A 144,179-nucleotide genomic window follows, 5' to 3' on the forward strand; every position below is an offset into this window, starting at 1 on the left:
AACACTTGTACATTTTCTACCGGAAGCATTTCTGTTGTGGAAAATATTATATAATATCCCCCCATTTGAAAATCCTGACTATTATATTTTAATAAATTTTTAATTATTGTGTATTTAAATGTATTTATCGAAACTGAAAATTTTGATAAGTGCTAAAATTTTTCAATTTTTAATTACCTGCCACGAATCATTCTAAAGCAAATCTATCGATATAATGCTCATTGTGATTCTGGGTTTAATTATTATAAAACTATTTAGCAATACCTTTACTTGACCATCTCAATTTTCAAGCTTAGAAAAGACTGCATCATCCCTGTTTTGCATACAGCCATCAGTTTGCGCTGATCGTGTAAATGAAATTGCGGTAAATGAGTTAAAGATTGCAAAGTCATTAGAAAGTTTTTTTTTTTTTTTTAAATGCAGGAGTCATGAGAAAAAGGAGCAATGTCCTCGCCGGGTTTCGAACCACGGACCTCTCGTATTCGCGTCGAGCGTGCTGAATACTACACCGCGAAGGCTTGCTAATAAGGCGGGAGAAATACCAAATATACTCATCCTTTTAAAGGGCGATTGGGTCCCCAAAACTAACAATTTAAAAGGAGGGGTCCTCAGTCGCCACTATAGAGACATTAGGTATATTTTTAAAGCAGGAGAGATAAAAAATGAGCTATGTCCTCGCCGGGATTCGAATCACTGTCCTCTTGAATACGCTCCGAGCGTGCTGACTAATTACACCACTGACCATTACACCACGAAGGCATGCTAAGAAGACGGGAGAAATGCCTTAGAAGGTGATTTACCCTCTCCGAAACTTCTAAAAGAAGAGAAGAAACATTCGCAACGGCATTTTATGTCTATTCCCAGAGCAAAGCTCCCAGGCACACCCGTTTTGGTTTTAAAAGCTTCGAATAAAATCTTTTTACCAAATACTAATGTGCTTTTGCACATAGCAGCTACACTGCTGATTATATCTTGAGAATGTTAACGTTCCGTAAGTGCTTTGAAAAGGTTAGAAAATTATAATAGAGGTACTATGACGGAAGAGCGCAGAAATTCTTTAGTATTATTAAGGAACATTAATTATACCAAAGGAATATCAATTGACAAAATTATTGATACACGTATTTGCCAGTTTACAGCCACGAAAAGTGGAATTCGGGAATATTTTAAATGCCAAACCAAAATGAAAGGCCAGAAAAATGTTTGCCTTCTCTTTCTTTTTTTTAAAATTTTTATTTGCAATTTAATTTCAAATTTGGAATAAATGAGGTATTTATAACTTTTATATATTTAATTCAATATCTTTATTATATACAACAGAAATATGGATTTTATATATTTATTTATCTTTATAGTTTATTATGTAACCAAAATAAAATGAATTTCATAATTCTTTTAATATTTTAATAATAATGTTTAATTAATTTAAAAACAGAAATATTGAGTTACGCATTTAATATGATTGTAAGGTAATAATTATAAATACGACAATTAAATGCAATATATCCATAATTATGTTACATAATTTTATTAATAAGATTCATAATATAATTATTATTTATATTAAGATAACTGCCATTAACACAATATATTCGTCACGTAATAATTCCTATATACTTGAAGATGCTGTAATAGGTAGAACAGTATAGCCATAGGAGTCGTAACGGAACCCCCCTCCCCCCCGCAATTTGAGCTGGCTGCGCCCATGAACATTTTCGTGGAACTACTAGTATAAATACCAGGGCGCGAAAGTTTCGGGAATTTTACATTCTCACTCACTACAGTAAAATTACAATTATATTCGTAGTATAAACTACCATGTTTTAATATCCTATTAAGAAAAATCCAATTTGACAACAGTGAAGATAAATGAGAGATCTCATGCATCGTTGATTGGCAATAAACTCTACTTATCGCAAACTACAAATAATAAACATCTGAAAAAAGTTTTTCTTCGATGTGCTCAATAAAATCTTGTCATTTGAAATTCAAGGTGAGACAGGCGTACTATCATCTTCAAGTAAATATTTGGAAAATGAAAGGAGGGGATTCTATTTCCCAAAATTCAATGCCGGTTTTTTGTGGCGCCATCGACAAATCTTCGTCAGCGAATGTGTCAGACTACGGGGCAGCAGTACTTAGCTAAAACAACAAACGCATCATTTGGTTCTCTCTTTCCTCCCCCTTCGAATCGCGCTGACTCACAGGCCGAATCCAGAACAAGAGGAACTTCCATCAGCAGACGACAGACTACCGTCATTTGTTGAGCTCGCATGGAACGCAGAGATTGCGAATTCCAAAGCGAACAATCGGGCGTTACTAATTTTTTATTTCACTTCGCTTCATATGCTGCTTTATTAGGATTCAAAGATTAGAAATCTAGCACAAATTCACCAGTACTATACAGCCTTGAAGGGACTGTGTACATGAATTTCAAAATGTAAATGTAAAAGGCAAAGGACGTGTCTTGAATTTCCTCAAATGACATGCTGCTTAGCATTAAATATTTAAAAATTATTTGCATATTAACTTTGTTGAATATTGCATAGGAGCACATAAAATAATATACTGCACATAATAAAAGTTTAAAATTATCCAGTTCTGAGCATTGGAAAAATTTTAATATTAGTTAAGATTGTAAATTTTATTACTTTTATTATAACAACCTTTTAAAGCTTTACAAGTATTTTCATTTGTACTCCAAAAAAAAATTTTTTTTTTTTTTTTTCCTCTACACCGCTCAAGTGTGGAAAGCTCTAAACTTATTTTAATATAAAGGCGAGATTTATGGTGTCTTGATGGTAGCAGCACAGTGAAGTTACTAAATTCATCCTTAACCTAGGCATTTATTCTATCATTATCTAACAACTGAAAAGACCAAAATCAAACAAATTTTTTTGCTTATATAGTACGAATGTGTCTTCCGCTCCTATTTTTATATTTAATTCACATATTTATTAAAGAAGAGCGATGTATCGTTTTTATTTTATTAAGTTATCATTTTAATACTTTTCTAAGAAGATTAAATACCTGTTGAATCACCGTACTTGCCAGCGTATAAGAGGCACTGCTAATTGCTATAAGCGGCACCCCCTTTTTTATACACATTTTTGAAGGTTAACACTTTATTACTGATCATTATAATGAATTTATAGTATTTTAAATATAAATATAAATACAGAGTTAATACTTTTCTGCAAATACCCAATCTATCTTGGAAAGAATACCTTTTAATCTTCTTCGTCAAAACCCAGACACTCATCTTCAGAGCTAAAAGATGAGTAATTTGAAATCTCTTCTAAATCAGCATCTGGGTCCTCTGTACCACCCAGTGCATTACTAATGCCACACTTTTTAAATGATTTAACCACTGTCTCTGCGTTCACAGCATCCCATGAATGTTTCACCCATTCACAAACTTGCGAAATGCCCGGCCTCTTCCTGATGGTGTAACCTCAAAATTTGAAGATTGCATCCTGCTGTTCCGCTTCTCCTTCATAAATCTCTTAAATAGTTTATTAATGCAACATCTAAATGTAATTACAGCTAACTGATATTTCAATTCTTTGAGTTTGTTTTTAACATCTTCTATTACTGTAATATTCCCACACCCCGCAAGGAAACAAGAAAAGAACCGCATAACTCCGAATAGAGGAAATTTCAAGAAATGAATGTAATCAAAAACTGAGTATCGACGTATAAGATGCACCCTGTTTTTCAGGCTTAATTTCAAAGTAAAAATGTTAGTCTTATACGCCGGCAAATACGGCACGTCCTTTAGAACCAACCATCTTAGTTTCATCCTCAGACATGTTTCAAATTTTTAGAACGACAATTAATTCTCTTTATAGAATACACTGACATATAAGACTTTGAAAGAAATTCAGATACACGGATTAGCCAGCCTTAAATTTAATATAATATAATAATAACTATACAGTACAATAATAACTGCACTCAGAGCCGGATTTAGACTTGACAAGGCCCTAAGCTATTTGAGATATGTGGCCCTTTATAAGTCTGTTATACTATATTTTAATTTTTTAGGGGGACCCCCCCAGGAAAATGGGGCCCCTAAGATATAGCTTGTGTAGCTTATATGTAAATCCTGCACTGACTGCACTAAATTCATTGATAAGTAATGACATATTATTTCTGGGTAGTTGTAAATCGATAGCATGCAGTTAACCCCCAAATCTCATTCTGTGGGATGGAAGAAAGTCTTCTTCGACTGATGCTGTAATTTGACAGCAAGCACTATCTTCTTAAAGTGGGGTATGTGCAAGAAAGTAAGAGGACATCACAACCTGCAATTAATTTCGTTTTAAATTTCTGATACTAATATCGATGATTTAGAGCATACTAAATGCAGTTATTAGGTTTTACTATACGAATGAGTTAAAAAGCAATACTTTTTTTTTTTCCAATTTTAAATTTATAGGCATACGCTGCGACAACATCTCTGGTAATAAAACATAAATAGTATTACCTTACTAAAAGGGAAGAATGGCCAAAATTAGTGACTAAAATGCTCAAGCTACAAAATTTAATAGATTACCTCGGGTTTTATTTCTGGGACTGAACTGTTTAGCTATATGAGGTTTTCGTCATTAACAAAAACAAGGTTAATTTTCCTTGAAGTATATTCCTTAAAGACATCTCCTCCCACAGGCTTAAATCAAAGAAGCAGAATCTGATTTAGTACAAAGAAAATAGAATTTTTTATGAAGCATTTGAAACATAAAATTTGAATACTTAGATTTTAAAAAGTATAGAGGATACCCTAATGTTATAGAAGATTAAAAGAAAAATATATGTGAATATTACAACCTAATACTACATAAATAATAAGATACTAACATATTCTTCGGAAGACCGTGAAAATACTGTGAAGCAGGACGATCTAGCGCCAGTTACAGATAAACATGACGTTATAATACACTCATACTCCAAACTGTTTTATTAACAAAATTTGCTTTTATTAACGAAGATGTAAATTAGCTATTATTACTGGATTTTTTTGGATGAGCTTTGGAGAGGGGAGCAGTTTGAAAGCTGTAGGATCATATTTGTGACTGAACTCAGATTCATTTTCGGCCGAGATAATTAACATCTGTTGAATGGGAACAATCACCTGCGGAAAGTTTACCTTCATTACGTTCTAAACAGAGCTTCCGTTTAGACCCAACAAAGAGAAATAGACTGAAGTTTTTCACGAAGCCCAAACGCGAAGCGGGTCGAATACTTCTGTGGCAGTGATTATTCAGTGGATAATGCAGAAGTTTGGTTCAGTTTGGTTTATGGCAACGCACACAAGAGCTATTTGCATAAAGGGTGGGATGCCTTCGTGGAGGACTTCCTAAGGAAAAGACTTGTATCCGCTTTACACATGAGGAAAACCACAAAAATTCTCATGCAGCCAACACCTTAATTTAAATTCGAACGTAGGCAGAGCTACTAGTGCAGGATTACACAAAGAAATTGATGAATGTTTTATTGTAAGAGTTGCAGAATATGGCCCAGAATTCCACAGGAACGACTGGTGCAACTTTGGTGGGATTTCAACCAACTTTCGTGGTTCAATGGTAGCCAACTTTCACGGTCGATGGGATAATACATTAAGTACCAGTCAGTAATATTTATAATTTCAATTAATTTTTAACTTTGCTTATTCCTTAATTAGTTGTGTGGAGCTTTTTGCAATACAAATGCTCAAATTTTTCTAGTCGACATTTTCATCTTTTTCGGATTAATATTTAAATCATCACAAATCTAATTTAAATAAAATATCCAGATTTTATGCTTGTAATCATACACATAATTTTCTTTCAAAATGGAGTTCCAAATAATAAATAGTTAATAGAAACAGACATTTCCAAAACAGAGTTCCAAAATAGTCCCACAAATATAAATAATATTCAAAACCCAACAGATCCTATTCAACTATTTCTGCAGTTTTTTTATAACAAAAAAAAAAAAAAAAAAAAAAAAATTCCTTAAATCTAATGAAATTATTAAATACAAGTACAATGACTGTAGTTCATTAGCTATTTCTGCTTATATTTTATCAGGCTTAGGTAAATAACAAAACTCCTAGAAAAACTGATTTTAATCCAACCAGACAGAAAATAAAATGCCTATATGATACAGGTTCCCTTCATGTCTGAGCAGTGCTAAAAGGAAAAAAGTAACTGTATATAATCCTTAATGGAAGTGAGACTGATGTGACTGCAGTTGTGGTTCTTGCTGTCATGGTATGGTGTTATGTGGCACTGAAATGCTGATTTGGTTGTAGCAGTCAAAGACATAAATTATAACCAGAGTCCACTAGAGTGTGAGATTCCAGTACTGGCCAGTATTCATTTTGTAGCAATGCATCAAATCACAGAAGTGCCTGCCAACAAACATAATAGTATAAGGCCAAGTGGACAGAGATATGATGTCAGAGAGCCAATTACCACCTGTTATCTCATCTTGTTTTCCCCATGATTATAGATTGGCATACATGTGCTCATTTCTCTTGTTAAGTCATATGGAAAAATTCATTAAAATTTTGATGTTATTCAGTTATACCAAATGTTCTTCATGAGTGCAATACTGATAAGTATCTATCACTCTCAACACCAACACATGCCTATACTATAAGAATAAAAATATAAAATGTTTTGAAGCAATATCAATAATAATTTTGTGGTTTCTTTTAGCATAAATAGTTTTTGAAATCACTAAATTTAATTACATAATTAAATGCAAAGTTCTTTATGAAAACTGCACTGAATTAAAAATGAACAATAAAAAAACAAAAATGAAAATGTAGCGGCGTTAAAAAAAAAAATGCACCATAGTAAAATTTGTTTATTCAGTGAAGAGTTTATACCTGTAAAATTACAATAGTAAAAGAAATTTAGTGAAAAGGATTAGGTGAATAAATAATTTCCTGAAAATAGATATCACATAAGTTACATATTAAGTGATAATAATTATTAATTATTAAAGTGAATAATTTTATTTATTAAAAGTGTTTAGTTTTATGGAAAATTTCATTTAGTGTAATTAACTTTTATTAAATCAACTCTTTTTTTGCAATATAAAAGAATTTTAATGAAAGTTTTCTATTATACAAGACTATGAATTAAAGCACTTACCAATGAAAACTGATCATAATTATATAATATATATTATATGGTTATATATGTTATCATAAAGTTCTTTCAGTAGATACAGTCAAAAGTCGTTAATTCGGACACCCATAATCCAGAATGATCTATAATCCAGACCTCAAAGCTACAAACTTTCTGCGCATGCGTCTGTACGTATGACCTTTACGGCTGCGAATATGTGTGTGCGCATGCGCATGCGCATAATACGTTTACGCATGCGCGTTTAATGTATAACAGACGGTATAAGCTAAGCTAAAATTATCTAATTCAATTAATGTTGCAGATTGCGTTATTCCTTAATCTTCGAATTGGATCTGGCTTATTATTTTTTGCAGACTGTTAGAGCAATTTTATAAAAGTAAGCTTGAACTTTCGATTATGTCAAATAGAATTTCCCATATATATTTACTATTATGTAAAGGATCTACAAAGCGAAAGTATGTTTCGAAATCCGAAATCTGTTTATCAATTTCACGCTGCTCTGCGGTGGGAGGGGGGACGCCACGGCGCGCAATGAATTGGAAGTTGTTCTATCAGCACTATCCTTATCTTCAGGGCAGATGGTTTTATTTTATTTGGCTTATAATTCCTTACTAAATGTAGTATTTCATCTCTATGTACTCTGTCTTTGATATGATTTAAATCAAGTTCCTCGTCATCATAATTCGCTTCCAATAGTGAAGAATGTGACACAGAGATTATTGAAAACGAAAAAATTTCGATTGACAAATTAGTCTGTATTCTCGACACAGCAATTATAGGACTTGAACAGTGGAACTTTGTGACTGAGAAAGAAATCATGTCTATTTAATAGAATTAAAGAGAAAGTATTATAACATGAAACGAAGAAACTTAAACAATTTAAATTGAAAGAAATGTTTAATAAAGTAAACAAATAAATATTACGCTTCTTTTTTGTAAATTTTGATACCCTTTAGATCATAATTGTTCTTTATTACATAAATTATGGTTTCATATTTTTAATTTTATAATTTTTGCATGCCATCTTACCAGATTTAAGCTGATGATCTATAATCCGGAAAAATCGATAATCCGGAATCGCTGAAGTTCCAACGAGTCCGGATTAACGACTTTTGACTGTACTAAGTATTAATGTTGTATATTGTAAATTAATTTAACTTACAGAACTGTGTGATCTGTTTAGCTGTGCTGATCATTTTATGTTTTATTAGTTTTGGAGAAGTTTTACAACTATGTTCACGGTATCTTTCTTTTTACACTTTTTTTTTTTTTTTTTTTTTTTGCAAATTAAAATGATTGATATAAAAGAATACAAATAGAATAAAACTACTTCCTTTTTTATAGAAAATTACAGATGAAATTCTTTTGTAATGACCAAGGAAGCATTTTCAAGAATAAATATTTTTTACAGCACAATTAAAGACCAACAATCAACCACTCAGTAAAAATCCTGGAACATTTCATGAGCAAGGGGTGGGAAAAATACTGAAAGAGGTCACTATGACTGGCCTTGAAAACCAAACTAATGATTTTAATGATTTGATGGAACTACAGACATGCAGTTCATTTCTGCAGTATATACAATATTTTTGATTTTATCTCTTAGCTATCCACTAGACTTGTAGTGTTAAACACTACATAATTGTAGTGTTAAATACTACATACTTGTAGTGTTAAAGTCTAAATGACACTGTAAGTCTGGATAGCAACTAAATCAAATATTTTTTAAAAGTATTTCCAGTAATATATAAGGTATCAGTACTTTTGAAGGAATTTTAAATTTTATATTAATAAATATATTTTATAAATAATTCTAAAAGTCTGTGTACATTTTTCATATTTCAAAGAGAAATATTTAGAAAAATAAATGCATTTTTATTTTCCATTGAAATATTTTAAGTTTTCTTATATATTTATAAACATATATTAAAGAGCTAATCCATTTCAAACTTTCAGAAAATAATTAAAGGGTAAACACAACATTAATATAACACTGGTATTCAAATTGAAGCCTTTTAACAACTAGAAAAATAATTTTATTTACAAGATGACCTTGTACATTTCTTTTTGTATTATTTAGGGAAATCATTATTTTCATAACAATCTGCTGAAAGCTCTTTTACAATCAAGCCCAAATCTCGAAGTACATCTGGAGGTGTTAGGACATTTGTACAACCCACTATGACCTAAAATATTCAAAAATTGCAAATTTTGAAATTGAAAGAAAACAAAGTAATATTATACATTGTTATGAGTACACTTTTATTAATAATTCATCAATAAAATTACAAATAATACATGAAAAAATATCATAATGAATGTGAGCATATTCCTGAGTTCTATGTTCCAATGCCAATAAAGAGTTACAATTAAAAGTATTACAACATTTGCTGCAGAGACAACTTTTCTGACTTAATATAACTTTGTTCTGTATATCATGACTGATCATAGCATGAGCAGAAGTTCTATTATTCCTTGGCATTTCTTTTATCAAGAACATAGTTACCAAATTATCTAATATTTTAAGATAAAAGCCTTTTGTAGCAGATAATTCAATGAAAGCTTTTACTACCGATTCTGATATATGACAAAAGTGAAGAAGATGAATTTTACATATTCATCAGACAGAGATCAACTAATCCACCCTTGTTTCTTTAAAATTAGAAACATTCATAAAAGGTCTGTTTAATGTCTCTTGAACATTGAATGCAATGTAATCTGACCAATTGGATAGGCCACAGCAGACAAGACATACCTTCAGTAAGTTCTGCAGCCTGATGTCATCTCAATATATGTTCATCACAATTTTTCCAAAATGTAGACCCGGTACAGAGACCCACATTTTAGAAAATTTATTGTTAATCTAGAGAAAATTAGAGTGGAAGCCCTAATATTACAAAAGTTCAGAGGCTCATGAATCTGTTAAGATGGCCCTGTGTAAATCATTATTCTGATGAAATGCACAGTATTCACTGCTCTTTCTAATAAGAAATTAAATTATTATGTATGAATGCACTCTAAATTGTCTTAGAAGTATAGAAATATTTATAGCTAGATACAAATATTTCAATTGGCTTCTTCTATAAGGCATACACAGATTTGTGGCAAAAAGAGTGAGTACAGATTCATCAGTTTATATGACAGCTCTCCATTCTTCTTAGCTACTCTTAGCTTAGTAGTCCACTGTTATTACATTTATTCAAATGAATACAAAAAACTATCTTGATAAAAGTAACAAAAGAAATGCATAAGATTATTTGACTGTTATATCCAGATTTTTCCAGTTTCCAGTCCAGATGTATATGGTTCCTAACAAATAGTGTTGAAAAAATTTACACTACTATTTAGCAACAACCTACTTGTTTTCCTAAAACTATCTTGATAAAAGTAACAAAAGAAATGCATAAGATTATTTGACTGTTATATCCAGATTTTTCCAGTTTCCAGTCCAGATGTATATGGTTCCTAACAAATAGTGTTGAAAAAAATTTACACTACTATTTAGCAACAACCTACTTGTTTTCCTTGACGTAACACAATAATGTTTCTCTGTTTTTCTCTTACAAGAACAATTTCAATCTACTGCCATATTTAATTGATGATATTTTGGGTGGAGGGGTGGATTATTCATGCTGATACACTGACTACCAATAAGTATTTGGACACCTATGCAAATGACGATATCTGCGGTTCTAAGGTACATCCCGGACTCCGCCAGTATATATCGTGTAGGAAACAGAATCGGCTTTAGTCGCATGCAAGATGCCTCGCAGTTCGGAGCTCTCTGATTTCGATAAAGGTATAATTATTGGGTATCACAAATGTGGCCGATGCTTAAGAGACATATCTAGCAATCTGAAGTATGCAAAATCAACAGTGGCCTATGTGATTAAGAAGTGGAAGGTGAGCAGTGATTGTCGGCATGTTCTCCGAGTCGGCAGACCAATGAAACTGGGAGATAGAGACCGACGAGTGCTGTCCAAAGAAATTCGGAAGAACTGCACCCAACCAATGGCCCTCATCCACGAGGAGTTTCAACAGGCATCCGGGAGTATTGTTTCAATGAATACCATCCATAAGGCAGCACATCTGCTTGGTTTTCATGGTCGTGCTGCTGCCCATAAGCCTTTGATCAAAAAGTCCAACCGCGCTGCTCGGTTAATGTGGTGCAAAGCACATCGAAATTGGACCGTAGATCAGTGGAAATGAGTTCTTTGGAGTGACGAATCAAGGTTCACCCTTTACCGTTCGGATGGCAGGGTCCGGGTCTGGCGTCTACCTCGAGAACGTCTCCTGCTAGAATGCATTGTGCCAACAGTCAAGTTCGGCGGAGGTGGAATTATGGTCTGGGGATGTTTCTCCTGGTATGGGCTGAGACCCTTGGTGCCCATTCATGGTAAGCTCAACTCCGATGCCTACTGCACTATTTTGGATGACAATGCGCTTCCTACGTTGTGGCAGTTTTACGGGTTGGACCCCTGTTACTTTCAGGACGGCAATGCCAGTTGTCATATTTCGACGTTAACCAAGGCTTGGTATGGTGCCAATGGAGTTCATCGAATGGACTGGCCTGCCCAGAGTCCAGACCTGAACCCTATCAAGAACCTCTGGGACGAGTTGCATTGCCAAATTCAGGGGTGCACTACGCGGGCAAAATCGGTGAAGGAACTTCTATGTCTTCTCCAAGCCGAGTGGAAGAAAATACCACTAGCTGTCATAGAAAGACTTGTGGATAGTATGCCCCGGAGGGTCCACGCTATAATTACCTCTCGTGGAGGCTCTACCAACTATTGATTTTGAATAAAGTTAGTTTTTCTTTTCTATCACAGGTGTCCAAATACTTATTGGTAGTCAGTGTATAACCTTCAATACTGTTGATGGACTAGAACATGTAGTTTGAGCTGTTCTGACCCTGAATGCACCAGCCAGCCTCACATTAAAAATGATTTCTATTCAAACTAACTGATGTTTTCTATTGGCTTAATTCTTAAGGGCACTACTACAAGACAGCAGAATCTCCATTTTATCTTTACACACACATAATTTACAATGTTAGGTTATATTTACCCATCAGTTGCACTTTTTTATCAATATATCACAGAGACTGAATTGCAACTGCTATTAACATAATCTGATGATTAGGTATTTCTCATTTTTTGTCTTTTACATGTATAAACACACACAAGGTAAGCCTAGGAGTTATTGATAATTAAAAAAAAGAGTTTACCATAACATTACAACTTCTGAATAAAAACTCATGGTTTCCAAAATTATCACAATATTACTAAAAAGCTTTGAATATATAATACAGTTCTCTGAGACAGTGTGTGAAAGTAACCATACACTGTCTCAGAGAACTGTATTCTGTGTATGGAACTGTGTATGGAACAGTGTATGGAAGTAACCAAGTACAGTGGAAGTAACTATACACTGTCTAAGAGAACTAGTACTGTCACCTGCAAAGTAGGTGTCGGTACTACTTAACTATGACTTTCTGTTGTTTTAGGTTCTTATGCATTCACATATTTACATATACTTGTTATTAGAGTACAATGAGTTGACAGCCAACCTGTATTGAATCCAACTTCTTACATTCAAAACTTCCATTAATTCATATAACAGCAATGTATGGTTCCCTTGCATACCATATGTGTCTATTATGTGAAAACTTCGTTTAACAAGAATTTCATATAAGCAAGACTTAGTTGTTACAGTTGAGTAGAATGATATGATTCCTGCTTTCTACAACTGATTAAGTAAAGATAACTATGATATTAAAAATACTGTGTAGATATCAACATTCATGACACATAATCTGGAACTGAAAATAAAACATTGCCCATTTTGAATATTAGTTTCTCCTAAGGAGATAATTTTCTTCTCATTGAGATTCCCCAATTTAGTTTCAAATCTGAAATTAGACCCTAGATTATGAAGCCAACTGTACACCAACTAATTTTCAATCTCATTGACCAGTCTGGGAAATTTTGAAACTGACAGTTTCTAAAAGCATTTAAACCTTGATTAAAAATGACTGGCAGATACCATGTATTATATTAAGATGAAAAACTTCATTATTCAAATACCCTAATATTTTTGTAAAGGAATCTCTCAATAAAACGTAACTAACTTTTAAAACTCTGCAGATTCAGTCTTGTAATATATTTTACAGCATTTTTTTACACTTACATTCTATATATAGTTACCTGCTGAATGAATTATAATCATTTTTATTATTGATTATGTGTCCTTAATTTAAATTAATTGATGGCTGAATTAATCACATTAAATGAGGCTTCACTCAAATTTCTTTTGCAAGCTTATGCTTATCAAACTTAAAACTTACCATGTACATGCATATAAATCAAGATTTCAAACATATACAGAATCATCATTTCATAAAAGAACACATACTTCTGTTCCTTTCTGATGAGCAGCTATTTCTTGAACTGCTTTTATTTCTGCAGGAGTGATGCCACCAAGAATAATAAGAAAAATTACAGGATTGTCTCGAGGCTGAGGCTTTGCCACATTCATAAATAAGCTGTAAGAAAAACATATCATCCTTTTTTGTGCATCCTTTCTGGTAATATATTATGTAATTTTGTTAGTTCAAGAATTTAAATTTATTCCTTTTACACTTTATTTAGCACAATAAAAGCAATAAAAAGCATGTCCATATATCATAAGTAAAGATAACTATTATATTAAGTAAAGATAAAAGTCCATATCAGGAAAAGCATGTCCATATATCATCCATTCTCATTTAATAACATTAAAAAATATAAAGCCTGATTTAAACATTATGCTGCCATAAAATAACATAACTTCTCAGTATCGTAATTCCTACAATTTTAACTAATATTTCATACATGTTACATACCAGAAAATTTCCTAAAGCTTAAATTTTGCAATGATAATTATGAGGGCTAAATAACAGAACTCAAACTTAATTTTAGGGAAAAAGAAATAAGTACAGCAAAATATATATGAATGTAAGATATAAAAATATAAAGAAAAATTATTAAAAAATTAAATTTAATTGGAAGAAATTACTAACTTAATTGACAATTTAAATTTCTGATTTCAGTATAAGTACACTCCCTTCACAGCATCTGCACTGATGTTACTAATTTCCTGTAGAGATCCGCATTGCTGTGAGCTTTTATTCAGTCATCATTCAGAACTTAAACAAAGGAACCAAGCTTATAAATAACTCAGCTATTTGATGCACACTCTCATCTTCCACTCTTCTATCACTTAGCTGAAAGATGTTCGATGCTTTGCAGTATCTTCCATTATTCTAAAATGTAACTCTGTATACAAAATTGGGGGCACTCGAGGGCTATTTGTCTAAGTAGAGGAATGCCTTTGTGAAGGACTTTCTAAGGGATTGTATACATGCTACACATGGCAAAAAACATGAAAATGCTCATGTAGCCAGCCCATTTGTTAGAATTTGAACCCCAGACCAAGCTACTAGCATTCTACTACTTTACAGCTTGGCTGCTGATGGGCAGTGAAACATAGATGATATATTCTGATTCTAGTGCTAGTATGAGGAAATGATGGTCTTCTTTTTCAGTTCTTTGAGAACACTTTGAATCAGTGTTTTTAATTACGACCATGTCATCATTTCTTCAGGGTTGCCACTCAAACAGGAGAATGAAATTCCCTGACTTTTTCAGGTGCGTTTCAAGAAAATTCGTCTATCCGCGTAATGTACGTTGGCTACGCTAAGAGATAAATTATGGTATTACTTGTATTGTGTAGCAAATTCACTTAATTATTCAATAAATCCCAGAGGACATTTATTCTTAATTATTCTTGGTATACTTTGTTTGATAATTTTGTTTACTTTTCCACTTAAGAAACTTAATAAAATTTAAGATATATACATTGGATAACAAATGTATGTTTTATTTAAAAATTACTCATGATCATCACCAGTTCAACACGAGGCTAATCCGGTCCTTATAAATCACAACGCAATGCTAAATAGTTAGGTTAGATTTTAGGTAAATTTAATTTGTGTGAGGTATGTTCTTAAAAAGCACCTTAACACTTGAAAACACAAATATAATTATAATAGTTGTTGTTTTCTCCATTGAAGATTGAGATTAGAATCTTCCCAATCTGGAATAAAATAAGGCTTTTTTAGCAGACATTCTGCAGGTAAACGAAAGAAAGAAATCTATTTTAAGAAATTGAGGTATTTTATATTTAGTTCGCAGCATACATAAGAAAAAAAATATGTGCATTAAATTTCGTGATGGTATGTCATCATACTGCTAGAATTAATTTCAAGATTATGCCAGAGAAAATTTCCTGAAATTTAGAAATATTATTTACTAATAATTAATAAATTTAGAGGGAAGAAGCATCATTAAATTATACGAATAACATAAAAATAAAGATAATTACTTAAAAATTGAATTAGAATAATCAACGATATTTTAGCGAATATAGTTATATTACATGGTTAGCCTAGATGACAGATTACTATTTTTTATTTTAGTGCAAAATGGCAAGGTATTTATTAAAAAGAAAAGTTTAAAAAGATTTTGCGGTAAAATTCTAGTATACGGTAAGGCTTTGGCACGATTTTGAAAATTGTCGCCAAGACCAAAATGACCCGTTTACTGCGCATCATCATGTCGCCAAATCCATACATGGAGATTATTTTAACCAAAAAACGTCTATGCAAAGAATCTCTAATTCTTTGGTCTATGTAAAGAAGAAAATTTTCCATACAAGTAAAATGCTATTACGCGGCTAGAATGCGGAGGGAAAATTTGCCAAGGGATTTGGCGACGGAACCTGGCGGCCAGAATTTCCCTCTCCGCGATGTGTACCGGAAATTGAGAAACGTGTTAAGAAGAAACGTTCTTTGACAAAAAGAAAGCTACGAAAATCCGTTTTTAAATTATTGCGAAAAATCCAAGAAGAAACGTTTTATCAAAGGACGTTTCTTCTTGGATCTTTCGCAATAATTTTAAAAACGGATTTTCATAGTTCCCCCCCCTGAAAATTACTAACCTATGAATTAATTTACTTGCGCCAAAAAATATTTTCTTTTAATTTAGAGTTTAACTACTTGCGCTAAGACTAAACTTCACGGTTGCGGTGCCGTGCGCTACAATATAGCAAGTTGTAAAGTGTCTCATTTACGCCGCTCCGCATCTCGAGTGCAATCTAGAGCTGTAACTCGAGAAATAAACAATATCGTTCTTAGGCGACGTGTGCACCATGTTATTTTCATTTTTGCGATAAATGCTTATCGACGTGGTGTTCACGTCGCTCGCAGTTTGAAACAAAAACATCTCGACGTGCGTGGCACGTCTTTTTAGCGCAAGTGATTAAAGAAATTTTAAAGGATATTCATTTAATGAACTCTTGATAACGTGACCTTCGAACTTCGACACCGGTTTCCAGCTTTGGCGGCAGATATATCACGCATGCACAACTGTTTCCCTCTATGATGGAACGGAACCAAGTCTGTTGCAGAGAGTTTTTCCTTCTTTACAATACATATTCTTTGATTCTAACCTCCATGGTACCGTATACTAAGATTAAACCCATTTTGTTCTATACGAGAACAGGTACTTTCTTTAGTTCATACACTGCACATGCGATTCTCGAGAATACTGGAAACCAAAAGTTGCGGGAAACTTGCTTTGCCTTTCTAAAAGGCAATCAAATTAGAGCTGCGAAAATTGGCTCTATGCCAGCAGACACTTACGTGATAGGCAATTCGCCAAAAAAGTTATCTCTTCCGACGTCGGCGCAAAAATCGCTTTTTTTGGCGGAATCATTGTATGAACTTCCCTGACTTTTCCAGATTTTGACAAAAATACTTAAATTTCCTGACTTTTCCCTGAATTTTTTGGTCAATTTTCGAATTCCCTGACTTTTCCCGGTTCTCACGGTTTTCCAGGTAGCGTGGCAACCCTGTGTCTTTTATCACGAGATTTTTCTCTTCTTATTTTGTTTTTGCCAATGATATGAGAATTGTCTGAATCAATTATCACATACATAGTTACATAATATTTGCAATATGCACAATATTTAGAATTACACTATGCAGTTACATAATAGTTGATAATTATAGTTAATGTTTAAAAGGGTTGTAGGAAAAAGTACAAAATGCTGTTATTTTTACATAAAATTGTGTGAGCTTTTTGCACAATCAATAAATAATTTGAAATTATAGACTTCTAAACTTTTCTGTGTTTCTCACGATTCAAAATTCACATTAGGACTTATATCATTTCAATAATAGTGAGTTTAGTAACGATAAAAAATTGAGAAAATTTAACAATTTTTCAAAACTGCGATGCACAAACGAAAGATATAATTTTATTTGAAACTTTTGCTTTTTTCCATTTTGCTTAGTTAGGCAATAGGCAACTTTTCAGGGGGTATAATGATAGAAAAATTTAAAAAACAAATGTTTTTAGGCCCCTCGCCAGTCAGTCTATATATATACCAAGGTGGCCAAACTTCAGTACAGTAGGAACTGCATGTTAGGATTCGGGAAATTTCAAGAGCCACAACTAGATTTTCTGTGTCACAATTTCTTATTTACATCATGTTAAAAGAAATATTTGATGTAAATTAGCAAGAATTCACCTTTTTTTCCTTGTGTTATTCATGTGCTAACATTTACTTCTGTATAATGCACTGAACATTCTTTTTCAGATAGAAAAATATTTTACTTCTGACTTCTTTCCCCGTTTATAATTGTTGAATGGTTTTAGCAGGAGTATACTGCAATCAAAAGAAGTTTATGTTAGATTATTTGAATGTAAGAAAGCACACAAAGATAATCTTCCTAAGGGAATGGATATTTTTTGGAGTACTTTCTAAGGTGAACTTGCTTGTATATTGGGAAAACCACAGAAATCTACCATACAGTCATCCTGTTCACCTGGTATTGAAACCAAGTCAAATTCTTATTTAGCAGTCACTTGGCCGCTGGTGGGATTCAAAAGAAGGAATTGTAACAGTTTTTGCAAACACAACAGCTACAAAAACTTTTCGTGCGAGCGTGGAAATAAATTTACAAAAATTACTAATTTACAAAAATAGATCCAGTTTCTTTTTAATTCAAAGGCATGTATCTAGAAAGGAAAAAAAAAATAAGTGAAATGTGACAAGCCATGGGCTAAAGAGAAACTGCTGTTCAATAAAATGTTGCTTGAACTTAGCAATGCCCATGATGGCTGTCTGTTGAAGAAAATGGATGCTTTTTTCAATAACTTAATAAAGGAAACTGGCTTATATACATGCTCTTCGAGAAAGGAATACTGCTTTAAAAATAAGCTGTTACTTTTTTCAGGACTCCACGTAAAAATAATAATTTATAATAATAATTTCTTAGATGTTTCTAAAAGCTAATGCCATGATATATAAATATTACATAGCAAACATGATTAAAGTTGTCTACCAATTGAACTATGCAGCTATGGCTGCTGAATTTTGAGATTTTAGTTGAAATCTGAGGTGTTGCTCAAATTTTTTTATGATACATGAACCTCAATATTCAAGAATTTATTATATATTTCATTAACTAAATTTCATTTGCATTTTTATAAATAAACATAAGTGCACTTTTGAAATGTATTCATATACTTATTTTACTATTAAATGAAAGCCTTTTGTTTTCCTCGTCTTGTTACTTCATTTGAAGGATTTGAGAGATCTCCTATTTTAAAAAAATCGGAAAATATTTCAGGATTCAAATTCAAAGAAATTCATGATTCAACCTATCTTTGTTTTTTTTTTTTTTTTTTTTTTTTTTTTTTCTACTATAAATTCAGAAATATATCTATTTATAATATTGCTCTGCATAATATGAGATACATAATTGTAATGCCAATGCATGTAGCTTCATTTAAAAAGTATTTCAGAAGACAGTAACACTGCAAACTGAATGATGCAATCGTAATATAATCCTCCCCTCCATATCGACTTCATCATGAAAATGCCAATTAAGATAATAAAAACAAAGTTTCATGCGCTAAGTGGAACTGAACAACCAGATAGATTTTATGATCAACTATGCAAAGGAATATTTCCACTAATATTCCAGCCAATGTTTTTTACAGATAGTATATTTCAGATTGACAGCAAAATTAAGCTTTTACTAACGATGGACATTTTGGACATGGAAGTGTTGAGATATGGAGCAACAAGAATCAGCATAAACTTACTCAGTATCTTTAATATTTGTTCTTTGGTGTGTTAGTTAATGTAATATGGAAGATTTAATATAAAATGTTGTACATGTCCATACTATAAGTCGCATGTGATGTTATTCTCCACTTCAGAGTGCATGAAAGAATTATAAACTAATGATTCTTTAAAACTTCTTAGTGGACTAAACAGAAGAAGTGCAATACAACTAAATACTATGAATTTTACATATTAGATGAAGAATTAAGAATTTTGCTGGTTTACATACTGAATATAATTTTTTATCTTTTGTAGTTTGCATATGTTATGCTATATCTTTCAGCATAAGCCTGTTTGATGTTGGGACAATTGCAGATTTAAAGGCATCATTGCAAATTCTCCAATAATTTTTGTTACATATGTTAGACATCTTTAAAGGAAATCATATATACTCTTGATAACCCTAAGAGTGGAACAAGTTGTATGCAATTGTAAACTGAAGCTGAAAGAATGAAACAAGTTATATGCAATTGTAAACTGCAGCTGAAGGAATGAAACAAAAGCAAATGCCCAGCTGAAGTCAGCATTTTGAAATGAAGAGAATTTGAAACATAGTCTGCAGGCATCAGGGAAAGTAAGCCTGTAGGTGTCATGGAATAACAACTAAGATGAAACTATGTGAATAATGAAATTCTTCTTATGTTAAGAATTTTTATGTTCTGAATCATATACAACATTTGTATTACTAAATTCGTTTTTCCCAATTCTTCCTCATTTCAAATTAGAGTACACCTGATTATTTCCAAAAATGAGATCAGCTTGGCTGTATGCACTCAAAGAGAGAAATCTTTGTGACTAGGATTAGAACGGAGCTCATTTACAAAACTTACAATGCACCCCCATAATGGAAGCTAGACTTGTTAATAAGTACTTCAAAGTTGTTCTTCCAGTTAAAAGTTTCATTCAGAAGCACTGGACTAATCATAAAATAGATAGGTAAAACAGGAAAAGTTCTAAATAAATCATAAAATATCCGAACTCTGAAATTTACTCTTCACTCATAGCTTTTAAAAAGAACACATAACATTGAAGAAATTGCATTAATTTTATTCCAATTTACCTAAATCCTGTTTTGAGGTAGTCTTTCAGGCCAGCTGAATGAAATTCAACATCTGGCAAATCAGGAATTGCAGTATTGAAGATATCATTCAACAATTGCTTTAAAAGGGGACAATATGAAGCAGGGTATGCAGGATTGGTAGATTTAAAGACATGTCTGCAAGAGGAAAATTGCATATCATGAAAATGCAAGAATGAAAAAAGAATTAAAAAGAAATATTAAACAGTTATTTACACATTAATATATCAGCATAAAAAATAGTTGTAAAGCAATAAGTAATATACTTACGTATACTTCTTCAAACCTTTGCGCATGGTCCCTAATCTTTTGAGAACATCAAAAAATATTCTGACAGCATTGACTATGTTATCATCTTCCAATTCTCCATCCACTAAAAATGCATCAAATAAAAAACTAGCTAAAAGTTTTTTATGTACTCAAAGAAAATTCTGAATCAATAAAATTAATTAAAACACCCTACATTAAAACAATGTAATTACACTTATTTTTTTAATTAGTTTCAATTTAAAATTAATTTTCAATGAAGTGGGAGAGGAGCATGCCAATGTTTAATTTAAAATCAGGCAGCAAAGCAATCTTAGACAGAAATTATGAATGAAAACTCTAATGATTTCGAGGGTAATTAGATACAGATCTCCCTTTTTTTATATGCAAAATGAGAGAAGTAACAACCATTTTTACACCAAAACCAATGGGAGGTACAAAGCAAATACAAACAGTTTTATCTATTGTAGAAAATAGGAATTAAAACATAAAAAGTATAATCCTGAAAGTGTACAGAAAGATTGGTAATAAATGGATGCTAAAGAAAAAAAAAAAAATTTTTTTTTTTTTTTTTTTTTTTTTTTTTTTTTGTGCACATGAAATGCTTCAAGGACATCCAATTTGCTAGCACACCCTTTAATGAGACTTTGCAAATTAGAATACCCTCTGTTCTCCCCTCTCTCAAAGCTATTGCTCTCTTCTGTTACAGTTTGATGCAATATATCTTACTACTGTACTAATTTAGTAAGAAAAATATAATGAAACAAAGACTAATTATTACAACATTAATGTATCATAATTATTTTGAATAGCAGTTTTTCTTAAAAAAAAAAAAAAAAAAAAAAAAAAGAGTGAATTAATGAATTTATTGACTATTAATAAGATCTAGGCCTATACTCAAATTCTAAGCATTCTTGAAATAATATTATACCACACTAAAATACTAAATGTGTAATTATTTTAAACTGAATATATAATTTCATATGAATTAAATTTAAAGCAAAAATTAAGACTTGATCTCGAAAGGTTCAATATACTAGTTATCTCATCAACATGTGCAGGAAAAAAAAAAATTAACCCCGTTTTTTTTTCAATTACTGACTAATAGTCATTGGATACATTTTAATTTCTTAAAGAAATTGTATTGCTTCAGAAGTGAAAGTTGTTAATTTTTTGAATATGTTTTTTCTCTAAATAGGCATTAAGCAGCATTGAATTTTCAGCATTTTATTGTTTTTAGCAATGTGATAACTTATGCTGTAGGATGCTTCACATTTTTTATTATCTGTGTTATATCTTAATTGATAAAATTTGATATTATTTACCTTTAGAATATTTAGTAAAAATTTATTAATTGTTTAATTGACCACTGTTTGGAATTTTGTTACTATAGTTGGCCTATCTTTTACCAGACTGAAAAGAAAACAAAACTGTAAAGAAAGACAAGCACATAACTTATTTGATGATTTTCTCAATATTAAAAATATTATTGGCTGCAATATTTTTATACACCCAACAATAAAAAAATTGCTGACTGAAATATTTTATTTAACTTTCTTTGAAAAATTGGAAAAGTGGAAAAGTGGGATACGGTGCATCAGCACCGTATCTTAGATTTTTACGAGGTACGGCAAAAACTTAAAACTGCCACCCTCACAGAGAAATTATTCGGGTGAGATAAAGATATAATAAATCCTATATTAAGAAATTCTTTATGTGCCAATTTTTTATGCAAACGAAAGATGCATACCAAAAATTACATAATTAAAAACCTGTGTGACATCTCCCAGGAAAGTTGCCTTTCCAGTGAGCTTACCTTCGAATTCAGGCACAAGTACTTATAATTCTCCTGTCCTTGCCACCATTCACTGTTCTGCTGTAGGGAGATCATCCACTCCTAAGATTCTTACCACTCTATATTCATTGCATACGAGGTTAGGTTATTTGAATATTAGTTAGGTTTGGTAAAATTATATGAATATGACAAAGTCATGAGGGCTATCTACCTAAGAAAAGGAAGCCTTTGTGGAGGACTTTTTAAGGAAGAATGGCTGGTGTTCATGTTACACATAGGAAAAACCATAAAAACCACCCATGCAGCCACTGCTGAGGCCGTTTATTTATTTATTTATTGTGTGTTTCACCATTAGGCACTACTTGGAAAGGAAGGGATACCCTCAGAGAACTTTTTAAGGGGAATTGGCTCATATCTATGTTATACATGGAAAAAGCAAGGAAGCGACCCATACAGACACTGTGCTTGCTAGGACATGAACTTCAGATCAAACTACCAGAGTTCAGTGGCTTTTAGCACTCAGCAGTTTGTGCAGCAACTGCATGCAGGCTGTCACTGAAAGGAAAAGCTTAGTATTCACACTTCCTATCTTGCTTTCCATATTTTTTATTTTATTATTAATTTTAAATTCCTACCTGTCCTCTGATGCTATTAAAATATTATGGAATTAATAACAAAAAATAAGATTTTACTCTACAAGCCTTTTATTCTGCAATCTATGGCATCATCATAATTAATTTTATATGCAGTTTGATTTTCGATTGACAGAATCATGAGATTTGATAAAAACTCCTGGCTCATCAATGATTGCAGATAGTTTTTAATAAGTTTTAATTTGCTAAAACTTTGCTCATGGTTTGTGGATGCTCTTGGAAGCAAAGAGTAAATCCACAGCATAATACAAATATTATAAAAGGCATCCTGAAAATCATAGGTGTAGATCTGTTGCAAAAAATAGAATGTGTTAAGTGTTTTTGTGTCAGTGAATAGCATGGGTGTTTGTTCTTTAATCACAGTGAGTTCCTGGCAAAACTCAATGTGTTTAGGTCTCGCTCATATTTTTGGGCAAGATCTGCTTCATTCTTTTGCAGTTCTTCAGCTGACATACTCAATATTTCATGACCATTGAGAAACACAAAATTTGAATTTAGTGTAGTAGAGCTGTTAACCCCCATTTTAATTTCTGATATGAATCAAATACTCTTTATTGCCTTAGAAAATAGCTGAACAGGCTGAAGTGTTTGTAATTCATCCTTGCACTACAAGTTGCTTTTTGCGCTTTAGAATTCATTTATTTGTCAGAACAGGCACAAATTCAGTTTTTTTTTTTTTTTTTTTTTTTTTTTTTTTTTGGTTACTGGGTTAAAGTCTTCTGTCCAATATTCCACAGGATTTTCTTTAATTTTCTGCATTTTGGTCAGACCTTCCATTAATGTGACAGAATACACAAGGATTATAATACCTTGTTTTTGAATTTCAATATTATTCGATTGATGTCTCAAAGAATATTAGCTCAAATTGTCAGGTTGTTAATAAATCCAAAATTTTTCACAGCATGTAAGAGATGCCCTGCCTTGTACTTTGGTTCTGCATTAAGAGAAATATCTTTAATTTCTTCAAGGATTTTACTACACAGCCAAAACCTTTGCTGACCGTCTCATTTGGATGCTTTCATTTAAGTTGGTTTTTGTACATTTTTTCATAATATCGCATTGAGCAGTGGATCTGACAGAAAAGCAAAAGACTTCCATATAGGTTAACTGCTTCCAGGCATGATGAGGCAGAATGCAAACCGACAAGACTCAAGGAGTGAGCCAAACATGACACAAATTCAGCTTTTTTTAAAATATTCCACTCCTGAGAGTTTTTTTCTTGGCATGTTCATGATTTCTTTTACACAAAATGAAATACATTATGACTTGTCTTAATAATAACTAAAAACTGACATAATTATGGCCACTATTTGCATCTCACTAAATATTGCGCGGACTTCTGAAAGTTGGCATACTTTAAAAAAAATGAAAAAGTGAACAAAAGAAATTTCAAGACTAAAAAACATAAAAATAATAAATCCAACTTTTAAAAAGCCAAAACGAGTGCCAATGTTCCAAGTGAAGTCAAAAGTGAGTTCAAGTTGCCAAATAGCTCCAAAAAGTCTAAATGCATTGATTGCTTCATAAGACATAGCCCACGTTGGATGATCTGTTGTATATGCTTGACATACATTAATTTGAATTATTTCATAGGTCCAGGTTAATCAAAGATAAATTTTTATTGGGTGCAGTCTTGGAAAATAATTACAATGGTTCTCCTTCATTTCCCAAGAGATGTTGCTATGGAACAAGCTTTTTAGCTCTCATTTAAATACCCCCCCTGCCTAGAGAGAGGGCAACAAAGGGACTCCAAGCATCACTGAGAGGGGCAGTCTGACCTTGCCAGTGATGTCTAGAGTCCCTATGTTGTCTTCTCTCTGATCTTATCTTTACAGTGATTGTAATTGGCTGTACTTAACTTTCTTTTTAACTCTCTGTTTCCTTAAAGGGGTTAATTACAAACCTTCTTAAAAGAAATTTTTAAACTTGGCACTAACTCCTTGATCATCAGCCATTATTTGGCCCATACAATATTTCATAATAATCAAACAATTTTGATGGAGGTTGGATCTCAAGTTTTCTGGTGCTAACATAACATTGCTACTATGCATTTCTTAAAACCTGGTACTATTGTTATAGCAAAATAAAACAACATTCTAAACATGATGGAGAGCCACACTTGAATTTGGCTGCCTGGAATAGGGATCCAAGCTTCCCCCCCCCCAAGATCCAGGACTGGGCTGCATATGATGCCTAAGGAATCAAGCAATATAAATGATGTCAGTGGGGCTAGCTATAAACTAATTATATTGCTTTTGCAGACATTTTGAAAAATGATGGTTACACAATTAATTATTTTAATTATGAATTTCTTAAAATTATTTTCTTTTTAATTCAATGGAAAATTTTAACTTTCTGAACACTTTTTTTTTATCAGCATTCATTATAATACTTGTTGTTTCTCACCATGACTGTGAATTATTTAGAACATCTCTGACTAAAGCTTTGTGCGCTTGTGCACCCCCACTGATATGCAAACCACAGTTTGAGAACTACACAAGCCGAAAAAGGTTTATGGGTAATTTTTGCAAAACCAAAACTGTTTTGCCAAAGTATGACAGCCATGCTGATAAGATATGCTATAATTCCGTATGAATTAAAATCATAAATGGGATTGTTTTTAGAGTTCAACAATGGACTTTACTGATAATTGAGAAAATGACCTGAAAATTGAACTTCTGGAAAATCTGAGTGATTTTGTAACCGACAGAAGGATGAAATGTAATAACAGTAAAGTTATTATGGATTACGTTTATTTCTAACTTTCTTCTTCTTCTAGTAGAATGTATCTTTAAAAAGAAAAAAAAAAAAAAAAAAAAGATAAAAAGTGCTTAAAGGCTTTTAACATAATAAGGAAAATAAACAGAAAATGTTTATAGTAAACAACAGTGCTTAAATGTAATTCATTACAGAAAATTAGATATCAAGAAAAGAAACTTTCAAAAGTGAACTAGATAGCTTACTGAATTCATAACAAATAAAATTTTGATTAAAACAGTGCTTCTCAGAAGTTTAAAGGAAGCATATACAAAATATACTCTTAATAATATTTTTAATTAAAATAATGACAACTTTTATACATATTTTACATTAGCAACCTTTTTTTTTTCCCACAAACATATACACGAGCAATAATTATTATGATTATTATCAACAGTTTAACACACAGTGAAACATAAAAAGAAATATTTCTCACCAAATAAGGAAGCTAAGTCATTTGTACCACTATCTTGAAAGAATGTTTCCATCAAAGTTGCCTGAAAAATTATTTAATGGTTTGAGCTGTTATGTAAGCAGCAAACTAAAGACAATTTCAGTTTAATACAGAATAATCAGCCCTTTACGGTATTCTTAAAACTAATTTTGTAATATATTTTATATTATGCATATCAAGAAAATTATATAATCAGAGACTTCTAGATTAAAAATAAACTAAAAAGGTATGCATCAACTGATGATTTATAGAAGACCAATTCTGAAACAAGAGCCAGAATTAAGAGATAATGCATATCCTAAAACTATCAAAACTAATGAAGAATTTTCTTTAAACTTCTAAATTACAAGTATTAAAATCACTTTATTAATTAACACAGGCATTTGAATCACTTTTGCTTCCCTCAAACACATGCTTGCATGTTCATACAGCCACCCCTAATTTCACTCAAATCTTTTCCTTAATTGATAACTATTCCTAATCCCCCAAATATGCTACCTGTACTTTTAATTGATTTTAATTACTCTATTCCTTACTTGCATAGCAGATTCATTTTCCACACTACTGCAACCAGAAAGCATATAGAAGAATGCCAAAAAGACTATTATTTCTTCCATCTTATAGTTCCTAAAATTTAAAACAAATGAAAAATAAATATTTACATGATAATTAAAATGAAAAATATGAAATCATAAAGTAATTCTTTATTGCAAATGAAAATATATGAATTATTAAATAATATGAAATATTACATCCAGTTATCAGAATTGGGAGAGAAGAATGTTCTAATCACATTCATTTGAAATACTCTATTTTAGAATACTTCACTGGATGCAATATTTTAGTTGCTTTACACTTAAAAATATTATATATGGAAAAAAAAAAAAAAAAAAAAAAAAATTCCACAATTACTTCTTACCCCTATCATAAAAATGCAAAAATAATGTATGATACCTTTTAAAATATGAGAACAGGCAACTCAAATTTCTTATCCATGCACAACACAAAATTAATGAAATTACTTTATTAGTGTTTACTTCATAAAGAGATGCTCAATGACAGGAAATATTTTACTTCAAATAGTGCATTTCCTACTATTTCCATCAAATACTTCCTACTATAATCATTAAGCATACTGGTTTAAATTTTTCATGCTTTAAGTATTTAACAGAATATTATTTTATGATATCTCAAATGAATAAAATGCATAACTATATAAAGTTAAATGGCAAAACTGCCTAATTTTAAAATACAGTAAGTAGGTAAATTTGATGATTTTAAAATATGTGATTATAAATAATAATTTTAAAATAACGTCCCAGTTATAATTTTTAATAAGTACCAACTTTAAGCATTGTAGTGTTGCTTCAAGGTCACAATTAAAGAGGAACTCAAACAGTTTTAGATAAGTGCATATATGAGTACTGCTTTGTTGTTTTCTCACTTCTGCACCATGTAAGCAAAATGGCAACTCCTCAGTGTAAAGCATTTTGTGTTCTGCAATTTGCTAAGAGTGAATCTGTAATCTTAATTCAGTATATGTTTCATTTTACTTGTGATCCCTTATGTAGCAAAAACACATGCTGATAGTGTAGGCAATTCAAAACAATTGGATAAAGCATCTTACCTGATTTTGTAGGCCTAAGAAATCTGTTTGGATGTTAAGTCTTGAATTTCACTAGCCAAAGACAACAGTTTGGAAGGTTTTAATAAAATGCTTACACATACATCCATATCAGTTACAGTTGGTACATATGACAACTCTGCAAATGAAGTGTTTAAGTGAGAAGATGACCTTTTGATTGTGTGATGTTTAGTCATAAGTCAACTTTTCATCTCAGTGGGAAGGTAAATACCCACAATGTTCATATCTGGGGATCAGAACATCCTGATGAACTTGTAGAACACGAAAGGGATTCTCTGGAAGTCCCAATGTCAAGTGTATGGATTATTTTGTTTCACTGAAGCTACCAACAGGCAGGAGGGCTTATCTGGATATGTTAAAGAAATGACTCTTTCCCCAACTAGTAGAGGGTAAAACTATATTTGACAATGAGACAGAGATCCTCTGCATTGTAATCTCTTTGTACAAGAGTGGTGAAATATCAAAATCCCTGACCATTGGACTGGTCATAATGGTCAAGACAACAGAGCTCTTTTTCACTAGCCTCCATGTTCACTTGACCTAATGCTAAGTGATTTTTTTTCCTTTGGGGCTTTATAAAAGATTGTGTCTATGTTCCACCACTACCTAATTATTTGCCAGAGTTGAGACACAGAACTGAACAGGCTATTGCTTTCATTACTCTGGACTTCTTAACCAAAGTGTGGGAAGAATTGGCCTATAGGTTGGATGCATGCCATATAACTAAAGGTTCACATATTGAACATTTGTAAGAAAAACTAGGTTAGTCTACCTTCCATTTGATATATGATTTGTTGTAAACAGTCTAAATTAAACTGTTATAATATACCAGGAGTGGCCAAAGTGCTGCTCGAGAGCCGGCAATTTGTGTGGCTTGTGCATATAAAATATATGTATGAAATATGGTAAACTAAAACTATTCAGTGTCCAAAAAGAAGTAATTAATTAATTTACAAAGTTATCAGGGATTTCTTTCTACTTAAAACCTCCTCCACTACTTCTATAATGATGTAAATATGAACTTGTGGCTTTTAGAAAATCTAGATGTGGCTCTTGAACATTCCTGAATTCAAATGTGCGGCTTTTACTGACATGAAGTTTGGCCAACCCTGTAATATGCCATTGAAAGTGGGATTTTTTTATGGACACCCTGTATTTTCTGTAAAAATAAATATATAACAATGCTACGTAACTTACATTTCCTCCTTCTCAGCAACCATTTGCATTATATTACTCAAAACTTCTTCTGGAGATGTTGCTAAGAACTGGATTAAAGCTTTTTCAATAGCAGACAGATGATCAACTGAATTTATTTTTGAATATTCTAAGGCTTGGACTACAGCTAAGGCTTGTTGTAATATTCCACAGTTTTTAATAAGAGATTTTGGCTTCTCCCTAAAAGAGATTACAAATGAAGAAAAATTACATTGACAACATAAAAATTACTCAATGAATACAATTTCTGAGTTTTATTTAAATTATTTATTTATTAATTAAGCCCTGAATTACTAAACATTTTACTAAGTCTACACACAGATGCAGTATTAATTAAGCCTCTCTTAATACTTTTCCATGATACTGGAAACAAATTCGATACAGCACTACACAACAATGAGTACGGTTTTTATTAAATCATTATAATGTATAATATTTTCAGCATGTAATTTTTTAAAAACAAAGGTTCTGAGTTTTTGTGGCAAAATCCAGGATGTAGCCACACATATTTTTTTTAGCTTCCTGGCATCTATGTTTCATTACAACATGACATTATCTGAGATCAGACAATTCTTTCTATGCTTAAAAATACTGTAATTTACAATAGTAAGAAAAGGTAAATTTGCAAAAAACAAAAATATCAATTTTGTAAACTTTGGTGATATTCAAAAACTATCTCTTTATATATCACCTAATCTTCATAGCTATTCAGAAAATATACTGCAAATTTAAATTTCTTTGGGCACAATTAGAAACCATAGAGACAAAGCAATAACAGGAATTATATACTACTATTCCATTTTTGAATGGTTAGTTTTAATAGACTGTAGTTCAAAATCTAGATTACTTAAATAAGCAATTGAAAAAGTAATTATGCATTCACAGGTTAAGTATTTTTTGGAAAATGGGACTTTCAGTTAAAGCTTGATAAGAAAATTAATAACTGAAAACATTTTTTGAACATTTTTAACACAATGGAGCTCTGTTAAGAAGTTTTCAAAGGCTAGGAAGCTTACTGAAAGAATAAGCTGCCTAAAAGTAGCAGGTTAATTGGTGAATACTTCAAAAATAATAAAAGAATTAAAGCAGGCAATTTATTTATTTTGACAAGGATCAATAAAAATTTGTCAAGTACATTGATGCTTTCCGTTTTGGTAGAACTATCACACTGTACAGGAATCTCTTGAACATATCAGTACTTAGCAGATATATGAAAATGTATTAATTGATTTGATAAGCTTATTCATTGACATAACCAACACATTAGTTTCCAAGTTGCATTCGCTACATCATCCAAAAAGCATATAAATTTTCAAAAACGAATGTATTCCACTCCCATAAGAATTTTATGTTAACATCAGAGTATATACCAAAAATTAAACTGTCAGATGATAAGTATCAGTCAAAATTTCAACTTTTTTTTACCTTTGAAGAAAATAAAATTTTAAAATTCAATAATTTTTCCCCCAAAATAGAGTTTCATGAGATTCAATCTTTATCACTAAATCAGTAACTAAAGTTAAAATTTTTACGATATTTTCAATACATTCATTTGCAATTTGGTTTTATAAAGGACTATAGAACTTTTCTTTACTCTCACTATACTTGTTCAAGATAAAGAAAAAATTTTACAGAACTCTACAGGAAAGGTTGAAAAAAATTTTTTTTAAAGCAGCAGAAAAAACACTTTTGTTTCAGTTAAAATTTTTAAGATGTGATATATTTATTATATCCTAAAAAAGTGTGAGGAGGTTGCACAGAAATTTATTTGGTAATGATTTTACAGAATGTAGCAGTTGGTTAGATTGTTTCAAATACAGCCATAATATTAATTTTTGTTTGTGCATAGTGAAAAATACCCACTACACAATTTAAAGTAATAAAAAGTCTTATAAAAATGTTTGTAAAAAAAAAGTAAGAAAAATTATACAATCATATCCCAGTATCCAGGGTTTGCAATGGAAAGGATAAGTTCTTTCAATTTCAAAATGTATGCCAAGTAATAAACAGCCTATGACAAATGGGAAATACAGACATCAACACAAGATAAGCACTATATTCCCATGCAGTCATTACTATAAGCACATGCATACACTTTTCTAATGGATATAACTAAATTGGGAGGGCCATGAAAATGGTCATCTTCTCAGAACAACAGGTATATTCTCAGGTTACAGGTCTCTCCTCAGAACAGCACTTTTCTTAATTAAGCTTTCCCCCTGACAGCTATAAAATGTCACTCAGGGAATACAGTTATCAGGAGTCAAACTATTTGACTTCTCTCCCATGTATACAGATTTTTCTTAGTTAATTTCCCTCAGCTCTGCTTTTAAAAACTGCCCTGTTCACAATAGCATGTTACTGCACTTTTTCTATTCAGATATTCTTTATTTACATTGCAATAGTTTCCAAGTATAAAAGTTGTGCTGCTACCAGGAGTTCGAAACTCAAGAGAAGCTGTGATGTCATATCCATTAATGAGAAAGAAAAAATTTTGGATTATTGTACAAACAATACAGTGTATGGAATGATATAGTGTACAGTATATTTTATTATTATTTATTAATAATGATAAAGGCTTGTTCATGCATTAACCCTGCATTACATGAATACCCTGTTCTGCACTTTGACTGTTACCCACAGTATGTTCAGGTAGGGCTATGCTTAGGCATTTTTCCACTTGAGGTAAAGAAGTAAATATCTCTATATATGATCAAACTAACTATATCTGTGCAATTCTATGCTGAACAAAAATTAACTACACTAAATCAGAGCACAGCTTTAATAAACAATTTTATGTCAAAAATGTTCCTAATGAAATTTCTAAATTCAGATATGACTAAACTAAACAGTATTGCCAAATCATCTTTAAAAGATCTGATCTTGCTTTAAATCTTTCACGCACATAACAGTAATTGGCAATACTAAAAATATTCTTAATGCAATTTCCAAATTCAGATGTAACTGAGTTAAATTATACTGACAAATCAACTTTAAAAGACAGGACCTTACTTTAGGAACCACAATTAATTAAACAGCATGTTTATAAAAGCTAGATACTTCTGATGAAATATCTAAAGCATTTACATCATACAGACATTCTTGGGCTAAATTATAAGCTGCTCTTTTAAAATACCTAAATCTGAAGAACATTAATTTTGCACCAATATTTTTTTTTTAAAAATAAAAGATAATCTTTCTACTATGTTTGTGTGTTTAATTCAGGGTATGGCAAAGCATACGAGGACTAATTGCCTAAGGAGAGGGATGCCTTCAGAAAGGACCTTTCTAAACACCCCTCTTAGCCATTCACCAAAAGCAAGTTCCTCACTATTATCTTGGCTCTGTGTCCAGGAATGAATTATTTGTGGAAGTATACATGGATACTACCGTATTGAATTTTTAATCCTTAAAAATTTAAATACATAAATTATTTTTCAGAAATTGCTTTCCATTCATATATACATAAACACATATAAGTTATTCTATGATGTGCCAGTTTTCTAATGTTTCACTATATCACTGAAATCATTGGCTATATGGTATAAAACTTTACCAATTGCCAGTATGCTCAAGTAAAAGGTAATTTTGATCACTAATCAACTAAAAATCTTACTTGAAAGAAACGATTCTGTTCCTCAGGGCTTCAGGAGTCAATCGAGAACTGAGCTCTAAAGCAATCCCTTCAGTAGATGCACATTCAACAACACTGCGATTGGTTTGAATCAAAGCTTCCTAGAAATCACTCATTTGGTTAATAATAAAAAATTTAAATAAAGAATGAATAATTTTAATATATGAAAGCATTATTATAACATATAAATTCTAAAGCTGAAAAATGCAATGTAAACTGAATTGAAGGTTATACACTCTTTTGCAAAAAAAATCAAAGCACCATAAAGGAAGTGGTTGATTTTGATGAAATTAAATATGTGTATAGCTCATACACAGATAATAAAATGATTAAAAATCAAGGTCATAGTACTTGTTCATGGCTCGCAATCACCCTTTCAGTGTTCAAATTAGTACTTGGTCGAATCACCCCTGACGGCAATGCATGCTTGAATTCGTTGAGGCAAGGAGTGAAAGAGGTTCCTAATGTCAGCCTGTGACACATTCTACCAGGCATTCATCAGTTGTCACTCCAAATCTGCGATATTTTGTGGTCCCCGAATCTGGCAGCCTACTATGCGATGTTGTGAGGTCAAAGGCAAATGTCCTAAAAGGCCTTTGTGAGCGTAACGCCGCCCAGACAAGTGCCGTGAAATGGTGGACAGTACCACAGGAGGTATAGATGTGGCTGCAGTGTGTTGAATAGTCGGCAATGATACAGTTGGGGCGGTTCAGGCCTGACGAACAATTATCCTATCTTGCCTTGCATTTGCACTCCTTGGCCTTCCAGAGCCTTCATTTTGTTGGCTCTTTCCTTCATTGCTGCCAACATCTTTATACAGCAGTGTCTACGCTGCAGGTGGCGGCCTATTGCTCGGTATGACCACCCAGCTTCACGCAACCCTACAATGTGACCATGTTCAAAGTCGCTCAGTTGTCTGTAAGGTTTTCAGTGTCATCTTTACTTGCTTCTTTATGGAATTACAATGGAAGCAACAAAAACAGGTAAATTTTCCGCCTCTGTTACTAGTTTTATACTTTGCAAATTGTGCACTATGATCGCAATTCCTGTTCATTTGCGTTGAAACTTTGATCATTTGCATGTTCAATCAAGATGTTTTTGCATACCAAATTTCGTCATGATCGCAAAACACCTTCTTCGTGCTTTGATTTTTTTTGCAAAAGAGTGTATTTCAAAGAATGGATTGTTTAGTCTTAGATCTCCAGAATTATAAGCAGAATTGTGTTTCTTCTTTGAAAATATAGGCGTTTCAATAATTAAAAATTAATAATTTAAGAAGTAAAAATTAATAACTTAAGAAGTCTTTCAAATTTTTAGATCGCACTATCTAAATTTCAGGATTATTGCAAATAATATTAAAGAATAATTACCATGTATATACACTATCAAGCAAAAATTTTTGGCATATAATTAAATGAAAATAACTCACTCTAGGCTTTTCGCATAAAATGGAATTCAAATTTGAGATTTCTGCAGCAGTGCTTTTGTGAGCAAGACATCCTGGGGCAAGCAAAGGTCTTCCAAATACTGATTCACTGAAATTTCCCAAAAGCTTATTATTATTCTTATTTTTAAAATTTGCCAATGACAGATGTTTAAGCATTCTTGAAACAGCACACAAAAAAGGCTTGAAAACACTACTAAAAGTACTAATAACTTTGATAGCATCAGATAAATTTGAATCTAGAATACAATCTAGAATGAAAAATAAGACTAAAAGAAATGTTTTTTTCTAAAGGGGAAAAATTAACAAGAAAAGTTATATAAAAATAAGCTATAATACATCGAAATATTTAAAAATATTAGATATGTTTTGCCTTTTAAGATATGATGACAATGTGGTTGAGAAATGAATAATCCTTAATTCATAAAATTAACTTGTATGTTTAATATATCTCAAATTCACTCACAGTGAATACAGTGTTCCCTTGCCACTTCACGCTTCATGTTTCGCGGCTTCAGTACTTTGCAGTTTTTCCACAATATTCATCAAAAATGAAAAATGAAAAAATACAACCAAACGAAGAGTGAGTTGACTCAGAGTACATACCACGTTCTCTATAAAGGCACGTGATTGGTTTCCGGTGTGACATCGAGCAGCGAGAGTACAAGTGGATTTATCCCTGCGAGTTGATTGTCTGCACATCATCGCAGCCTCACCTGGCATATTCTCTTGTTGTATCTCGCCAGTCTTGTCCATGATGTTGACTGTCTCGCATACTGTATTCTAGTGTTGTGTTGGTGATAATTTTTTTGTTTAAGTAATAATTTTTTTTTTATTAATTAAGACCTTATAATGTCGCCTAAGCGCTGTGCCCCTGCAAAAGCTTCCTCCAGAGGAAAAAGATGATGACCATCTGCGAAAAAGTGAAACTTTTAGATATGATCAAAGAGGGCAGAAGTTATGCATCTGTGGCATGCCATTAAGGAGGTAATGAATGTACAGTGCGGTACATCAAGAAAGAGAAAGCAATCATCCACAAAACTGCTTCAATAACCTTCAATAAAGAAGCGAAATTTGTGGTAACTCTGCGTAATAACAGAATTGCGAAAATGGAAGCTGCACTGGCATTGTGGATTGCTGATTGCAGGAAAAAGACAGTGAGTTTGGACACTAATATGATCAGGTCAAAGGCCAAAGCTCTCTATGACCAAATCTTGCCCAATGACGACAATGAAGAGGGTAAAGAAGGTGCTGATGAACCTCAAGCCAGTAATAGCGCTGCCAGGAATGATTCGCCTCCTTGAGGACGAGGCTTTTCAGCCAGCAAAGGCTGGTTTGAAAAATTTCAAAAAAGATACAGCCTCAGAAACATGCTTCTGTATGGTGAGGCTTCTTCTGCTGACAACAATGCTGCTTGTTGTTACATGGAGGAAGAGTTTCCTAACCTCATCAATAAGGGAGGCTACCTCCCTGAACAAGTTTTCAACATGGATGAAACATGACTTTTTTGGAAGACGATGCTTTTGCATACATTCCTCTTCAAGGACGAAGTGAAGAGGCCATGCTTCAAGGATCACAAAGACCGTGTGACTGTCATCATGGCTGCCAATGCTGCAGGTTTTATGCTTAAGCCAGGCCTTATTTATAAAGCCAAAAATCCACGGGCTTTAAAAAACAAAAATACAACTTTGTTGCCCCTGTTCTGGATGCATAACTCCAAGGCCTGGTTCCTCCATTGCTTCATGCTCAGGTGAAGCTGTATCTGGCTGAAAAGGTCCTTTAAAGCCCTTCTCCTCATTGACTGTGCAGGAGGCCATGCAATGGACCTGCAATATGACGGTGTGCAGATAGAGCTTCTGCCCCCTGAACACAACATAATTCAGCCGATGAATCAAGGTGTCTTTCGTACCTTTAAGGCATTCTACACTCACTCCACGATGGAAGGCCTCATCTCGGTTGTTGACGATGCCAATGACTAATTCACCTTTAAAGCATACTGGCACAGTTATGACATTGCCTCATGTTTGTCTAATATTCAGCGAGCATTAAAGGACATGAAGAGTGAGACCATAAATTCTAGCTCGAAGAAATCATGGCTGAACGTGGTGCACGACTAGCCAGGCTTCACTCCTGAAGAAGTTCATCACTCAGTGGTGAAGGCGGTGAGGCTGGGTCACATCATAAGGAATAAAGGATTTATCGACATGACAAAAGAAGACATCAGCGCCCTTATCAATTGCCACTCAGACCCACTGACCGATGAAGACCTCCTTGAGATTACAAAGTCTGCAAGTGAGGAAGAAAACGAAGTGAAGAAAAAACTGAAAAGCGTGGCCTTACGCTGGAGAATCTGCAACAATTGTGCAACATGGCAAGAGCAATGCAACAATTTGCACAGGACATTGACTACAATATGGTTCGAGCTGACAATAAGTTCAGCAATCGCGTTGATGGAATTATGTCCTTGTACAGGGGAATTTTGACGGAAAAGAAAAAACAAAGACAACATCTACCCATCACCATGTTTCTCTCCAAGGTAAAGCCCTGGCTCTACCATCAGTACCTCCAGCAGAAGAGTCTTTAAGTGAGCCTAAAGCTTCTACGAGTCAAGCGAGAGCCTCTCTTCCACCACCAACACAAGACACTTCGCCTCTCTCAGAAAGCAATGTTGATTAATGTTTATTACTGTATAAGGTTTTGTAATTAACCTTATTAATTACTGACACATTAATAAATATGTTTTTGTCTTAAATGTGTAAAGTATAAATACTGTTTACATATTTAAAACATTCTTGTACCCGCATACACGAAAATTCCTAGGGGCAAATCCTACTTCGTGGTTTTTCAGCTTTCGTGGAAGGTCCTGCTCCCCATTAACCGCGAAAAACGAGGGATCACTGTATATATATTTCTATGAAAAGAATATACTCAATGTATATTAGATAAAACTAATGATTAAATAAGAGACAGATGATCCAGTAAAGCCCGTACTCAATAAAAATTCATATAAGATTCTAATTTTTAGGTCAATTTCAACTTGATTTTAAACTAAAATAAAAATAATATTAAAATAATATAAAATATAACTATAAGAATTTCCATTTTATATTAAAATTACTTGCTGGTCAGTAATTAGTAATGATTAAAACTTTATTTTGCTTAAATATAAGAAAGCAATTATAGATATTTCATTATTAAATGTATATGTGTATATATATACATACCGTTATGCAAAATTTAAAATACACACTGCAATATTTTAAACTAAAACTCGCACATATTTCTACCAAATAAATAATTCATGAATATAAGAAACAAAATAAATGCATAAGATGAAAGAATCCATGGAATTACTGAATGAAAAATTGAAATCCATGAAATAAATAAGCTATAAATAAAAAATATTTTTCTGCATTCTGAATGTATTAATATATAATTTGTTATAGGAAAACTTTTATTTAAATTGGATTTAGCACATTCAAAACTTTATGAAATTGATATGATATTTACCTTTTACAAGTGGCAAGATCACCCATAGAAACACACACATCAAGAGCATGTCCAGGAAAATGGGGCAAAGCTCTCAGTATCAGATCCAACATTGTTTCATATGATTGGCTCAATGGTCCAGCAAGATCTAGAAGGCGATCGACAACAAGCACGGATGCTTTGTTAGAAGAAATCTGAAAAATTTTCCTCCATAAAGGAAATATGTAAGCAGCAAGTGATAATTTAAAATATATTTATTTAAAAATTCAAACCTTGATAGTCTATCACCCTCAGAATTGATAAAATAAAATTATATTTTAAAAGGAATGATCTCACAATTGGATTTTAAGGAAGAGAATGCAAGATTTAAATTCACCTTTAAAATTTTTACATTGAAATTCAAAATTTAATCTAGTATCAGAAAATATTTTATTTATATGCATATCAGTTTTAGTTAAAAACAGCTTCCAATTTAATTCTGTTGCATTTTTTTTTATTCCTTTTAACAAATGCACATCATGCATCATAATCCTTATACACAGTTTCATCCAGAGATAAAATAAAGAGAGCTATTAATGCACATACATAATACCATTCGGTATAAAAATGTTGATGTATGATTCCCAGAGAATCCTGGCCCTCAAAGAACAGGCTTGCAGATAAGCTCACTATATATTCCTTACATGAAAACAGGTGTTAGAAAAGGAGAACTGAAGATGAACAAATAGGTGTTAGAAGGTGTTAATAAAACAGTTTGAAAGGTGTTAGAAGAAGAGTGGTAAAACCACTATAAGATCTTAAGTTTTCTCCTCAGAATGTGTAATTATTGAATTACAATAATGATTAGTAGCAATTTCAGTTTATATAAGAATGGATAAAAGTTTGGCACAGGATTAGAAAGATTTTTTTCAGATTTTTCTTGTAAGTAAAGGCTAAATAATCAAGAATATGCATGCTGCAATTAGAAATATTTTAATTACAGAATTAAGCATTTTCCAAGGCCAGCAATTAATAATTATGTGCTAAATTTTTGCAGAGCAAAAAATTTCCAAATTAAAAATGTAATTATTCATTTTATATTAAGTTTTTATGCTACATATATACATTCGAAAATTTTGCTCTCCGAAGGTGGTTTCAATGGTTCTTTTTTTTTTTTTTTAATTTTTTTATTTCAACATTGTTATTTGGTTTAACAATGGAAGAATTATTTGATTTTTAAATCTGATCACCTGTCTTGAGTGATTTCTGCAGGAAGAGATAAATTCTTCTCTTTAAACAAATTTCTCTTTTTAAATAATAATAGAAAAAAAGTGCAAACTGAAATTGATGCAGCAGGTGAAGCTTCCTTTTTAACCTGAATGGGAAAAGCTTTCTAATCTGATTAATTTACACAGATGGGCACTTAATATTTAAAGTATATGGAAAAAGATAAAACTATATGCAAACTAATTTGTTACCTACACAATAGCATAAAGAAATTTGACCATAATAGCTTCCCACTTACACAGAATATAAACTAAAAAATGAAATGATGTAAAGAAGATCTTTGATTATTCGTCAAGAGATCAAAATTATGATATATCAGCAGTTATTATTATTATTATTATAAGGGAACAGCCCCGATCCTCCTAGCCGGTTGCATGAGTATCGCAGTTATATACCTTTTTTGTTTAGTGTACCCTTACTGATACAGAATAACCTTCCCTTAAGAACCTATGACCTGCCTGGCCCTTTTTTAGTATTCTTGGAATATATCTTACAATGCTTTTATTTTAATACCATACAATGAATAAACTCAGAAAACTATAAGTTGTTCCTTTTAAGAGAATGCTAGTATTGAGGCTGCTTTAAAGGAATTTTCATTATAGGATCTGAAATCCAATTGGCCTTCTCACTACATTTGGCAAAGTAACCGTTATGGAAACATTCAGCAATCCTAAGCTAAGTTTACTTACTTTAAAAAATACTGAACTGTAATGCAAATCCTTGAAGCCATTCATCATTGTCAAATTTAAACCTAATTTGAAATGAGTGATCGCCCAAACTTGTTCAGTGCAGACAATAAATTGGAATGATTCACTACAAGTACTTTCTATTCTGTTCTGTTTCCATTCTGTCTGATTTTTTATTTATTTATCAAGTTTCATATAATCATCACTTTATAAGTCACAACTTAAATGAATGCACATTTAAAATGATTTTGTATATCACAATTTAAACTTGATTATCCATTAAATGCTGAAATACAGTCATTCTATATAATATACTGTGACAGAACAAGGAGGCGAATGGCTACATATGATGCATACAGAATAGAATAATATGAGAAGTGTGGATGGGACTAGGTACAAATCAATTACATTGCTTTTAAACACATTTCAGATAGTAAGATTCATATAAATTGATTTTCTTTCTAATCAACGTCAAATTTTAATTTTCTAAATATTTTGATTTTTATCGGAATTTATTGTAACATGTAACATATTGTTATTTTCTGCTATTACTGATATTTTTTTCACGTTCCCCTGACTGTGCCATCATATCTTCTCACATACAAAAAATAGATTTTATAAATGATATTCATAGGTTAAAAGATTACATTTAGTACTGTTTGAATTAAGAATAACTGATTTTTGTATGCTATAAGCCTTAAATATATGCAGGAATTTATTTATTCAGAACTTAGATAAGCATATGTAGGAAATAAGCTTTAAGCACATGCAAGAAATAGATGTAAATATAAGAAATAACTAAACTAAAATAATTCAGGCTTAACTTTCTCAGCATGTAATAGTAGCAAGGCAAAAATTAGTAAACAACACATCTCTAGTTGCTAATCTTGCAATACATTGCCAATAATATATAGACACTAGCTAAGTTTTATGACAATAACCGTAAATTTGAAAGTTTTTGGATATCACACACCAAAAATGAAATTTTCCAATTAATGGGATCTATGAGAACTGGTAATGCATGCAGATCATATAACATAAATATTCCATTGTAATGGCAATGCCCCAATAATTAATTAATTAACGGATGGCAAAATCTGTAGAATGGTTCTAAATCCAGAAAATATTGCTATCAATAGCTAAGAAAGTGACTGAGAGGTCTGTGAGAACAGAAAAATTTTGAAAGACAATTTAGTGAGAATTTTTGACGCATCAATTACAGAACCTCAAATAGCAGAACTTTGTAAATGAACAAAAATTACATCTATATATAAAGAGAAAGTATTAGCATACACAGACAAAAAAAAGCAATTTAAACAATTTACATTAAAAGAAATGTTTAATAAAGCAAACAACTAAACAATGAACCCCCTTTTTTTGGTAAATTTTGATTCTCTTAAGGTCATAATGGTTTGTTTCAGAAACAAATATTTCATATTTTCAATTTTATAATTTATACATGTCATTAAATTACAAAATCTGGAATTGCCTAAGTTCCAATGAGTTTAGATCTCAGACTTTGTACTGCATTAAATGTTTTTGCATTGAAAAAATCTAGAATATAAATTTTAACATATATACGAGTACAAAACAAAGTTTAAAACATGCAGCTCCTTTATTCAAATAAACTGAAATGTACAAAATTTCTATATTAAAAGAAGAAAGTAAAAATATAAATCAAAATTTACCTTCCTTTTAGTATTTTGAGAGAGATTTTCCAATTCAGTACACAAAACATGACTGAGTCGTCCAAGGGAGAAAAAATCTCCTTTAATTTGAAGTGTATCCAAGTGGGAGAGTAAAGAACATGCTAAATTCTTCAAAAGATAAAATGAAATGAATAATAATTTAAAACTAGTGCAACAAGTTGATAAAAAATGGTACAAAAGCAAAAATTTCCTCTCCCCCCCCCAAAAAATTAATAATCATTGTCAATTTTTCCAATCAAAGAAAAATTTAAAAAGTATTATTGGAGGTACAAGTTTTGAGGGATTTACATAAGATAGCATTGGACAATCTTGTAACTATATTCATGTTAAAGTGCCAACATTTCTGTCTCAATATCAGCCTGTTTCATTTTACTGAAGTGTAAATAACAAACTTTTTTTTCGTGTTCAACCCATGCCAGCTTTTCTACCAACAAAACAAAATTTGCAGCAAGAGCTTCTTTTTTTGTTTTAATTTGAAGGAAACTGCAGCTGATGGGCATCGATTGCTGTGAGGCATATGGTGAACATGCTAAAAACACGTGAGTACTGGTTCCGGTGCTTTAAAAGTGCCGATCTTGACACCAGTGACAAAGAACGCAAAGGAAGGGCACTAAGTTTGAAGATGCTGAATTGGAGGGGTTATTGGACCAAAATTCATGCCCCATCAATGGGAAATGTTGCAAACAACAGTTCGTGCAACTGAGCCGAGGACTGAAGCTCAAATGCTCCCCAATATGCCAAAAGACATGACAAAGTGATCTTTTAGCATGACAACACTCCACTACATGCTGCAACAGTCAACAAAGAAATTTTGGAGACACTTCAATGGGATGTTCTACTCCACCCACCGTATTCATCAGACATTGCTTCTTCTGAATTCCACTTGTTCTGGTCGAAGGCTCATGACTTGGCCAAGCAGCACTTCACTTCATACTAATAAGCCAAAAATTGGGTCTGTTCTTGGATTGTCTCAAAAGACGAGGAATTTTTTTTAATGTGGATTCCGTATGCTACCTTAAAGGATGGGGAAAAGTTGTAGCTACTGATGGAGAATGTACTTTGAATAAAATACATTCTTCCGATTTCTCTGAATAAAGCTTTAAAGTTACAACCCTCCCACTCAAAATTTATTTGTTCACCCAATAATAATGAACAGCATAATTAAGATAACAACTTTTTATGACACTTATAACAATTTCTTAAGCTATTTCTTAAAACTTTTCTTTAAGTTAATAATCCTTTATTCTTTTTAAACTTTAAAATGCCCCTCTTAATAATTTTTAAAAATTTCTTAATTTTATTTTCATTTTGCTAAATCTATGTTATTTGCCAACTTGTATTTTTAGCATGCATCATCTTATGAATTCTAATTTTATGAGGCTATGTTATTTATTTATCAAATGCCTGGCCATTGACCATCAGGTCATTAGGCAATAAGCTCTCCAATACTTCTTTACAATACAGTCTTAACTCTTAAGTGCACAGCACATGTCCAGACGAGCAGCATCCAAGACTTGTCCAGAATTACACATTTTGTGATTTTGTCAAAAAATATTACGAGAAAGCTCCTGAAAGCTGTTTTAAAAATCAGATTATTTCATAAATTTAATTTTAAAACATAATTACAACAAACATTTGAATTGTTTAATGATGATTAAAATTAGAAAACATTTCTACAGCACTTTTGTTCTGAATATAATAATTAAATATATAAATATTGGGAGAACATTTGAATAGTTTAATGATGATTTAAATTAGGAAAAATATTTCTACAGCACTTTTGCTGTGAATAAACCAAGGCAGTAGTATTTTTATTCATGAGAACAGAACTTCATACCATTCTGAAAAACATGCTACCGAAGAACAACCACGTGCCTCATTTATAATATACTGCAAGATACACAAGTAAAAAATAAATAAATAAATAAATAAATAAAAATAAAAAGCAGTTCATTAGAAAGATTGACATAATTCAATATCAGAATTTTACACTAATTCTCCATCGAAACTTAACAAAAAATAAATAAATATTATTTACAATTTTTTAATTTTAAATAAAAGAATGCATACAAATCCTTTTTTCATAGATTATGCAAACAGAATTGGGATATTAAAAATCTGTAAGCTGAAAAATAAATGGTAGCAATAAGGTAACTATAACTTACTTTGATAGAAGTCTGCATATCTTGAGATAAATCCCTTAATGAAATATCAGCAATTCTCTGTTAAAAGCAGAATCATTAAATTCACAGAGAAAAGAATCCTTAAAAACCACATACAAATAATTTTAGTCACACATGATATACGAGATCTAATTCTTAAGATTTTCCTCATTCAGTTGGACAAAAATATTCTTTTATAAAATGTTATTTTTACTAAAATTACAAATTTTATGTTCAATGAATGCACACTCATTAGTTTAACATACATAATATTATCTATGATCATACATTAAATAGTTAACCTTCCAGTAATTTTGTACAGATAAAAAATTGGAAACTCAGAAAAAGGTATTTAAAAATAAAACCATATATATTAATATTTTATATAAATTTAAATGATCCAGTTTTGTAAGGTAAACTTCCTTTTATTAGAATGTTTCAATTGCAGCTTTTTTCTCATTCTTTTAGCCAGATAAGCATTTAAAGTGTAACACTGCACTTTAACTTCAGCTATTTTAGTTGTGCAAAGTCTACTCAGAAAACTATTCTCTAATAACAGTTGTTAATTTTTCATTATTTTTTTAAACCTACAATATTTTTATTAAATGCCATAAAAACTTTATTCACAGTACTGTCTAAAATATTTTGGAAACATGAAGAAATTTTGAGACATAACTTCGAAACAGTTGAAATAAAAGATTCTAGCATTCTGAATTTAAGCTTGAATATTTTTAATGCAAATTTTGTTATTGTAATCTAGCAAAGATGTTTTTTATAGTGTCCAAAGCAGACACAAGAACAGCATTAACATCTTCTAAATTTCTTCCTTCCTAAATGGCCTGATAGCTCAGGGTGGTGCCTGGCCTTCTCAAAAAGCTTTTTCCAGGCTATTCTTGGATTTATACCAAAGTGAATAAGAATTCCCAAGTTTTTGAGCTATCAGTGAATTATTCACCAACATGTGTCAACCAGCAGAAGGTTAAATACAAAAGAAATAAAAGACATAGCATTCAAAATTATTAAACCCATTCAAGAAAGTTCCTTTAAATAGCATCTCTTGCAGCTTAATAAAGGACAGCCAAAACTAGAATCTCAGAAAGATTTCTGGAAATACATCAGTCAAGAAAAGTATTCCAATATCACCACATGTAGCAAATATATCCACTATTGTTTTGGATCTACATATGTATATGAATCAGCTTTTTTCTTATTTAAAGTTCATCTACACTAAACATCATTCCCTACTTAATGATTCCCACACTAAGATTTATTGTCATTATCTTTATTTGGATACACACAAAATTATGAATGCTTAATTGGAAATATGCAGATACAATCTTCCCTACCTGCAACTGCACATTGATTCATTCCTAGATGCAGTTGACAGAATTTTACCACTGTAAGCTCTTGAATCAGAAGTAAATACACTGAATAGTTAACAGAAATGGAATAAGTAAACCTCTGGGTCAGCATTCTGCAACGCTTTCTTTTCACAACATATCTTTTGTTGCTGTAATTTTGGTGCTCTGATTGTAATATAGTATAATTATATTCCATGTATTATCATTTGGCAATTACCAGATTGTGTCATCCATATTATTATCCCTTCCTCATTTAAAAAAGGGCTGAGAGGTCAATCAAAAAATGCTAAAAGAAAAGGCTACTGGTTTCACATTCATTCTTCCCACTTATTATTCATAATACTACCATTTCATATTTACTTCTGAGATGAAATAAATAAGTTACCATACTTTTTATTTCATGAAGTTACCATACTTTTATTTTTTATTTCATTTTGATGCACAATTATGACTTGTATGCTCTTTACTGAAAAGTACCAACAATTAAACTAAACTGCATAAATGTATGCACACATATCACTGTACACATAATATTTGCAATTATTGATGATTTTACCTGATTGCAGATGGTCCTGCAATGAATATTCTTGGATCAAAAGGTTATTATTATATTTATATATCTAAATTTTTAGAATCTTGTTTTCAGGGGGGGATATGACTACAACAATTTTCCAATTTGTTAAAAGTTTCAAAATATAATCTAGAAGAGAAGAAGAAAAATCTCTTAATTTTTCTGTAATAGGAACATAATTATCAATACCGGTTTCTAAATTGTTCAATCAATGAGTTACATTCAATTTATATAAAGAACAAATTCAGTCTTTCAAAAAGACAGATCTTGAAGCTTAGATATGACTTTTAATAAAATTAAATTTGCATTTTTCTTTGGGTATGTTTCAATTAATAAATATTATTAATTAAATATCATGATGATTAAATAAAATCCTCCTCCATTTATCAGTTATTAATATGCACATATATTACTTACCCTCATATTCATTTCTTGTAAGCCAGATTTGAACACAGAAAGCTGGTTAACAAATGAGGGCATAATAAACATATTTTTAGTTAAATAGGCAGCAAATAAAGGAATGTGGTATATACAAGCTGAATAATCCTAGAAAAAAATTCTACATTCATTCATTTTTATAATAAGAATATAAAACGAATAGTAAACAAATAAATTTCACCAATGCATGGCTGTTTTTAAACAATAAAAGCCAAGTTTGAAAAAGAATCTCCCTCACATTTACACAGGAAAATTTGAAAATTTTGTAATATTTATTTGAAGCACAAATAATTTTGCTTGAACATACTTAACATTCACATTTAAATATATATTTAGCATAGAAAAAGAACTCTTAAAAGAAAACCTCTTTCTTCAAATTGTTAGTCAACTGCTAAGATTTACTTCTATTTTCTTTAAGGTTCAGCCACAGAAAATGATCTAAAAGATTTAGAAAAAGAGTGCCTTTTATCAGTTATTTTTAAGGCAGTAATAGTAGCAAACAATTTCTTAGGCCCACAGAAGTATAAATACAAAATACAACAAAATGCAACAGAAGTACAGATTTTAGTTGCAAAAGTAAAAAAGAAAAAAAAAAAAAAAAAAGCAGACAATACATTTTTTTCTTTCCAATAATCATCAATGCATTCATGTACTAACTAGGTTACAAATTATTAATTGCAGCCATTGCCAGTTTTTGCCCATCAAATGTAAGATCTGGAGATGAATAGGTTTTTTTTTTTTTTTTTTTTTTTTTTTTTTTTTTTTTTTTTTATAATCACCACTAAATGATGCTAATATATTGAACATTAAAATCTAAATCAGAGTTTTTTAAACTGTGGGTCGCCAAAAATTTTAGCAGTTTTGATATTTTTTATTATAATAATTTTACAATTACCAAATATTTTTACACAACGTATATGAAAATAGATAAAAACAATACAGACAGACAAAGAAAAGAACGAAAACATTTTGACGCATTTTTAAAATAAAATAAACGTTAATTTTACTTGCTTTACACCTGACGCTGTCATTTCTTCTTATTAAAAATTTTCACATTGTTCTGTGTCTTAAAATTAGAAATTAATGACCTAAAACTGCAATAGTATATTACAGTACAAGTGAAAAAATTGACAGTTTCATTCACACGTGTACACACATTCACACATTTGCACAATGTTTATGGGCTCCCACAAAATTTTCGAAAATATTATCGGGTCCAGGGGTCGCGACAAAATCTCAGTTATAAATAAAGGTTGCGACTGGAAAAAGTTTAAGAAGGCCTGATTTAAATATCCCTGCTTCTGCTGAAGAAATAATTTCGGTTTGTAATTGCAATGTGATCAGATAGACAAAATATGGAAGAGAGCCAGTAACTGTGATTATAATCTAACTTTGTGTTATGTAAGACAGTACGCCTCACTAAACAGAAACTGTCCTTGATCATTTTCATATATCCTCATGTGATGAAAAGTGATTATTTTGCACTGCTTCTTCATTTCTTAAAGATTTATTCTAGTAATTTTGAAACATACTATACAAAATTATAACATCATTGTTTTGTAATAATTGAAATTCATTAACCCTTTCACAACAGCACCTTTGTTTAAGACACTTGTGCAAGATGGAAATGAATCAAATGCGGTCACCATACAGGGCAGAGGTTTTTGCACCGCTAAGCCTAATTTTATATATATATATATATATATATAAAAAAAAAGTTTTACTTCTAGCATTGTAATTTTTGGTATCATTTTAGATTATTACTTGAGCATTTATACAGTCAAAAGTCTTTAATCCGGACTCGTCGGGACTTCGGCGATTCCGGCTTATCGATTTTTCCGGATTATAGATCATCAGTTTAAATCTGGTAAAATGGCACGCAGAAATTATAAAATTAAAAATATGAAACCAATAATTTATAAAATAATGAGCAATTATGATCTAAAGGGTATCAAAATTTACAAAAAAAGAAGCTTAATATTTATTTGTTTACTTTATTAAACATTTCTTTCAACGCGCGCATGCGTACCTTACGCATAGCCGAAATTAGAAAATTGCAACCAGAAAACTATTTGATTTGTATTCGTGATATTTATAATGACGAGGAATTTGATTTAAACCATATCAAAGACGGAGTACATTGAGATGAAATACTACATTTAGTAAGGAATTATACGCCAAATAAAATAAAAACATCTGCCCTGAAGATAACGATAGTGCTGACAGATGAACTTTCAGTTCATTGCGCGCCGCGACGTTTCCCTGCTCCCGCAGAGCAGCGTGAAATTGATAAACATATTTCGGAACGGTTAGATAAACAAAGGATATACCTTTATCCATTTTGTAGCAATTCATTTTTTGTTTGATGGACATCGAAGCATACTTTCGTTTTCTAGATCCTTTGGGAGCTCCAGAATCGGAAATTCTATTTGACATAATTGAAAGTTCAAGCTTACTTTTATAAAATTGCTCTTACAGTCTGCAAAAAATAATAAGCCGCATCCAATTCGAAGATTAAGGAACAATGCAATCATCAACATTAACTTAAATAGATAATTTTAGCTTATACCATCCGTTATACATTAAACGCGCACACAAAAACGTATTCTGCGCTTGCGCAGATGCATATGCGCAGTCGTAAATGTCTTGCGCTTATGCGTAAAACGCCTATGAGCATGCGTCAACGCGGCGCATGCGCAGAAAGATTTTAGCTTTGAGGTCCGGATTATGGGTGTCCGAATTAATGACTTTTGACTGTATATGTTAAAATTAGCCCTTAATAACTTTTTTCTTTATTTTACATGAAAATATACACAAAAAATTGCTTATCTTTTAAAATAATTTTCGGAAGAGCTATTCAAACTATTTCAAAGTTTTAATTGATAAAAATCCATCATTAAAGTTTAAAATTAATAAAACAACACAATAAAGATTATTTACAGTAAGAAGTAAAAAAAAAATTAAATGAAGACTGTGGTAAATCTCGAAGCATGGAGAAGTATCACTTTCTAACTCTTTTGAAAATGAATCATCACTTTCATCTGCGTTAAAAGGTTCATTAACCATACGAGGGTATTCTTCCTTTGATAAATAGCGCTTTCCCACCATAATAGACTGGATGTGAGGCTTTCCAAAATAAAAAGAGAAGTAATGGAAATATATCTGAAGGCAATGCAAAACGTAACAGAACTCCGCATAGTAACCCTAAGAGACCGTATATAGTAGAGAGAAAACAACAGAATAAAAAAGGAATTGGATATAAATCAGGCAAATATTTATATTAGCATGCGGCAATTTAAAGAGCCCATTTCTATTTACGCTTCCCCCCCTTACTCATTCTCGCAACAGTTGATGAGTAAAATACTCAGGTCAGGAGCTTAAAACTGTGTTCATTTCAAAAGTAATGTACATAGGATGCCATCTAGTGGCCTTCAGAAAAACGTTCCAGCTTAGAATGCGTATATGCATCATCTGTCCTCAGAATGCAATCTCTGGTGATGTGTGGATGGGATGCCCGGCTGTAAGAGACGTTCTTAGGGAATGCGTATATGGGACGCCTGTCCTGAAAGGGTTAAAGCACGCAATCTATGTCCCTTACTTGTTTTCATAATATTTTATACCTTTTGTGGCTTAATACTATTCAAGAAGACAATATAAGTTACATAATGATATTTTGAGAAACTTTAAATAAAAAATATATATTCTCATTTTACACAGATAATAATACTAAATATTTTTAACAAAATCTAAAGATTTACTTGATATGGATATACTTGGTATGGATAATAAAAGTAATGTATAATGAATTTAAGAGAAAACTGATATACCGTAATTTCCGGAAGAAAGGCCGCATCAGCGCAAACGCCGCACTCGAGAAAAATGGAGGGGAAAAAAATTAAAATTACACAGAAACGCCGCAATAGATTAAATTGCACGTGACATCGTCGTGGGCCGTATAGATGCAAAAACTCAACCTAAGTCCTGACATATGACATACCAGTTAAGAAAAATGCATGAAATGAAACCATAACTCAAAAATAAATTAAAGGTAAGAAATGTGGAAAATATATTTACCTTCACGTATATACTTATATTTACCCACTAAAGAAGTCCATATTTGTAATACTCAGACTATATTATAAAAAATGTTGCAACAACGAAATATTAAATTTGGATGACAAAAGGAAATTTTAAATTTACCTTACAAATTACAGCAAACTATACATCATATGAAGCCATCAAAATCTGATTCTTCACTATCTGAATTAAAAAGATTTAGTAAATCCTGATCTAAGTCTTCCAGATCGTCGCATTCATCCTCTTGGTTTACAGTCTCTTTATCTAAGGATATAATTTCAGCTTCTTTGAACCCTGCTATTATTGACGATGTTTCTACCGATTTCCATGTACTTCCTGCCCACTTTGCGATTTCTTCATAAGATGCTCTACGCATTTTACCGCTTTTGGTTTACGTATGCAATCCTTCACTCATCCAACACTCCCACCGCTTTCGGATTTCAGCTTTGAAGGATTTATTACCTGACAAATCTAACGGTTGTAAGATTTTGTCAAACCACCAGGAATTATTGCTTCGGTCGTAGACAATTTTTGACATCTGGTTTTCACTGACTCAAAGAAATGAGCACGCATGGAATCCATTATCAATAACCCCTTTGGTTGGAAAAAAGATCCCATACGACACTGCCAAACTTTTTGTACCCACTCATGCATAATTGTTTCGCACATCTAGCCATTCTCGTTTGCAGAAATAATTACATCATTAGGAAAATCTTTCGTTTAAAAATGATCATCGGCGTTAGCTTGTCACCATTTGCGGCTCAAGCTAACACACATGTAAATGACGTTCTTTCATGCCCCGTCATAAACACAGAGACAGTTTTTGCACCAGTTTCATCAACAGTTCTGTTTGCAGGAGAGTCGAAAGCTAACGGCGTTTCATCCATATTTATTATCTGTGACCGAATAATTTTTTTTTGTCAATAATAGCTGTCACATATTTTAGAAAAGATGACTTTTTATCCTGCCAGTCCATTGGTAATTGTTGCCTGACTGTTGTTCTAGTATGCATAGACATATTTTTTTCTTTCCATAAATCTGCTATACCTCCTTTGAAATCATTTGTGTTCATTCGTTTTGCTATAAATTTTGCTTGTAAGCGAATTTTTACAGTCGAAATTGCCATTCCCTTTCTTCCTTGCTCCTTTATCCAGTTTGCAAGGTCGTTCTCTAGATTTGGCCACCTTACAGTACCACTTCTTTTGGCTCGTTTCTGTTGTGGCATATTTTTAAGTTCTTTTTCAGTTTTCCAACATCGAATACATCTGTCGTCCACTTCAAACTCTCGAGCTGCTGCTCGATTTCCAATTTGTTTAGCACGTGAAATTACATTAAGCTTAAAACTAGCAGTATAGCTTCTGTGCAGTTTAGGGATATTTTCAAAAATTTTCCACTCCGTTCTTACTTTAAAACTATCCAACAAGTACTTGTACCCAAACTGATGGGATCTGTATCTGGCAGAATGCCAAGAAAATTCCATTCATGCTGAAGGGAAAATACGTCAGAGTTCGTTATTGCGAGGCAGGTGGAGTCATGTCCGCCTTTGAAAAAAATTGCAGAAAAGGCAGGGGTGGGAAGAGGATGGGTCCTGGAAGATTCATCGACTGGCAGAGGAGAGAGACTATTCAAACTGATGAGAATGTTGATTTGAAAGGGGGAAGAATGTTATTGTTCTGAGATCTCGTTTAGGGTGAATAAGACATGTAGGTCCGTTCAAGGGAAAGAATGTAAACAAAATAACGTTCGAAAAATGCAACTGACTTTTTTTTTGTGTGGGAACAGCACCAGTCTATGCACAATGGCAAGGCCATCCAAACTATGTACAATGACCATCATAGGAAATATTTTATTTTTAGTGCACCTAAACACCACATGGGTAGAAATGCCACACCCGCTGAAAATTTAAGTTTTAAACATGTAAATGCCGCGGCGTTTCTTCCAGAAATTACGGTATATTTTTCTCCCTTCCATTTAGAAAATATTTTTATTAGAAAAGATATCACATTTTGAAGTTAGATCATTTGAAGCATCTATTAAATCCTGATAAAAGAAACATATTTCTGAATCAAATTATAATACTAAAACTTAAATATACACCACATATATTTTCCAAGCTCCTTCGAAAAGGTAGAAACCTAATATTAATTACAGATAATTCTTTCATGTCATTCATATGGCATATACAGTGTCTCTCAAAAGTGTTTGCACACTTCAAGAATTTACAGAAAAAGCACTATCACCCAGAATTGAATTCAGATATAAAATCCAATATTTTTTCATATCATCTTCATGCGATTTTGAATAAAACCAAACTTTTTAATTTTTAATACTGATTTTATTAATATTTGGGTATGAGAAATTTATAGATACAATCAAAAGTCGTTAATTCGGAAACCCATAATCCGGAATGATCTATAATCCAGACCTCAAAGCTACAAACTTTCTGCACATGCGTCGCTTTGATGCATGCGCATAGGCGTTTACGCATGCATGTAAGACCTTTACGGCTGCGAATATGCATGTGCGCAAGCGCATCATACGTTTACGCATGCGCGTTTAATGTATAACGGATGTTATAAGCTAAGCTAAAATTATCTAATTCAGTTAATGTTTCAGATTGCGTTGTTCCTTAATCTTTGAATTGGATCCGGCTTATTATTTTTTGCAGACTGTTAGAGCAGTTTTATAAAAGTAAGCTTGAACTTTCGATTACGTCAAATAGAATTTTCGATACATATTTACTAATATGTAAATGATCTATAAAGTGAAAGTATGTTTTGAAATCCGAAATCTGTTTATCAATTTCACGCTGCTCTGTGGCAGTGGGGGGGGGGCAGAAACGCCAACGCCGCGGCGTGCAATGAATTGGAAGTTGATCTGTCAGCACTATTCTTATCTTCAGGGCAGATGTTTTTATTTTATTTGGCTTATAATTCCTTACTAAATGTAGTATTTCATCTCGATGTACTCCGTCTTTGATATGATTTAAATCAAGTTTCTCGTCATTATAATTCGCTTTTGATAGTGAAGAAAGTGACACAGAGGTTATTGAAAATGAAAACATTTCGATTGACAAATTAGTCGGTATTCTCGACACAGCAATTATAGGACTTGAACAGCGGAACTTTGTAACTAAACAAGAAATTATGTCTGTTTAATAGAATTAAAGAGAAAGTATTATCACATGAAACGAAGCAACTTAAACAACTTACATTGAAAGAAATGTTTAATAAAGTAAACAAATAAATATTAAGCTTCTTCTTTTTGTAAATTTTGATACCCTTTAGGTCATAATTGTTCTTTATTTCATAAATTACGGTTTCATATTTTTAATTTTGTAATTTCTGCATACCATCTTACCAGATTTAAACTGATGATCTATAATCCAGAATCGCCGAAGTCCCGACGAGTCTGGAATAATGACTTTTGACTATATTATTAAAAAATTCTCATTCTCAAATATTATTAATGCATAAAAAGCAATATTTCACTGAAACTCATAAGTGTGCAAACACTTTTGGGAGCCACTGTATATGCAAAGTTACTGATCAATTTAATAATTAAAAAAACACATATGGACCTTCTTCTTTCAGTCCTCAATAATAACCTGGTTTACTTTCAGCATCTTAGGAAATATATGGGCCTTGACAACTGTGTTACAAAAATAACTAAAATTAGTTTCCTTTAAATTAATTTACATTACAAAGTGCGAGATTCCGAATCTTCGGGACTTCACCTATTCCTGATATATGCAGATTTTATATCATCAATTTAGATCTAGTAAAATGACATTTAGACATGGCAACATTGGGGCTTCCTTTACTGTTTAAGTTAGATAGACAAATGCTAACCCCCACAACCGCTAAAGGGCTGAAAGTATGATCCTGGGAAACATCTAAGGCCTACAGAAAGTGATCCAGAGAATAATCCTGTTAAAAGTATGGAAATATAAAATTGCTGAAACTTTCTCACATGTAGAAGCATTATTTCATATGTAATGATTTAAAGAGGGGAAGGCGAACTTTAAAAAACATCTCAAGTAGTAACTGCTGCATAGAAACGATCCAGTACTGACAGTGCAAGGCTACTCTCTGCAGTCAGCTTTTCTTGATCATGTGACCTCCCAAATTCATTTGACATCAGAGCCTTGTATATGACGTAGCTTTTGGTAAACATCAATACAATGTCAATGAATGTATTGTCATTCGTCACAGTGCAATTTCCCTAGCCCTAGGGTTTTTCCCTAGGTTTTGAATGTGACATGCAGCAATCCAGTTAGTCTAGAGAAAAACTGCATTTATGGCACACTTGTTTTCTTTGTTGAAGAAGCAAATGTTTAGTCAGTATTTTCCCTGCCTAGATTGCCTTTTTTTAATATTATTTTTTCGGCTGGTGTCTGGAGTTTCATGCTCAGATTTCAGATTTTGCATTATACATACAGTAAGACCCCGCTTAACGCAGGGGATACGTTCCATCGAAGTAGAGCGTAATGTGAAACAGCGCTAAACCAGGCTATCTTAACATGTAAATAATGGGGTTATGCGAAGACGGATAAAAAATGGTTAGGCATTAAATTTAATAATGTTTTTTTTAATAAAAATAAAATCAAACATTTATTTCTCACAAAAATAAAAAACAATATAAACGCATATACTTTTAAAAACAAATAAAATTCTCAGTCAGATCATTCAGTCTATTCTGGGTTTCCAATTTTCTGCCTTTTGGTCAAGAAGGCATTATGATAGATTGGCTTAATGGCATATTGCGTTCAATTTCGTCGTCAATCCATATAGACAGTCGTTTTCCCATTTCCTCCATAATGTTATTTCTAGAACGGGTAATTCTAGTTGCAGAGCTTGACGTAGTTGCAGTTGCCGATGACAGTATTTTTTCTTTATTCTTAAGAATTGTCCTTATTGTTGACGTTGCCAAAATCAATGCAGCACTAATTTGAGATTGACGTTCACCAGAATCTAATCTTTTAATCACTTGCATTTGAGTTTCCAGTGAAATGCTTTTTCTGGTTGCTTTCTTTTCTTGTTTTGTATTATAACCCATGATAAAAACTAAAGATCATAATATTTGTCACTGTATTAATCATTATAGTATTATACAAATTTAAACTTACAATAATGTCAACAAATGTTTCAAATGATAAAAATGCGTCCACAAAGCAAGAAACACAACTACACTGTTTCGGATATGTTATTTGGAAACCTAGCGCTGCGCACAATTTCGGAGAATCCCCGGGTTGAAATAAAAGAGTGCTAAACCGAAACAGCGCTAAACGAAACAGCGTTAAGCGGGGTCTTAGTGTATTTGTTAGGTACTTCAATTTTGGATACACACTGAAGTCTTTTGCAAGCACCTTACAATTTTCAGCATTACTATTTGAAATTACTTAAATGCTTCTTAAGAATGTATGAGTATATTAATATTTAGATTACATATGTATCCAAGATAAAAATACGTAAATCAAAATTATTACTTAAATTAGCAATAACTCCTTAATTCTTATTTTAATTTGGATATTTTCCCTTTGTTATTAAAATAGCAACTACTTACAATAACTTTTTCTGATTGGTGCCATGTCTAGATTAATCCATATCATATGACTTTTACATAACGTGGTGATGTAAATGAAACTAAAACTCAAACAGTCAATAATAATTTTAAAGCTTTATTAATTACTCGGTCAACATAGTATATTGAAACTGAAACTAACCCACTCTGAATTAAGATTTTGTCATGAACACATCACAGCAGGAATGTGAAAAATGTGAAATGCCTTCTCTGGAATTCAAATTCCAGACTTCTTGAATATGCATCGAGTGTGCTTCTAGTTATACCATAAAGACATGAGGAAAGGAGGGAGAAAATACCCTATAAGTGTGCCAAGACAACAACGGCCACAAATGCAAATAAAAATAAAATGAATATTTCAAATCTGCCACAACTTCCAATTTGATTCTTCATTATGGACATTTTACATATGTTTCAATATCAATCCATGCAATTAATATTTCTACTTTCATTACATACATAAATATGCAGAAATATACCATAGTTTAAATTACAAGAATTGTTTCATTTCTATTTATGCTCATATTTCATGCTTTGCTTTTAGCATCAAATCACATATAAGAACAGACCTGTTCTCAACAGTTACGAGAATTTAGAAACAATGCAAGGTTAATTGTCAATTCCTATGCATATTTTATTTCAGGCATATTTCCTAGAAAGTACGCTGATTCCTTTTGATAGGGCACTGATGAGTTAACAACAATTAGAACTGCCAAGAAAGTGTATTACTGTATTTGATGGCATATAAGACGCATTTTTTCCCCTAAATTTGGTCTAAAAAAAGTTACCTGCATCTTATACATGAAGGACACGGGTTAACTTTCAGTACAGAATGCTATTTTTAGCCCGGATAAAGGTCTAGACACACATAACTTTTTCTACATCTACATGTGTGTGGCCTTCTAAATAAGGGTGCATCTTATATGCCAGTGCGTCAAATATGCCGTCAAATACGGTAATTCTTTTTACGAGTTAACCAGAGTTAAAAGTGTTATCAATGGGGGAGGGGAACCTACACAATTTTTCTAAACATGAGCCTATTGCAAAAGATTCAACATGAAATACAAGTAGTAACTTAATTATTATTTCCCCAAGATTGGACCTAAGTGGTCTAGACTACAGATATTTCCTTTTTAAACATTGCAACAAAGACAGAACTCCATTACATTTGAAAACATTGTCTCGAAACAAATCTCAGACTCTAGAACTACTGAGCTTTCGGTGCAAGAAATGAGAAAAATAAATCACTCAACAAAATGAAAGTACAGTCAAAAGTCGTTAATCCGGACTCGTCGGGACTTCGGCGATTCCAGATTATCGATTTTTCCGGATTATAGATCATCAGTTTAAATCTCGTAAGATGGCATGCAGAAATTCTAAAATTAAAAACATGAAACCATAATTTATGAAATAAAGAACAATTATGATCTAAAGGGTATCAAAATTTACAAAAAAAAAAAAAAAAAGCTTAATATTTATTTGTTTACTTTATTAAACATTTCTTTCAATGTAAGTTATTTAAGTTGCTTCGTTTTATGTGATAATACTTTCTCTTTAATTCTATAAACAGACATAATTTCTTGTTCAGTTACAAAGTTCCGCTGTTCAAGTCCCGCAATTGCTGTACTGAGAATACCGACTAACTTGTCAGTCGAAATTTTTTCGTTTTCACTAACCTCTCTGTCACCTTCTTCATGTCTTTATCCATTTTTTGCAGCAATTCCACTTTTTGTTTGATGGACATAGAAACATACTTTCGTTTTGTAAATCCTTTGGGAGCTCCAGCATCGGAAATTCTATTTGCAGGGTTGCCACTCAAACAGGAGAATGAAATTCCCTGACTTTTCCAGGTTTTCCAGGTGTGTTTCAAGAAAATTCCAGTCTATCCGCGTAATGTATGTTGGCTGTGCTAAGAGGTAAATTAATTATGGTATTACTTGTATTGTGTAGCAAATTCACTTAATTATTCAATAAATCCCAGAGGACATTTATTCTTAATTATTCTTGGTATACTTTGTTTGATAATTTTGTTTAGTTTTCCACTTAAGAAACTTAATAAAATTTAAGATATATATATTGGATAACAAATGTATGTTTTATTTAATTATTACTCATGATCATCACCAGTTCAACACGAGGCTAATCCGGTCCTTATAAATCACAACGTAATGCTAAATAGTTAGGTTAGATTTTAGTTAAATTTAATTTGCGTGAGGTATGTTCTTAAAACCTTAACACTTGAAAACACAAATATAATCATAATAGTTGTTGTTTTCTCCACTGAAGATTGAGATTAGAATCTTCCCAATCTGGAATAAAATAAGGCTTTTTTTGCAGACATTCTGCAGCTAAACGAAAGAAAGAAATCTATTTTAATAAATTGAGGTATTTTATATTTATTTTGCAGCATACACAAGGAAAAAATATGTGCATTAAATTTCGTGATGGTATGTCATCATACTGCTATAATTAACTTCAGGATTATGCCAGAGAAAATTTCCTGAAATTTGGAAATATTATTTACTAATAATAAATAAATTTAGAGGGAAGAAGCAACATTAAATTATATGAATAACATAAAAATAATTACTTAAAAATTGAATTAGAATAATCATCTATATTTTAGCGAATATAGTTATATTACATGGCTAGCCTAGATGACTGATTACTATTTTTTTATTTTACTGCAAAATGGCAAGGTATTTATTAAAAAGAAAAAAAAAAAGGGTTTAAAAAGATTTTGCGATAAAATTCTAGTATAGGGTAAGGCTTTGGGCACGATTTTGAAAATTGTCGCCAAGACCAAAATGACCCGTTTACTGCGCATCAAGATGTCGCCAAATCCCATTATTATTCTAACCAACAAAGAACGTCTATGTAAAGAAGAAAAGGTTCCATACAAGTAAAATGCTATTACGCCGCTAGAATGCGGAGGGAAAATTTGCCAAGGGATTTGGGGACGGAACCTGGCGGTCAGAATTATCCTCTCCGCGATGTGTACAGGAAATTGAGAAACACGTGTTAAGAAGAAACGCGCTTTGACAAAAAGAAAAGTACGAAAATCCGTTTTTAAATTATTGTGAAAAATCCAAGAAGAAACGTTTTATCAAAGGACGTTTCTTCTTGGATTTTTCGCAAAAATTTTAAAAACGGGTTTTCGTAGTTTTTTTTTTTTTTCTCTGAAAATAACTAATCCATGAATTAATTTACTTGCGCCAAAAAATATTTTCTTTTCCTTTACAGTTTAACCATTTGCGCTAAGACTAAACTTCACGGTTGCGGTGCCGTGCGCTACAATATAACATAACATAATATAACAAGCGGTAAAGTGTCTCATTTACGCCGCTCCGCATCTGCGAGTGCAATCCAGAGCTGTAACTCGAGAAATAAACAATCTCGTTGTTAGGCGACGTGTGCACCACGTTATTTTCATTTTTGCGATAAATGCTTATCGACGTGGTGTTCACGTCGCTCGCGGTTTGAGACAAAAGCATCTCGACGTGCGTGGCACGTCTTTTTAGCGCAAGTGGTTAAAGAAATTTTAAACGATATTCATTTTATGAACTCTTGATAACGTGACCTTCGAACTTCGACACCGGTTTCGAGCTTTGGTGACAGATATATCAGACATGCACAGCTGTTTCCCTCTATGAAGGAATGGAGCCACAGCCACGTCTGTTGCAGAGAGATTTTCCTTCTTTACAATACATATTCTTTGATTCTAACCTCCATAGTACCGTATACTAGGATTAAACCCATTTTGTTTTATACGAGAACAGGTACTTTCTTTAGTTCATGCACTGCACATGCGATTCTCGAGAATACTGGAAAGCAAAAGTTGCTTTGCCTTTCTAAAAGACAATCAAATTGGAGCTGCGAAAATTGGCTCTATGCCAGCTACCCGAATGACACTCACGTGATACATAATTCGTCAAAAAAGTTACCTCTTCCGACGTCAGCGCAAAAATCGCTTTTTTTTGGCAGGATCGTTGTATGAACTTCCCTGACTTTTCCAGATTTTGACAAAAATACTTAAATTCCCTGACTTTTCCCTGAATATTTTGGTCAATTTTCGAATTCCCTGACTTTTCCCGGTTCTCCAGGTAGCGTGGCAACCCTGTATTTGACATAATTGAAAGTTCAAGTTTACTTTTATAACATTGCTCTTACAGTCTGCAAAAAATAATAAGCCGCATCCAATTCGAAGATTAAGGAATAACGCAATCATCAACATTAACTGAAATAGATAATTTTAACTAATACCGTCCGTTATACATTAAATGCGCACGCGAAAATGTATTCTGCACTTGCGCACACGCATCTGCGCAGTCGTCAAGGTCTTACACGCACGCGTAAACACCTATGCGCATGCGTCAACGCGGCCCATGCACAGAAAGTTTTTAGCTTTGAGGTCCGGATTATAGATCACTCCGGATTATGGGTGTCCGAATTAACGACTTTTGACTGTAGTGATCAGATATTAGTTACTACATTTTTTTATAGAGATCATCAGGTATTTTAAAAAGTTATTGATTTAAACCACTGAACTTCCAACTGAAGCAAGATATGCTAATCTATTATAACCCTACTCCTAAAAAAAAAAAAAAAAAAAAAAAAAAAAAAAAAAAAGAAGAAGAAGAAAGAAAGAAGGCAAAATGTAATACAGTGCAAAGTCTGTAATCCGGACGTCCATAATCCGGAATGATCTATAATCCGGAAACATGAAGCTTCAAGTTTCATGTGCATAATGCGTTTACGCATGTACATTTAATGTATAACGGACGGTACAACCTAGGCTAAAATTATCTAAGACATTTCAATTAATGTTGCAGATTGCGCTGTTCCTTAATCTTCTAATTGGATCCTGCTTATTATTTTTTGCAGACTGTTAGAACAATTTTATAAAAATTAAGCTTGAACTTTCAATTATGTCAAAAAGAGTTTCCAATTCTGGAGCTGCCAAAGGATCTACAAAGTGAAAGCATGCTTTGATATCCATTAAACAAAAAGTGGAATTACTGCAAAAAATGGATAAAGATCTATCTGTCTCAAAATTATGTGAGAAGTATGGCATTGGAAAGTCCACTATATATGACACATGAAAAAAGGAACTTTTTGAATTTTTGCGGAAGCATCTTAAACAACTTACATTAAAAGAAATGATTAATAAAGTAAACAAATAAATATTAAGCTTTTTTTTTGTAAATTTTGATACCCTTTAGATCATAATTGTTCTTTATTTCATAAATTACGATTTCATATTTTTAATTGTATCATTTCTGCATGCCATCTTACCAGATTTAAATTGATGATCTATAATCCGGAAAAACCACTAATCTGGAATCGCCGAAGTCCCGACGAGTCCGGATTACGAACTTTGTACTGTAGCTTTTACAACATTAGCCAAACTCAGTTTTACTCAACCCAGAAAATTATAATATCATCAACAACACATTTGTAAACTCTGGAATTACATACATCTCTACACTACACATTAAGATAAAGTTTGTGTATTTAAAAACTTTTCTAAAGCAATGGTTACAGCCAGATTAGAATTCACATTCACATCCTAAAAGACAAATATTTTTAACATAAGTAATAATAAAATCAAAAATGGTGTTTCAATGTCTGCAAATTATGAAATTATTTCTGACCCGAAACTGAAGCTGCAGCTACATTCAGCTAAAACTGCAACATGATAATCTTTCAAGAATGTTTCTATAATTTTTCAGGCAAAATATAAGGCACAAAATCATTAAGAAATAGATCATACTTTTAGAACGAAGGAGCAATTTGTGGAACTAGAGTTCTAAATACTGAGACTTAGGATAATTAAAGTTTCACCATAAAGTTCTAAATTACTCAGCTACACTACCTAAGTTATATAACCATATTTGAACTTTAAAGCTAGGAAATAAAAATTCTAAATTCTATGAGCATTACATGTTAATCATCAAATAAAATAAATATTACAAAAATTTAATATGGTCTTATCAAATATTTCCTCATCTTACCCTATGCCCCATCCAGTTTAGGATATGATTTTCTAGTGAAGTAAAATTTCCATCTTCTGATGGCCCTTCACTGTGACATTTTGAAGGTAAGGATGAGATGACAACACAGTTCCTGAAGCTATTAGCTCGGATTATTACCATCAGTGTCCTTAAAGTTTCAGCCAGTATGGGAGACATGATGATGAAAACAGCTTTCTTTATTTTGGAATCTGCTCTCTAGAGTGAAAAGGGGGAAAAATTAATGAACACAGCAAAGCCACAATTTATTACAACAATTTTTCACCATAATTTTGCTCACAATTTAATTTTTATTTTTGACTCTGCATTAAATTTTTATGAACTACTTTGTTTTATCATCAAAGGACAACAAGTATCTGCTACTTACAGTAAGACAAAAATATGCATGATCAAGCTTCAAGAAGCACTTTGCATGGAAACTGATTTGCCATTTACAGCTCAATTTTTCAAAATTAATTTCATAAAGAATTTTTCATATTCTTAAATTAGTACCACTAATAAAAATTGCTAAATGTTTACAGCCTGCCTGGCATTAATATGATTTTGCTTTTTTGACTGAGAGCATATCCATTCTGAACTGATAAATAAATACAGTGAACTATTCATTCATCAGAGTAACGTCAGAGATGATGTCCATGATTTAATCAAAAACATGATTAATCGCTGACTGCCACACTGAAGGGCCCAGGTTCAAATCCCGAAAAAAGCATGGATGTTTGTAAATGTATAGCATCTGTGCGGAATGGGGGCACTTAAAATACGCTGCGAGCCGAAAGTCCTCTTGAGAGGCTAGTGGTAGGGTTTGGTTTAGTTTGGTTTGAGATTACGGCAAAGCGCTATAGAGCTATCTGCCTAAGGGGAGGGATGCCTTCGTGGAGGACTTTCTAAGGGAAACTGGCTCATATACACGTTACACATGGGGAAAACCACGAAAACGTCCATGCAGCCAGCCCGTTCGCGGGATTCGAACCTCGGACCGAACTACCAGTGTTTAGCAACTTTACCGCTCAGCTGCTGATGGTAGGGAAAAGAGAAGAGGGCGACCCTTCAATTCATTCCCATTTTTTCCAAAATACAAGGAGAAAAAACAGCAATAACAGTTTAAATATAACTTTATTCATAACAACAAAATGTGGCCTACCAAGAATCAACTGGGGCTACATCAAAAGGGCATATATTAATAGTATGTTGTTACAGTAAACTTGTTCATAATTGGCACTAAATTGTGATGCTGGATGACAGTTTTCAAAGTCAACAAGATAATACGTAAGTGCCGAATCTAGAGTACATCTCTCAGAAATAAACATAAAATTAAGATTTTTAAGTTTGACATAACATTGAGATTATTTAAATTCTTTCAACTGCTTTGCTTTGAAAAGGATGTCTGATATCATAAAATGCTACAGAAAAGAAATTTTCGCTTTGATTTCACCTGTTAGTTCATTTTTTTTTATCTTCAATATTAGGTCTTTTAAAAATTGTTGTTTTATTCTAAAAGGAAATCAATCATGAAAACCTTTTTAAAGCAGTAATAAGGAAAATAATTTTTTATCAATACCTGATTTTTACAGCTTTTTAAAGTTATCTATTACAGAAAAATTTCCAGTTCATTATTTAAGTAACTCTATTCAGTATCTGTACGCAAGAATATATCATATTATATATTATTAACATTGTTGCCCTTCTCATTATCAGTTGCCTTACTTTATGTCTGACTTTTCTTCACATTCCCTTTTGGCCATTAAAAATTTGCCTGCTCTCCACATTTTGTTTGTTAATCTTCAGTTTAAATAAATATATTCACTTATGCTTAATTTTTGTTTCGCAATATAATATCAACACAAAGGACTCAAATAAATTTACAAATTCCATTCTTTTTTCTGGTATTAACATACACTTACAAAATAAAAAGTGCAATGAAGATAAAATGCTGGTTCATCCAATAACATGTTTATGAACATTACTGAAGTTATACTCTTGCTTTAATATAAAAAATTATTTTGGTAAAAACATTAAAATTGTGATAAATAATTATTTATTCAATAAATCCCATGCTGTCATTGTGTTTTAAACAATTTAATGACAAATACCATTTAACAATGATAAATAAATTTGAGCAAAGTAATTATATAAAAGTATAATAAGTTTGAGCAAAATAAAAACATAAGTATTTTTTCAAAAATTTTTACATTCAACCTTTTTTGTGTTGTATCCTTAAACACAATTTTCATGTATCCATTTCCTTTCAAAAGCCTCACTCATAGTTGAGAAGTTAAAAGACTGTTGAATACTGGGAATCTGATCTGGATTCGATTACAGGCAAATGGGCTGACTGCATAGTTGGTTTTTCCCATGTGTAAGTAAACTAAAATTGTAATTCTTAGTTTTTACTTTACTGGAATATATGATAGCAGTATACCCATTTCATTTATTTGATTATGCTTAACTAAATCACTGCAACCTAAACGAAGGATTCTTAAATAGTCCTATAGGTAATATAGTAAGCATACAAGGGTTATCTGCCTAAGGTGAGGGATGTCATGTAGAAGACGACTTTCTAAGGGAAATTGGCTTGTGAAAAAAGGCCCATTCATTGTTATTACAAAGCAGGATATATTAAGCAAGTTTATCATAGCTTTTTATGAATTATTCTGGCTTAATTTATTATTTTAAATTTGAAAATTTTATTTAACTGAATACTTTTGTAGTATTTCTGTAATATAGGGTATTCTCTTTTTGTTTACATGTTTTATTTGCACATTTTAGACTTGTTTTGATCCCATTATTGATTTGATAGTTGCATATTGTTCTAACAGTTTTTTACATTTTTAAATGATTTTTTTTTTCATTTTATAAGAATGTTTCAAATAATTTTTTAATTGATTTATATCATGTAGGGAAATTCTTGACACACATACGAGTTAGCTAAATTTAGAGAATTGAAAATTTAAGTATAGAAATTTTTAATAGCATATGCGTGGCAAGGCGAAAACACGATGCCTGAACAGTTGGGAAGAGTGTGAAATAAGTTAATTCCCCCTGAAGAGTCGGTATTATTTTGCTATCTTTTCAACTGTTCATTTTTCAGTAATTTTTCTATGATATTGCTATAATTTTTATTTGCATTTATATTTTTGCATCTCAATTTAATTTGCTTTTTCACAATTATTAGCTTATATTTGTAAGGCAATTTCTTCCGTCACTTTTTCTTTTACATTTTTCTCTTACAATTTTCAAAATTCTTTTCAAACATAAATTTTTATTTTACCTTTTCGTTTTTACAAAATTAATTTTTACATTCTTCATTTTCCAGATGCAAATGTGTAGATTGGAATTTATGTAGTCTTCAAGTTGTAATTCTTAGTTTCTACTTTATTGGTATTCTTAATTTTTACTTTATTGAAATATTTGATAGAAGTATTGCCATTTCTTTCATTTGATTATATTGTTACGAAATGCCCAGTGGCGGTAAGATAACTTCCCTGCAAAGCGGGTTTAGTGTTTCCAGAAAATGGCAAGGAAAGGCAGGGTTGCCATGTTTGGCAACAAAATTGGCGATATGCCATAGAAGAATGGAGAACGTAACAACTGGTGTCAGAAGTGGGAACTGAGGGTGAATGTCAGTGACAAGAGGAAAGAAAGAACAATTAAGACAGCTCGAGACTGCCTTTGCTGTATTCCAAGAAAAAATGGAATGTGCCGTCAACCAAGTTGAGATGAAAGCAGGATATGAAGAACTTAAAGCCAGATATGAACAGATGAAGGTTGGACAAGAAGAGTTACTGATCGAAATTAAATCATGTCGAGAAAAATAAAAGCCAACCAAGAAAAGCTGCAAGAGCAACTCCAACAGGTGAAAGTGGAGCTTACAAAAGAAACTGGATCCATAACAGAAGATGTGGAAATGCCAGAAGTGGCATCTGAAGAATCAAAGGATGAAGAAATGAAGGAAGTTGCTGGTGAAATGTTTGAGAAAGATCAAGAAATGATGGAGGTAACATCTAACGGGATTAAAGAAAAAGAACAAAAACATGAAGAAATAAAAGACTGGAATGAAGCTTTTGATTCTCAGGTGCCTGAAATAGAAGTGGAAGAAAGTGAACATGTGACTGTTAAGTTCGTAGAAACTGATAGTGAAGTTACAAAGTTGCAGTTAGAAAGTATTCAACCATCTGAAAATTCATCTGATGCAGAGATGGGACAAGCTGATGTACAGCTTAAGCAGAGTGTTTCAGTATTACAAGAAAATACATCCAGTTCACAAACTGTGCATCTCATAGTGCAGACATGGACTTGATTCTAAACCAGGATACTTCTGCTTGTAAAGAACTGGCTTCTGTACATAACTCACATTGAAACTGGTTTTCAGGAAATAGAGGAAAACAAGTATGTACCAAATGCTAAAAATACCAAGGTGAACAGTACGCATGATACGAATGAACTATAGAGTGGTGAATAAGCTGTTTCTGATCTTCCTGTGGATGAAAAGTCTGAAAGGACTGAATCTTCAGACAGCAATATGCAAATACATCTGAGAACTGCAGTGAAAGAGTATTTGACCCGGATATAACTTAATGAAAAGCCTGAGACTGCTAAACTTCAATTTGGATAGTTTAAAATTATCATGTGGTTAATTTGTGTATGTAACTTGTACAGAGTGTAAATATTTGTTTCTTTAATTATGTTATTTGTTTGCTTGAATATGTTTTGGTTGTATAAAATTTGTCTTCTGACCCATGATTGTACTGCCCAGGACGTGCAGTTCTTGGGAGGGGGCAGTGTTACGAAATGACCAGCGGTGGTAAGATAGCTTCCTCTCAAAGTGGGTTTACAGTTGCCAGAAAATGGCAAAGGAAGACAGGGTGACCATATTTGGCAACAAAATTGGCAATATGCCATAGACGAATGGAGAAACTTCTAGAACGAATTCTTACCGGTTTGGCCCAGAATGTTCTTGAATGCAAGCCAAAATCTATATAAATCCTGCTGATATGTGGAGTGTGAGTCAGTTAAGAGTTAGTCAGTCAGTGCCTAGTCCATCGAGTTGATCATCAGTCTAGTCTTGAGTTGGTCGTTGGCTGTATCAAGAGTGTGCATCAGCGAGCTGTAGCCTGGAGAGTCTCAAGAGTTTGCAGAGTTCCGAGAATGAGTGTATTAAGTTGGGAGCTGTACTCTAGTGCTTTGCCATGAAGCTGTCTTCACCGTTACAGCCTGAAAACTGTGTTGCTGATTGTTTCAGAGTGTTTGCCATTTTGATGATTGTAAATGTGTTTTTGGAGCTGTCCTGAGTAATACTAACTAATAAATTCTGTTTTGATACTTCATCAAGTGCTGCTCTTGTTATTCATTCCAAATCCACGAACCCGTACACAAGAAAAAAATAACAATATATATAAATATAAACTAATCTTCCAAAGTATAACAAGCTAGCTTATTTCTGAAAGGCTTATCAATAGCATCAGAAATGTAAATTAAGAAAATAGTAAAATGTTGTAAATATATACATAGGGATATAGAACTTTTGCTATTGTTTATTTCCTAGCAGTTACATTTACTCATTTTAAATTTTAATCCTCAGAAAAGACAGTATAATATTCATTAAAATATGGAGTTGTTATTTAATATGGCATTGTAAGGGAATTTTATCTGAACTGCATGCATTCATGGTGCAACTGGAAACAAGCCTAGCTAGCAACGAAGAAGGTCTGGAGTTTGAATTTACACTGGTCAAACTAAGAGAGCCTTAAAATTTTGCAATAAAGAACATGAAGCATATGTTAAGAAAAAGAAAGCACAGAAGTCCTCTGTTACCCAGCATTGTTGGTGCAAAAATCACATTTTCCATTTTTCTGCAGCTAAAATTATTCAAAAACATCTTCCATTGGTGAATTAGATTTTCTAGATGCATTTCACACAAAAAAATCTTTCTGTTCTAATTAACAATCCTAATTCTAATCCATCTTTATCTTCAGCCTTTACGGAAATTATGTTTTAGTATTTTTGTTTCATCAACAGATGGCACCAGTAACGTAACTACTGTCCAGCTATTCTTATCACCATATCTTATCTCGCTCGTTTGCAATTTGGCAGCTGAGAATGATGGTTCGGGAAAACTATCCAAACTAGTCCTGGAAAATTTGCAAATTTAATGCTGATTTTTGTTGTTTGACTTTTAAATTAAACTTTGTTTGGTGTGTTATTTTAATCTAGATCTAGTGTTAATTAGCCTCATGTCTTAATACGATTTAATATAGGTATGAACTAAAAAATTGATTTTAAAACAATTTTTAAAAATTTATTTAAAAAAAATTACAATTTTGATGTTTTTTTCAAAAGGATAATTAAAAAATTTGATAATGTGTAAATTATTAACAGCCTTATTTTTAGTTCAAAGGAACCCTGAAATTTTCAGAATTTAGCTATTTTTTATAATTTATTAAAGCTAAATTGAAGACAAATGACTTTTGTTCTTCTAAATGCTCCAGATTCTTTATCATTAGGCTTGCCAGATTTCTGAAATGTTCAACCGGGACACCGGAATGCCCCCAGCATCACGGGTGGTTAAGGGTACAAACCCTTGGTAGGTTTTCAGAGTGTTTTAGAGGGTAATTTTTTCCTCGATGCTATGAATAAATGGTTACCGATTAGAAACCTAAACCAGGGGCAATAATAAATGACACAAGAATACAAATTTAAACATTTTATTCCTTACATGTTAATATTTATAAATTATTTAAGTAAGAAGAAACACTTTGAATGAGGAATAAAAATTTTAACAATATTTAAATGTATGTTTCATTGTCGAGGACTTCTTTTAGGAAGTCTTTTCTGGTTTTAATCTTGTTGTATAATTCTTCACAAGCTAATCTGATATTAATTTTACATGCCATCAAGCATTTAACTGTAGATTCCTTCATCAAACCCCTATCATCAATCCATGCATTGTCCATCAACAAAAATACTCTCTCAACTGGTGCTGATGTCCCAGGTAAGCAGAAGGCATACTCAACAATCTTGATCAGATTGGGGGCTGCTGCATGTGATTCTCCTTGAAGTGATCAAACAGCCCGAGCCATTTTTCTTCACTTGAAATAATCACATCTCTTGTAGTCTCTTCTTGCTTCCACTGTTCCCAATTTGACTGCAAATACTCCTTAGCAAGCATAACTTTATCAAACACCTGATCATTGTTTATTTTTGTTACATCAAGAAGACTGCTATTAATAATTTCAGCACAAGTTTCAGCGTTTTCCCAATCAACAGCTTGAACTTAGGCTATAGTTTGCTGTGTGCTAAGGAAAGGTTGCTTCTTTCGCTGGCTAAGTTTTTGTCATTAGAACTCGCAGTCTTAAAAAAAATACTGGTCAGTTTTGATGAGCAAGCAGCACATGTTAAACTCTTTTTGTGTTCACTCGAATGCAAATGATCTTTTATACTGGATCACTCACTGTCAGCAACCAAAAACTCAGAATTACAAATGTGAACACTTAACTCTATCGTCTTGATCTTGACTACCAATGCCAGTACATACCTTCTTCAAAACAAGGAATTCATTCTTAAAATCCTTGGTGAATTTACACGACTGTTTTGGCACTTTAACAAAGAGAACGCAGAAACTTAAAACATGCGCTAGCTCCCTAACACAATAGGCACTGCCGACAGAGACTGACTTATCTTTATCACAAGTGAAGAGGTGGAAAAAGGTTGTAGCGTGCAAAGAAATCTCTTCTGGTGCTAAAGCTAAGACCCTTACTGCTCAATACTGGACTCGCCCGGCAAGCCTCTCGCATCGCGCATGGTCACGATTAGCGAGACAAGACAATATTATTCATTAGCAGACAATCACTCTTCTATAGTTTTCAATTTTCATACAGTACCAAAATGATTAGCAAAGTAATTATCCTAAATAATTCTTCAAAGTTAATTATTTTTAGACTTTCAAAGTTAATTATTTTTTCAAAGTTAATTATTTTTTCACTCCGGAAGATGGCGCGCTCTTCGCTGTAATTCACCAGTTTTACTGAAAAGTACCTATTTGACTAGACATTAACCGCAGGGAAAAGGGAAAAATTTGCTTCCGTGATCAGCGAATCAAATGGCGAGGTATGCAGTGTATCTGATAGTCAGAGTGAAGACGTGAGGTGTTCGCATGAAGTTGTAGCATGTAGCAGTTGGCCTGCAATTGTTTTAGTTTATCCTCGAATTTTATCATGTGACGTTGTGTAATTATGATTTTTTATAATTTTATTGGGCTTTGCTACTCTTTGTTATCAGGTATGTACTATCATTAGAGAAAGATCTCTGTTAATTTTATTGAATATCTCGGAAAAAAATGCTAAAATGTTATATATTATTTGTTTTAGTTTAAATAATTTAACCCCTATCTTCATAATGGATAAATGGGTAATATGTACACCAGGTACATCTTCAGCTAACAAACGAACAAATACTGATGATGAGTCGCAAAATACTGAACTAAATGCTCGATCTAAAAAAATAAGAAAATACAATGAGGAATATATCAAGTATGGTTTTACATTTTGTGTTGTTGATGATGAAGAACGCCCAATCTGTGTCATTTGCAACGAAAAATTAGCAAATGAGAGCATGAAACCAGCTAAATTAAAAAGGCATCTGGAAACTAAACATAAAGAACTTCAAAATAAACATGTCGATTTTTTTCAAAGACGAGCTGAAAATCTGAAAATTCAAAGTGCACATTTAAAGAAATTTACAATACCTCAGAAAGCATTACGAGCTTCTTTAGAAGTTTCTTATCTAATAGGAAAAACAATGAAACCCCATACAGTTGGAGAATCCCTTATCCTTCCTGCAGCAACTAAGATGATATCAATTATGCATGGCGATAAATATGGAAATGAACTAAAAACAATACCATTATCAAGAGATACCGTGTTTCGGCGGATTTCCGAAATGTCGCGAAATATCGAGTCAGAAGTCATAAAACGCATACAAAATTCATCTGTATTCGCTTTACAACTAAACGAGACTACCGGTATTACTAAAATGTAACAACTAATTATTTACGTTAGGTTTATTTTTAATGAAGATATAACAGAAACGTTTTTATGTTGCAAAAGTTTGGAAGGAAAAACAATTGGAGAAAAAATATTCGAAGTAATAAATGAATATTTTGAAACAAAGTCCCTTACCTGGGCAAACTGTGTTGCGGTTTGTAATGATGGTGCTGCAGCATTAGCAGGTTCGAATAAAGGGCTCAGAGGCTTAATTCAGAAGGGGGCGCCTCATATGGTATTTAATCACTGTATGATTCATCAGCAAGCTCTTGTTGCAAAAGATACGGATGAAGAGTTGCACAACATATTACAAGACGCTGATAGTTGAATTAAGTACATTAAATGCAACAGCCACAACAGCCGTCTCTTTTCAATACTTTGCAATGAGATGGGCTCAACGTATGAGAGATTACTGTTACACACCAAAGTCAAACGGCTTTCACGTGAGAAAATACTACAACAGATATTTGATTTGAGAAATGAAGTGCACGTTTTTAATCGAAAAGAAACATAGATTGGCAAGTTATTACTGTCAAAAGTCGTTAATCCGGACTTGTCGGAACTTCGGCGATTCCGGATTATCGATTTTTCTGGATTATAGATCATCAGTTTAAATCTGGTAAGATGGCATGCAGAAATTACAAAATTAAAACTATGAAGCCGTAATTTATGAAATAAAGAACAATTATGACCTAAAGTGTATCAAAATTTACAAAAAAGAAAAAGCTTAATATTTATTTGTTTACTTTATTAAACATTTCTTTCAATGTAAGTTGTTTAAGTTGCTTCATTTCATGTGATAATACTTTCTCTTTAATTCTATTAAACAGACATAATTTCTTGTTTAGTTACAAAGTTCCGCTGTTCAAGTCCTATAATTGCTGTGTCGAGAATACCGACTAATTTGTCAATCGAAATGTTTTCGTTTTCAATGATCTCTGTGTCACTTTCTTCACTATCGGAAGTGAATTATAATGACAAGAAACCTGATTTAAATCATATCAAAGACGGAGTACATCAAGATGAAATACTACATTTAGTAAGGAATTATAAGCCAAATAAAATAAAAACATCTGCCTTGAAGATAAGGATAGTGCTGAAAAATCAACTTCCAATTCACTGTGCGCCGCGGCGTTGGCGTTTTCTCCCCCCCCCCCCACTGCCGCAGAGCAGCGTGAAATTGATAAACAGCTTTCGGATTTCAAAACATACTTTCGCTTTATAGATCATTTACATATTAGTACATATGTATCGAAAATTCTATTTGACATAATCGAAAGTTCAAACTTACTTTTATAAAACTGCTCCAACAGTCTGCAAAAAATAATAAGCTGGATCCAATTTGAAGTTTAAGGAACAACGCAATCTGCAACATTAACTGAATTAGATAATTTTAGCTTAGCTTATACCGTCCGTTACATTAAATGTGCATGCGTAAACGTATTATGCGCTTGCCCACATGCATATTCGCAGCCGTAAAGGTCTTACGCGCACGTGTAAACGCGACGCATGCGCAGAAAGTTTGTAGCTTTGAGGTCCGGATTATAGATCATTCCGGATTATGGGTGTTTGAATTAATGACTTTTGACTGTATATCAATGAAGTTTGGCTGGGGAAGCTGAGCTATTTAGTTGATATTTTCGAAAAACTTAATGACTTAAATTTGAGCTTGCAGGGTGAGAATTCAAGTATCATAACTTCAGCCAGTAAAATTCAAGCTTTTAAGAATAAGCTTAGTCTCTGGCAAACTGAACTGAATAAAAACAACACTGACATGTTCCCTTGCTTTAAGGATTTTATCAAGGAAAATAATATAGATATATTTACATTTAAAAACATCATTTCCAATCACATTGAAAAGTTAAAAGAAAATTTTTCGAGAAGATTCGAGGATTTTCCTGAAAACGATCTTGGTTGGATTCGTGATCCATTTTCCTTTGACATATGCAGTTCAACTCTTCAAATTAGTGAGAAAGAGCAAGATCTAATTAGTGATTATACTCTTCGAAATCAATTTAAGATTCAGCCTTGCCAAAAATTTTGGAAAAACAATATCCCGTTTTATGCAAGAATGCCATCAGAGTGTTAATACAATTTGCATCAATGTATTTATGTGAAACTGGATTTAGCAAACTAGTTTCAATAAAAACTAAATACCGCTTGCGTTTAAATCCAGAAGATGATATGCGAATTGCAATTAGCAACATACATCCAAACATTGATGAGATAATTAGAAACTTGCAGCCACATATATCTCATTAAAGGGCAATTTACTGATTTTTGTGTTATACAAAAAGTATTTTCTTAAAATTATAAATAAAATTAATATGAGTCAGATATGATGATGTCTTTATTCGATGAAACAAAAGAAATACACGAAATATACATCGTAATTGTGAACATATATCTCTAGGGGTCGCCAAAACTTTTCTCTATATAAAAGGGGTCGCAGTCAAAAAACGTTTGTGCACCACTGGTCTATAAGATAAAATTTAATTTTTCTGGGACATGAAGTAAACCGGCCGGGACACCAGGATTTTGTCTGAAAACGGGACGTCTGACACGTGTATTTATTGTGAGAATTGATTTCCGTGTGACTTAGACACATTTTTTAAGTACAGGAATATATATTAAATAATATAATGCATTTTATACAAAGGGAAAATAAGCATATAAAATTATTTTTTACATTTTTAAAATGTTAACAGTAATTTACTCTATAACTTCTGGATGTTCTACCCTGAACTCTCCTTTCCTCTATACAATAATACAGAGTCATAATATAGAATTAATACGACTGTCGTATTGCTCTTTTCTTTATAATTATTACATGCAATAAAATCATGTATTTATATACAATTTGCAGTTCTAACATAATGAAAAATTCTTGTTTTTAGTTTTAGTTGGGAAAAAAGTTACATTTTTTAGGACTTTTCTATGGAGCAGCAGCCATTTGCAAATGTTGGCAAATACTATATACTTGAATAGCAGTGACAATTATACATTCAAGACATATCACCATTTAAAATTATAATTTTATATAACTATCTAAAAAAATATTACAGCTTCATGGTATGAATTATTTCATTAAACCAATTTACAAGGTGTGGCTATTAATTTCCAGGACTGCTCTAATAACACCAGAAGAGTTGATGTGAAAAACGTAACCTTTTAATATGTGTCGAAGTAATCCCCATCTGCCGTAATACATTTCTGTGCTTAGCTGTATAAGTTGTGGAAACAGCTTTAAAAGTCTTCTTTTGGAAGGCTGTTCAATGTCGACGTCGCGTTGCATGACAATGCCCGCCATTGCATGACATTGCGTTGCCAGTGAAGATGTTTTTGGCCAAATATGAGGTTGTGGAGCTGCACCATCTGCCATACTCTCCTGACTTTGCCCCCTCAGACTTCTTTTTGTTTCCCAAACTCAAAACTGTGATCAAAGGAACACGCTTTGTAGATGTTGAAGGCATCAAGAAGAATGTGATGTCGACATTGAAGAGCCTTCCGAAAAAGGACTTTAAGAGTTGTTTCCACAACTTATACAGCCGAGCATAGAAGTGGATTATGGCAGGTGGGGATTACGTCGAAACGTATTAAAAGATTACATTTCTCACATAATCTGTTCTGATGTTATTAGAGCAATCCTGGAAATTAATAGCCACACCTTGTAGGATTCATAGTACCTTTTCTTTTGACATGATCACTGGCTGCAGCACTGTTTTGGTACTGAGTTAGCATTAAACCATAATTTTACCTTATAGATATTTGACAAGAATCTTCCACTATGGGTAATTTTTTCCCCTGAAAGAATTTAATGTCAGATTCTTTATCATTTGGCATTTGCCAAACCATAAAATCCATCTGGATTTCTTTGCCAAAATATCAAGAAAAACATGTCTTAATAGGAACACAATGAATCACAATTTTTGACACAGCTCATGGTTCAAAGCTGCTTTATTGGCATGCTTACAAACATTTTGTTTGCTGCCTCATTAATAAGAGAACACCAAAAGTTTCAATAATTGCAATTTTGCTCAATTAAAACAGTGCAAGATTAATCTTCCATTATAAATACAAGTTAGCAACTTTTGGCAAACTATTTATTTGGTGGTAATTATAAAAGTGATATTGAGTAGAATATGGAAGCTTGTTTCTATACTAAATGAGGAAACCTGTTGGCAGTAATATCAAATGCTATCTAAATTTGTGAAAGCCATCTGCAAGACAAGCTACATAGATTTTTAAGCACTGACATATTTTTGATCCTCTACTATAAAAAGAAAAGTATAACAGTATTTTATCTCTTCTTGTACATTAATGATCATCATTATTTTATAGAAAGGCATGTAAAGAAAATGAAAAATAAATAAAAGAACAACAATTCTGTTTTTCCTGAACATTTATTATTTCACAGTGAATGATAAAAAATGTTTTCATGGTTTCATTACATATTACTGATGATTTTATTCTTAATTTTTTGAGAAAAAATCATCATAGGACTAGATCACCATAATTTTTATAAATATCATTATCAAACTTCATTCTCAAAATGTAGAGACATAAATTTAATATTTAAAAAGCCAAATTCACAAACTTAAAAAATACACAGTGATCTCACTGTAATTAGAGACCATCACAAATTCTTCACCCTCGTAAGATCATCATCAACAGAACAGGGCAATCTGTTAGCATGCAAGATATAAACACTGAAAAACCAAAATAATAATAATAATAGTTTGTAAACTACTTTTATAATTTCAAATTAACAACAATTTTCTGTTACTATCAATAAAATTTGATTTGATATCTTTGTTTTGCTTACAAAGATTACCATTGTATATGTCAAGTTATCAAAATCACCATGCCATAATCATGAATTTGCTTCTTAAAAGGTTTCAGTTAATACAAATGGAACTCACAAAACCTTATAGAATGCATAAAGATGACATCTGAGTTTTACTTAAAAGAACTATATTATGAGAGTCAAAATTCAGCTTTACTAAAGGTTCAAACTATTAAACGCATATTTTTTTAAATAAAAATTTTGCAGAATCATAATTTTGGCATAGTGTTAAAAATATACTAACAGATATACAGTCTCAAGCTTCTTAATAAACAATTGTGTTTCTCTGAAAATTTAACCATAAAACAAACCCTAGCATGATTTTTCAGAATGTTCATAATAGCACTGCTTCAAAAATAAGCCAAAAATGTCAACCAGATGGACACCTGACTTACTATCAAATGACCAATCAGAGTGCAGACACAACACACATGTGTACTTGATAATAAGAGGCTGCGAAAAATTAAGAATTCAAAACTTAATACATAGTATGTTGTAATGCATATATTTTATACATTTAAATGAAATGAAGAAAAATTTCTTAAATTCTGTGCCTAAAATTTTTTATCATTTTGTGTGGTTCAGTTGTTGCCATTTCTTTCTCACAAGTCTTCAATTAACATTTGATTTAATAATACATTTAAAGGAAATAATATTTTGAACCTTAAACAAGATGATTACAAAAACAAAGAATTATTTCATCAAGCATAAGAAAGGACTCCTGAGGCAAAAATCTGACAGCTTTCACAGCAAAGGAAGTTAAGATTCTCAAATGGTCTGAAAATGATCATCAGAATACAATAATTTCAGTCAACAGTTAGATAACAGAAATAGTAAGAAATAGAAGTGTGGATCAGGTTCCCAGCTACTTTTTTCTCAGTAGGAAGATATGATCTGCAAATAGATTGCTGACAAAGAAAAGGTTTTGGGTGTTCACAGAGCTAACATTCAGGAATTTGCTCTTGCACTGGCATCACATGAACAGATGGTATAGTGGTTAGGGAAGCCTACTGTGGGTTCGAAACCTTTATGTTTGTAAATGTATAGGGGGGCAGGGGACACTCTAAATATGTGGCGAGCCAAAAGTCATCTTGGGAAGTTGGTCGTATGGAAAGAGGGTTATCTCCCATCCCTCTTCCCCTACCACCAGTTCGGACCAGTCCCCCTCGGGTGTTCTCCATCAAAATTAGGGGTGAACCCCAATTTTGATGAAAGTCGTACTGTCACCTACACAGTGCTCAAAACTATTGCCAACAACAGGCACAATTTTGCTCTTCTTGCTATGCTGAATTTTGTGCATCCCTTTAGCATTATCTAAGAAGATTAATAGCATTGTTCAGACTAAAAGAGAAATGAATGTTATTAAATGTGCAATTAATTGCATTTAACTCTTGATGGCACTGATTTTTGTAAATACCACTTTTCAACATGATTGCCATGGATGAAATAGTTTATGGATCAAACAATAATTGTTCAAAGAAGTGCTTCATCAGTCTATTCCCTGCACTGGTTAAAATGAATATGTTATCTGTATTTTGGTAAATCGTAAAACAGAAACCATGCATCTTATCACCACTTTATTGATGAATAAGGACCTAAAAATAAGTCCCAATGCATGCTTTGGAGTAAACATTAATACAGTCAAAAGTCGTTAATCCGGACTCGTCGGGACTTCGGCGATTCCGGATTATAAATCATCAGTTTAAATCTCGTAAGATGGCATGCAGAAATTCTAAAATTAAAAATATGAAACCGTAATTTATGAAATAAAGAACAATTATGATCTAAAGGGTATCAAAATTTACAAAAAAAAAAAAAAAAAGCTTAATATTTATTTGTTTACTTTATTAAACATTTCTTTCAATGTAAGTTGTTTAAGTTGCTTCGTTTTATGCGATAATACTTTCTCTTTAATTCTATAAACAGACATAATTTCTTGTTCAGTTACAAAGTTTCGCTGTTCAAATCCCGTAATTACTGTGTCGAGAATACCGACTAACTTGTCAATTGAAATTTTTTTGTTTTCACTAACCTCTCTGTCACCTTCTTCATGTCTTTATCCATTTTTTGCAGCAATTCCACTTTTTGTTTGATGGACATAGAAAAATACTTTCGTTTTGTAGATCCTTTGGGAGTGCCAGCATTGGAAATTCTATTTGACATAATTGAAAGTTCAAGTTTACTTTTATAAAATTGCTCTTACAGTATGCAAAAAATAATAAGCCGGATCCAATTCGAAGATTAAGGAACAACGCAATCATCAACATTAACTGAAATAGATAATTAGATAATTTTAGCTTGTACCGTCCGTTATACATAAAACGCGCACATGAAAACATATTCTGCGCTTGCACACACGCATATGCGCAGTCGTAAAGGTCTTACGCGCACGCGTAAACGCCTATGCGCATGTGTCAACGCGGCGCACGTGCAGAAAGTTTTTAGCTTTGAGGTCCGGATTATGGGTGTCCGAATTAACGGCTTTTGACTGTATAAGACACAACCTCATTTTGGGGCAAAGCACAATAAATACCAAAACTTGTATAAAATAATAAGCCGGAATAATGAAAATGTTTATTATTTGCTTCAAACCTTTTTTCCAAAATAAAAAGCCAAGAATAATAAATTTTGATAAAAAGTATCTTTTCATATTAATAAACTTACATATACACTTAACAGCTGAACAAAATGCTGACCATATTACCCTCCTGAAACTATGAAATTACCTCCTGATTGACCAAGAATACCAAAATTTTGAAATCCTGCTATAGTTATTACAGTATAAAGTCCATAATCCAGGCTCGTCGGGACTTCGGCGATTCCGGATTAGGTTTTTTTCTGGGTTACAGATCATCAGTTTAATTCTGGTAAGATGGCATGCAAAAATTACACAATCAAAAATATGAAATCGTAATTTATGAAATAAGAAGCAATTATGATCTAAAAAGTATTAAAATTAAAAAAAAAAAAAAAAGCGCTTAATATTTATTTGTTTATTTTATTAAACATTTCTTTCAATGTTTAAGTTGCTTCATTTTTTGTTCTAATACTTTCCCTTGAATTCTATAAACAGACATAATTTCTTGCTCAGTCACAAAGTTCCACTGTTCAAGTCCTGTAATTGCTGTGTCGAGAATACCGACTAACTTGTCAATCGAAATTTTTTCATTTTCAATAACCTCTGTGTCGCTTTCTTCACTATAGGAAGCGCGCATGTGTAAACGCTTTACTGGCTTTACGCGCATGCGTAAGTTTGTGGTTTTGAGGTCCGGATTATAGATCATTCCAGATAATAGAAGTCCAGATTACGGACTTTGTACTGTATATTATTATGGAATATATTAGATATACTTTTTAGTAATTTATTTGGCTGATAATATCTCCAATAGTATTGTAAATGACTTGAAAAAAGATATCCACTTTTTGAATAAAATGGAAAAAAAAAGGCATGAAGATATATTTGCACATGCAGAAAACAGTGTCACTGATGACACATCAGTTACATGATGCAGGGCACATATATTCAAATAATATATAACACAAAGCTCATATTCAAGCTCTATTGAAAAATATACATGTTCATTGACGATTTCTGAAAATTCTGCTAGCTGCATTAAAGAAAAAGGACTGACAAACAATGCATGTTGCAATTTGTATTATAAGCTTCTCAACCATGGATTGAATCAGGGTGGTATCATAGCATAAACAAGACAAATGTTTACAGCCAGGTCAAGCCATCTACTTTGATAAAAAAATAGTTTCCTTTTATTTATTATTAATTGTCTGCTGCACATAAACAATGTTTAAATAACACGAATAAACAAAAAAGCCACAGAAAAATAAAACACAGCATATCAAACAAATTTACACAAAAAATTTAAAACAAAAATACAATTACACATAACCACAGCATACAATACATTACATTCCCTGTCCCTCACATTCATTACATCTGACACTAATAATTAGTGAGTCAGGTTAACAAGTTATAAGATATTTTAATTTATTAGAGAACATTCACTTTTTTTTTTTCGTCTACTCATAGGTAAACCATTTTGGAAAAAAGGTTTGAAGCAAATAATAAACATTTTATGGTTAAAAAATTGTGTATTACTTGATGGTATTGTAGAGCTGATACAGTATGGGCAATTGACTCTGGATTCAACCAAATAAAAAATACTTTACTAGATATACCTCTAAATGAATCTTAGGAATATTCTGTAAAAAGTGAATTATGAGAAATAGCAAACAAAATTGATTTATAATTAATTTTGTTATCAGTTACTTTGGATAAAATCCCTTCTGTAATAAATAAAAGCACTGTATCCTTACCTACAATGCCAATCACATCCGTGGCAATATTTTTTATAATTTATTTAAATACCTTAATAAGTCACAATATTTATTTCCGAAAATAGAACTAAAGTTATTACATACATTATAAATAAAAGCTTAATCTGATTCTGAAAAAAGAAACCCCAAAAGAAATGGACTTTTTGAGGAGGAAATTGATTATGATGAGAAAATGTAGGTTCATGAAGTTAGGATCCAGAAGCCTTAAACACAATTGTTTTTATGCAGTTTGTGAAAAAATATCTTTTGAACAAAAACTATGTAGCAAAAGATATACACATTAATGAGATTTAAAAAATATTTCATACAGACTTAGATGACAATGTATAAATTGGATCTGAACAAACCACACGGCTAGAAAAATGATAGAATGAAGACATTAATACTCAAGTACTGGACAAGGAACTGTTGCAATTTATTTTAATTTGTAAATACCAAAATTTAAAGATGTAATCTGGTATATGACAATTTAAAAAGACCACAAAAACTGTATCCACACTTCCAAATATAGAACTTTGCCTGTATCAAATGCATCTTCTGAAAGGTCATTTTCAGTATTATTAGAACACGCAAAAAATTATTTACAAAACTTGTTAAGCCAATCAAAATGAACTTTTTTCAATAAAATGCCTTTCGAAAATATCACTTATGAAGAAATAACACAATTTTGCATAATTGAAAGTGAGATGCATGTTTATTAGCAGATTTTGCGATATTCCAAATAAGATATGGAATTACTCTTATACGCACCCTCAAGTCACCAAATTTCTCGCCAAACTCCACGGTTGCATATTACTATCTAAATTTTTTTTGTCTACATTTCAAACTTTAAGCCTAAAATGTCTCCAGAAATGCGCAATTTAAGCTAAAAATCCAAAACAAAAAATTTAGATAGCAAAAACATAAAGTTTCTAACCAAAAATATTTGACAAGAATCCATGTACACAGTGATATCTTTTAACTTAAAAAAACATCTATGAATTGCACAATCTAGGTAGCAAACAATCTATGAACTATGCACACCTTGCTTTAATAAATTAACATAACAACAATAAACTTCAAAGAATACCATGTACACAGCATTCTGTTTTAACTTTAAAAAACATCTACGAATTGCACAATCTAGGCAGCGAAAGAATCTACGAACTACGCACCCCTTGCTTTAATTAATTAACATAACAACAATAAATTTCAAAGAATACCATATACACAGCGTTCTGTTTCAACTTAAAAAAACACCTACAAATTGCACAATCTAAGAACTAGGCACTATTCAACAAAATAAACTAAAATAAATTTCAAACAATTCTAAAAAACAACAATAACGACAGAAATTCATACTAAAATCAATGAACATAACATTCTACAAAATAAGAACAAGCATAAAATAAAATTCACTTACCATGAATGAATGCTTTTTTGAACAGCAGAAATATCAATTTCATGCCATTTATATGACAGACAGACACACTATCCAAAAAATTCATACTATGGTTCACAAATAAATGTTCAAAATCTTCTTTTCCTAAATCCTTGTAAGATTTCCAGCCATCCGAAAAAACAGTTGTACTCAATCCACTTTTTAATACACTGCATCAGCATTTCCTTACTTCTATCATGCATAACCACTAAAAATAATGTCCCAGACCCTCTTGCAACCACGTCTCTCATTGCAACATAGGCCACTTCAAAACATGCATGACATGAACCAACAAGCAATTAAAACATTCCAGCAAAAGAGTATTCAATGTCAAAAGGGTTGCCATACAACATGCAATCGTGTCAAAAACCAGCGCAGAACACATATCGCCACATTTGGTGATCTTAGGGCGCATATAAAAGTAGAGCCTATTTTTATTTCTATTGCAATAAAAACTAAAATTTATTGTTTTGTATAGGAAATTTTTTTGTTAATAAATATTAACATATACAATACTTTTTTTAATTAACAATGAAATTTATTTATTTATTTCATTTTCTAATTTTTTTGGAGAGTAAGAAAAAGTGTCTAGGGTTCCAAAATAGGTTAATCCGGCCTTGGATTGAATATTGATGATTTTTATACAAACTATCAATTAAATATATATCATAAGTAAAACAGAAAATCATAGATTTAAAATGCTTAAAAATAGCAAAGATCATCCCATCAATATGTAGTATAAAAAGAAAAAGAGTGAAACAGATGACGATAAAATTTTTACGAGAGAGACACAAGAGATCAAAATTTTCTCTCTCATCATCGTACCAAAAATAAAATAATCATAGAGTTAATGTTTGTAATTATAGTCAGAAGTCATTCGGGAAATTTAAAGCAATACATATGCTTGCATTACAATTAGGAAAGAAATCGGTAAAAGTATATTTTAGGGTACCCCTTGGCGAAACTTGGCGATTTTTCGCGGTACATGGATACCGATTTTGTGGAATTCTTTGACTCGTTATTTTGGCTTGCGAAGCGGCGATTTTTGCTACACAAAGCCAAAATAACAAGACAAACAATTGCATAAACTTGGTATCCATGTGCACATCGACTTATTTTCACTTAAAAAAAAAAATCCTTGAATTGCACAAAAATGGCATTGTGCACTCTTTTAACTTTGTCCATGTACACGTTGACCTGTTTTCACTTAAAAAAAAAAAAAAATCCCAGAATTGCACAAACTTGCATTGCGCACTCCCTTTACTTTATGTATGTACACATCGATATATTTTTACAAACAAAGTCAAAGGAGCACCAAATTCTACAATACAGGCAAACAAAAAATACATAATCTCAATAAAACACATTTTAAACTAAACAATAAAATAACATAACAAAGGAAAAACATGTTATACATTTAAGCACTACCAAAAGCAAATATTCACTTACCATGATTTTCGAGTTCGCTTTGTACACCCAGAGCCACGTAAAAATCAAAATATCAATCATACTCAAATGGCTTTTTTCAAACCAGGTACTCTTTCTGATCGAATGCTTCACATAGTGGCCATCTGAACCTTTCTTCCTACAAACTCATTCAAATCCATCTAAACAATTTTTACATTCGACTAGACGCATATCGTTCCTACATACAGGACACTTATAATGGCTACTAAGTAAACCTTCTTTTACATACCAGTCAATTAAAGCTCTTTTCTCCTTTCTCTCCAAATCGTGCAGAAACTTCAAATTAATCTTACTACACTCGGCCATTCTACCATCTAAAGAATCAAACCAACACACACCATAAAAACGCTTACAACACATCCCATGATTCAAAATTTCCCAGAATCATGCACCTGATTACGTCACAATAGGGTTTCCATAACATTGAACTACTCAGGCTACCATAAATGAAACAACAACTTGGCGATAAATCAAACAACATCTTCGCCATAATACAAGGGATACCTTAAAGTCTACTCTACCCAAGAAATCAAATACAGTCAAAAGTCGTTAATTCGGACACCCATAATCCGGAATGATCTATAATCCAGACTTCAAAGCTACAAACTTTCTGCGCATGCGTCGCGTTGACGCATGCGCATAAGACATTTACGGCTGCGAATATGCTTGTGCACGTGCGCAAAACATGTTTACGAGTGTGTGTTTAATGTATAACAGACGGTATAAGCTAAGCTAAAATTATCTAATTACCTATTTCAGTTAATGTTGCAGATTGCGTTGTTCCTTAATCTTCGAATTGGATCCAGCATATTATTTTTTGCAGACTGTTAGAGCAATTTTATAAAAGTAAGCTTGAACTTTCGATCATGTCAAATAGAATTTCTGATATATATTTATTAATATGTAAAAGATCTACAAAGCGAAAGTATATTTCAAAGTTCATTACACAAAAAGTGGAATTGCGGCAAAAAATGGATAAAGGCATATCCTTTGTTTATCTAAACTTTAACGTTTGTTTATCTAAACTTTGTTTATCTTTAACACTGCGGTGTGCCATGAATTGGAAGTTGATCTGTCAGCACTATTCTTATCTTCAGGGCACATGTTTTTATTTTATTTGGCTTACAATTCCTTTCTAAATGTAGTATTTCATCTCGATGTACTCCGTCTTAGATATGATTTAAATCAAATTCCTCGTCATTATAATTCGCTTCCGGACAGAGGTTATTGAAAACGAAAAAATTTCAATTGACAAATTAGTCGGTAGACACAGCAATTATAGGACTTGAACAGCGGAACTTTGTAACTGAACAAGAAATTATGTCTGTTTATAGAATTAAAGAGAATGTATTATCACATGAAAAACGAAGCAACTTAAATAACTTACATTGAAAGAAACGTTTAATAAAGTAAACAAATAAATATTAAGCTTTTTTTTTTTTTTGTAAATTTTGATACCCTTTAGAGCATAATTGTTCTTTATTTCATAAATTACGGTTTCATATTTTTAATTTTAGAATTTCTGCATGCCATCTTACCAGATTAAAACTGATGATCTATAATCCGGAAAAATCGATAATCCGGAATTGCCGAAGTCCCGAGGAGTCCGGATTAACGACTTTTGACTGTAATACCAGAAGTTTAGTATATTTTCAATATTTTAGTTGCAAATACTTTTATCACTTACAAAACAGAAATAAAGATAAACACAAAAATAAGAAATTTCAGAGAATTATCTAAAAATAAAATTACAGTTACCTACAGATTGAATAAAATTATGTTCTTATGTAATCAGCATAATATCATAATCTGAAAAACTTATTTATAGAGTAAGTATTAGAGCTGCATGAAAATTATGTTGTACAAACAAATGATGTTACATGGACCATTCAAATGTAGAAAAATGTAAAGATGACAAAATTTTTTTATACAAATTGACCTGACCAATCTCAGCCGTGAATAAAATATTTACTAAGCTTATAGAAATTTTAAATAGGTAGGAAAAAATGTTAGAGGTAAAGTTTAAAGCTAAAAAGCATACCTTTAATCATCCATTCGAGATCTATAAATGTCTGCCACAGCTTTCATAAACGATAAAAAAGTTTCCTCTTTATGATTTTTCCTCCACAAATATTCAGCAAGATACGAATCAAAATGATCCTTTCTTTGTTGAGGATCTTTTCCAATAGCCATCCATGTCCCTAAACACCTACGCATCTGTAGATCCGTCCCACAACCTTGAAAACTGAGACTGCGATTTGTACTGAGCTGTATAAAGCCCTCATTAGGGTTACAGTTATATGTTTCCCAACAGTCTGAAATGATCTTAGATTCAGGCAAAACATATGCTTCAAGTACTTTCAACAAAACTTCTCTACTATGGCTGTCAACAACAGTAAGAAAGCATTTACTTGTACCTCTTTCTATTCCACAAAATATACGTTTTCCTTCCATATCACGACATCTAGACTTTCTACATTTACCTTCATGCAAGTCAACAACTACTGCAGGACCTCCAAGCACTACGCTATCTCTACAACACAATTCAATGCATACCTCACGACAATACATCTTCCAGTCTATAACTGTGTGCGTCGACAATTGCAATTCATTTGTAATAAATTCATTTGTCAGCTTCATATACCACAAATATGTCAGTTGCAAAATCATACTCAGTGACATACGACTCTCAGCAAACCATGAATCTTTTCTCACACTTCTCTTGACTTCATGAAAATTGTCCTTACTCTTTGCACGACAATGCCATTGCCAGCCATCAGATAAACCTTTTCTCTCAGTTAATTTCATATTGTTGCTACATATTGGACATACATAACAGTAAGCTATTAACCCATTTTCCATACACCAATCAATTACATTTCTTTCACCCATTGCTTCTAACTTAAATAAATATTTTAAGTTTACCTTATTTGCTTCAGCCATGTTGCATATATGAGGAAATGCAATACACACTTGAGAATGCTAAAGCTATTCCAAAAATTAATAAGTTAATAATGCAACTTACTTCTTTAGTGACACTATTCAATACAGGACTAAACACAAGAGACCTTCCTTGTACTAAAATCGATCTCTGAATTAAGCCTAATTTAAAATAGTATTCACTATTCCACATACAGACAAAACATAGCAATTTAAAGTTTGAAGATTTGGATAACATTTGATAAATATAAATTATTTAATAGATGGAAAAACAAGATTCTACAGTTAAATATAACACATGCTCGTTACTAAACCATTCTCTTCAGTAAGTGTATTCTAATTAAAAGCAATAACATTTATTTGGCTATGTAATTATTTGTTGGGTTAGAGGTTGTTTGTTACCGGCGGTGGATTCCAGATACAAGATATGCTTACTATTTCTTTCATTGTTATACTGCTTTTCTTCAAATTCAGAAGGAGACTTTGAACACCTTAGAATGCTGGGCCTCTTGCGACTGTTTTAGAAACGCACTAATGGTACATTTTCTAAATACAGAGTTTATTTGTATGAATTATGGAGCATAATCACAAGTGTGCTTGACTCTCCAATCTGTACCACTCATAATAATTAATCCGAAATGGAAAAAATTTAGTTACAGCAGTGTGCTCGTCTCCCTAAAGGAAACTAGCTCGTATATATTTTTTTTCACACTTAGGGAAACTCGCGAAACCGTAAAGGAAGCAATTTCGTTTCGACAGTTCAAGCTTAGGAAGAAACTATCAGCCCTCAGACGCATGTGAGCGACTATACAAATATGGAAACGAAAGCCATTTATAAGCTGTATGTATTACTTAAAACATAATATATGAAACAAAGAAATTGCTTTTTTCATAATATGTTATTCAAAATAATAATTTTCTAACCACAAATGGAGAAAAATTTTCCACACTTAAAGCACCTCCATCAAGAATTCTTCTTAATCCTCCATGCCAATGTAAACACTCGGCTGATGCATCATCCATAAATACTAATGAATCTCTAACATGTTTTGAAACTTCCGTCCAATGTTGACCTAAGTTATCTATAAATCGTTTTACAATCATAATGATATGCACCGATTTGTTACATTAATATTTCATACGAAACGACATTAACGATGAGAAACCTTCCGTAAACACATATAGCAGTCGACGCATCAGTCATTCTCTTCTTCATTAACCTCCTTGTTCGTTATAAAAACAGTAATGTAGTTTATGAATGAAATATCTATAAAAATATTCCTAAATTTTATTATTACAATACGTAATAAAAATGAATTTTTAAAAGGGTTATAGTTCTATATAAATATAAAATTTGTGAACGATATCATTAAATTACAAAAAAAAAAAAAAAAAAAAAAAAAAAAAAAGAGGAATGGGAGAAAGAATTTTTTTGCTCTTAATTTAGGGTATTGGAATTGGCAACATTATTTGTAACGGTGGATCTGTAGATGTTATTCAACTGAAAATTGTGAATTTGGAGAAATTTAAGTATTTTTAAAAATTGACCATGGCTGATGAAGAGCTTCCGAAGGGGTGGGAGAAAAGAATGAGCCGTTCAACTGGTTAGTTTCACCAAGACCAAAGGTTTTTTTTTGAGGGAAAGTTAAGCAAATTAAATAAATTTGTTCCGTCAGCTTTACAACTTAAAAGAGTAATGTTAAAATAAAATTAAAATACAAAAAGAAAATTGCATCTATCGTAGGAATACGTATGATAATTTTAATTACATTAATCTTTTTAATTTTTTTAATAGCGATTTTTTGGTGCGATATTAATTATATTCTGTTTATATTAATATTTATTTATGCTTGAGAAGTCGAAACCACTTCCCATGCATGTCTGTGCTTTGAAGGTATTGAATTCGCATGTTTAAACAGCTTTAATATGATGTATTTAATAATATCGAAAATTTATGTATAATGTTTTTACCAATAAATGAATTATTACATTTTTTCCTTAAAGAATCGGAAAGGAATTTTTTTTTCCCTTAAGAGTCTTTTATTTGTAATAAAAAAATATTATTAGCTCAATGTCTGTAATTGTGCAGTATTGTGGGAAAAAAGTTATACTGTTGCTTGCAATAATTATATTTTTTTACACCGAGTGACTAAAATAGAAGAAAAATTTATACAGCCGAAATATGTAATGTTGAAAAAAGTATGTGAAGTTACATCAAAATAGTATTTGCCGCGATCTGGGAAAGGTCAAATCAAATCACATGCTTAAAAATTTGTGTGTAAAAAAGTATGTGTTCTAGGTATTTAAGTTTAATTAGTTTTAGGTTCCAGGTATACAGGAGTATGTTATTTTCAAATGATTAGCTTCAAATCTGGTACTGTTTTGAGTAGTATTGCTTTGTTTATTTTTTCATATTGTAGTGAGATATACAGTATTAAATATGTATTATGTATAATTTTTAGAGGCCAAATATTAATGAATTTTCTAAATTTGTTTGATCATCTCTATAATTATTTATGATGCCAGTTTTGGAAATATCACTAGTACAGTTGCCATTGTCATTTGTATATGGAATATAATCTTTTGGCCTTTTTTTCCTAATAGATTGCTAACAGTTTGATAGAATTTTTGATGTATTTAAGATGATGAGCTGAAGGAATCCCTTCACAAGCTAGGAGAATGGACAAATTGTGTCCTAGCTTTTGCTTAATACTAGATAAAGTATTTTCAGCTATGGAAACTATATATTTTAAATGCAGATTATTAGCAGCTCAGTTAAAGTTCAGAAAAATTAGCTTTCTAAAAGATTAAAAAATACATTTATCACATTTGGTGAGGACAATACTTGTTTCTTTGACATTAAATGTATGATATGTGATTCAATTTTTGAAATATTTGTTTTTTATGTATGCAAGCCTAAAAATGTCTTCTTTTTATACAGGGATACAAATAGAATAGAAGAAAAATAGTTCTTGATAGCTATTGTCGCTAGTTCATTTTAATTGCTAGAAAAATTAAAAGTCATTGAAATTATTAAACTTGAAATATATTTTCAAGCATTGCATTTTAATTAACATAGTAATTTTATCATGGAAAGAATCTGAAAGTTCATGGAATAGTTATATGACAGAGCATGAAATTTTCACAACCTGTGATTTAAGCTAGCACTTTCACGCCTACTGTGGATTCATACCAACGGCTGTCGGTAAAAAACCCACAGGAATAATGCTCGTAGGTATAAATGCTCACAGGAAAAAAGAAATCATAGAAATATGCCCACATAGAAAAATACTCACATGGAAAAATGCTCGCTTAGAAATATGCTCACATGAAAAAAAGCCCGCATAGATATATGCTCACATGGAAATAAGCCCACTGATAAATAAAATACGTAGAGATATCCTTACATTAATGAATCAATAATTCATCGATTTGAACATTGCACATCTACTTGAATTTTTGTAAAGAAACATTATTGGACAAATGCTCATATTAACCATTTCCCAGTCGTTTGGGTACTTGGAAATGGCATTTTTTTTATTTTCCCAAGCGGTGCTCGGGCAAGTTTTTTTTTTTTTTTTTCCTCTTCTAGTCTAATACACTGATTTGCCTGAATTTTTTGCTTGTTTAGTGTGTAATGTTTCTAACAGATGGGGCTAGTAATCCAGTAAAGTTAGAATTGCAAAACAACTGGTTTCAAGGTTAGGTTTTACTGAATTCTTTTACGCAAGTAAAGTAAAGACGGGAAATTTCTTTTCACTAGCTCGATGTTTCGGCTACTGCGAATACTATTTCTTTTAAATTTGGAGCTAAAATAAAAGAAAAAATGAATGATAACGAGCAGCTTATATCTGAAGATAACTCTGATAGTGAATCTGAAATTTCACTAAATGATTCTGGAAATAATGACAGTTTGTTTTCTGACTTCTCTAGTGATGAAGAAAGAGAAAGTATACATAATCTAATGCAAATTCGGAACTTTTGTGAACTTGATATTAATAATCCTTCTTTCTTCATCTTAATAATTCTTCTTTGGAATCGAACAGATATGTAATAAAATAAAGCATTTTAAATTCTGACATCTATTTTTGTGAAGTGTTCTTTCCAGTTTGCTTACTTGTTCGAAAAAAGCCAACTTTAAGAAAAAATGTGCTTTTTTACGATGAAAATAAAAATTAGCATAAATCAATAAATTCAACACCTGTAATAGTTCTGACTGCTGATTTGGGTTTATATAATGAATTTCTTCATAAAAATGTTTATCAAAAATATGCTTTTTTTTTTTTTTTTTTTTTTTTTTTTTGTCATAATACGACGGAAAAAAGAAACTTAAGTGGTTAACCTTTTCAGTTGCAGTATATAAAAGAATGAAAACTGAAATATTTTATACCACTGCCCCCTGTACTTTTTTTTCTCTGTAGCTCCCGTAAAACCCTGTTTCCTGTAACCCCTGTAAAAAATGTCCCGACATTTTTTTTTTCCTCCCCTGTAACTGCCAATAGTTTATTATTGTTTTTTATTTACTCTATGTTTGCATACTTTTGATCAGTATCTATAGAAATTGATGTTTGAGTGTAGTTATTTAAGTTTGGAGACAAAAAAGTTCTAGAAGACCACAGTTTCCAATCGAAGTGTGGAATCATTATGTAGCAGCCTTCGAAAAATCTCCTAAAACAACAATTTATTACAAAAGCTTTCATAAGGTACAAAATTCATTATTTAATTGTAGTCATCCTAGTATGTGGTTTTTGTTTGACGGACGGAAAAATGATTTAGCCTGCCAACATTTATTACTAGCTTTTGTAAATACAAGGCGTATTGAAGTAAAAAAAAAAAAAAAAGAAAGAAAATATGAAAAATTACATTCGGTAATCGTGAATCATGTAAGAAACTATGATGAAATCGATGATAAAATTATATATTTACGTGTATTAGCTAATATTCAGTAAGTTTGCAGAGACATTAGGTATTTTGGAAGCAGACGATGTGAAAAATGATCAAAGACTTCGTCGGGAATCGAACCATGGACCTTTGGAATACGCGCCCAGCGTGCAGACCACCACACCACGAAGGCATGCTAGGAAGGCGGAAGAAATACCTTATATATCCCCCTTTTAAAGGGTGACTGGGGATTTTAGGGGACCCAATTGCCAAATCCTGGGTGTGGAGAATCATCATCCACCACCCTTTTAGTTCGGGTGCCACTGTAGAGACATTAGGTATTTTGGAAGCAGGAGACGTGAAAAATGAGCAAAGCCTTCACCGGAAATCGAACCACGAACCTCTGCAATATGCACCCAGCATGCAGACCACCACATCACGAAGGCATGCTAAGAAGGCAAGAGAAATACTTTATAAGTTTATGTGAAATATACATGATTTATATATAACAAGGTATTGTACATAATTTAAATCAAATAATTATTTCTATTTGCTTATTCTTCTAAATGTTTATATTATAAAATGTGTAACATATACTTACTATTTTTTTAACAGTTAAAATTGTAATAATTTTTCGCTGTATATTCTGTTTCATTTTTCTTCCTTCCTCCTCTTTTTTTCCTATTTCAAAATGGCCTGTTTGTTAATCTTATATAGCAACTAAATCAACACAAAAGTTATACAGTTTTGATACATATATATATATATATATACCATAGATGTTTTGGTAATTTAAATAATTTTTCTTTGAAAAATTCAAGTAGGTGTACGATGTTCAAATCGATTAATTATTGAATTCATGTAAGGATATTTATATGTATTTTATTTATCAGTGGACTTATTTCCCTGTGAGCATATATCTGAGCTTTTTTCCATGTGAGCACATTTCTAAGAGAGCTTTTTTCTATGTAGACATATTTCTATCTGGTCTTTTTTCCTATGAGCATTCAGCCCACCAGCGGCCGAGCGGTAACGTCGCTGAACACTGGTAGTTCGGTCCGAGGTTCGAATCCCGCGAACGGGCTGGCTGCATGGGTGTTTTCGTGGTTTTCCCCATGTGTAACGTGTATACAAGCCAGTTTCCCTTAGAAAGTCCTCCACGAAGGCATCCCTCCCCCTTAGGCAGATAGCCATAGTGAGCTTTGCCATAATTAAATACACACACACACACCTATGAGCATTCATTCCTGTGAGCATTTTTCCTGTGGGCATTTTTCCGGTCACTTATACCAATAGATCCCCCCCCCAGAATTCGGTACTCTTCTGTTATCAGAATCGGATTCAGAAATGTATGGATGTATTTGTTCATGTATATAATATGTATGTGCATATATACATTTGTGAATCCGGTCCCAATAACAATAAAGTACCAAAAAACCTCCACCTATGCAGCAATAACAGAAATTTCTAGTTCACAACTAAATAAATGTATATTGTTTTGTTAGTTAAATTTTTGTAATATAATCTTAATATTTGTATTAAAATATAGAGTAATATGTATATATCATAGCTGATCCATTAAAGGAATAGGGCCAGTTTAATATCTCTTTTATGGTAGACAGAGGACAAGCACAGCTAACTTACAGTATGTGCACCCGCTCTTGAATTTTACATTGGCACTTCTAACATTTTTGTAGTATATTTAAAGAGAAAAAAGAAATGATATTTCAGTACTTGCATCATTAGCATTACACAAGAACCATGTGTCAGGAATTAAGTTTTTAAAGGATTTAACCTAGATAGATTTATTACATGGTACATCTTTAGGATAGAAAGGAGAAATAAATAAATTTAAAATGAGATTATTGTAAATGAAATTTATTTTTTGTTTTACCTATTCTTGATTTTACATATATGTATATGTACAGTGTGAAAAAAAGGGGGACAGTTCTATGTCTCCCATTCTACTGGGCCGTTTGATGAAATTCATATTGCGTTTTTTATGTCTCGAAAGCGCAACTTAAGATATACATTAGATTTATAGTATATAGTATTGTCCTAATATAGGTATTTTGACACAAAATCGGACTTTTTCTGAAATAACATTGAAAAAATATTCCATTTATTGGTATATGCAAAAAAATTAATCTTATTTCTTAATGAATAAATTATTTAAAAAAATTTAAAGTAGTATAGGTAAGAATATATCTCTCTAATTAAATACATAAATGAGGCTTTTTTTTATCCAATTAATAAATTTATAAGCAAAGATAAAAATATATTTTTAATATTCAAGCTGAAAAATTAGTGCTAATTTTTATTTAATATTGCATTGTAATATGAAAAATATTTTTCAGTTTTAGACAGGTTATAACTAAGTTTTGATGTATTAATTGTTTACCTTCCGTTGAGCATTATTACATTTAGGTTTAATTTTATATGACTTGCAAAATTGTCAAATTAATTTAATTTTGTTTATTTATGAACATATATTTTGTTCACCTTTTTCAAATTCATTGAGTGGGAAAATATTGCCTTTGGTCACAGTAGTTAATATATTGCTTTTGATTGTTAGCTTGGTAATTTTTAAAGAGATGTATATTTTAAATATTTTTGTCATTTTGAGAAAAAATTTGTGTGGTTGTTTAAAGTAATGTTTTATGTTTTTATGCCAATTAAAAAAAATTCGTTATATTGCTTACTTTTTGAGGGGTGTTTATTCTTTTTTTATACATACTTATTTCTTGATCATCTAATGCCTTTTAATACAGTATTAGATGCATGGTTTTTGTTTCTTCTTTTCTGTTTTTGTTTCTACTTTTCTTTCATTCCTTTTATTTTTGTGTGGCTGCAGCACAATAATAATTATTGTCCATGGCTGAGTTATTTATTTTATTCTTGGGAATAGTTGTCCAGGTGGGGAGGGGAAGGGATCAGAAGATTTTATTGCTGCATGGCCTAGTTATAATTTCTTTTGTAATTTCAGGGCATTTTAATGGGTTTATTGATAAAAATTTGATTCTGTCTTTTTTTTTTTTTTTAGTGTGGATGATCCTTCGTATATTTAATTAAGGCTATCCTGTTTTGATTAAAGCTGTTACTATTGATGAGCTTCTCTAATTCATTATTGTATATGGTGTATCATTTTCTGTATTAACAGTAGAGGCAATTGAAATTCTGACTAGACCAAGTACCTGTAGCAGTAGTTGCACTAACTCTACTAATACATACATTTCTTCATGCAGTGTATAAATGAACTGTGAATTTTGTTTAGTTTAAAAATATTTTAATTCATCATGCAGCATCTAATTTTAATTTGAATACTGCATATTTTAATGGTATTTATTTATAAATACAGTCAAAAGTCGTTAATTCGGACATCCATAATACGGAATGATCTATAATCCGGACGGTCCGGATTATAGATAATTCCGTATTACGGGTGTCCGAATTAACGACTTTTGACTGTATATATTTACTAATATGTAAAGGATTTACAAAGCGAAAGTATGTTTCGAAGTCCATTAAACAAAAAGTGGAATTGCTGCAAAAAATGGATAAAGGCATATCCTTTGTTTATCTAACCATTCCGAAATCTGTTTATCAATTTCACGCTGCTCTGCGGCCAGGGGCGGGGACGCCGCGGCGCGCAATGAATTGGAAGTTGATCTGTCAGCACTATCCTTATCTTCAGGGCAGATGTTTTTATTTTATTTGGCTTATAATTCCTTACTAAATGTAGTATTTCATCTTGATGTACTCCGTCTTTGATATTATTTAAATCAAATTCCTCGTCATTATAATTTGCTTCCGATAGCGAAGAAAGTGACACAGAGGTTATTGAAAACGAAAAAATTTCGATTGACAAATTAGTCGGTATTCTCGACACAGCAATTATAGGACTTGAACAGCAGAACTTTGTAACTAAACAAGAATTTATATCTGTTTATAGAATTAAAGAGAAGGTATTATCACATAAAAAACAAAGCAACTTAAACAACTTACATTGAAAGAAATGTTTAATAAAGTAAACAAATAAATATTAAGCTTTTTTTGTAAATTTTGATACCCTTTAGATTATAAATGTTATTACAGTTTCATATTTTTAATTTTATAATTTCTGCATGCCATCTTACCAGATTTAAACTCATGATCTATAATCCGGAATCGCCGAAGTCCCGACGAGTCCAGATTAACGACTTTTGACTGTATCTGTAATTTTTTAATTTTAGGACAAGCATATTATTTAAATATTTACACCAAAGAAAGCCAGTGGGATAGGCCTACAAAACCTGCAGAACCTGGCTCTGGAGGAGGTGGTGGTGGAAATTCTGTAGACCAAGTCAGATGCAGTCATTTGCTTGTCAAACACAGAGATTCAAGGCGGCCTAGCTCGTGGAGGGAAGATAGTATAACCAGGACCAAAGAAGAAGCATTGGAAATCATTGAAGGTAACCAAGTAATAATGTTTCTTTTTTGTATGATAATTTTGATGTATAATTAAAATTTGAAGTAATAGTAAATAAAGTATTTTTTCTTCATCAGATAAAATGAATTGGAAGTTGATCTGTCAGCACTATCCTTATCTTCAGGGCAGATGTTTTTATTTTAATCTGCTTATAATTCCTTACTAAATGTAGTATTTCATCTCGATGTACTCTGTCTTTGATATAATTTAAATCAAATTCCTCGTCATTATAAATATCACAAATACACATCAAATAGTTTTCTGGTTGCAATTTTCTAATTTCGACTATGTGTAATGTATGTTTTACGCATGCACGCATTGAAAGAAATGTTTAATAAAGTAAACAAATAAATATTAAGCTTTTTTTTTTTTTTGTAAATATTAATACCCTTTAGATCATAATTGCTCTTTATTTCATAAATTACGGTTTCATATTTTTGATTGCGTAATTTCTGCATACTGTCTTACAGATTTAAATTGATGATCTATAATCCGGGAAAACCCCTAATCCGGAATAACTGAAGTCCCGACGAATCCGGATGAAAGACTTTGTACTGTATATACAAAGTGAACTTACCATAAATAATATAGTATATTTGCTATTTGCATATTACCATGCAGCTGTTTTCTACTTTATCATAACCAGTGAAATATTTTACCAAAAATTCATGATTTACAGTAACAGTATTTCATGTCATGAACTGATTAAATTATTTTATTCCAACTTTTGATGAAATATTTAACTCGTGTTCAATATTATATACTTCTCTTTTACAATTTTTAAATTTCAGAAACTGTAAATAAATAAAATATATTTGCACATTCAGTGCAAGAAAATGAAGGCAAATAAAGCAGATACTTTTTGAAAGTTTTAATGAATTGCATGTATACAAAATAACTCTGTTCACTTGCAGTAAGTAAAGGTGCTTTATATAATACGTAACGTTGTTTGTGGAAACGATCACAAAAATTAAAATTTGCCATGTATAGTTTATTATCTGAATATTCAAATTTTGAAGTCACATTGCTAACATAGTAAAGATTTCTTAACACTAAAGAAATTCTGAAATCAAATTTTAAACATGAAAATTGAAATTTTCATATTTAAATGTAATAAAACTCAACAATCTGAAAGAGAAAATTGGAATTGCAAAATTTAAGAAAAAACGTGAATTCTGAATTGTAATGAAAATGTTTGGTTTATAGTTTATTTAATTTAATTTTGGCGAAGCATACCAGGGCGTACGAGGAGGGATGCCTTCATGGAGGACTTTCTTAGGAAACTGGTTCGTATACAGATTACACATGGGAAAAACCATGGAAACACTCATACAGCCACCATGTATACCTAGAATCAACCCAGGTTGAACTGCCAGCGTTCAGCGACTTTCTTGGCCGCCGGTGAACTTATAATGAAAATAAAATTAATTGATGATTAAATGCTAATGTCCTGGATATCAGATTTTGATAAAAAATAAACCAAGTTATTGGTTCAAGATAAACACAAAGGTTCAGAAAAATAAAAGCAATTATTACAGTAGTGATCTAGGTATATCTCCAATAGTGAAACCTTAAAATAGGCTTAGAAACTGTTATAAATTTATTTTAGGGAGCAGGAAGATTGATCCAGTTCAGATTTTGTATCTAAAAAGAATTCTTTAGGTGGTTACATGTAAAAAGAAGAAAGAGGTGTTTTATTTAAAACAAAAGTACAAGTTACAAAATTCCACTTTTGTAGGAAGATTCAGTTACTGGCCTTTTGTGGCAGCAAAAGATTATCCAAAGAGGAGTTTCAGTTTTATGGTTTTTGATTTGGTCTGATAAATTATGGCAAAGCACACTATGGCTATCTGCCTAAGGGGAGGGATGCCACTGTGGAAGACTTTCTAAGGGAAACTGGTTTGTATACACTTTACACATGGGGCAAACCGTGAAAACACCCATGCAGCTAGCCTGTCCGCCTGGAATTGAACCCAAGTCGGAACTACCAGTGTTCAGTGATTTTACCGCTTGGCTGCTGGACTTTTATAAAAAAATGGCAGAAAACAAAGGATCAAAGCATTTCTTTTATTCAATGATTGCAGAAGATTGTGACTAATAATAAAATAGTTTATGGTTTTAAAGCAATTTTTTTCTGATATTTTGATTGCCTCTAAAAACTGAACATTTAGGAAAAGATTACATTCAGTCTTAGCAATCTAGATATTATTATTCAAGCCTAATTATGTGAACTGGAACATTGATGTTGAACAAGGCAAACATAGAAATTGTAAACACAATAATTTAATGGATGCTGATGATAACAAGATATTAACAAATTACTTTCTCACCCATTTGCTGTCTTCTATAGCATAAACTGTGTATCTTAATATGACCATCATCTTACAGTTTCTGAGCTTGCTCTCTTTTTGGTTTTAAAAGGCAATTTGTATTGTACCTATATTATTTCTACAGTCATTGCATTTATCATATTACTACTACATTTAATCCTTTGTTAGGTTTTATGATATATTACTATGATTTGATTGGTATTTTAACACTTAGAAGATGGGTGACAGAAAAAATGACCAGAGCTTCAGAATCATAAAAACGGGTGTAGCCGAAATTTCAGCCAGAGAAATTCTTTCCCTCCATCATTTAGGGTGCGGAGAAAGTCGTGTGATAACCTTTCCCTGCCACTTGTCTGATGACCTTCACCTCTCACAACTATGAAATTAAAAAAATTCCCTTTCATTTTCCCTCAACAGTGCAATGTTAACTTGAGGTAAAAACTTTCAGTTGTGTTTCGCATGATTAACTTTCTCTCTAGAATTCTACCTAAGTAACCTAACCATACTGATATGCATATGCGTATGGTATTTACATATGCAAATGAGGTGTGCATGCATATGCAATAGAAACTTAAATGTGTAGCATGTATGTAAGCAGATATATGCATATTATACATATGCACACATGAATAAAAGCATACACATGTACATATGTGTAAATACCATGCATATATGATAACTGTGTATATATAGAGAGAAATATTCATATGTGTATTCATATATTTGGAAATCACAGATTTAAGCTCAAATATTATATTTATATTTTTTTCATATTCAGCATAGAAGTTTTATTCAAAAATACAAAGAGACGAAACACAATAATATTCCAATTACTGATGATTTTATAAATAAAGACTAAATTCCCCTTATAAAGTCAGGACTTTCTATGAGATCATTAATAATTATTCTTATATATTTGCTTTCTATGAGATCATTAATAATTATTCTTATATATTTGCTTTCTGTATTTCTTTTGCTATAAATATTTCCAAATCCAAAATGTATCAAGAAAGCAAAACGTCAGAAATGTATTAAATTACAGTTTTACAGCATTTACTAAGATTTAACTTTAAAAAATCTCTCATTAAATTAGCATTTACTCTTCATTTCCTAGGAGATGATCAAAAGGAGTATATCATAAAATATAAATACATATGTATCCTTTTGCTTCAATTTCTTTCTTCTAAGAAATTGTACCTGTATTGATAACACTCAGGTTATACCTTCGGTCAATTGAATATCACTTAATGGCATATCAGTGATTTCAATATACACTGGTGGTTCTTGAGGTTGTATTCTCTACTGCTGCTAAATAAAGGTTCTGTTTTTTCCTTCACGTACAACGAACATACGGGCCAGTTTCACGCAGAAAGTCCTTAACAAAGGCCCATCAGCAGCCGAGCAATAAAAGCCACTGAACACTGGTAGTTCAGTCCAGATTCGAGTCCTGGTGAACTGGCTGGCTGCTTGGGTGTTTTCGAGGTTTTCCTAATGTGTAACGTGCATATGAGCCACTTCCACTGAAGGTCCCTCCCTTTCCGTGTAGTGCCTAATGTCGGAGCACATAATAAATAAATAATAGATATATTCCTTAACAATGTTATTTTTCCATATAGGCAAACAGCGGTAGCATAATTTTGCATAATCATACAGTTTAATTCATTTATACTATCTTACTTATCTATATTATCTAATTTATCTTATTTCATATTTTACCGAGAGACTGAATTAATTTTCGGCGTAAGCCTTTTTTTTTTTTTTTTTTAAATTAAAAATGAAATTGTCATCCTTGTGGTGAAGTAATAACGAGAAATTCTATTCTAATAACATTTGTAATTTCAGTATTCCTCACATTCTTATGCATAATGAAAATACAAGTTAAATTCCTGCAGAAGTGATCTGCATAATAGCATCTATATTTTGGCAGGATAATTATCTATTTATGATAATTCCAGTTTTATACATTAATTCCAGTTACATTTTCAGTTTGTAATAGTCACCATACCAGAGCAGTTAATAGAAATTTAAATTAATACTTATGTTTCAATATAGCCTTCATCTTCTAATTTCAACAATGAAGTATTTTCTGAAATTCAATATGTTACAAATAATAGCACTGGAATGATAAATACAACCAAACTGATCAGTTTTTAGACGTATGAAAAATATATCAAGGGGCAGGAGTAAAAACTGTTCTAAAATGGATTTAGATGAGTGAAATTTTAGAAAGAGGCATCATACATATCAAGTTCTTAATCATGTATTCAAACAATTAAGTTTTGGAAATCCTGTATTAATATATTTATTGATCCTGAATTCGGAACTATACAAGTAAGATTTACATATATATGTGTTACCGTGAAAGACTGAAATTGGAGAATGTCGACTTTCACCAGAGAATGTCAACATTCACCAAATACGTCGGTGAAAGATCGAATATTTCTTTACATTTTTGTACATTCGGACCCTCACCGGTGTATGTCGACAATCACAGATATGCTCTGGTGCAGGTCAAAAAGAGAGGAGTATATGTACATGCTGCTATTCCAAAAGGAAGTGTTCCACAAATAAATGCAGTTGTAAAAGCAAGGGCCTCTTGTGCAATTCAAAGTGTCATAATAGTTTTAAGTTGCAATAAATAAGATTTGAATCACATAATTTGGTAAGTTTATAACTTCTATTATTTTCCTTTCTCATTTTGAATGTACTGTGTGTTTTAAGTTCTTATGTTCTTAAGTTCTTATTCTGAGTCTCAAGTGCGTTTTTTCGCGAATGAATTACGGAGAAGGAAATATAATATTCTTTATGTTCAACATTCACCAGTGTAAGTCAGAAATAAGACTATTTGGAAAATATTTCGGACATACACCAAGCGACTATGTGAATGTTGACATTCTCCAGATTTTGGTGTTTCACCATAACATATATATATATAGAGAGAGAGACAGAAAGAATGCTACTTGCTTTGCATTTGCCAAAGCTTATTGAAGAAAACAGCTATAAAAATCTTGATAGAGAATGGCATCTGTTGAAGACTAGAAGTATATATAAAAGATGAAGAATTCCCCCTACCCTCTGAATAAAGTTTTTGGAAAAAAAAAAAATGGTATAGGAGAACAAATGATTCTCAATTTAACAATATTAATTAAAACATTGTTTCAATTCTTTCGTTTGTCAGTAGCAACAGAAAAATATTTCCAGCTGTGACAGTGAATCAAAATGTAATAAATCAGCTATACGCTCCCTGAAAAGGGAACTCCTTTTGGCAAAGAAAAAATAAAACAGTAATCAGTGACAAGTATTACTGCATCTCAAGCAAATTAATTTAGCCAAAATCTGTTAAAAATACTGTATAAATGTTTGCATTGTTTTAAGCTTTAGTGATAACTACAGGGACATGAGTATGGAATTTTCTGTTTTCATATTTGTGAGACACATGTTAATGTAGCATTTTGTAAAAAAAAAACTGTTTATAATTATGTATTAAAATAATAATATCATAAACTGTTCTAAAGAGAGGGAAATGAAAAGTAAAAATAAATTTAGTATTTTTTCCTTAGATCTATTACCATTGCCTTGCTAAATTAATACAAAATATTTTTTCTGGATGGTCACATTGTTAACTAATAAAACTGTTTTGTTTTTAATGGTACTACTTTCATCTAATTTCTTTGCATGATAATGTTAAAAATAGTCTCCCTCACTCCAGAAATAATATATGTATTACGCCGATGTAAAAGTGGCTGGTAAACTTAGGAAATTACGTTAGTGTAAAAAAGCAGGTAAGATATTATAGAAAAGTGTTATTTTGTTCTGAATTTTTGTATTCCTACTTTCTAGGCTATAGAGAACAACTGATGACTGGAAAAGCTACATTTGAAGAACTAGCCTCTAAATATAGTGACTGCAGTTCTGCTAAACGGGGTGGAGATCTTGGGTTATTTGGTAGGGGTGCTATGCAGAAACCATTTGAAGATGCATCATTTGCTTTAAAAGTGGGAGAACTAAGTAAGCCTGTGTTTTCAGATTCAGGTGTCCATCTTATCATTAGGACTGCATAAATGTGCCATTTTTGTAATTTACTATGCAGAAATTACTGTTATAGGAACTTTTGCTTCTTGTCCATATTAGAACATCATTTGAAATTCAAGTAAATATGAATATTGTTTGCTTTAAGATGTTGGCAGATTTTTTCCCTCTTAATTATTTAAATTTCATTTATTTTGCAAATAATTTCTTTTGCAAAAATACTGTAGTATGTAAGAAACCTTTTGCATAACTTTACAAAAATTCTCTTATGTAGTTAAAATTTTTAAACTTTTAATTAAAATGACTTCCACTTAGTAAACAGTAGGTTTCATTATTTGTGTACATTGAAGTTAGCAATAGTTTATATATATTTGTATGTGTATATATAAATATATATACTCACATATATATTTAATTTTAATAATATGTCTTAAAGTATATGGTATTGATTGTATTTTTAAAATGTACAACATGATTTCAGTTCTAGGAATGCTAAGTATTTCTTTCAGTTTAATGCTGATATTATTTTTATGAATTAATATATCAGAAATATTATGTATGGAATTATGAAATTGATTGATACTGAATGTAGTTACTTTACGGGCTAATTTAATTAATTATTTATCAGTGATATATTGCATTGAAATGAGTCAGCTATATAACATATGAAATTTTATCAGAGATTACATTATATGGCAATGTTGTTACTGTTGATATAGAATTAGGAAATGAAGGCTTATCTGTAGAAAATCAAACTATAAGAGATAACTGTAATTATTCATTATTGTTATTGTGGTAATTTTTTGCACTATTTTGATTAAGATTATTATTTGATTTGATTTTAAGCACTATTTTGATTAAAAAGGTAAATTTTTATGCCTGTAAAAATGCCAGATTAAAAAATTATTTTGGATATATTGATTTGCTATTAAATAACATTTTCTTATTTTCAACAACTGCTTAATATTTTGTGATTAACTGTAAAGATTGTGTTTAAAACTTGCATTGTATCATTTTGAAATTCTGGAAATATTCAGAAGAATTTAGAAATTAATAAAACATCAAGCATAGATTTAACTGTTATAGGTTAAAATTAAAGTTTTTAACAGATAAAAGTCTTGCATTTTATGTTTTTAAACTAGAGATTTAGTAATCTTACCTACAATTTATTGTTTGCTATTAGAACAAAATTGCCCATGATCAGAATACTGAAATATGCATGAAAACTGTCAAAAGTGAAAAAATTGCAGTGTTTTGGGTATCAGCTGAAAGACTAGATAGCATTTAAAACTTTATTAAAAGCACAAGCATTTAACCTGGAATGAAAAACATAAATAGTCATGAGACTTGTCAAAACCTGAGAGGTCTTTAATTTTCATGAAGCCAGCTTTTCTGCTTGGAGCTTTGTGATGTATATTTGAATTTTTTTTATTTTAAATATGCTTTTAGTAGATCTGTCATGAAGACATAATGCATTCTATCTTGACATAGGTTGTACAAAATCAACAGGACTTACAGTGATGTTCTGCATAGTCTCAGAAGGGGGGGGGACATCTTTAATCATTGTTGGGAAGCTCTTATTTCTGCGTTCTTTAGTTAATAAATTCAGCCATGCAGGTAACTTTGAATTGTGTTTTTTGTTTAGATCATGTAAGAGGTTTATTTTATTCAGAGTTGGCTTACCAAGAACATATTTCATATTAAGTATTAGTATAATAATATTTATAATTTAAAATTAATATCACTGCATCATGATATCATAAGTGTTCCACTACAGGACCCCATCATAACACTGTTACTTTAAACAGATTGTCCAATATGAGCTAAGGCAGAAAATTTCACAATGTATCCTGAATTTTGATTGCATTAGGAGGCTTAGGTTTTTAACTTTCATGTTCCATGACTATGAAGTAAGATTTTCATTTGCATTACTAATCAGAGTAGCAAATAAAACCATATTTGTGTAGATCCAGGTGTAAAGGTGTGTGGACTTTTATGTGGATTGATTTTTTTCATTTTTCAAACTGACTTTTTGTACATATTGCCACCTTTATGATAGCACACCTCTGTGATTGTTTCTGCACTAGCAGACACTGGCTGAACTGCTTATATGCTTGACACTTTTGTGATAGAGCATTACTATGAAGGCATCCTATCCTTAATTGTATTATCAGCTGGAGAAGATCAGAAATTACTGCTTTAAGATGTCATTTATCAAGAGTGAACAGAAAAAAAAAAGAAGAAGAAGATTAGTATCCTTTTTGTAGCTGAGAAAAAACCCATGAGCTCTTCCTGATTGGTAGTCTATAAAAAATAATTGAAATTAAAAAACTAAAAGCAGGAAAAACTCATTTGGACAATAGGAAAGGAAGGAGAAACAATGCGTATACTCTAGAAATTCCTGGAAGAATAAACAATGCGTATCTCCAGAAATTCCAGGAAGATGTGAAACAATGAACATACTTAAGAAGGCTGCTGTCAGTACTTGTCTAGAAGACAGTTTGTCTTTTCTAATTATTTGAAAAATATCAAACTCAAGAAGCTTTGGTCCTATTTACCGTAGCCCATATTTGAACTGTAATAAACACATAATAAATGACAAAATGGCCTGCAGAAGAAAGAGGTTTGATGTTATAAAAAGAAACTCATAACTGCTTGAAAGAAAGCTGACTAATACTTGTGTAGTTAGACACTTCAGATATCTCTTAATTTGTCTCGCTTTGACAACTGCAGACATTTTCTAGTAACCCTGATTGCCATAATTGCTTTAGATTAGAACTTTCAGAGTTTCTTATAGTAGGATGGCAATTTAACTTTCAGCCACCTTCTCATTTGACTCTTGGAAGAGTTTTTTAAATACATAGCGTATATATAGATGCCTGCTTGTTATACCCAGATGTTTGTCATTTTTTTCCCCTTTAGTTTGAAGAGTTCCTCATTGTGTTCTAGTACTTGCAAACTAGCTGTTTATTTGTGTTTTTGTTTAATTTTTCATCTGTTTATGCTGTTTCATTTGAATTTTACCCTCAAGGGCAGAAAGGGCAGCAGAGGAAAAAATTAGCCCTTGTGGGTTTCTTTTCCTTTATAATTTATGTATCAGATAGATTTTTCATTTACTTGCAATTTATCCACAGTTTACGATCTTTTATTTTTATGAGCTGCCTGACATAGAAATTTAATTATATTTCCTTCTTTCTTTGACATAAATGCTTGCCTTTTCTTCTTATTTCTGATAAGAGTTATTTTGGTATGCCCTCAATTGCAAACCTGTGTCTTAAATAAATGTAACATGCAAAATTATGTCCTTATATTGAGTATCCCTGCAGATTCAGTTTTTCACTCCTGGTCCTTCTTGTTCCTTTATTTTTGGTATATAGCTGTTATCTGGATGTTATATTGATAGCACATCAAAGTATCTTAAATTACTTTTGAGCTGTTACCCTTTATAATGTATCTCAGTGTTTTCAATATTTTATAAGAAGTGTGCATGTTTAAGGTCTCTGCTAGTATTTTTGTATTGAGCGAAGTTATGTGAAACTGCATGAATTGGAAAGTGAGCTTAGTCTCATATTAATGTTCTCTCTGACTTCCCAAATGTATGTATTTTTTCTTTGTACATGTGTGGCTTACGTTTTTTACCTGTAAAATTATATTTAGTTAGTTAAACGCTTTTTGCCCTTAAAGTTATAAAACTTTAATTGTGCAAAATCAGACTTTGAGTAATTTGAAAAATTTTTACTTTTCTAATTCAAGTTTGTTTTTTTTTTTTTTTTTTTTTTTTTTCTTTTTCTTTTCTTTTTTGGGGTGTTTGTATGTTATGGTGTGTATGCATCCACATATGTTTTGCATATATGGTCTTATCATTTCAATCATATTTTGGAACCAAATGTCTCATCATTTGTTTTCTTTATTTTTCTTGTCTTATGTTTCTTTTCATGCTAGTCTTAGCTTAAATTCCCCCAATTGTTTTTCCTCCTCAAATTTGTTTAAACTTGATCTGTACTGTTATGTTATACTCTATTTTGTATGAAATGATCACTGATTCTTAACTAATTTCATTAAATCTAATATTCTGCTTTTTATTTTTCTCTTTTTAATTGATCTATTCTGTTTTGTCTGTTCCATTTTACCACTGCCAGTAAACACCATCTCAAGTAAGTTTTTTTGTTCAGCCAGTATTGCATTATATGAATAGAATCATACTTACAATTTTTTTGAAAGACTTTCCTTCATTTCTGTGATATATGTTATGCATTTAATAAAATAATAATCTTTCTAAGTTTAATAAAAAAACCGTATTCGCTTTCATCAATAAATTTATGCGTTCTGAAATATTACTGTGCAATATTACATATTTCTCTAACTATTAATTTGTATTTAAATACTTAATATTTGATAATTCTGAAGCACATATCACATATTAGGAAATCCATTACTTGAGTGGCCATGTCACATATATACTGTATACTGACATTTAATTAGATACCTCTTAATCATTTAAATGCATCTGGCATAGTAATTGTTAGATCATCCTTGCTCATGCTTAAGAAACATATGTATTATGAATTATTTTCTGTAGTTCTATTTGAAATAAATATTTTATAGTTTCCAAAAGCCTTTGTGTTGTTATTTCATAAAGTGGCAATTCAATTCTAAATATTTTATGTATAATAATTGTAAAATTGAATGAGTGTGGTAAGGTTTACTTCTGTACATGTAATTCAGCCTATACTTTTTCCTTCAAACATTCTGGATAATTAAGGTAATTTATTGAAATAATGATTGAGAATAAATACAGTGCAAAATCCCAAATCTTAATGTCTAGTAACCAGAATACTTTGATATCCTGACTTCACATAAAACTCCCCTCCCTCCTTTTTTTGAGACATTTTCTTTTTCTGACGTGGTGTAGGAATGGAGATGATGATTCTCAAGAAATCTGTAAATCAAATTTTCTCCTGATTAGTGTTAGGTTTTTAGGTTTCTTTTACTAAGAGACATCATTATCAGCGACAGTATTGAATAACAGTATATTATTTTACCCTTAAAGACTTGCTAGTTAGCAAACAGCATTTTCATTTTCAGCCTTTGAGCGACTGTGGGAGAAGTAGCATTTCTCTGTCTTATCTACTTCTATACACAATGAGAAGCTTGAAGACCAATATTTATTTGGAAGAGGGTGTGCTATTTTCTTTTGTTGGCATAGCAGGTAAGAAGGAAGAAAGAATGAGATTTTGTTTAACTTAGCTAGCATTTTGAATTGTGCTCTTCCTTAACTTTCTAATTGGATGTGGCTTATTATTTTCAGGCTATTATTATTAAACTTATTAAAGTTTTAGTAAACAATAACGTTTCCATTTTACTTTTTCCTTAAACCTGTATGTCCATCATTCAACCAACGGATATCAAAATTTTATGCACACTAAAATGCAGATATAAAGTAGCATTTTGACATAAGTGCAGCATTAAGATTATCCAAGAATTCTTAAAATGTTTGAATATAAAATCTTTGTGGAACACTGCAATGTTATGAAAGGATGTGTCTGCACTTTTTTTTTTTTAAAATTGCTTGCCATGATACATAGACAGCTAACAAATTTCATGATGATGAAGCAGCAAATTTGAAGGTTTTAGATATCAATTTTAAAAGGCAAAATTTTCTGATTAATGGAATATGTGAAGAAATGCTAAATGAAAATGATGTAATTTAAGTCTTCTATTGCATTGAATTTTCAGAATTCACAGAAGGCCCAATCATTGACCAGTTAATGGAATAGTGAAATTAAAAAATGTTGCTAGTTTAGCTTTGAGTCACATTTTAATTTCTTGAGCTGGTTAGTCGAACACAACCTTTCTTTTTTTTCAGAATACGTCTTGAAGAGATAAGATGCATGTTGATAATAATGATTATAACTATGATTAAGTTTAAAACAACATGGTTGCATGAGGATATAAACCAGTGGTACTCAACCTGAGAGCCACTTGCGGTCCGCCGAGCTTTGTTGAGGGGCCCAGCAAGCTATTCCCCGTATTCAAAATTTCGCAATAAAAATCTCAAATGATTGGCTGATAAAAATGGGCGAGATGCGGGCAGGGATAACGACGAAACCAATGCCCTGAATTTAAGCAGCACGTTCTGCAATGACTGCACAACGCATGTCAGTTATTGTGCAGTCCGTCTCAGTAATTGTGTGGCATGAGAAGGTATGCCTAGAATGAATTTAGTCAGGTTGCTGTGGTTGGAAGCATTTTAATACTAGATATGATAGCCACGAAGACTACAGATTTCTTCTGATGTTTAACAATAGTTTAGCGACATGTTAACGGTATTTAGCGACACGTCAACAATTATATCGTTTGCGGCCTGGTGAGTGAGCACGAGTATCCGCACTCTTACTACCGTTGCACATCACTAGACCTCACAACAGGCTATGCCACAAGCTCACTTTTAAATTCTGCACGGCAATAATTCATAAAGCGAACGCAATGTTGATGCCACTGTTACCTGTTAGTAAACTGTTTAAGTTGCAAATCAAACATCTATGCAATTACAGCAAAAACAATACTGGTTTCGTCAAATTTTCCACTGTTGACTGTAATTCCAAGGGGAAGAACTCAAGTATTCTACGAAATACGGCTTTTCTATTTATTCACACGCAATGCGAACTAGTTTCCACCATTTATGTTGGCGTGGCCGCATTAGTGCGCCGCTTCGCCCCCCCCCTAAGGTCGCAGACAAGTCAGTACGTGTGTTTTGCTTGTGTCGTGCGTATGTTGTATTTCTGTCTCTGTAGTGAGGGTGAAGACTGAAAAAATAGTTATTCACCATGTCAGGAGTGGCTTCTAAAAAAAGAAAAATATCCGATGAAAGAAGACTGTTTCAAGATCAGTGGAAAATTGACTATTTTGTAGTGCAAAATAAACATGGGTCAGCAACTTGTTTAATTTGCCGTGAAAGTGTTATATTAAAGAAATATGTTGATCGCCATTTTACAACAAAACACAGATCGTTTAGTGAAACTTTTCCTCAAGGGTCCACTTGTAAGACAGAAGAAACTGGCAGCTTTGAAACGTTCTTTGGTGAAACAACAAAACGTTATGTCGGCAGTGATGTCACAAGATGCAGCGGTAACAAAGGCATCATATGAAATTTGTTATATACTTGGTAAGAATATGAAACCATTTACTTATGCAGAAATAGTAAAGGAGTGTTTGTTAACTGCTTCCAGTGTACTATTTGATAAATTCAACAACAAAAATCAAGTAATTGGAGACATTAAGAAACTCCAGCTCTCAGATTCAACCTGCGTTAGACGTATTGAAGACATAGCACACTGTATTTGCGATTGCATAGTTCAAGACTTAAAAAACTCTAAGTTCTTTAGCATGGCTCTTGATTCCAGCACTGACATGTCAGCAACATCACAATATTCAGTTTTTGTTAGATATTGTACTGAAGACAACTCAGTTCAAGAAGATTTTTTTTAAATTTCTCCCAATGAAGGACCAAACCAGAGGCAGAGACTATATTGATATTATTTGCGATTTCTTTGAACAGAACAATATAGATATAAGAAAATTTCTGTGTGCACCAATGGCTGTCCTTCAATGACAGGCTCGGAAAATGGGTTTATTTCTCTGTTAAAAAAGAAATGGCTTAACAAATCTAATAACCTTTTATTGCATTATTTACCAGCACATTAAATGTCTTGAAATAGACTCTGTGATGAAAACTGTCATAAGTACAGTGAATTACATCCAAGCAGGAGAACTGATCCAAAGAAAATTCAAAAGCCTTTTGGAGGAAATGGGCAGTCAATGCAGCGATGTTCTTTTACATACTTCAGTTCATTGGCTTAGCAGAGGCAAGCTGTTGGAAAAGTTTTTTTCTTTGCGGCAAGAAATTATGCTGTATTTACAGCAAAACAATAAAATGTGCAGTGAATTGCAAGATGATGGATGGTGGTGTATTTTAGCATTTCTGTGTGACATTACAGATAAACTTAATTCGCTCAATTTGGATTTACAAGGTGACAATAAAATAATTTCACAGATGGCAAATAAAATATTTGCATTCAAAGAGAAGCTTAATGTGTATAAAGAAGAGATTCAGAACCAAATACTGCAAAATTTTCCATCAATGACTAAAGCTAAAACGGAAGGTATTAATATTTCTTCAGGTAACTGTATGAAGATTTCAAATTACTTAATGGCATTATCGGAAGAATTTAAAAGTAGATTCAGTGATTTAAGGAAAATTAAAAGCATGTTCTTACTTCTCGAAAATCCTTGGCACTTAGATACAACAGTCATATCAGAACTGGCAGGCATATTGCAGTTACGTACAGCTGTTTGATGAATTTATAGAGTTCAAGAACAACACACATTTGGAAGCTTTATTTAAAGAAAAGAGGGCGGAAATGGATTATGCCGATTTTTGGAAAACTGTGCCTGGACAATACAGAACTGTACAAAAATGTGCTCGCCTTTTTCGCATCAACTTATCTTTGTAAATCGTCATACTCTAAAATGAAGTATGCAAAAAATGTATACAGAAACCGGCTCACTGATTATCATTTGGATGATGTCTTACGAGTAGCTTGTAGTAAGCCTGATATAGAAAAGATTTTTAAAGTGTACACAATTTCAACGATCTTATTAGTCTAAATAAAGTAATAAATACATTAATTATGTAATTTACGTTTCTTTTTTATTTTAATTGTATTACTTGTCGTAATTTAGTAAACTGAAATAAAGTTAACATTTTTTTTAACAAAAACTAAGAAAATTTTAACAATACGTTTGGCCATATATCAAAAGCTAAGCTGTCAGAAACATACTCTTCTCTAACAATTATGTATTATTAAAATACATTTTCATAATAAAACAAATGGGTGTGGTTATTTCGCATTATCTTGGCCTGTGATAATGTTGCAGCCCACTTTAAATAGTGCTTCCGAGAATGTGGCCCGCGGACGAAAAAGGCTGAGTATGGCTGATATAAACCAAACATATGACATCTGGCACCCAGAAAAAATGTCATGAGTGGTATGGTTTTAATAGAAAAAAACTGCAAAATTTTATGTGAAGACATGTAAATTGTTAACTGAAGTCTTCAGTGTAATGATCAATCATCAGTCAATTAATGGTTTATTAAATCTATGGACGGTTGTTTTAAATCCAGAGAACACCACCATTGTAAGTGAGGAAAAAGTTGTTGAGAATGAAAAGATTTCTATTGGCTATTTAGATCTCTATTTTTAATTCTTGACACAATAATTACAGAACTTGAACAATAGAACATTGTTACTGAATAAGATATTGTATCACTCTATAAATTAGAGTAAATGTAGATACACAAAATGAAATTTCTTAAGCAGCTAATATTGCAAGAAATGTCTAATAAAACAAACTAATCATTAACATTAAGTTTTTTTTATTTTGTTTCTTTTTAAGATGGTAGAAATGCTTCATTATTTCATAAAAAAGCATTTCATATTTTTAATTTTATAATTTTTTATGTTTAATGATCTGAAATCCAAGTGTCAAATTTTGCACTGTATCTAATAACAGTAATTTCATTCTTTTCTTATTTCAGTAGCATTAACTTAAAAAGAAAAGTATGTTGGGAAGAGGACTTCTCACATTACAAGATTTTCAAATTTTCTGTACTAAGAAATTTTTAAAAAATGAGATTCTGCATCATGTGTTGCATGATATGTCACATCATGCAATTCAACTATGCAATATCTTCCATTTTGTGAAGCTAAAAATTCAGTGAGGAACAAAATGGTCCTTCTTCCTCCCCGTACAGGTTTTTAAACTAATTTTAGGAACAGATCTGAAATTTGAAGTGTTTTGTATCTTTCATTCTAATACAATTCACTGCCCTCTGCAAACAAAATTTCAAACTGATCTTTATATTGTCATTTTAATGCTTGGATATAATTTACAAAAAATATTTCTGTAAATATAAATTTGATTTTTTCATAAAACCTATTCAATATAGAGAAAGAAAATGGATGACAAGGAAGATTTCATCATTCCAAACTCAATTCTTCAAATCATAATTTGTTAGCTGTGGATTGTCGTATTTGGAAAGCTCAAAGCCTTAGAATAAATATATGATATAAAAAGATGTAGCACATCTTGAAGAATACTGGCATAACATTCACTGGTGAATGAAATTTATGTGTAAAGTCATGCCTGATGAGCACATTTACTTAATGAGGTACTATGAATTTGCATACTCTACAGACTCATAAAAAGGACTCAGTATGTCAGTTAAAGACTAAACAGTGTTAAAGTCCTTAATTGGGATGGTACACTGCAAGGGGGGAGAACTGAAATGTTTCAGATTTTTTAAATTACGTCTAAAGGGGCATTTTTTTAACATTTTGTGTGTTCCATTTATTTATTACATATCACGTTCTTCGCACTTAAACCATAAAATTCAGTTCAAAAGCAATATCGCAAAATAGTTTTAAAATGAGCATATCTTTATAATTTCAGATACAGAGGCTCGCACGCTGGAGGTAAAAATGCTTTTTTCTGTACTACGTTGCCATTGCTCTCTTTGAAATCCTTGAGTTTGTTAATCAAAAATTCGTTAAAATTTTACAAAATAGAAAATCGATAATAAAACAAATTTCAAATTTGGTGTTCCACATGCCCATATTCATAGGAGGATTACGTCATTTAAATTTCGATGCCTCTATGTACCGTTGTTGTATCACAATGCGAGAAATATACATGTAATGTTTTCAGTTATTCCAACATATCGTGGGCAAATTGTGAGGCTATTCCATTACACGTTCTGGCAGATGGTTGAAGCACGGAGAAAAATGACGACTCAGAACTTTTCACTTTTAACAGCAAGCATATCTTTATTTTAATTTAGAGCAGATGACTTTTTCCAGATGGAATTAATCAAATAACTTGTTCAGTAATTGAACTATTAGATACGACTCTCTTTAAACTTTAATATGTCATAACGTTCTAACAAAGAAAGAGCAACGTTAGCAGGACGGAGGCGAGAAGGCATCTGTGTAGGAGAACTTATGACGCAGCATTTATATGAAAGGTTATGTAACAGAGTAGCTTCTAGAAAAATGTAGAAAAACTTATGATACAGCATTTATATGAGGAGGTTATGTAATAGGCGCGAATGTTCTAGAAGGTAATGGTCTAAGGAGGCATGCTGAATTGCAGAAAATTAATTAAAGATTGCTGGTTCGCAGAGCAAAGCCATTGTATTTTTTTTTTTTTTTTTTTTTAATATTTTACATACATATATTCACGCAGATTTTTTATTATTTAATTTCTTTAAATATAAGACAGGGCGATAATACTTTGTGGCAACTGTTTGAAAAATGATTCGCCATTTGTAGTGAATCGATGCAAAATTGCAAAACGAAAACAATAGTCTTTCAGAGACAAAGCCCCTTTGGACTAAAAAGAGACAGTTCTATAGGGTTGATTGACGAAATTCAACTTGCGAATGTGAGACTTAGGATATATATTAGATTTATATATAGCATTATTCTAACATAGGTGTTTTGACACAAAATAGGGTGTTTTCTCAAATGACAGAGTGATTTTTTTCCATTTTTCGATTCTACGGCTTAAATTATGCCAAACTGCCAAGTTTTGTAAAAATAGCACGAGTAGTTTTTAAAAAATTAGCTCTCAAAATTTTAGCTCATCAATGTTACTATGATACAAATTTATTCATCTCTTTTTTCCTTAAACTTACTTGATTTCTTCTTCCAGAATTCGAAATTTAGGCTTAATTCAAATATAATTGGTACATTTTTTATGATTTATTTTTAAAAATTTTTCGAAAAACTTTTTGTATTATAACCTATAAAATGTTTAACATATTCTTAAAGTAGATATATTTCTAAGCACAGCTGCAAAAAATTAGAGTTTTTTATTCAAAATTTTCTGAGATGTACATCAAATTACATATTTTCGCATTTTGAAATTTGGCACTTTCTTTTTTGAGCGATAATAACGTCAAATGTGGTTCACGCGCTTTTTAAAAATTATTTTAAAGTATGAACGTTGACTTTTTCCCCACTCCTCTACAATGTAAAAAAGGAAAGGAAAATTAGGTTGCTATAAATTAAGAAGTTCGCCAAGTAAATTATTCTTGGTGGAAACTTGTAAAAAAAAATAGGGCAAGGTAAATTTTTTAATTTCACCCCAAATTTTACAAAATTTAATATTTAGGCATAATTTGAGCCGTTGAATCAAAATACGGAAAAAATTGGCATGTCATTTCAGAAAAAGGTCCGATTTTGTGTCAAAATACGTATGTTAGAACAATGCTATATATCAATCTAGTATATATCCTAAGTTGCGTTTTCGAGACATGAAAAACGCGATTTGAATTTCTTCAAATGGACCAGTAGAATGGGAGCTATAGAACTGTCTTCTTCTTCTTCTTCTTCTTCTTCTTTTTTTTTTTTTTTTTTAGTCCAAAGAAAAAAAGTTACTATTGTTTTCGTTTTGAGATTTTGCTTTGAAAAATTTAAAAGGCTGTATCACTTTTCAAATCTTTGCCACCAAATACTATTGCACTGTATTATATTTGAAGAAATTAAATTAGGAAGAATCTGCGTAAATGTATGTGTGTTTCTTGCATTGTGATAAAACAACTGTACCTAGAGCCATCCAATTTTTAATCACGTAATCCTACTGCCAATATGGACATCTGAAAGCCCAAATTTGGAATTTGTTTTATTATCGATTTCATATTTTATAAAACTTTAACGAATATTTGATTAACAAACTCAGCGATTTAAAAGCGAACAATGGCAACACTCTAACTGGGGGGGGGACCTTTTCCGCCTCCCTGTGAAACTGTGCTTGCTACATCAGGGTGCCTGAGCCTAGGCTCTACCCCTTGCAGAACAGTTGGTAGTTTCGAAGGTTGATATATGCATTAACCTATCAATTAGCCTATCAATAAAGGATATATTTTTTAATTAATAATTAAAGCTTAAATTTGACAGATCAAATGAAAATTAAAAACTAACAAATATGAGCAAAAGATGAACTGGGAAGTTGATGAGCTGTTAGATTAGGCACAGAGGCTGTCAAGCTGGCTAGAATGGTATAAAAACATATGGTAAGTTATGCAAATACTAATAGCCTGAATCCATATTAATAAATAATATGAAAAGAATACACAACACAAAATGCATGATAGAAAATTATAAATAACTTTACATATATACATACACGAATACAGACATATAGTACAGGGATATAGCAGAATAATGTTACATAGCAACTGGAGGCATGAAGGAAAAAGGTGAGGTTTACATAATCCAGGTATTTAACTGGGCCAGGGGCCTGTCCATATTGTTTAAGTCATAATCATAATTACAAATTTTTATGCTGGAGTTGTCAATAAGTTTCTGCCTGTTATGAAAATTTTAGCAAGTTTATAGTAGTGGGTCCTGAAAAAAACCTTTTATCTCTAGCTTTTTAACACACAAAACGTTAAAAAAAACGCCCCTCTGGACGTAATTTAAAATCAGAAACTTTTCAGATTTTTTAAAATTTATATTATTATTTTTTGCGCAGTGTACATAATTTACTTTCATTAAGATTTCTTCATCACCATACTTTTACAGGGTTCGTATGGTCCTTAAAGAGTCTTTAAAAGTATAGGTTTTTTGGAATCGATTTTTGGTCCTTAAAAGTCTTTAATTTCGACCGAATTTGGCAGGAGGTCCTTAATTTTAATCATGTGAATTAGCATTTTGGACAAATGTTTTTTGCAATTCATTGACAAATCTTTTGAATGGGTGAATAGGTTCACGGATTATAATTTGTTCCTATTTGTAAAATAAACGGTGGGATATTCAGGTTTCTGAGAAGTGAAACATTAAGTGTTACGAAATTATTTCATTTTTTCTAATGAAGAGCTCTTAAACATTTTTTCACTTCTGAGAATGTGAATTCTTTATTAAACGGTTCCAAGTTTGGCGATTATGAGATCAGTTTCTATAGAAAATTTTTAATTCGGAAATCGAAGAATTTTTCGACGATATTTTTTTTTAAACATTATGACATTGATCAGTTTCATTAAAATAATGCTAAGATATTGAAACTGTATTCAAGAAATAGCATTAAAATGAAACATTTTTATTTTTCGCTATCATATTATAAAGTGGCATTACTTTCCATTTTGGTTACTTATTATACAATATTTTGAATCTGGAAAATAAACAAGGTAATAATAGTGCGCTTATTTCAAGGTAATAATTAAAGGCTTATTTTCAAGGTAATAATTAAATTGCGCTTTATCACAATTTACGAAACAATTCTTAGCAAAAGCAAAATAGCTATGTAATTAATTTAAAATGCCTTTTTAAATTTTTTCATGGTTAGAGTTTTCCCCATGTAATTGTCACAATATGTATCAGTTTCTTATATAAAATTAATTTTGCACTTTTTTTCCTCTGATTTTTTTTTTCGACATGTTTCTTGCTGTTACAGTATTGGTAGGAGTATTTTTTCTTTAGGATCTCAGACATTGCAATTTGAAAAATTTAGGAAGATTTGAAGGCAAGATGTATAGACCCACGAATTTAGAAGATTCCAGAAAAATGTCTTCATGGTATTAACACGTAATGGATGTATTTTATAGAAAGTTTGTGATGAAATTTTACTTTTATGAAAATTTTCGGAAGAATAATGAAAACATAATATTTGAATATTTTTACTTCTGATACTAGAAGTCTTTTGTAACATGTTTATTTTCCCTTTGTTTTCTTTCCTCTACTTTCCACTAGACACAAGCACAACAGTTTTAGAAGCATTTTTGATATTTATTGTGCTATTATATAGAAAGATTTTTGAGCTATTATATAGAAAGATTTTTGATTATTTAGATAAACATTTTTGATATTTGTTGTGCTATTTATAGAAAGGAATTTTGCTATTAATAAAGAAATTGAAAATTGACAATTTAAAAGATTCATCTTGTGTGTCTCAATGCGTCAAACGCAGGGCTGGCGCTACGCATTTTCGCACCTGATGCAATCTCTGTAGATCCTAAATTCTGCTGCCTAGTGCCTTCCTAAATTCTAAATTTTGCCTTTTCTAGATTTTGTTGCTCGGTGTGTCACTAAATTCTAAAAATTCTGGTACATCGGCTTTATAACCGTCCCTTACCATATATCATTTCATATTTATTCTGATTGTTCATATTGCTTAAGAAACCAAATTAGGACCTTTTCCTATACATTCTAAATGCATTTAGTTTTTCAGAATAACATAAATCTTTAATTAAATCCAAAAATTCTAAAATGAAGAGGAAACGATTAAAAAAAAGAAAACCGAATACATAAAAAGAGAAAGAGAATTATTCTTCAAAGATATGTACAGTTATTACTAGGTAAATTCAACAGTTATTTATAATTTTCTCTTTCCATTTCCTCACCAGAATGAAAATCACTTGGATAGTTTTTAAATTAAAGTTTTGGGGTTGTAACACAGAATGTGTTCCTGGCCTCCGCTTGCACTATTTCCTACAAGCTCTGGTAATTTGTAATTATTCGTCTTTGCGTTATCGCTGCTAATATCTGAATTTGTTACGTGATTTGTTACGTTACTACGAGTTTGTTACGACGTGTTACTGAGTCAGATTAAAATTAAATTGTGTAGTCTTTGACTATTAGTCTACATTTCTAGTTTGAATTTGACTGTTCCTGTTTAATTGAATCACCATAGGCTGTAGTTGATTTTGCTAGAATATGAACATGCCTTTATAGTCTAAGGTCTTTTTAAATAAGAGATTTATTTAAACTTTATCTGACTCTGTAGTTACTTTCAGACATAGCGATAATTTGCTTCATGTCTGTCAGGGGTTTTGGACTATTTAACTTTCATCAGATCAAGTATACCTCATAGGTACATAGTCGAGAGATTGACAAGTTAGGAGATAAAACACGCAGAAAGTAGTGGGAATATTGGTTTGCATAAATGAACAAATTTCTAATTGTTAGAAAAAATGCTTAAAGAGAAGGAAATTGATATAAATTAGCCAGAATGTCTGGAAAGGCTTCAAATTAAAAAGATGCAGAAATATTTTGTTGAGTACTGCTGCTTCAAAACATAAATGCTTTGTAGCTTTTAATGTGTAGTTATCTTAATATCGTTTCAGTATCAATTACATAAGTGGCATGTATTTTAAACTGTGAAATGTTAATAGATTGTGATTTTAATAGTGTTTTTTAACAAATATTTTAAAAAAAAATTAATAGTGGCCATGTAAATCTATAATGACTAAGAGTATCTAATCTAACTAGCTAATTTAATTATTTGTAACTAACTGATCACCCTTAAAAATTATCGCTGCATATTAAAGTGAGTTATTGTCTTCCATTAATCTTTACCATGTTTACAAGATACAGCACAAAAATGCAAAAATTAATGTAAAACTTAATTCTTTGCATCTAGTGAGACTTACTGCAAAACAACTTATCACCTCTGGTGCTTTAGTGGCTTATTAGAACCTTAATATATTAACTGGGTTACAACCCCAGGAGCTACCTCCACGAGAGAAAATTTCTTTCAGGTTTCTACTCTGTCAGGCCCCACGTGGGATCACATCAGGAACTGGCAAGAGCAGGATTTTAATTTCCTGCTGAAAGCCAGTATAACTGCAAAGTTCCAAAGTTCCTCAGGAGCTCTACACGAAGTTATGATACTAACTGCGTCAGATAGGCAGAGCACAACCTAACTTTCAGAACTTGCCAACCGTGCCTGTTTGTTCTGATCAGCAGGTCTCTCTCTAGGCAATCAGCAGCGATGGCAATAGCCAATCTTCTGCAACGAATCATACTGATTATAATTTTAATTCTCACTTTAGCCTGTGCCGTTTGGCATAAAATCGACTTGCTATTTACTAAACCTCTAAACTGAGCAAGTACGTGACAAAATGAGACATAAAAGAAAAAAATCAACATAAAGTTGTTAGTAAAACCCAAATAAAATGTCATTAATCTTCTTTCAAATATGTCCAACTAATATAAGGGTAAAATATTTAATGCTACCTGATAAATTTTATAAAGTTGATTTTATTCTCAAATTTGTTTTTTAATTATGTTTAATAATAATGCATTCTACTTGTGAACCTCTTTTATTCTTAGGATGGTATCACAGAAGTGAAGTTCAGGCATAGCTAATATCTTTAATTGAATTTATTCAGTTGCCATTTGTTGATGGGTCCTTAATTTGTTTCATTCGTGGTCCTTAAAAGTACTTAATTTCCATGTGCAGAAACGTGTACGAACCCTGTTTTGCAGTTTTCATGCAATTCTTAGATCATGCTATTTGTTTTCAGTTTTCCAGTGCCCTATGGTGATCAGTGGTATGCCATTGTAAAATGTTTTCTGAAAAACAACCCCAGGGCAGCAAAAAGACTGTGTAGTAGTGGAAAATGACAGTTCCAGAACGGGGCTGCTATACTTTTAACATAGCACCCCCTGAAGACTGACTTTTTGCATAGCCCCACCTAAAAACCTGATTTCTTCTACACTATAGGCTGTAGCAGCTGATAAAAAGGAGTGTGTTGTGTTTCTTTATTTAGTTGATGAGATGACGTCACACTTTGATAAAAGATTATCTTTTATTGATTTACCGGAGGTTTGTTGATCAATTTTTAGCCTTTGTATTTTTCTTCGTATTTCACCTATTTTACTAAATATATGATGGTTATTTCCTAGGTACCCTTAACGGCTCTTATTTTCGAATTTAATGATTGATTCAGAAGGCCTTAATTTTAGATGTAAATTTTTAATTTTTCCGTATGTTTTAAGTCTTATACACTCAGAATAAGCCTATATACTCAGAATTTTACCTTATTCCTTAAATCTTCTCTTCATAATACCATCTTTACTTTCCGTAATCTTAAATGCATTACTCATTTTTATTACTAATTTCATTTTACCTATAATTAGTTCGATACTTATTAATGTTAGCTTACTTGTTATATATTACGAGTGTAATTACTAAAGCACGCGTTTTTATTTATTACATTATTCAATTTTAAATGTAATTTTTAACTTTTTTCGTGGTTTTTACGTTTGTGGTCTTCAACATATTCTGTAATTTAACTTATTTCTTATATTTTCTGATCATATAGCTGACCTTTACTTAATTTTAGACGTAAAAGTTTTAGCTTGTGTTATACATTTTAAACTTCAAAATATTTAATTTACTCTAATTTTTAACTAATTTATATTTTCACATTATATACATGACTTTTATTTAATTTCTCTCACACGTTTTAACCTTCATAATTTCTAATATAGTCTTAATTTTAACATAATTCTTATATTTTCTGATCATATAGCTGACCTTTACTTAATTTTAGACGTAAAAATTTTAGCTTGTATTGTACATTTTAAGCTTCAAAATATTTAATATACTCTAATTTTTAACTAATTTATATTTTCATACTATATAAATGACTTTTATTTAATTTCTTTCACATGTATTAAGCTTCATAATTTCTAATATAGTGTTAATTTTAACATAATTCCTATATTTTCAGATAATATACCTGACTTTTATTTAATTTTAGATGTAAATTTTCATGCTTTTCCTACTTTTTAACGATTTTAGTTTCTAACATACTCACAATTTTACCAAATTTATTATATTTTTACACTATGTACATGACTTTCTTCTAATTTTTAACTACTTACCTACGTTTTAACTTTCGTTGTTTCCAGACATGCTCTTAATTTTAGCTTCATTCCTATATCTTCTAACCATCTATATGAGCTTTATTTAACTTTAGATGGTATTTTTAACTTGTTTTTTACATTTTAAGCTTTCGTAAACTTTAAAGTACTCTAATATTGAACTTGTTTATTACATAGAAAGGTATATTACACAAGATAGGTATTCTGTACTGAGCAAATACTTCAGGAAAAGTTGGATAATTTGGATAATATTTGGAATTTTCCTCTTGAAAAAAACTAATGTTTAGCAACATTAATTAAATTACAATTTTCGAAAATGCGTAGAAAGTTCCTATAATGCAAACTTGTATATACAATTATAAGAAAATGAAGCAATTATTTGGATGTGATTTTGTATTGAAAAAGAGTTATTCGCCTTTAAATGGGTATTAGTGAGGAATATTTAACTGATATAATGAGTATTTTATGAAACAACTTCTGTATTCGAAATGAAGAAGGTTAAAATATTCGAAAATATAGCGGAGAATTTGGTAAAATGTCTCTTATAGTTTCTTTCTTTGGTTCCTTCTGTAAATATAGGTATATTGGTAATGATATATATATTGCGTAAAGGTATGGCAGTGATTCGCAAGATTTCGTTCATACGAAAATAAATCTGTAAGTAAATTAATGAAAACTGACATTCACGAAAGAAAATCCTAGTATAAATATGTACAGAATAGTCTATATATGAAATTGTTTAATGAATTAAGTTGGAACTGAACTAAGTTCGAAATATGTTTTAACGGTACTATTCGGTTTCGAGGTACTATTCCGTAAAAAAATTGCAGCGAAAATGTATGCGCGAAAGCGCCAAATCTAGCGAACACGCCCATTTAACAGCGTGCCAAATATCGTGTACGTGCTGATTTCAAATTGCGTAAGTTTATATAGTTCTATATTTGTTAAGACCCCATTGAAATACTAGTTTAATTTTTAATTCCTTTTTTGATATCCTATGAATTTAACAATTTGGGAATTGCCTATGATGAAAAGTCTGCGATAGAATTTTGGGTAAAGTGCAGAATCACCCACTGCTTGAAGCGTTTTTAAGAATTGCACATACTCGGTATCCATGTACACATCGACCTATTTTCACTTTAAAAAAAAAAAATCCCAGAATTCCACAAAAATGCGCACACCCATGACTTTATCTATGTACACATCGACCTATTTTCACTTAAAAAGTAAAAGAAAATTGACAAAAATCCAATTGTTTTTACCCTTGTAAAAAGCGGCAAACAAAATAAGTGGGCGATTCTGCACTTTATAGAGAATTTTTTTCAAAGAAAAGGCATCATTCATTATAGAAAATTATGTTTGAACAACCAACGAGATGACATTATGCTTTAGCGATAACTCGGTAGCGAAATATTATATGAAATTAACCTTTCATCTAAATTAAAATATCAATATTTAGATAGTTATTTATGTTATGTTATGTAGAAGTGAGGGGGCCACGTACTATTATACTTCCTTTCTTGCGTTAGGGTTGCCACAATTACTTTTGGCAGCACTGGCATCAACAATAGTTTGGCGATTTTTTACGGCCCTCGAAACCGAATAGTACCGTTTTAACATTATGCGCTAGAAGTAAACGCATATTAATAAAACAAAATTTCAAGAAATTAAATGGTAATCTATGAGTAAAATCATTGAATGCTAGGTAAGTCACCTCTGATTCAATACTGGAAATTTTTATCTTACGAATTTCTTTTATACATGTAACGTAAATAATCTTTAACTTCATATGAAAGTTGTCCATGAGGGCAAAAATATCCGTATTTAGTGTAGGAAGAAGGTAATAATTTAAACAGTTGCATAACCGGGACATTTAAAGTTAAAAATAATGATATGGATGCAGTCCCCCAACACAAAAAAGGAAACAGATGGAGAGGCAGCAACAATCACCGGCCAAGCGGATCCAACCTGGAAAAGGTCCAGGCTCAAAGAAACGGAGGAAGGTAACGTCTACAGACCAACAAGCCAGAACTAAGGAAGCAAGAAAAGCACCAGTACCGTCGGCTAAGAAAGCGAGGCCTGCTAAGGAGGTTCCAGCAAAGCAACAAACTCAACGACGGGCGGAATCAACAAGACGCAAGCCACGTTTTCCAGCGGCAACGACTACGAGGGAGGCCCAAGGAAGTCCAGATTTGAGGAGGGAAAGAGAAAAAAGACCAGTCGTGCCTGACCAAGAAGTTAGAAGGTCCAAGCGCAAGTTCAAAGACCCTGCAGGACGAATGGCCCCTAGCATAACAACATATCTTAGAATTTTGTAAATTGCAGATGTGCAGAGTATCGGAAAACTTGAGAGTTTGGAAGAATTCAGTATTATTGGCACACACACTTTAGGGCAAAGAAATTAACACACCGGTAAGGAGGCATTATACAAAAATGAAGTTTAATTGACAGAAAGATGCACATAATTCTCAAAAACGGGAACAGTAAAGAACTTGTAGGCCCTAGTTCAGAACCGTTCAATAGCGCATTGCACCACCGAGTGCTGCGATACAGACTGCAACATGGTCCTGTATTCAGTCCGTCCTGCATTGAATTCGTCCTTGGCGCATACTAAATGTTATGGATATTACGGCATGAAGCAGGTGACATTTAATCTTCACTCACGCATCATGATAAGAAACTGGTCCGAGGAGCATACTAGCAATGGAGGTGAATGTACATGATATGGGCAATTCGGCTTGATCGGTGCCGGATCAAGCCGAGCATTATCGTGTTGAAATAACGCTTCAGGTCTGCCCGTAAGGAATGTGAATACCCATGTGCGTTGAATTGCATTCACAGGCCGCTGGGTTGTTAACGTGCTAAGAATCATAGCTGTAATCTGTTACTTTAGAATAAGCACTTCAAAACCAATGCTTCCCCCTGTTTTTTCTCGTAACCACAGAGTTCTCTAATTTGTTAAAATCTCCTCTATATAATAATGACAACACACGTTACGATCGTAAATGAAAGAAGAATCATAGCGACCTTGGTCTATTTTTATACAACACACTATATAATAGTCTGGCTATCGTAGGATATGGCTTGCTACGCCATTATGTCTCTATTGGGATTTGGGCCGCTCGACAGCGAGTTTAGGATTCCGCTGGTCAGAGAACCTCTCTGCTGCGACACGATGGTCATAAAACTACAAAAAGAAGCATGATTCATTGCTAAATGTTATGTGTGTGCGTGTGTGTGTGTGATTAATGTAAAGCCTCGAGGGCTATTTGCCTAAGGGGAGGGATGCCTTCGTGGAAGATTTTCTAAGGGAAACTGGCTCGTATACACGTTTCACATGGCGAAAACCACGAAAACGCCCAGCTAAATGTTATGGATCGTAATCCCATGGCATTGTTCCATGTTGTTCTAGCTTGGCACCATTGAAAAGAGCTTCCGATATTAAAGACAGAATACGTAAAAAAAAAAAAAAAAAAAGGTTCTAAAAGAAGGAAACAGGAAAGCAGAGAGAAGGAGAAGCAAAAGAGGAAGTTAGAAAGAAGGTTCAGCCAACGTAGACGGCAAAACTATTGTTTTCATGTGTACCTAAACCACTACAGTATTAATGGATCGGATCGCCACTTGACCTTAAATCTGGTGAACAATTCTTCGATCTTCTTTGTTGGAAGTTTGCCTGAGCCTTCCTGAGCAAGTCGTCCGTATGTGGCTCCTCACATGTGTCCATTGTTGTGAAAAGTGTCGAGTTATACTCTTCAAGCAATCCTTGGCTATTTATCTGACGCATAAACCATCCCGCGATTTTCTTTCCGATGATAAGGCCTTTGTGGAAGCCGTTTAGGTGCATAAACATGTATACAAGCGGTATTGTTCTTCTGCTGTACTAGTGTATCTGCCGTTGCTTTTCGCCATCGTACGGTGTCACCGTGGTGTAGCTATTTAAGTCTGCCCGTTCGAGATTGAAATGCTACTACAGGGAGTGTAACCATTCAAGATCTTATCAAATTTAGATTATGTGCATCCCAGTGCGCACCTAACCACTCGCATAATTTTGTGGTCGTGGTATGTTTCTTAAGTGGGCACTATTTTCATTGATTATGAGTGTAATAAGTCTCACTGCTAAGGCTTGAAATGAAACTCAAAATTCTTGTATAAAATTTGACCTCATATTTCGTAAAAGAAGACAGTTGTTCCGACGAAAACGCAAGACATCTTGTTCAAGATCTCCGAAATGTAAATGAAGAAAGTATGGAAGATTGGCTGTGGAAAGAAAAAAGTGATGAAAACTATAAAGTTATATATCAGACCAAGATAGTCTTGATGCAGTTACTGAAGAACAGACAGAAGAAGATGGAATGGGTAAAAGAAAGACTTTAATACCGAAGTTTAGATAAGCTATTGACGATTATTTGGTCCACAAACAGATTCTGAATTTAACGGAATCGTATAACCTTCAGCGGTAGTCTTCAGATCGTCGGGTAAAAGATCAGCATGGCTTGCAATATATATATAGAAATATATAGCAGACCTTTACAGGAAGAAAAGTTACTCGAGCTTTGTTATTATTGTAACTAAAACCTGTTTTAATAATGTGCTGAATATAGTTCGTTTAAAGCCTCCGAGGAGAGTTCCATTTCCTAAAGTTTATACGACAGTTTTTGTTTTATGTATGTTTTCTGATTGACCCGTGCATCATGGGTGATCAAAAGTTCAACATATTCAAAATATAATGTTACACTACGATATAATATACTAACTGACATTACAGAACTATTATAAAAGATGTACAAGTTTCGGTAATGTGTGATATAAAATAAAATATAAGATACTGGATGTTATTCTTTATTAAGATGTACTAAAAGACTTATGGCAGCAGTTAATATTAGTTGGTTATTTGAATATGGTGAAGCCTTTGAGGGCTGGTAGAGATACCTTTGTAGAAGACTTTCTAAAGAGAACTGACTAATACTTACGTTACACATGGGCGAAACCAACTAACCCAGCACGAACTACTAGCATTCAGATGTCTTTAATCCCTGGGCCACTATCAGCAAAGCAATTAACAGATGTCGTATGTGTGCATTAGTCAAACGGGCTCGGTCCGTCAACGTAGAATTTGTGATTAGCTACGACCACGTGTTGGTTATCTTGTGTTCGAAGTGTTAGATATTGATTCGGATAAAGATCCAATTCTTTGTGATTTACTCGCTAAAAGGACTTTATTAATGGTGTGGCTTTTCTGAAAAATTCGATTGCCTTCGAAGATAAACGCATGCCCGCTATGGATGGAAAATCCGGGCAAGGATGTGAGTTTAATGTGGTGTGTGCTGAAATTAAGGAAATGAACCAAAAGCTGAACAATATAAAAGGTAAGTGCGAATTCTTATAGGACTAATAACCAGTCTTTATGTGATTCTTTAGATGGTAATTATATGCTTAATGACCCTAGTGTTGGTGTTGCAAATGATGTTAGTGCAAGCCAATCTACAGTTATTAATGTAGTTTGTAAACCTAGTACTAGTAAGAATGTTCATGACAAAAATGTGCTGTATTCTGATGTTAAAACTAGTGGTAGTTCTGATTTAGGTAAATTACTTTCTAGTATTTCAAAATATTCTGTAAGATGCAATAATTCTAAAAAGCGCACTCAGGAGGTGCAAGATAAGGATGGTTTCGCTTCTCTTAAAAAAAAAAAAAAAACGGCTCGAACTAACAAAATTAATAGAAAATTTTCAGATGTAGATGTTAGTAATAAATTTGATGTTTTCTGTAAAGATAATACGGATTCTGCTCAAGTAATGAGATCAAAGCATTGCTCCTGCGGCGGCGGAAGCTCCCAATGAGGCTAGAATCAAACCCATAAAGGTAATTCCCCCATTGAAATTTAGTGAATTACGTGAAGAAACTGGTTACGGAATCTTCTACTTCGTTTACATCCAGAATCTCGGTTGAATTTCTCTGATATGAAAAGGTTTCAATGTTATTAAGGTAACGCAAATGATTAAATTTAGGACTAGAGTCCCGATGCCTATGTTTCAGATTCAATTAGTGAATGAACCTGGGTGTGAAAAAATTTATGATATTACTAATTTACTGTACTTTTCTGTATATAGAGTGTGTTATAAGTTCAAGGGTGGTGTGGCTCAATGCCACAACTGTCAGTATTTCTTTCATTCCTTGGACGAGTATAAACTCGAGCCGAGGTGTGTAAAATGTTCACTTTCTCATAATAGTTCTAAGTGTCAAGGTAATTAGATTTCTAAGCTAGTTTGTTGTTACTGTGGTGGAAGTCACGCAGCCAACTATTCTAAGTGCCCGAAAAATCCTAAAAATACACAAAGAAAAAATTCGGAAAATCCTGTAGTCGCTACTAAAGCCAAAGCACGTAGTTACGAGCCAGGCTCAGCCATGCAAGAATATGCGGAAAATCACGAGGTTCCTACTCGGTCGAATAATAAACCTAAAGTGGACAACAGTAAAACTCAAAACAGTAAAACAAAATACCCATCAGGAGTAATACGTCTCAGAGATTTAACACCTCAGGGAAGAAAAAAACCAAAAAACTCGGATAGTATTTCTGCTACTCTTATGGATATCTTTAATGTTTTCAAGTTTATAAAGTTAATTATAGAATGATTCTTGCGTCTTCCCCAAATTATAGGGCTCTAGTCTCGCGTTGTATGGATCCAGGCGGTAGTTAGACCCTGTTTGCGCTTCATCTAAATTTTGTTTACATTTACATCGGCATCATTTTAGGTTTGCTCGTATTGCATTTTTTGCACGTAATTTTTTATAGAGAATCTGATGTAAAATGCACATGCTCTTTACACCACTTTCGCCTACATTAAATGACCGCCCTCCTGATGTCAAGCTGTCCTTGACCGACTCCGATAAGTAAGCTTGTAAGCTCCTTACCTACCCCTCCTTCCCTTTTTATTCGCTTTTTGAACAATGAAGGCCAGGATAAGTTTGTCGGCGTTGGCTCTCCAAGGTCTTGCTTGGTAGAAACTGTTAGACCATTCCTCCCTTTTTCTTTTCTTTTCTTTCTTTCTTTTTTTCTTTTCTTTTTTTTTTTTTTAAATAAATCAAGAGTAAGAAAATTCTGACTATCAAGATTGATTTCCATTCTGTCATTATTTCGTAGAAGGTCAACCGGTATTAGACTGATGATCGGTGAAAAAAATATGAGAAGCGAAGAGTTGTCTGGCGGAATTTATTTCCTCACATTCGCAATGGTAGAAATTTTTTTATCTTGGCAAGGGATTCACCAATGCTGGACGAATAATGTATTGTAAATGTTGTGGGTAAGAATAGTAAATTATATCGTTCAATTTCTCCCTATACGTATGTTTATATTTATCTAAACAGAGTCTAAATTATTCATTTAAATAAATACAGAGAATCTATGTTCACAAAAAGTTAAGAAATCGAGAAAACTTTATGCGGTTTTAATATAATTAAGATATAAGCGTACGGCCTGATTGCGACCTAGGGCCCCAATGTTTACAGGTCCTCGGTTATCCTATTATCCCTCAATATTTCTAATTCTCCTCCATGAAAGTAAGGTAAATGCGTGTTGGAGGCTCGTAAGCGAAAGAATGGACGAATGATCAGACCGTAAAGTGATTAAGTGTTCATCTAAGCAGAAATCATGAAAAATCAACGATGCCCTCACGGGAATTCGAATCCAGGACCCTCGCTGTAGTCAGATGTGCTCTCAATTACACCACAAGATCACGTAGTGAGGGAGAAGAATATACCTTTTAGGCCTAGAACCTAAATAATACTATAATCCTCATCATCCTGCTTTTTCATCACGAAAAACAGGTAAAAAAGTTCTGCGGGCCCTTGGTAGAATATAGAACCCGGTTAAGCCTAATCGAGTATATAAATATAAACTTAAACCAGGTTTATTCACTTAAGAAATATTTGATATAAGTTGTTTCTACTATATTTGTATTTAACAGCGACTTGAAACTAAGGATTTCATGTTAATTAGCCAATTATTATGATTTGAACCTTTATTATAATTTCTTTCTGTAGTCTTCACCAGAATGCAGGTTGTGCACCAGAATGTGTGAGTGTTTTAGTTTTAGAGCAGGGGTTCTCATTCAGGGGACTAAGTTTCAAAGGGGGATATGGTCAGCTTTTTGTTTAGCTGTTAAGTATTTAGTTTTAGTTTATGAATATAAAATAGTACCTTCATAAAAAAATTTTATATTTGCCAACATTTTCCATACTTTTTGTTGTTTAATTTATAAAATATGTTAGCAAATAATCTGAATCTAAATTCATGTGCATATGTAATTTTCAAGTTTTGGAAAGGAGGAAGGAATGAATGATCTTCTAGCAGTGGCGAAAAGGGTGCATGGGAGCAAAAATGGCTCAGAACCACCGTGTTAGAGCTTTTGTTTTGGTAGCCTCGCTTGCAGTTTACATCCTATCGCCTCTTCTCTCTAACAGAGTTTATTCTGGCTTTAGCCATTCTGCTAGCTGACATTAAAAGTGCGCTGTTAATTATATGAGCCAGCTTAAGTAGATCATTTTATGTAGTCTACGACAACGTAATTCAAATTTGAACTTCAGTTTGTGTTGTTTTAAATACCCTAAAGTGGTCGAGGTTATATTAAGCGCACCAATGGAATCTTCTATTTAATTTATATTTAATAAAAATATTATTTTAACTTTCGTAGAACTTTGTCATCTTAATTTTGACAGGAGCAATAACTGAGCTTGTCAGTCTAGTAAGGTCTGAAGTACACTGAGTTAAATTTCTACACAACTGGAGCCTTACGAAATCATATCGTATATCACAGAAGATTTTAAAATGGTCATCTTTTTGCGTTATTTCCTGGAATAAACAGGATTTACTGGATATTAGTTCTAGCCTTAGCTGCCGAATTATCTCTAAATTTTAACTACAGATATAGCATCAAACAACCACTTATTTATTTCTGATATCTGGGGTCACACTGATTTAGGTTTTGAAATATTAAATTATAGTATGTGTTTAGTCTGTTCTGTATGGAGTTATCAGATGCCTGAGATTACTGACTATGTCTGGCATTGAAAAATGTCTGGAATTTTTAAATGAGATTGATTGTACATCTAGTTAATCAGTTTTTCAGTTAAATGCATCAGTATTAACCAAAAGGCCTTTTTTAATAGATAAGATTTCTCATTTCATCTCCGATAAAAGTTCAGTTACAGGTGTCAACAATAAAGAAACTTGGGAATGAGTTCTAAATATTCAAATAGAAGTTTTTATAAACATATAAAACCCATTAAAGAATTTCTAATCAAAATAGTAGGTTATAAAAAATGTGCAAAATTGTAAGAGAAACAAGAATCCAGCCATCTGTATTGTCTTCAAGGTAGACAATTTCGCTAAATGTCAGCAGTTTATTCTTCAATATCTTGCTTTCTTTGATTTTAGTTCTTGATACCAATCATATGATTGGTATCCTTGATGTATGATTGGTATCCTTGATACCTGACGTATAGGCTTGCATAGTGTACAAGTTTTAGGCTTTCTAACGAGGAAATTAGATTTACATAAAGTATTCTGGACTTGGGTATCCGCAGGAAACATTTAATTGATTTAAAAATGGTGTGTGGGTTATGGCTCGGTAAATGTTCTTAGAAGACATGACTCCACATTGCTAAAACACAACTTTATTAACACAACTATTCATTAAAACAGAAAACTTCTACACAAATATTCGAATATCCTTGCACTCGAGCTAAGGGCAATGTGTGCGAGTTCCCTGGTCGCTCTCGCGGTTATTAGGAAAACAACATGACGTCATCTGGCGGCGCAAGCAGTCGAACATAAGACTGCCACAGATTGGAAGAAGAGACTAGGAGACAAATAATTACATCAATAAATATTTAGTAATTTATTTTTTAATTTGAAGAGACTCGAGTAGATTTTGTAGAATACAGTATTGCATTAATACAAAAACACGTGTATTATACACATAATTTTATGTACATTAAAATAAAGTGGATTCTAGAGGCGTCATGTGCTTTTTCCTCGAACACGTACATGATGTTGGATCCTTGTATTTAAAATACGGTAATTCTAGTTCTACAATTTTTTTTTTCCCTTGTTACTGATAGAAAAAATGTAAATAATTTGAAAAAGGCTTTAGTCTGTCTTGAAAAAGGCTCTGTCTGTTCAATTTCCTGCATTTTCATTGCGCAAAATACGGATTCGTTGAAATGCGATGTTGAAACAGAAGCAAAATTAAAAATGCACAAGTTTAAAAATTTCCAGCCACATCTCGTGAGACTTCCCTATATATCAGGTGGGAAATGTTGAGTTAAAGCTCGATATCCATTGTGTCATGTTCATTTGTCCGTTACCGTTAATTGATGATAGGATAAGCAGGCAACCATGATGGTTTCGACCTTTAATTGGGTGATTTAAGGCTCTTGGTGGGTGTAACGAAATAAGCGCAGAGCACCGCCGTCGTACGGCTAGAAAAGTATTCTTCGAGCTGGTAAAGTCTTGGCAAACAGAATTGAAACTAGAATAAAGAGGCACCAACTAGTAGCAGTAATCTTCATGAGATGGCAAAGTGTTTAAGTAACACAACAGAAGAGAAGTTGAATAGTACAAAATATGCAAAATACATTCGAGATAAATGTTATAATAAAAACACGGATATTATAAGAATACAGTATAATACACGTATACATAATTATAAGAATACACGGATATTATAAGAATACTGTTTTAATGACAAGAAATATACACATTGCTATAATGACTTGAAAATATATATATTTTAGCTATTAATAAATAGCATGTTGATGAATCGTGAGAGGACGTTTAAATGGATGTTTGATACTGAGACCAAAGTAGTCTAAGTTGGTTACATGGGCAGAATGAGAATTTAGAATTTTCTCAAAGAAATTATGTCAAGTTGCAAGGATGCAATCATGAGCAGGATGTATGTCAAGATCGTGGTGAATATTCCGATTTCGAACGAATTACGGTGCATTCGTGATGGTTCTAAAAGGTTTATTTTGAAAAACATATAGTTTTGTGGAGAACTCTTTATTATTATAATTTGTCCGCTGCCCCGAGAGAGGGCGCTACCAGCATTCTCCCTCTTCCTCTCTGGAGGAAAATTCGAACTGGTTACTCGGTTCCTGGCTGCCGTCGGTGAAGCACGCACTCACCTCTCTTTCCCTCGGTGATGTTATCGTAGCTGTAATATGACTTTCTTGATTTTTACTCATGCGGACTTGCGAACTGTAAAAATGCTCATCTTGTAACTACATGCAATGTGATTGTATATGAATGAATATATGTTAAAATATATATCATCCTAGAATTAAATATAAATGTTAATATTACCGAGTCAGATTTTGTTAACATTCAACGTGCAATCAAAAATGGCATCCATCACAACAGCCATAAATGGTGACTCGTCAAGTTAGTGAACACGTGCCTCCTGTAACCTGCTTGCATCCTCAAGTTCTGTGATTATAATGGGCTATGAAGTGAAAATTATTTCTGTTCATGCAAACTAATAGCGTAATCCATCATTATTTTCGTGTCATCAGCAATATAGTGTGAAAAACAGTTGGGCCTGCTTAACAACGTTCTTGTGAATTATCATGTGTCTCATGCAAATCGTCAAAGTGCTTTGAAGTGATCTCCATATAAATCGTACAGCGTGGTTACATATCATAAAATAAGTTTTTTCGGAATATTTTTTCTATAAGTGAATTGTGTTGTGCTGAATCTGCTGCTGACTGAGCAAATATTTCTCGTATAATTCGGAGGTAAGCCATGCAAATTCTTAATATTACTTATGCTTGTATTCGGATAGCTTACCTGCAAAAGTGTTTCTCTCACGTTAATGTTTACATTAACTTTATTTATTTTGCACTAGTGTCGTATGTGAACTTATTAGTGACTGATTATTGTATATTTATTTGTGTCATATTGCAATATATATTTGTTTTTGTGAATCATGGCTCCACCACAACCCATCGCAGACGATCTTAATATTTCACGTGTTTCCGTCAAACCTCCCCCATTTTGGAAGGTCAACCCTACTTTGTGGTTTCCAGAACTAGAGGCCCAGTTTGATATCGCCGGAATCACTGTTGACTTCACGAAATTCAATCATGTGATATCTGCAATCGAATCTGATATTCTCAATAGCGTTTGTGATATCGTTTTACACCCACCTGTGACTGGCAATAATAAATATACACTAAAAACACGCTTAATTGAATTGCATTCTGAAAGTGAGGAGTCAAAGATACGTACACTTCTTCAAGGGCTAGGACTTGGCGATCAACGCCCATCACAATTACTTTGCCGTATGCGAAACCTCGCTGGAGAGACCGTTGGAGAACCTTTGTTGAAATCCCTATGGATATCTCGTCTCCCGCAAAATACACAAAGTATTCTTGCTGCCTTAAGTGATGAACTTCCAAAACTACCAGTTGTAGCTGATAAACTTACAGATTTCACAACTATCCCGCACATAAATAGTGCTGCTACGGCATCTACCTCTCCCATTGAACAGCAAGTTGCAGAGCTGACAAAGCAGGTAAATGAACTTTCGCTAGCCCTCAACAACAGCCGTGAGCGTTCCTGTGAACGAAGAGACTATTCCAAACGCAACAGTAGGCGTAATAGATCTAGTGGACGCTATCGACAGTATAAAGAACCCTGCAACAACATCTGTTTCTACCATACTAATTTTGGTTCCAAGGCACGAAAATGTGTTTCTCCGTGCAATTTCCGGCAGTCGGAAAACTAGATCGGCGATAGCTTGCCGGCCAACGTTGCGACCGCCACATCAATCGAATTCTTTTGGCCGATTCATCCTCAAAGCTGACTTTTTTAATTGACACCGGAGCCGATTTATCCTCAAAGCTGACTTTTTTAATTGACACCGGAGCCGATTTATCTGTCATTCCCAAGAGTTACAGTCAGCATGCCAAAATACCAGCTGCATTGGAACTCTTTGCCGCTAACGGCACTAAAATTGCAACGTATGGCACCAAACTTTTGACCATCAATTTAAACTTACGTCGCTCGTTTACTTGGCCTTTTATCCTGGCAGACGTCAATCAACCCATCATAGGTGTTGACTTTCTCACAAAGTTCAACTTACTCATAGACGTTAAAAACAACCGTTTAATTGATGGACAAACAAAACTATATTCTTGCGGTAGACTTCCTAATGTGAACTCGCTCAGTACTAGCATTCATATTTTGATGGGTAATTCAAAATTTGACAAAATTCTTGCCGATTACCCTAGCTTGACGAATTCTTCGCAAACTTTTGAGAGGCCACCAATGTCAACGATTTTCCATCGCATTGAAACTAAAGGACCCCCTATTTTCTCCAAACCTAGAAGATTATCTCCAGAATTACTTCAAGCTGCACGTCAAGAGTTTGGATTTTCTCCTATCAAAAGGCATCATTCAGCCTTCAAAAAGTCCTTGGTCAAGCCCCCTGCACATGGTTCGTAAGGCTAATGGCGACTGGCGACCGTGCGGGGATTATCGTCGCTTAAATGCCGTTACAATTCCGGATCGCTATCCCGTACCCCATATTCAGGATTGCACTCAAATGTTTTCAGGAAAGAACATATTCTCAACACTTGATTTAGCACGTGCCTATCATCAAATTCCTGTTAACCCTGCAGACATTCCGAAAACTGCCGTCACAATCCCTTTTGGTCTTTTTGAATTTTTGGCTATGCCGTTTGGTTTACGAAATTCAGGCCAAACTTTCCAACGTTTTATACATGAAGTTTTATTTGGATTGGATTTTTGCATCCCTTATTTTGACGACATCCTTACTGCATCGACTAGCGGAGCACATCCGTCATCTTTGTCAAGTGTTTGATCGTTTGAATAAACATGGTTTGACATTAAACCCTAACAAATGTGTACTCGGAAAACCATCTGTTTCATTTTTAGGTTGCCTCATTACTGCCTCAGGTGTAAAACCCCTGCCTGAGAAAACAAAAGCAATTGCCGACTTCCCAAAACCTACCACTATTGTCGAGCTCAGACGTTTTTTAGCCATGATAAACTTTTATCGCCGCTTCTTACCAAAGGCAGCCGAGACCCAAGCTTCACTGAATGAACTCTTAAAAGACTCACGTAAAAATGATAAACGCCCTGTTCCTTGGAACGACGAACTTAATCAGGCATTTGAAAAATGTAAACACGACCTTAGTAATGCTGCAACTCTCTCCTATCACTTTCCTAACCAAAAGCTGAGTATTATGGTCGACGCTTCTGACATTTCCATCGGAGCTGTCTTAAACGTTCGACATTCTAATGACTACCAGCCGCTAGGATTTTTCTCACGTAAGCTGTCCCCTACAGAACAAAAATACAGCACGTATGACAGAGAATTATTAGCTATTTACGCAGCTATTAAGTATTTCAGGCATAATCTTGAAGGTCAACACTTCACTATATTTACTGATCACCGACCTCTAACTTATGCATTCACATCAAAATCAAATTCGGCATTTAAATTATATAGCTCAATTCAGCACTGATATTTAGCATATATCAGGTTCCAGCAATGTCGTCGCGGATACTCTCTCACTTATTCAGGGCATCGATGCCAATGCAGTACTGGATTTCACGCTTATTGCTCACTCGCAAGCCACTGATGAGGAGCTAAAACGTCTGAGTGAAGACTCAAACTGCTCGCTGAAATTCCAGTCATTACAACTTACTTGGGACCTCCAACTATTGTGCGATACCTCCAACAACAGACTGCGACCTTATGTATCACTTGAGTTCAGGAAAAAAGTTTTTGACTGTTTTCACAACCTATCGCACCCAGGTATCCGGGCTTCCAAAAAGCTCATACAAGAAAGATTCGTTTGGCCATCCATGCTAAAGGACATTGCCAACTGGACTCGTTCCTGCATCATGTGCCAACGTTCAAAAGTTACCCGGCACACACATAGCCCTTTGGAAAAAATTGCAATGCCATCCGAACGATTCGACCGCCTGAAGCTCTTCCCATTCAGGACATCTCTGCTGACTCTGTGGCTCACCGGTTGGATTGCACGATTTGGTTGTGACTACTGATCAAAGTCGACAATTCCAGTCACACCTTTTCGCTTCTCTGACATCTATGCTTGGAATACGCCGAATTCGCACTTCACCATACCATCCTTCCGCCAACGGCTTAGTGGAACGCTTGCATCGCGACCTGAAAGCAGCCCTAATGACACCCGTTGGACTACTTCACTTCCTCTTGTGCTTCTTGGATTGCGTTCTTCTTTCAAGCAAGACCTCGCAGGTACATTCGCTGAACTTGTCTACGGCACACCCCTTCGATTACCATCTGAGTTCTTTCAGTCATCCTCTGCTCCAGTCGATCCAGCATCCTTTGTCCAGACTTTCCGAGAGCCGATGAAGAAGCTGTCTCCGACTCCTACTTCGTGCCACAACAAATCTGCCCCTCTCGTGCACCACGCACTGAGCACATGCACTCACGTGTTTGTGCGAAACGCCGCGGTCAAACCACCACTCACTCCTCCATACGATGGACCCTTCAAGGTCTGTGCACGTAACAATAAGCATTTCACCGTTCTCGTGCGCGACAAGGAAACCGTTCTGAGCATAGATCGTCTGAAGCCTGCTTTCTTCGAAGCTTCAAACACTCAGGTTCCTGTGACCAGCGATCCTCCTGACTCCCCGGATCCAACTGCTACTCCGGATACTCCTCCTTCGACCGAACTTACGCTTCCTCCCAGTGCTCCACCAGTCGTCACACGATCGGGAAGACGTGTGCGCTTCAACACCAGATATTTGTGAACTGATTTTTTTCATCGTACCTTTGGTACTCGGGCGGGGGGAATACTGTGGAGAACTCTTCATTATTATTATTTGTCCGCTGCCCCAAGAGAGGGCGCTACCAGCTTTCTCCCTCTTCCTCTCTGGAGGAAAATTCGAACTGGTTACTCGGTTCCTGGCTGCCGTCGGTGAAGCACGCACTCACCTCTCTTTCCCTCGGTGATGTTATCGTAGCTGTAATATGACTTTCTTGATTTTTACTCATGCGGACTTGCGAACTGTAAAAATGCTCATCTTGTAACTACATGCAATGTGATTGTGTATGAATGAATATATGTTAAAATATATATCATCCTAGAATTAAATATAGATGTTAATATTACCGAGTAAGATTTTGTTAACATTCAACGTGCAATCAAAAATGGCATCCATCACAATAGCCATAGTTTCTTACCGTAAGATTCGGGTGCTGTAGCCCAAACTGGTATAGCAGAAAAGATAATTGGACGAATCGCTGTTATGTAACAGAGTCCTTATCACTCTGAAGTTTAGCTTCGATTTCCTCCCCAAGAGTTCATAAATGATACAATGCCATAAAGGCCGCATTAGCCTTGTGTGTAGTATAATTGACTTGCTTCTTGAAATTTAACTGATTATCTAGGATTACACCCAGATATTTTTAGAATTTACGGCAAGGAGAATTTGATTTCCAACTGACAACAAATTTAAACTGATACGATGGTTTTTCTTCTTTCTTCTGAATAATATAATACTATATTTACTTGTATTTAATTTAAATTGCCGTAAATTACACTAGTGGGTGATTATATACAGACATAGTTGTAGATTTTCTATAGCATGATTTGGATTGATTTATTTGTTATAACTACTGTGTCATTGGCATATTTTGCAGTCTTGCTACTGAGAGGCTCTGGCATATCTTTAATGTATATATGGTGTGGGTCCATATATACATCAAAGTGTGGGTTCCAATACCGCTACTTGAGGAATACAAGTGCGTATAAATTTTTTTGCTGGATAGTACGTCTCCCACACGAACATGATATGTTCGACAGTAAGAAATTGAATCATAATGGGTGGTAGCTTGATCATGTCAAGTTTGTACAAAAGTCCTTCATGTCAGATTCGATCAAAGGCTTTCTTTAGGTCTAGAAAGCAAGCCGCTATACATTGTTTTTCGTAAAAGCCTCCGCAGTTGTTTCTATGACATTGAGAATTTGTATCGTATAGTACAATGTCTATGTATTGTTGCGTGCGTACGGTTCGTAATGGATTGAATGCGTAAGTCGATAAAAAGTTAATAAAATTTATTCGTATCCCAAGAAATAACACAAATGCTGAAATTTCTTTAGAGATATTCGTACAATATCGCAATATCTCGCAGTAGTTATATATTAAATTACTAAAACGTTAAATAGAACTCAAACACACAGAAAGCTAATCCGATCTCGAGGCGAATTCACTACAATAAACAACAAGAACTTAGTAACATTTGGAATTGAGATGTTTTCCTCCAGCTTTTATATCATGCTTTTCAATAATGCACGAGAACATTCTCGTATTTCTCGATTTTTCTGGATAACAAAAGAGTACAATTACGAGATATCTATTTATTAAAATGTTAAATGCGCATGCTCCTGTATTTTAATTTTTCCGGTGTAGCTTTCTCTTCAAATAAGTCTCGTGCTGCATTGCATGGGAATATAAAACTATTTTAATTGCAAATTCTACCAAAAATAACTAAATAAATGTAAAATCCGTAATAGTATGTATCCAAATTGGTTGTTTTTGATAATATTGCTAACAAGAAATTCATTTAATTTGTAACAGCCCTTTCAAGGATTTTCCCAATACATGATCGCGGACTTATTCGGCGATAGCTGGTGGGAAGCCTGCTCCTTTCCTGATTTTAAAAGAGATCACAATCAGTACATGTTTCTGTTGTGATGGTAAGTAGGCCAAACGTAAATATGGATTTATGATGTTAATAATGAGGAATGTTAATTTTTCGGTGCCTCTCTGACAAAATTTTAGGCGTTTTATTATCTCCAAATGAAGATGTCATTTTTACAGTACACCTTTTAATCAGTTCACTATCCCTAAAAGACTTTTGCTTTTAGCTAACTCTAAGCATGCCTCAAACGTACTTTAAACAAGTAGTACTTGATGGTTGCTGGAAGATACTCTTCTGTTAAGTTAGTTTCAGCTTCAAATCATGAAACACGCAATTCCTGGCACTTCCCTGGTGTTGGTCGTATTTTGATTCATGAAAGTTGGCATAGTGTGTACTCACATCATACTTCTTCGAAATACTTAAAAACAAATAACACAATGTGGTTTTCCATTACTTTGAACAAAAGTAACTTTCCAACTACTTGGGTTGAAATTGTCGTTTCTTATCTTTGACACGCGTTTCTTTAGCTCCGCCATTTTAGGTAATACTGAACGAAAGTGAAAATCGAAGCATGCACACTAGGGATTATAACATTCGAATAGTGAAGCTTATTATCTAGGTGGCTGTTATAGGAGAAATGAAGAATGTAAGGTGCTCCCATTTCTGAGAATGAAAGAAACTGCCATCTGATTGTGCAGCTTTGTCAATATCAGCGGTTTCCCCCTAAATCTGCTCTTTAATATGCCCTACAGCACAGCAGGAAGCAGTAAAAAGGGTATACGATTTTTTAAAAATGTTTAATTAATATTTTTTATCCAGTAAGAAGGAGAATCGCCAATATAAATGAATACGACGGCTGGAGGTTGGACCACACAGACTTAAATTATTCCTATTATTCTGTACTTTTTGCCACAGAAAACGAGGGTTAGCAACATTTGGCATATCTAGTTTGGACTGAAATTACTGGGTATGTATTTTCCTGCTACTGAGAGGTATGGTAAAGAATTCTTGGTACTTTTCCGTTTTGTCGGCGCAAGCGATAAAGTCGCCAATAATGGTACAACCGATGCCAAACGGAATATTCTCGCTGGTAACTTTTTACGCCTCATTTTCAAAACAAGTCGCAGCTTTTTCTTATCAGATTGATTGTTTCTTTCAATACTGGCATATAATTACATAGAATTTTTATCAGATAGTTCAGTTTTATGTCTAAGGCCATTTTCGGTAATTAAGTCAATTAAGATGCAATCACAGCGCTTACCCGAAGCCGAAAATATAGAAAAGGTAAAGTCAAGGGATAAATTCATCAATTCTAATGAGAGTGCATTAGCGAAGCACTGCAGTTTTACATAATTTCTGAGTAAGCTATTCGTACGAATTGAAATATTTCTTGCATTTAAACTTGTGTTCCAAATTGAGATTTAACTTGAAATTAATGTAGATAATTACTGAGAGCATTAGATTTTTGTAGAGTAGTTTACGTGAGATGAGATCGCTTGCGGTCACGTGATATGAACCTACGAATCAGGATGTTGAACCATGAAAGCATAGTAAATTCTTAAATTAATATCTTTTTACAAATTTATGGTCTTTATTTATTGGCTTTTTATAAAATTTTAAGCGATATTAAAATGTTTATGCCTTCAAGAAAAGAATTCTTAGAACTAACATTTTTTAAATATTGTTTATGTGTATACTGTATGTTGTTGCCAATAAAGTCTGCTTGGCGAGATTTGCGCCGGCGAAACGGAAAAGTACCGAATTCTTTTTGAACTGATAAATAATACATTTTTTAAACTGGGGAAACATTTTACATGATTAGCAATAAATAATTAATCGATTTGCTGTTCTAGTGCTTTTAGCATTTCAAAAGGATATTTACTTTTCATTTTTGTTCACTATAAATAAAGGTCAGGTGTGTTTTCAGCTGAGGAAACTTAAGATCCTCGATATACCTTCCGTATTAAAAAAAAAAAAAAAAAGCGTTTCTTATCAGCATAATAAAATAAATTACTTAAAAATAATTTTATCTGTTTTTATATATTCGTGTACAATTTTTAAATAAATTACACTAACACTATGCATTATGCAAATTGCAACAATTTCTATTTTTAGAATACGTGTGACATTTAAAAATAAAATCTGGTAAAAGATGAAAATTTGTAGCAACAATGAGATTGAAATAATTTCTAGTTATTTCCTTCTTTTTGAATTTTATTCCAAAGGTAATCTTTTTCAAATGTAGTATAATGTATATTTTTAACATAATGATATTTTCCTATTTTACCTTTCACGTTCGAAAAAGAAATTCAGAATCAAATGGAGCTCTTAAAGTTGACATTTGTTACCTTTTTCTACTTTAGATTGTAAGTTTAATAATTAAGATTAAGCTTTATTAATTAGCAATAAAATGTATTATTTTAATTTATTAAATAGTAAATATCCACGTAATCTATCCCCATGAAAACATTAATTATATGTATTTTAACAAATTTTGTAGTTAAAGATGTGGGAATTTTTAATTTATTCGAAGCTTAGTGGCTGTTTTACTGATTCGGTGTTTTAATCTACGGAGAGCACAGCTATCTTTCGCGAAAACTTTGCATGCAAGACTTTTAATTTTTAAACTCCACTTCACCATTTTATGAACAATAGCATTATTTTAGCAGGTAAAACTGATTTCTACCAGAAACTAGCTATTTCTTAATTTAGAAGAGAGTGGCGCCATTCATAACGAATTTTCCTCATAACGAAAGCACACAATTCCTCGTAACGAAAGCATATGCAAACTGAAAAATGGCCCACGTAACGAAATCTGTTCCGTATTTCAAACTACACACGAATTTTTCTACACATTAAATGCAGAGCTAAAACTATTTTACTTTATGAGTTATGGTGAGTAAATACTAGAAATTATCTATATATAAACAAAGATAAAAATAAACAAATATAATAGAGGGCGAATAAATATATTTTTCAATCTTAGTTAAAGACGGCGAGTCTTTCTTAACTACAAATCAACAAAATCAACATTTATTTTAATTTTTAAGTTAAAATTTATTTATTAAATTAAATTTGATTTATTAAAAGTTTTTAATTTTATATTCTAAGTCCTTGTAAAATATGCAAGTAATCTCTTTATACAAGTGCTTTCATTATATATATATATGTAATATATTCAAACTTAGAAGCAATGAGCAGGAAATTGAAGGCGAAGGCAGATTAAATCTTCAGTTTTATTTTTTTTCAACATGTTGCGGCTACACACAAGTCGGCACATTAAATGTGCCTGTTCCAAAGGGCTTACATTTTTGATAGATTTGTAGCAAGAAAGCAGCAGCAGACAGACAGCAGTCTAGCTAAGGCAAAGCATAGAAAGAAAGTGCGTAATGTTCAGGATGAAATCTCAAGTCAGACCGAATTAGTTTTGTTTCTCAAAGCAGTTTGATTGGATAGTTAATATTTCTGCAAAATTATTGTTGGCTCCTTGAGTTTTAGTTCCATTTACATCATCAGAGTTATGTAAGAGTCATATGACGTGGGTTAATCTCGAAATGACGCAGTGCAGAGAGGGGGTACTATTTTTAGAACTGAAAAGAGAAATTTACGTTGCTAATTTAATCTTTTACAGGCTAAAGCGCAGAATCGCCCACTTATTTGTTTGGCGCTTTTTACAAGAAAGTAATTACAAGTAAGAAGAATTGGATTTTTGTCAATTTTCTTTGACTTTTTAAGTGAAAATAGGTCGATGTGCACATGGATAAAGTCAAGGGTGCACAATGCCATTTTTGTGCAATTCTGGAATGTTTTTTTTAAGTGAAAATAGGTCGATGTGTACATGGACACCGAGTATGTGCAATTCTTAAAAACGCGCCAAGCAGCGGGCGATTCTGCACTTTCTCCCTTTTACATATTCTTTATTTTTCTTACATATATATATATATGTAATAAAAGGCAATGATCTATTATGAACCCGTACGTACGCAATAATATTAAGCGGAATCACATCATAAAAAGAATTCGGAGTTCTTTTGGTTTTTCAAACTTTCATTCTTGTCTAGCGTCCGCCGAAAATGGTCACGTGATCTTGTTGTTGTGCACGTTGCCATTATTACTTATAAAAAGAAGCGTATCCCCATATATATATATATATATATATATATATTTGTAACGTTGTACTTTTCGCGGAAGATGAAAGAAAACAATTCACGTTTTAATCATGGCCGTAAATACTGCTCCCTAGATGAATGGAAATTGCGACGTAGTAGAATGACCAGCTGAAATTTTAGAAGAAACACGACCCATCTCGATAGTTAAAAATCATTTATTTTTGGATGACGAATTTCTTAGAACATACCTTCGTAACTGGTAGAAGATTAGGGATGCTAAATGCGCCCCATAATTTTGGATATGCAATTAGATTTTAAATAATGGCGAATAGCTAACAAAGGCTGAGCGACACGCTGTCAGCCGGCAAGCGAAGAGGCGAAAGAGACTACGCAGTTAGTAGCTATTTATACTAGAGAGGTCCATGTGTACAGCTAAACTGTGAGTGGTTAATTTTAGATTTTAGTTCTCTTTAAAAGCAGTGTTATGTAACTTGGAAAGATATCTAATTTGGGAGAAAAGATGAACTTAGGGGGAGAACATAAAATCTAGAATAGTCAATTTTGAGATTGCCAATCATTTCAAAATGCTATTGTTCGTATTCTGTAGGCAGGTTATAGGTATCGTAAATACAGTTTTATGATTTTACTACTATTTAATTTTTATTTGCGATAAATACATTAAGAATATATAGAAGTTTAGTTGAAAACAATGAAGGAAATTGAACTAAACTTGAAAAGCTATAATTGTCAAATTTTAAATTTATTACTTTAGTTCTGGTTCCCTGACCTCCATCGAAAAGTCACGAACTCGTTGTCGACAACTGAGAGCATTTGTGAACTCATTGACGATTAATTTTTAACCAAGCTAACGCGCGAAAGGACAACAGCCATTTTCAAAATGGAAACGCACTATGAATTTAATACAAGAGCAATCAAGCAATAAAACAGTAAGAAACATTGGTAATAAAACAATTACCATTTCGGAAAATCCTACTTTTAAGCTGTTGTTCTCCTCATGTATACAGTGATCTGTTTACGCTTTAAAAAACAGAGAATGGACAAATTTGGTGTCATACAACTTCGACATTATGCACCGATCAAAACAAACACGTGCTGCGCGCATACATAGGTTGCTATATAAACACATTTTGGCCACATGTTGGATTACTTCGTAATAATTTTGGCAACATACTGCTTTACAACATGAGTACTTTTCCGAGATTTTTCGGTGGAGTAGCATGTAATCACAAAGTACTAATTTCGGTTATTCAGAGCATATAGAACCTCGTTTTTCTTTTTAGAAACCTGTCTCAAAATTTCTATTATGGATTTCTGATTGTTTTATTCAGTGAAGGTGTGCTAAATTAAATTAACATTATAAATTACACATTACTTTTATTTTTAATCTTTAGTATTAAAAACTAAATTTTTATTACATACCGGCTTTAAGAGCTTTCTTTTTCTGTGAAAATATGAATTAGTTCAAAGTCGTTGTAGTTTTTAATTTTTCAAGTATTTATGAACTTTAAAATAGTTTTAAAATGTGCGACACAAATGTGAGAAATAGTAATTGGTAATGTAAGGCTCATGCATGTGAGAACTAGTAGCTTGTTTAATTGGCTTCTATTATGTTTTAATAATTTAAAATTCAGACTCTTTTCTTCATGATATGAAGTCGCCGGGACTGGAACCTGGACCTCTCGAATACGCACCGAGTGTGCTACCGTTACACCACAGAGGCATGTACAAAAGAGGGAGAAATTTCCCTTTTAAAGAGAGACTGAGAATTAGGTGATCCTATCGCCAAATCCTGGTGGTTAAGAATCGCAATCCACCACTTTTTAGTTCCGGCGTCACTGTAGAATAATTTAGAACTTTTCAATGTCAGTTAAGGAAGCCCTCTTCGGGACCCGAACGTGAACCTCTCGAATACGCGTCGAGTGTGCTACCGTTACACCCCGAACGTATGCTGGAAGGGAGAAAATAATAAGATCAGTTTGCTGGTGCAGAAAATGTTAAGTGAATTAATAAAAAGAAAAGTATTATACGAATTCATATAAGTAATTAATTCTGAATGCAAGCGAAACCTATAACAGTCTTTTTTCAGCAACCTTTTAAAGATTCTAAAAATTTAAGGTAAAATTGT

General features: G+C 32.4%; 3 protein-coding genes across 6 annotated transcripts; 2 read left to right on the forward strand and 1 right to left on the reverse strand.

The window, feature by feature from the left end:
• Positions 1 to 9,155: 9,155 nt before the first annotated feature.
• On the reverse strand, positions 9,156 to 86,962 carry LOC118187071 (sec1 family domain-containing protein 2-like). Of its 4 annotated transcripts, none has more exons than XM_035357248.2 (15): positions 86,687 to 86,962; positions 61,681 to 61,896; positions 45,986 to 46,114; positions 43,640 to 43,696; positions 41,454 to 41,582; positions 37,835 to 38,007; positions 34,310 to 34,415; positions 32,863 to 32,981; positions 29,229 to 29,426; positions 26,923 to 27,013; positions 26,369 to 26,429; positions 20,728 to 20,830; positions 20,440 to 20,595; positions 13,557 to 13,686; positions 9,156 to 9,328 (listed from the first exon to the last, which is right to left on the reverse strand). In XM_035357248.2, exons 1-15 carry the CDS (start codon positions 86,864 to 86,866, stop codon positions 9,215 to 9,217), a joined length of 1,962 nt encoding a protein of 653 aa, XP_035213139.1. In that variant the 5' UTR covers positions 86,867 to 86,962; the 3' UTR covers positions 9,156 to 9,214. The 4 variants fall into 4 exon arrangements, with proteins under 4 accessions (XP_035213139.1, XP_035213140.1, XP_035213141.1 ...); XM_035357249.2 differs by lacking the exon at positions 86,687 to 86,962 and adding an exon at positions 86,198 to 86,675; XM_035357250.2 differs by lacking the exon at positions 86,687 to 86,962 and adding an exon at positions 84,864 to 86,184.
• Positions 86,963 to 87,221: 259 nt separating this feature from the next.
• On the forward strand, positions 87,222 to 106,084 carry LOC118187073 (putative peptidyl-prolyl cis-trans isomerase dodo). Its single transcript, XM_035357251.2, has 3 exons — positions 87,222 to 87,366; positions 94,876 to 95,094; positions 101,282 to 106,084. Exons 1-3 carry the CDS (start codon positions 87,312 to 87,314, stop codon positions 101,500 to 101,502), a joined length of 495 nt encoding a protein of 164 aa, XP_035213142.1. The 5' UTR covers positions 87,222 to 87,311; the 3' UTR covers positions 101,503 to 106,084.
• Positions 106,085 to 109,196: 3,112 nt separating this feature from the next.
• LOC146998892 (general transcription factor II-I repeat domain-containing protein 2-like) lies at positions 109,197 to 109,826 on the forward strand. Its single transcript, XM_085810265.1, has one exon. The coding sequence runs from the start codon at positions 109,197 to 109,199 to the stop codon at positions 109,824 to 109,826; it is 630 nt and encodes a 209-aa protein (XP_085666391.1).
• Positions 109,827 to 144,179: the final 34,353 nt, after the last annotated feature.

The sequence above is a fragment of the Stegodyphus dumicola genome, chromosome 2 (genome assembly GCF_044657685.1).
Source record: "Stegodyphus dumicola isolate Sdum_Otavi_A_Nest chromosome 2, ASM4465768v1".
Classification (NCBI taxonomy): Eukaryota; Metazoa; Arthropoda; class Arachnida; order Araneae; family Eresidae; genus Stegodyphus; species Stegodyphus dumicola.

Excerpts from the sequence above, each read along its gene's own strand:
- LOC146998892 (XM_085810265.1), top strand. The coding sequence starts at position 109,197 with ATGAAAACTGTCATAAGTACAGTGAATTACATCCAAGCAGGAGAACTG.
- LOC118187071 (XM_035357248.2), bottom strand. The coding sequence starts at position 86,866 with ATGATTGTAAAACGATTTATAGATAACTTAGGTCAACATTGGACGGAA. Across the intron at positions 61,897-86,686 it reads AAAATTTTTCTCCATTTGTG|AGAGCAGATTCCAAAATAAA; the intron begins GTTAGAAAATTA and ends TTTTCACTCTAG. Across the intron at positions 46,115-61,680 it reads TAAACTGGATGGGGCATAGG|GATTATTCAGCTTGTATATA; the intron begins GTAAGATGAGGA and ends ATTTTTTTCTAG.
- LOC118187073 (XM_035357251.2), top strand. The coding sequence starts at position 87,312 with ATGGCTGATGAAGAGCTTCCGAAGGGGTGGGAGAAAAGAATGAGCCGT. Across the intron at positions 87,367-94,875 it reads AAGAATGAGCCGTTCAACTG|GACAAGCATATTATTTAAAT; the intron begins GTTAGTTTCACC and ends TTTTAATTTTAG. Across the intron at positions 95,095-101,281 it reads AGCATTGGAAATCATTGAAG|GCTATAGAGAACAACTGATG; the intron begins GTAACCAAGTAA and ends CCTACTTTCTAG.